Here is a 140,490-nt window from a genome sequence, read left to right as displayed (position 1 = left end):
GCGCGAGGTTTTGGTCCTGATGGACCGCAGCCTTCTGCTGGAGGGGAGTAATTGATGAAGAAAGTGTTTTGTCCGTCTCTTCATAAATGGAGTGACTAAGTTCAGTTGAGTTGTGGATTTCAATAAGTATTATCATTCTGCAGATTGGGAAAGAAAATCAGACGTCTGACAATAAATGACAACACAACATCAGGCTTAGGTCTCATTCATGTCTCTCATCTGAAGGCCGGAGGGACATCTTTTATAGGGCAAAAGAATGTAAACATACATAGTGACAGTCAGGCAGTTATGACGTTACAACAGTCTCAGGAAAAAGATTCACAGCTCCCAAACGATGACAGCTCTCAGACTATAGAGATCATAGTTGGAGCTCTCCTTGTAATAATGTAAGCACACAGGATATCCCAATTTCTTCCACAGTTGGAACAGCCAGCCAGATTATTCTAATCATGTCTGGCCTATTCCCACACCCTTTTCCTTTACCCTTTCAATTAAGGTTTAAACATGTAAATGTAAACAAAATGATAGAAAATTGCTGATCTCTGAAATTACATGAAATCCTAAATAAAAGTAAAGGGTGTGGAAGTAGGCCAGACATTATTAGAATAATCTGGTGTCAATTTGAGATTTTTTAACACACATTTGAAAAGGTTTTTAAATTTAGCGAGGATTTCAAGCTATTTCAGAGATAGCGATTTAATAAATATATTTATTTTAAACGTAATTGAAAAGGTAAAGGTTGTGGAAGCAGTTCAGACATTATTAGAATAATCTGGTGACACTTTGATGTTTTATAGCCACAGAAATATAATGAAACACGTACATTTTCTAAATTGTACGGTTAGTTTTCACCCGGACCCTAACGCGACGCTGCAAAGTAGCGTCTTCCGAATGTGAGACGAATAATATGAAACTAACTTCACCTCGGTCTAGTTTAGTATGTAATGCACCAAGATTACACTACGTAACATCATAGGCCTGCACAACGTTATGTTTGAGACGTGATAGCAGTAATCATGTCAGAAATTGCCTTTATCTATTGGACAATATAACTGATATGACAATATATATGACAACATTAACAACATTAAATAACATTAATAAAGCTAGGCTACATCAACTGTCCCGTTTTCGCATATCTTCTTGTGTGTAAGAGTAAACAGCGTTGTTTGTTGGTCACAGGCTTTTTCTTTGCAGACGTTCGCGTACGTTCCTGAACATGTCGCACTATTATTGTCTTTCCAGCATGTTCCCTCAGTTCTCCAGCATGTTCCCTCAGTTCTCCCAATGTTTACATGACGGTGGAGTCAGCTTCGAGACGCTTCCAGTTCTAGATTATTCAGTCGCTTTCGCGAAGTTTCCAGGCAGCCTCAGTTACTAAAATGAACAGTTACGTCAACAAGAGCGTGACGTAAAAGGAGCGTTCTAGAAACTAGCTTTCACTTTATAAGCACGTTCAGACGGTGGAGGCATTACTTTTTGAAAGACTCAAGGCGCCATAGGAGCGACACCTAAACACACGGGAAACTTATCAGCAAGGCTCTTTGAGCTCCCTCCGACGAGAACAAAATTGTGAGTACAAATAATCTTCATGTAACGGTTTTTAGAGAGAACGGAACTGATGAAATGTGACGTTTTTATTTAAGAATAATTCCACAATAAGCTTTTATTTGCTTAGAATTGTTTATTTTATTGCTATTCACTCATTTATTATAGCCATGTAAATATTGGTATGCTTTCTTTTCTTTTACCAATAACTCTACAGAAACAATCCAAGATGTCTTCAGCAAAAGGAGTATCTATTGGCATTGATCTCGGTACAACCTACTCCTGTGTGGGAGTGTTTCAGCATGGGAAGGTTGAGATTATTGCCAATGACCAGGGCAACAGAACCACCCCGAGCTATGTGGCTTTCACTGACAATGAAAGGCTAATTGGAGATGCCGCGAAAAACCAAGTGGCCATGAATCCCACCAACACCGTCTTCGACGCCAAACGGCTCATTGGCCGAAAGTTTGACGATCCCATTGTACAGTCTGACATGAAGCTTTGGCCCTTCAATGTCATCAGCGACGGTGGGAAGCCCAAGGTCCAGGTGGAGTACAAAGGGGAGACAAAGGCCTTCTACCCTGAGGAAATCTCATCCATGGTTCTAGTAAAGATGAAGGAGATAGCAGAGGCCTACCTTGGTCAGAAGGTGTCCAATGCAGTCATCACAGTTCCAGCTTACTTTAATGACTCGCAGAGGCAGGCCACCAAGGATGCTGGAGTCATCTCTGGCCTGAACGTCCTGAGGATTATCAATGAGCCCACAGCAGCTGCTATCGCATACGGCCTGGACAAGGTCAAAAGAGGGGAGCGCAATGTATTGATCTTTGATCTGGGTGGGGGTACCTTTGACGTGTCCATTCTGACCATTGAGGACGGCATCTTTGAGGTGAAGGCCACAGCTGGGGACACTCACCTGGGCGGGGAGGACTTTGACAACCGCATGGTCAACCACTTTATGGAGGAGTTCAAGAGGAAACACAAGAAGGACATCAGCCAGAACAAGAGGGCGGTGCGAAGGCTGCGCACGGCCTGTGAGAGGGCCAAGAGAACCCTGTCCTCCAGCACCCAGGCCAGCATCGAAATCGATTCTCTGTTTGAAGGCATCGACTTCTACACCTCCATCACCAGGGCGCGCTTTGAGGAGATGAATGCAGAGCTCTTCAGGGGAACCCTAGAACCAGTTGAGAAATCCCTGAGGGACGCCAAGATGGACAAGACTCAGATTCACGACATCGTCCTGGTCGGTGGCTCCACTCGAATCCCCAAGATCCAGAAGCTCCTGCAGGACTTCTTTAACGACAGGGAGCTCAACAAGAGCATCAACCCAGATGAGGCAGTGGCGTACGGGGCTGCCGTGCAGGCTGCCATCCTCATGGGCGACACCTCAGAGAACGTCCAGGACTTGCTTCTGCTGGACGTGGCACCTCTGTCCCTGGGGATTGAGACAGCAGGAGGAGTTATGACAGCCCTCATCAAACGTAACACCACCATCCCCACCAAGCAGACCCAGACCTTCTCCACCTACTCCGACAACCAGCCTGGAGTGCTTATTCAGGTGTATGAGGGGGAGAGGGCAATGACCAAGGATAACAACCTGCTTGGCAAGTTTGATCTCACAGGAATTCCTCCTGCCCCAAGAGGGGTACCTCAGGTGGAGGTAACCTTTGACATTGATGCCAATGGCATTCTGAATGTGTCCGCTGTTGACAAAAGCACTGGCAAAGAAAACAAGATCACCATCACCAACGACAAGGGACGTCTGAGCAAGGAGGAGATTGAGAGGATGGTGCAGGACGCTGAAAAGTACAAAGATGAGGATGATAGTCAGAGGGAGAAGATAGCTGCCAAGAACTCGTTGGAGTCCTACGCGTTCAACATGAAAAGCAGTGTGGAGGATGATAATATGAAAGGGAAGATAAGTGAAGATGATATAAAGAAGGTTGTTGAGAAGTGCAACCAGGCAATCTCCTGGTTGGAGAACAACCAGCTGGCAGAGAAAGAAGAGTATGAACACCAGCAAAAGGAGCTAGAGAAAGTGTGTAACCCAATAGTGTCCAAGCTGTACCAGGGAGGGGCCCCAATGGGAGGGGCCCCAATGGGAAGCTGTGGTAGTGAGGCACGGTCCGGTTCGTCTCAGGGTCCTACTATTGAGGAGGTGGACTAAACACTGTATGGCCTCCTTCAGAGCATGTACTTTGGCATCTTTGCTGTAACCGAACATGTTTTTACTGCAAGTGTACCTTAATGTTATTCAAAGCTTCCAAAAACAATGTGATATTTGAAACACACTCATTTTGTATAGGAAGACAGCACCTTGAGTTATATTCAGGTGGTGTTTTCTTGCTTAGCGAATAGGGATTTTTGACTTAACATTTGTAACCCTGTTTGATAATTTACAGATGTATTATTTTAGCTCGTCCATCGCTTACTGTATATACTGTACATTATTGTCTTGTTCATATCTTGATTCATCATAATAAAACTTTTCCAAGATTTCAAAATAATCTGCTTCTGGGACTGACTATCTTATACAGTAGGTTGGCTACCTCATACCAATACTTGGGTGTGCTTTGGTCAGCAAGGCACACACTATGTTATCTCACATTTATATTTATTTGTATTATTAGCTGTTTTCCCACCCCCAAAACTCCGTAAATGTTTGCACTACATAGACATCAGTGTCAAAATCTATAACAAACACCATGTTCTAACATAAAGATGCTCATAAGTGTACCTGGTAACAGAGCACTCTAGGCCGAAGGTCAATTATCGATTTTGTAATCATCAGAATCAGAAAGGGGTTTAATCGCCATGAAAGTTTGCACAGTCAAGGAATTTACTTTGGCTGGAAAGTGCATACATTCAGCAAACAGGGAACATTAATTTTGAATAGGTGTGTAAAAGTCTAACTATACTAGTGGTACAAGATCTAACTGATACTAAGGGGCTGTAAGAATTTATAATAAATAAAATACAAAAAATTAAGTAGCTATGATATACAATATAAAAATACTAAAATACAAATAGGGTAAACGAGTTCAAATATGACAAGGGTGCAAATTAGTCTATGGTGCAAATATGGCAATGGTTTACAGTCTGTGTGAGCCCTTGGCCTTGTTGAAGATACGAGTGGCAGATGGAAAGAAACTGTTCTTGTGGCGCGAGGTTTTGGTCCTGATGGACCGCAGCCTTCTGCTGGAGGGGAGTAATTGATGAAGAAAGTGTTTTGTCCGTCTCTTCATAAATGGAGTGACTAAGTTCAGTTGAGTTGTGGATTTCAATAAGTATTATCATTCTGCAGATTGGGAAAGAAAATCAGACGTCTGACAATAAATGACAACACAACATCAGGCTTAGGTCTCATTCATGTCTCTCATCTGAAGGCCGGAGGGACATCTTTTATAGGGCAAAAGAATGTAAACATACATAGTGACAGTCAGGCAGTTATGACGTTACAACAGTCTCAGGAAAAAGATTCACAGCTCCCAAACGATGACAGCTCTCAGACTATAGAGATCATAGTTGGAGCTCTCCTTGTAATAATGTAAGCACACAGGATATCCCAATTTCTTCCACAGTTGGAACAGCCAGCCAGATTATTCTAATCATGTCTGGCCTATTCCCACACCCTTTTCCTTTACCCTTTCAATTAAGGTTTAAACATGTAAATGTAAACAAAATGATAGAAAATTGCTGATCTCTGAAATTACATGAAATCCTAAATAAAAGTAAAGGGTGTGGAAGTAGGCCAGACATTATTAGAATAATCTGGTGTCAATTTGAGATTTTTTAACACACATTTGAAAAGGTTTTTAAATTTAGCGAGGATTTCAAGCTATTTCAGAGATAGCGATTTAATAAATATATTTATTTTAAACGTAATTGAAAAGGTAAAGGTTGTGGAAGCAGTTCAGACATTATTAGAATAATCTGGTGACACTTTGATGTTTTATAGCCACAGAAATATAATGAAACACGTACATTTTCTAAATTGTACGGTTAGTTTTCACCCGGACCCTAACGCGACGCTGCAAAGTAGCGTCTTCCGAATGTGAGACGAATAATATGAAACTAACTTCACCTCGGTCTAGTTTAGTATGTAATGCACCAAGATTACACTACGTAACATCATAGGCCTGCACAACGTTATGTTTGAGACGTGATAGCAGTAATCATGTCAGAAATTGCCTTTATCTATTGGACAATATAACTGATATGACAATATATATGACAACATTAACAACATTAAATAACATTAATAAAGCTAGGCTACATCAACTGTCCCGTTTTCGCATATCTTCTTGTGTGTAAGAGTAAACAGCGTTGTTTGTTGGTCACAGGCTTTTTCTTTGCAGACGTTCGCGTACGTTCCTGAACATGTCGCACTATTATTGTCTTTCCAGCATGTTCCCTCAGTTCTCCAGCATGTTCCCTCAGTTCTCCCAATGTTTACATGACGGTGGAGTCAGCTTCGAGACGCTTCCAGTTCTAGATTATTCAGTCGCTTTCGCGAAGTTTCCAGGCAGCCTCAGTTACTAAAATGAACAGTTACGTCAACAAGAGCGTGACGTAAAAGGAGCGTTCTAGAAACTAGCTTTCACTTTATAAGCACGTTCAGACGGTGGAGGCATTACTTTTTGAAAGACTCAAGGCGCCATAGGAGCGACACCTAAACACACGGGAAACTTATCAGCAAGGCTCTTTGAGCTCCCTCCGACGAGAACAAAATTGTGAGTACAAATAATCTTCATGTAACGGTTTTTAGAGAGAACGGAACTGATGAAATGTGACGTTTTTATTTAAGAATAATTCCACAATAAGCTTTTATTTGCTTAGAATTGTTTATTTTATTGCTATTCACTCATTTATTATAGCCATGTAAATATTGGTATGCTTTCTTTTCTTTTACCAATAACTCTACAGAAACAATCCAAGATGTCTTCAGCAAAAGGAGTATCTATTGGCATTGATCTCGGTACAACCTACTCCTGTGTGGGAGTGTTTCAGCATGGGAAGGTTGAGATTATTGCCAATGACCAGGGCAACAGAACCACCCCGAGCTATGTGGCTTTCACTGACAATGAAAGGCTAATTGGAGATGCCGCGAAAAACCAAGTGGCCATGAATCCCACCAACACCGTCTTCGACGCCAAACGGCTCATTGGCCGAAAGTTTGACGATCCCATTGTACAGTCTGACATGAAGCTTTGGCCCTTCAATGTCATCAGCGACGGTGGGAAGCCCAAGGTCCAGGTGGAGTACAAAGGGGAGACAAAGGCCTTCTACCCTGAGGAAATCTCATCCATGGTTCTAGTAAAGATGAAGGAGATAGCAGAGGCCTACCTTGGTCAGAAGGTGTCCAATGCAGTCATCACAGTTCCAGCTTACTTTAATGACTCGCAGAGGCAGGCCACCAAGGATGCTGGAGTCATCTCTGGCCTGAACGTCCTGAGGATTATCAATGAGCCCACAGCAGCTGCTATCGCATACGGCCTGGACAAGGTCAAAAGAGGGGAGCGCAATGTATTGATCTTTGATCTGGGTGGGGGTACCTTTGACGTGTCCATTCTGACCATTGAGGACGGCATCTTTGAGGTGAAGGCCACAGCTGGGGACACTCACCTGGGCGGGGAGGACTTTGACAACCGCATGGTCAACCACTTTATGGAGGAGTTCAAGAGGAAACACAAGAAGGACATCAGCCAGAACAAGAGGGCGGTGCGAAGGCTGCGCACGGCCTGTGAGAGGGCCAAGAGAACCCTGTCCTCCAGCACCCAGGCCAGCATCGAAATCGATTCTCTGTTTGAAGGCATCGACTTCTACACCTCCATCACCAGGGCGCGCTTTGAGGAGATGAATGCAGAGCTCTTCAGGGGAACCCTAGAACCAGTTGAGAAATCCCTGAGGGACGCCAAGATGGACAAGACTCAGATTCACGACATCGTCCTGGTCGGTGGCTCCACTCGAATCCCCAAGATCCAGAAGCTCCTGCAGGACTTCTTTAACGACAGGGAGCTCAACAAGAGCATCAACCCAGATGAGGCAGTGGCGTACGGGGCTGCCGTGCAGGCTGCCATCCTCATGGGCGACACCTCAGAGAACGTCCAGGACTTGCTTCTGCTGGACGTGGCACCTCTGTCCCTGGGGATTGAGACAGCAGGAGGAGTTATGACAGCCCTCATCAAACGTAACACCACCATCCCCACCAAGCAGACCCAGACCTTCTCCACCTACTCCGACAACCAGCCTGGAGTGCTTATTCAGGTGTATGAGGGGGAGAGGGCAATGACCAAGGATAACAACCTGCTTGGCAAGTTTGATCTCACAGGAATTCCTCCTGCCCCAAGAGGGGTACCTCAGGTGGAGGTAACCTTTGACATTGATGCCAATGGCATTCTGAATGTGTCCGCTGTTGACAAAAGCACTGGCAAAGAAAACAAGATCACCATCACCAACGACAAGGGACGTCTGAGCAAGGAGGAGATTGAGAGGATGGTGCAGGACGCTGAAAAGTACAAAGATGAGGATGATAGTCAGAGGGAGAAGATAGCTGCCAAGAACTCGTTGGAGTCCTACGCGTTCAACATGAAAAGCAGTGTGGAGGATGATAATATGAAAGGGAAGATAAGTGAAGATGATATAAAGAAGGTCGTTGAGAAGTGCAACCAGGCAATCTCCTGGTTGGAGAACAACCAGCTGGCAGAGAAAGAAGAGTATGAACACCAGCAAAAGGAGCTAGAGAAAGTGTGTAACCCAATAGTGTCCAAGCTGTACCAGGGAGGGGCCCCAATGGGAGGGGCCCCAATGGGAAGCTGTGGTAGTGAGGCACGGTCCGGTTCGTCTCAGGGTCCTACTATTGAGGAGGTGGACTAAACACTGTATGGCCTCCTTCAGAGCATGTACTTTGGCATCTTTGCTGTAACCGAACATGTTTTTACTGCAAGTGTACCTTAATGTTATTCAAAGCTTCCAAAAACAATGTGATATTTGAAACACACTCATTTTGTATAGGAAGACAGCACCTTGAGTTATATTCAGGTGGTGTTTTTTCTTGCTTAGTGAATACGGATTTTTGACCTTACATTTGAAACCCTGTTTGATAGTTTACAGATGTATTATTTTAGCTTGTCCATCTCTTACTGTACATACTGTACATTATTGTCTTGTTCATATCTTGATTCATCATAATAAAACTTTTCCAAGATTTCAAAATAATCTGCTTCTGGAACTATCTTGTACAGTAGATTGGCAACCTCATATCAAGATTTAGTATGTAATGCAGAAAAAGTACACTAGATGGCATCATACACAGCGAAATGTTTGAGGCACGATAGCGATAACCATGTCAGAAATTGACTTGAGTATCTATCGGACGATATAAACTAATATGACAACATTTAAAAAAAGCCATAGGCCTACACCAAAGCTGTGGTTTAAAATAAACGAACAATTCAGTTAGATGGGAACTGATTAAATTTGTGTCCTGTGTAATTTATGTAGCTTACTCCTGATTCACCTTGCACTAACTAATTTGAAATAGTTTTGACATCTATGCAGTATCTTCCCTTTGTTGTAACGTGATGGTCCCATAGCCTCCTAAGCTTTCATCCTACTATGAGGTTTCATGAACCACACAGAGCAACAGACGATGATCAAATGTCACCTAATGTGATGAAAACAAGCTACGTAGTTGATATCTGTCAATAATATCACAGTGGGAATGTAGCCCAAATAATACGGATAGATACGATCTGCGTCTGTTACTGATGAAAAATGTATGATTTTAGTAGACTACATACTTATATAAACAATGTAACAGTGGAAATAAACAGTGGGGCAATATGGTGCTCAGTGATCTAATTGCATCCAAATCAGTACTTGAAGAGTTAATTTGTCAAGGAGGTTGCACGCGCCATCCTACGGTGTTGTGTCGTCTAAATTGGTGAGGGAGGAAGGATCCTTACAGAGAAGCAACAGATTATCTGCTGAAAAACAACCTTTCAACCCCGCTGTTGATCAAATGTATGGAATTATTCAATGCATGCGTACGCGTATATAATTGTTTGGATCACATAACTTCTTGATCTTGAAAAAATAAGAAGAAAAAAAAGAACTTGTTTCATTTGGTTGAGCTGGATTTTTGTCAGTGTCAATTTTGGAAAACTTTGAGCTTGAAAGGGTGAGAAATATGCGATTTCCTAAAAAGTGAATCAACAATATAATGGAATTTACCCACAAGCCATCATTTTAAAAGACACATTTGTTGACTGAAGGGTGTCAGACACCCGGGAGAAAGTACAACAGGAAGAATCCAGAAGGCTTTTTTTGGGGGGGAGAAAGAAACACTTGTATTTCACACGGGTCAACTCATCGATGAAGCTTATGATCTGTGCCAATTGCCAAATGTGCACCACATCACACTGGAACTGTCATTAGAGGAGTTGTAATTTAACAGGTGGTTTTATGTAGCGTGCGCACCTTGGACTTGTTGGGCACATCTACGGACTAGTGAGTAAATGAGCGACATCCTACTTAGATCTATCATGAACTCTCCGCACATTTAATTTGTCCAGAAAAAAAATAACCACCGACTAAAATCAAAGGGCTATACTGGGCGGTCTCTCGATCTAAATCTATGATTAGCTCGGTGTGTGTTTCGTCTTATCGTGGGCGCAAGTCAGGCAACAAAGCTCCATCCAAAACATGTCTGAAAGAAGAGATGGCGAGAGGGGAAGACTCAGACAAAATAATCATCAATGTTGGTGGTATACGGCACGAAACCTACAAGAGCACCCTTAGGACCTTGCCGGGCACCCGTCTCGCATGGTTGGCCGATCCAGACCCGCAGGTCACCCCAGAAACGGACACTGAGGAGATGTTTTTTGATAGGCACCCTGGTATTTTTGCGTATGTTCTAAACTATTACAGGACTGGTAAACTTCACTGTCCTGCCGATGTATGCGGACCCCTGTTTGAGGAAGAGTTGGCCTTTTGGGGAATAGATGAGACTGATGTGGAGCCATGTTGCTGGATGACATACCGGCAGCACAGGGACGCCGAGGAAGCATTAGACATATTCGAACCCCCTGATCCAGACGATACTGACGATGACAGAGAAATACCCAGACGGTTCGGCATCGAAGACTGCCAAGACAGGTCACGAGGATGCTGTGAAGTTTGGCAACCAAAGATATGGGCCTTATTTGAGGACCCTTACTCCTCTAAGGCTGCAAGAGTAAGTTGCTTCTATAAATCAATTTGTTTTCATTGCATGTCTTTTGCATGACGTTTCATGCATTTCGACAATATCTTTTCCCTCTTAATGCAATAACTTAATCAGTTTTTCATGTTAGCCTTGACATTCGCGCCATTCCCTCTCCAACAGGTGTCTACTCGATTTATAAAGACTCCAATGTTACCATGCATTCGATGATTTCATTTGAAATCTAGATTGAGAAATCACGAACAGTATGTAATCCAAGATACACTTAAATGAAAATCTGTATTGAATAAAGTTTGCATATGACCTCAATGTCCAATATTACATCAAAATTGAAACACATGCATCCAGTAATGGAGCCAGCTGTTATATGGTTGTGTCCACATTGTTAAATCGTTTGTATAGGCTACTAAGTCTTGAAATGTACATGGAGTGTGGGTGAGATATCTGACACTCAGAACGTTGATCAACAACATGAAATACTTTATATCTAAGTGGGTTTCCATGGGAAAGGTGTAAAGACTTTATAGAAACCTCACATCTGGGCCTACCTTAGACTGTGGTTCTGGTTATTATTGTTTACAAGTGGTTATCAAACTGTCTTCAATTGGGTGGACACGTCTGCTAACAAATTATGTTAGTAAGTAATTATAAAGTGTTACCCATGGCAGATATGTCTTTTAATCTCTATTGCAGTCAGCAGGGTATAAGATCTATATAATTCCCATGTGGTTCGTGTTGTCTGGGGATACTACTGTTGACTGTCTCAGGGGGTGAGTAGACAGCCGCTTAAGACCTTTACAATCACAGCTCATCTTGGGGCAACAAATAGATCAGGTCTGAGCCGACCGAGACGAATGCTGATATAACGTTTGAGCAGCTGTCTCATCAATGTAAGGCTGGATGTAGCTTTGTGTTGATCTGCATTTACCTGTCAGACTTTAGATTAAGTCTGAATGTGAACATGATCGAGATTAAGAATATGTTTAAATTTACTGTCTTTAATTGTCTTTGAGAGCTACATCTACGTTGAAACATTGATTTTGGCATTTTAGCTCTTGTGATTCATAATGTCACAGTTGTGTGAGTGCTGTCCCTACATCACTTGTGCACACTGAACAGAAACAAACATGACAGCATTCAAAGGCATAGTTGCCATAGTTGCAATGCCACCTGAAGGTGACAAACCCAGTGCCTGTCTGTTAATCAGTTTTTTTTCCTTCACTCTGCCAGCTGATCATTTTGTCAGATTAATTTAAATGGCTGCTTTTGGAAGCAGTGTGGAGAGCGAAGTGGGCGTGAGGCCTTCCTTGACTAAGTGACAATAATTAGAGAGAGGCCTCACACTGACCTTAGTAGCTATGTAACAAATTATTCTGTATTTTTATAAAACAAACTATACTGATTTTTCCCCAAGCCGGATGTTCATTATCCTCACATCCAATCACATTCTATGTATGTATGCCCCCTGTGTTCATACTAAAATGATAAACGTAACATTTTAGAGGGATTCTAGTTTGCTTCATGGCTTTTACAATTTTCAGAGCGCTTCTCAGCCCACCCCAGGTAATACGATTCTAAAAGGCCATGGGGAAGTTTGTCCGCCATAACAGCAGCCATAAATTCCATCTCCGTCCTTAACAGCTGGGCCCGGGTGGTGTGCAAGATGCATCCATAGAATCTTTACTATCTGACTCTGACGGCCAGTTGAAAGCCTGAGAGTAGGATCTGGTTGGTGAACGGATTTATGATTAGATTAATTCAGAGACCTTTATTCTGATTTAAGCATTAGGGATCTAAACCTTATACAGTATCTGTACCCTGATTAGACTTCAGGCTCCATCGTGAAGGTTGTATAACTGTTCTAGATTTAGCATTTGCTTCGAGCAACACTAGGGACATCTGAACAAAGATTCAAAAGACTTGAGTCATGAGGTAGAAGCTGTGACATGAAGGTATCATATCATTGAACTTTAGTATGTCAGCAGGTACACAAAATAAATAGTCATTAATCAGTGAGTGATAGTGAGTGAAGCATTACATTTTAGCAGACACTTTTATCCAGAGCGACTTACAGTAAGTACAGGGACATTTGCCCGAGGCAAGTAGGGTGAAGTGCCTTGCCCAAGGACACAACGTCATTTGGCCGGGAATCGAACCAACAACTTTCTGATTAATAGCCTGACTCCCTAACCGCTCAGCCATCTGACCCCTGCATTACAACTGTGCACCTTCATAAATTACCGATACGTCATTGTTTCACAAAAAAAACTAGAAAATTGCCCCCTTAGCTGTGAATCCATTTTGTCGCTCATCAGAATGGGGATGACGGAAGTCTATACAATTAAGCCCTTGACCGACAAGGCTGAAATTACCCTATATGGAATCACCTCACAGGCATGAAAGGCTTTCAGAAAGACATGGCAGGCATGTCAATCATGTCTTTTTCTGCCTCGGATTTAAAAAGGCATTTTTTTTTTTTACTTTTTAGGACACAGAGCATACTGTGTCCAAGGCAACCAGCCAACTTCTCACAGTCACAATATAAATACATACTAAACTGACCACATGCCTCCCTATCTATCATCCATGCTGCTCTCTTCTATCCTGGACGTTATTGACCAACCATATTTTCCATGATATTTGGACCCTCTCTGGAAGACTATCTGTTCCAAAGTGTCAAACATCTATGGCTGAGTGCTGAAAGGGGGACCTCGTCCCCTGGTGAATGTATATGGAACAAAACAATGAGCCAACCCACTGACAAGGTTTTCAAAGAACAAAGTTTCCAAAGAAGCATCCTAACCCTGACAGAGACACACTCCTGTGATTTTCCCTCTGTGAATGGACTGAACGTCCCTTGAAAATGTTTCATCAGCCCTGAAATGTAGCTAATTAATCAGGGTTTATTCAGATACGACAATGCAATGTTGTTCTGTATCTGGACCTGTAATATAATCCTTGCGTTGTCTGTGTATAGGTGTTGTTTAAGGAGCTGAAATAACATGCTAACTTAGCAGTAGCAGCTGGGACCTTGGCATCTGGCTCCCCTTCAGACCTCTGACTAGGGGGCACAGTGCCACAGACTGTCCTAGGGGTAGTCCACACAGATGGATATGTAAATATTGTAACTGCTTTTTTAAATCCTAGCAATATTTGTTGACAAAATATGGTTATGAGCAGAGTGTAGAGCATACATCTGGTATACTGAACTAAAAAGCAGAAAACCAGTCCCGGTGTATGTTTGGTCAATTATTTTGGAATATATAAGTCTGACCCACAGTTTTTTTGTGGTATTACTGTTTGTAACTGTTGTGTTCGGCAGAGCAATATGGCAATCCACACTGGAATAAGACAAGCAATCGTTCAAACATTGTGACAGTGTTTGAATTGGCTGATACTAATATTAAATGTATTATCATTGTAGCCCTTGGTGTCCAGCTATAAACATACAGACACACATTCAAATGGTGTCAGGTTGGCTGGCAAACGCAAACAATCGCCCATGGGTCAAGACACGGTGTCTCTCCACCGTTTCCAATGCACAGGTGGAGTGCAGGGCTGGTCCTTTTATGAGCAGAAGGATATGTTCCTTTCTCTTCTCCAGGCCTCCACTTGCTCCCCTAACACACAGAGTCCTCTTGGAACAGATTCTATGCAGATGTCCGGATCTGTTTAGCTCTGGGATAAACCGTTGGCATTTGAATAAACCATGGGGCTCGTTGGCTTCTTGGACAGAGAAGCTGAGCTTGAGGGATCACCTTTTTATTAGGGGCCACTTGTCAGCTGTGTTATAGAGATTTATTCAGTAGTTGCTAAGCTACCGTATGTTATTACAGTGTGTAACAAGAATGAACTATATTTGGAAATAAAAGGCAATTTGTTAAATATTCAAATGAGAGCTGTTGCACAACAACAAGTTCTATCCCATTTAGAATGGATTATGATGGATGAATAATGTTTCGCATTGTCAAATGTAGTGAATCTAGATTTGATGATTTAGAAATTCTAATTCAAGTCACAGGAGTTATTGAAAGGCACTTTTGATCCGCCGAGTTATTCATCCTTACCACTGAATGTGTTCATCCATAACAGTGCCACCCAACACTTATTGAAATCAATGTGCTAGTCGTCATTACCATAACCAAATGTTAAATTCATACATTTTCAGCTCCATGCTTTTACACCATAAACAATTTCACGCAACATTGACCAGCGCAATTACGGTGATGAGATGATGATGAAACTGCACTGCAATAGTCCCTCCTCGGAGGGTGATCTCAGGGGTATACTTTAAACACAGGCCATCCCAACAAGACGCAGGCCTTCAGAAACATTGTTTGCTTCATGGCTCATTGACCTTTAGCATAGAGATTATGCCAACACCCAAAGGATACAGTTCCTGTTCCATGTTTAGGTTACAATCGACCGACTGCAAACACATACAGGGCAAGCACCATCCATGCTGAATTGCAGTGCATTGTGTGGGGAGGGTCCACAGGTCTTCGTGAGGAACATATGCAACAGGTCAACAAGCCTCGGGTGACTCTGGAGGTATCAAAGGCAATAGGAACACGGCAGGGTATTTTGACAGGGTATGCAACACATGTCAGACTGGTGTGTAACATTAGTGTGAGCTGTCTGGCAGATTGTCCTTTCCAGGCGCATGCAGCTACTCACATTCTAAAAGCCTTGGATGCTTCTTTTCTCCAGGGAAGAAGTAATGGTCCGTTTGTGTGGATTTGTTTTGTGTGGAGAGGTCTGGGAGAGTATAAATGAGTGGACATGATAGGTACAACTGCATACACAAGATGTGTGTGTGTGTGTTTGTTAGTAGACGTGAAGGTGTGTGTCTGAGAATGAAAGGTAAGGAGATAATGATAGTTGCTTTTCCAGTTTTTTTTGCTCAATTCACGATTGTATCTCTCCTCTTGCTGCAATTAATGTACAATACCTTTTACAAGGTTGTCGTCCTTCACTAAACTGATGTTGAACTAACAATATACTTGTTTCTAACGCATGGGTTCCAGTTATCCTAGAAACATCCATGATACAGTGGTTTCACATGTTATACCAAGTAACTCAAACCCCAAACTATACAGTGTACTTTAGCATACAGTACATATTTAACACATTTCTTTCTCTTTAGATAAAAAGAACATTTAACAGAAGAAATCCCTAGGACACATGGAAGCCCTACACACACACAAACATACAAATGCAATTTATTGTAGAAGCATTACTGTGTTACACCAGCAAAGTACCATGCACTTTATTAATGTGGTGTACAGTATACTAACAAACCTAACAAAAAAAGGGGATCTTGTTGGTTCCAAAATGAGAAGATGCATTACACCAGGATTTTCTACAATGTATTTGGTTGCACACTTCTGGATACTGCTGGTGCATTTGTTTAAGCGCTGAAAAGGGGCTGAACCGCTGCTAAGTGCATGCTTGGGCACATATTTAACCAGCTGGAAGATGAGCACGGGTAGATATGTAATGTAATACTCTACGTCCGGGACACAGCAAACACTAATGATAGATCATCCCCTACAATGCTAACACACACAGACATGGCTATTGCAGGGCAGGAAATCAGTCAAAGAAAGGGACAATGTTTGCAAAATGTTAAAGTTGTACACCTGCCTCAAATCAATTTATACTACTATTGTAAACATGCACATTCTTTTGACGTTAGGACTTCAGAACAACAATGAATATTAGTGTATTATCAGATGAAATATTGTGGGAGGAAGCCACATCCTTGCTAACTTCCAACAAAATGGCAGCTGAATGTAAACATGCTGTGTGTTTCCCAGATCTTTGGTAAGCCTGTGGGGCTTCTCTCCTTTTGCTTCAAGCTACATTTCCTGGTGAGCTACACGGGCATGCTGTGGTTGTCATGGCTCCTTCCTCCTTCACAGCCCCACGCTCCCCCTCCCCCACCTCCAGATTCATGCGCCTTATGGCTGGTGGCTGAAGCCTCCTAATAGCACAAGCTCATTTAGCGCAGGTTCGTTAGTTAGCCAAACACGATACCGTTCCAGAGCCAAAACAGCTTATTTGGCTTGCAAAGTGGTTGTTTATAGAGTGTGATATTCTCTTGGTGTACTGGTGAAATCCATCCTCCTACATTAACCATTGGCATTGCCTATTAGGATGAACATTTGCCACTATACAAGCGGATTGGCATGCAAGAAAAGGAATTAATTTTTCTCTTGCCTTTTTCTATGTGTATGAGCGTTGTTGGAGCTGTGATATGAACAAGTCCCTGGTGTTTCGGGATATCAGAGGCCATGATTGTGGATGCTAACAAAATAAGTGCATGCCTAGTTCTGTTTGGTTACGGGGTTTGTTGCCAGAAAGCTTTTGTCTAGACTTTTTTCAACACTAAAACTGTACTGTGAAGTAAAAGCAACAGCCACACAGTTCCTGAAAGTTCAATCAGATCAACCAGTCCTAAACATGTTTTCACTACACTTGGAGCCTCAGTGTATTGTTGACCTAAGCACGCCACAGGGTGGACAGAGGAAGTAGTTTCAGTTTTTCTGCTTTACTGGTCGTGACTGGTGTTTTTTTTGTCCTTCAGGGTGTCGCCTTTGCCTCTCTCTTCTTCATCCTGGTCTCCATTACCACCTTTTGTCTGGAGACCCACGAAGCCTTTAACGACCTGATCAACAACACAGATCTGGTGACAGTGGCCAACGTCACCACCACAGTGGTCACCTGGGAGGTTGTGACTAAGCCTGTCCTCAACCTGGTAGAGGGTGTGTGCGTGGTTTGGTTCACCTTTGAGTTCCTGGTGCGCATCATCTGTTGCCCAAACAAGGTCCTCTTTGTCAAGAACATGCTCAACGTCATCGACTTTGTGGCCATCCTGCCCTTCTACCTGGAGTTGGGCCTTAGCGGCCTGTCCTCCAAAGCCGCTTCTGATGTCCTGGGCTTCCTCCGGGTGGTGCGCTTTGTCCGGATCCTTCGGATCTTCAAGCTGACGCGTCACTTTGTGGGTCTCCGTGTGCTCGGCCACACCTTGAGAGCCAGCGTCAACGAGTTCTGCCTCCTCATCATCTTCCTGGCCCTGGGCGTGCTCATCTTCGCCACCATGATCTACTACGCCGAGCGCATCGGCGCCAAACCCGACGACCCGCGCGGTTCCAAACACACCCACTTCAAGAACATTCCCATTAGCTTCTGGTGGGCGGTAGTCACAATGACGACACTGGGCTACGGGGACATGTACCCCCAGACGTGGCTGGGCATGATGGTGGGGGCGTTATGCGCCTTGGCGGGGGTGCTGACCATCGCCATGCCTGTGCCCGTCATCGTCAACAACTTTGGGATGTACTACTCACTGGCAATGGCCAAGCAGAAGCTTCCCAAGAAGAAGAAGAAGCACAACCCGAACCCTGACGTTCCAACAGACTCAGTCTCCTTTGGGATATCCGGCACCAACTCTCCCAGGGACAGCACCCAAAGTGACACGTGTCCTCTGGCAGCTGAGGAGAGCAGTGGCAGAAACCGCTCAGGTCAGAACCATACCCATTCATTAGGGGTGGGAATCTTTTGGTATCTCACGATTCGAATCGATTCCTGGGGCCACGATTCGATTAAAAATCGATTCAAGATTTTTAATAAAATAAATAACTATATATGCTTATATTTGATTCCAGTTTGCTTTCTAGTGTTACTTAAACTTATAAAACTTATTTTTTTATTGATATGAATCGCTAGAAGACTGAATCGCAATTCAAATGTGAATCGATTTTTTCCCCCACCCCTACCAGTCATACTCCACATCAGACTGGCATGGTGTCCATTACAGCAGTTTTTCTCTGAAACTGCGTAAAGTGAAGTGAATATAGAATGGAACTCTATTTTTTTTCATGTTGTTTTTCTCTCTTCAAAATTGTAAACTCAACCTGCTGTTATTATGTGTCCCAAAGTCTTCTTAACGTTTCTTTGACAGACAAGGCCTAGTTAGGCACCATCACGTAAACACAGACTGATCCAATTATTTTCAGGGATCTTGGGGTCAATTGAATCTCAGCACAGTAAAACTGTGTTTTTGTGGGATGCAGCTATACCTTTCCCCTGAAGGGATGTTGAGTAAAAGCTTTGGCATTTACTGTCCTGGTGTCCTGCTCTCCTGTCAGACTCCCAGCAGAACGGAGACGCTAACGTGGCCCTGTCGGAGGAGGAGCGCTGCAGCCTGACCCAGCCCCTGTCTCCTAGCGACAAGTGGACCCTTCGGCATTCCCGCGTGCGTGACAACAAGGCAAAGAAAGAAGCCACCTGCTTCCTGCGTACGTCTGGTGACTTCTCCTGCCCTGGAGAGCCCAAAATCCGCACAGGTAGGTCATCCACACCTAATCCAAATTGTGGACACCATATCCTTCCATAGACCACACACACACAAACTGCTTGTCAATAGGTTAGAGAGGAACCCATCATGAACCAACATGAAACCTTTTCATCAACCCCAGTTTGATCCCCAACTTGACCGTGGAGGTGGATTATTTAGTCATGACTCGCCAGCCGCTTAAAAGGAAAATCAATTGAAGAGCTTTACAGTACTAATTGCATCATCTATCTGTCTGCTCCCTGGAATATAGCCTTGGATAAAGGTGTGAATAAGACTGTCATGGCGTGACAACAAGAATGGTGACAGGTACGCAGCAGCAACAGACAGTGTTAAAGTATTCTGTCCTAGTAGCTAGTATTTAGATCAAAGATACATACATTGGCAACTAAATTGTAACAATGCTGTCACAGGTGCCATGGGGGGGGGGGGGGGGTATTGTATTATATTGTATCATGTTTTTACTACAGGAAACGGGAGCATGTGGCCAAGGCAGAGACTCTTGTATGCACACCTCCTAATCCAGCTCATTACCAGCTGTTATCAGTCTGCTATCCCTCTCTGCTTGAATGGCCCCCGCTGAATCTCAGATCTTAGCGCCCAAATTCCCCAAGGGCCCACAGTAAGAAGAAGCTCTATATTTGGGTGTAATGGATTCATTTCTCACATCTCGAGCAAACATTCCACCCTTTGACATCCTGACTGATTCTTATCAGCAGATGGCCTGAGCCTTTTACCCATGATTTCATCTGAAGACAAGACTCCTGCCAAAACTCATTAGAACACTAATATCAAGGAAAGACAACAGATTAGTCAGTCTCTTTTCTCAACCCTAATGAGAGTAATGCTTATCAATGGTTTGTTGTATTTTTTTGTCCTTTAACACCATAAAAGGAAACTAGCTTTCATCATGTCAACTAAAACCTTTCCAGACTTTGACGGAAACAGTTTTCTTAATGGTGGAACCTATGGAACATGTCATTGTTGGAGTCAAAATCAAGTCGAGTCAAAATCCCAGTTCCTCGATCAGACTCTGTCAGAAGGTTGATATGGGAATGGGACATGTTGTGATGGGTGATAATGGCTAGAGGGGGAAGCAGTGTAATACCCCTTGCCTGCCCAAAGACAGATCCATCCTACATAGATCAATAGAAGTCTTGACAGATCTAATCGTACTAGTGACTCCAGCCCTGGGAAAATGAACTGTGATTGCACTATGGAATGTTTCTGCCACGAGAATCTATCTTGGATAACTTAATGTAAGTCGCTTTGGATAAGAGCGTCTGCTAAATGACTTAATGAATAAACAAATGGACCCCAAGCCATTCAGGGTGGCACTAACATATAGTACATTAAATCATCAACAAGCGACAGAAATGCCCTCATATGTGGCAAAAGTAATGAACTGATAGTTTGTTTTGTCTATGACACAAATGGTAGGGTGTGCTGATGGAATTGCCAGCCCTCCTCATTTAGGGTCCGTAGAAACAACAAAGGGAATCTGAGAAAAGCCAGAAGCCCACATAAACAACCGTTGCTCTACCTTCCCTTAACTCGGACATAGAAAGAGAGACAGAAATAGAGAAGGATGTAATTCGATACTGAACCCTGTGTCTGGTGAGTGTGTGGATAATGATATCCCAGCTTATTATAGAAGAATATCGCACAAACAATCACATATTAGTGCACATTAGCCTCAGGGAGGGGCTAAAGATATGCACGGCTGCATGACAATATCAAATCAATTAATTAGATCAAAATTCACTGCAACAAAAATAGTAATGTGTACAATAGGGAAGTGATAATTACAGAAATTTTTGATTGAAACCGGGAACTGGATTAAAGTCTAATGGTTGTGGCTCTGAGGTCAAACTCATAGTGGAGGTGACCCACTTTATCCCTGGATTACACAGGATGTGGTTTTGAGTAATGTATCACAAGGGCAACAGGGCAGAGAAGGGGTAGACAGATATCTGAAAGCCACTTTTGATTCATATCAGGACAGGTAGCGTGCTGCACCACACGCATGAATTGAAACACAGAAGTAAACAGTGCATCTGTCACAGCCCAGTCACCCCAAAGTTCCTCCAGCACAGATGGTCCCATATCTAACCCACAGTGGCTTCACAGTGTGACATGTTACCTGCTCACTTCTCCAAATTGGGAGCGTAACAATTTGGTAAGCCAGTCAACCGCCTCTGAGAGCCAACAGCAACTAACAGCAGCATTAGACTCAGAGGCAGAGTTTTGTGCAAAGGGGAAGCCTCTACTCCCAAATGACTCTTCAACTTGATTGCCACTAATAGGCTTCCATTAGTAGCATGGTCATAGCGCACAGCTTCCGCACAGCTTTCTAAGCTGACATGCTATGATATTCAGGGGGCGCAAGGAAGTTTTAAAATGTCTTGGCAGGATGTTTACTAAATGTACCCAGTACACTAAATGTTGTAGATCTATGTCTTCATTTATATTCTTATATTCTTGTTTGTCTAATTTCCAAATTGTCTTTTTTTTATACAGAGAGCTGCAAAGATGTCCTTGCCGCGACAGGAAACTATGCCAAACCTGAAGTGACCACACTGACCTGAAGCTGATTGGCTGTTGAAAGGTTGACCTGTGAGCACATGGGTTGAATGGGTGTGCGCGGAGGTGGGACGGAGCAATGCAGAACACGTCCTCTCTCACCAAGATGAAAATGGGATTCTTGTTCACTTCTGTTACTCACTGTTACTCATACATACCCCACACACTTATCTGATACTTTAAGAGGTGTAGTTCTATAAACTCATATGTCTATCAAAGCATTTCTGCATGTATGGCATGATCTCTCATTCTATGATGTACTCTGAACCAGAACAGACTAGATAGGGACTTATTGACCTTCAGAGTAACTAAATATCTGAAGTGACGGATATGTCATTGATATTTTGGTTACTTTATGAGTTGCAATTATGAACCAATAGATCCAAAAGCATTTTTCAAGATATTGCAATCCAAAACTTGGGATGAATGAAGTTTTACATTGTGCACAGTTTTTTGGAGTCTGCAAAACCAGATCATTGTTAATTAAGATGTCCTCTTTTCCTCCATAAATTGTGGTTAATAAGAATGAAGATACACCGGAAAAGTGTGAATATCGCGTTGTACAGTCAAAGTTACTGTAAATCTAGCTCCGAACACTTGAAATCATTGTCCCAAGTTGACTCCATGAAGTCAGGTCAAGTACAGCTTTGTTTGAACTAAAACAAGTACAAAGCATTTTGGTCTCTGGCTCATGTTGTGTCTGCACTTCCTAAGGCATCCTGGAGAGAAAGCATGCAGACAGGGGTCAAGAGAGAACATGTGACTAGCAGGGCTCCAACTTTCCCTGGTAAACAAAATGTCAACCAAGTCTTGTACAAAATAGAGGGGAAAAAAAGACCTCAGATCTTACTGTGTCATCATTACATTAGCTATAAACCATCCACTCATCATTGCTCGTTGACAAGGGACCAAAAGTAGGCTCTATGAGATTGTACAGTAGGTTTGTCATCACCATTGTTAGTTCATACGTTGTAATGCATCGTAAAGACACATTCTATAACGTGACAGCAGTTCCAGTTGTGCCTAATGTCGAGTCATAGAGCTTGTGTGCAGTAATGTAAACGTAGATTTGTGCCAGAACTCTCAGTGGCTTGAGATCTTTGTGTAACCCCGGCACAAGTTGCTCGGGGGAGAAAATACATAAAATAAAAGATTATGGTTTCTTTCACAGGTGACTTACTATATTCCTCATGGTCTACCATAGTTGCCTTATGTTTAAATAAGCAGATAGTTCCGTTTTTTTAAATTATAATTTTCAATCCCCACCGTTATGCAGACACAAATGTCTATATCTTTTATGTAAACGTAAAAGCACATTTGTATGTAGCACAGTATACTGAAGCATTCCTAAACCTGTCATTCTATACAAACTGCTCAGCTAACTAAATAAATAAAATGAATGATGAAAAATATAATGTTTAGATTCTTGTTCCATTTGTCTATATTATACAGCCTTCTTTCCTACTTTACTGTACATTTTATTTATAGTGGGGAGAAAACAATAGATGAATCCCATGTTGTCATCATAGATTGAATATGAAACAGTGGTGGTTGTGAAATCAAACTCAGTTAAAGCTGTCAGATGCCATGTGTCTACACACAGATGATATCTTGAACCATGTCGGTATGTGTTCATCTGCCAGAATACAAATAAAATCAACCTCATGTTTCAACTTGTGGAATAATTGCCAGGGTAACCTTCTACCTATTTTATCTCACTGTTGAATGTTTCATTGAAGATAGCCGTCATATAGTATTAAATGTTGTATTCATTTAGCCAACACTTTTAGTCAAATACAATACACTATAAATAGTGCATATAGCAAGTGCAGCAGAGATGGTGTAAAACTGTGTGTGGATTATTGTTTCACTCAGTGCACCACCAAACAGCATACCACATAGTAAGGGTCTCTCTAAAGCCACCATAAGAAGGTTGTTCCCATTCCTCCGGTTCCCCTAGCGCTTGGATGATGACATAGTAAAGGTGTTGATGGGGCACACCAGCATCTCCATGGAGATTTGCAAGAATCAGCTAGACTAATTACTGTTCAGCTTCTCTAATTCTCTTCTGTCAGGTGCACAAACACACAGGTCCCAGACACGCACCCACACAAAACACACACACACACACACCTTGTAGCTGAGGGTGTGAACATCATTATAGCTGATCCCTTTACAGAGCAGTGTTTGATGTGCAGAAATGGAGTGTGCAGTGCTCTGTGAGTAGTGCCTGATAGAAAGGACCAGATGACATCAGTGAGTCACAGACATCAAGCCGGCAGGAATATTAAATCAGGCTCCAGACGGCTGCAGACAGTCTGGAGCCTTTCAGTAAGTCAACGGTGGATTCAGATGTGGATGCATTCAAAGGCAGCAGTGCGACGGAAAAATCAAGACTACTTTGTGCCTTTTGTGTCACTCACAAAAATGTGCTTGCGCAAAATCTCTGCAAATATGATAGCTGAAACGGTTTAGCAATCGGTAATAACCTACTTTGGTGGCTGGCTGGATGTCAACATTTTTCATTTGGAGTAATATTGCGTGAATTCACTCCTTTAACCCTTATTGTGATGATAATTGACTCCTTGTAAGTAGCAATGACTCTGTAATGTGTGATTGCATATGAATGTCCTATTACATCACAGGGCTATTTACATTTGAATGGAGCTGGGATTTACAGCTCACAAAAGTCTCAATTGTTTGAACACTCATGTTAACCACCACCCTGAAGTTATTCAAATCTTTGTCCAAAGAGAAGTTATTTAAATTACATTTTACTGATTCCACAATTACAATCATCACACTATGTAATGAGTTGATAACTGTCTGACTTGTCTGACTGACTGACTGACCGACTGACCGAACTGTAACTTGTGAAAGTCTACTGGGCAGTTTGAGCAGACGGACATCTGTCTGACCCGGAGGTGGAAGTGACGGGAATGGCGTCTACAGATTTGGCCTGTCATACCTGAAAACTCCCCATTTCCTTGTTTATCTTAATTTGTTGTTTTATTTTTACCCTCCTACAAGTGTTGCTATGGGGATGCGGAACGCAGTTTCCATGGAGAAAGCGGCTCATCCTCCCTAGCCCCCAGCCAGGTCACGAGGGAACCAGTGAAAGGCAGCCATCTTGACTTCTTCTTGGGGGTAATATGAGACTGTTGCATGCTTGACCTCAACGCTACTATTGAGGGCATCTGAGAGGTACAACCTTTCTGTATCCTACTGTACATTCAGTCAACTAGGAAATAGTGTAAGTTTTAAATACTGGAAAATCTATTGTTCTCAATCGCTGGACATTCTCAGGATGTAGGCTCTGCGGTATAGCATCACAAGGTAACCATGCTGTGACTGTTGTTTGAAGGGTTTTTTAATGGTTTTGATGATTGTAAGAAGATAAGACTATTCACTGATGGATTATCACAACAGGTCTAAAAACACTAGAGAGGCTGGAGAGAGAGAGAGAGACAGGAAGTGGTTTTGAAACTCCAGTGGCACACATTGCTTTCTGTCCAAATAGCTCCTCAGATGCACTGTGGATGATAATTAGTTTTACTGTTGAGCTTGTCAAGCCATGTTGATTGGAATGAAGAACACCAGTGGGTATTCAAGTTCACCCATCATTTGACACGTTGTTTTAACCCCATGTGTCTCATGTACACCTGGAAAATGAGGTGAGCTGATACCACATTCCACGTCTTTACTAATCTGTGCATGGACCTTTTGGGTGTGTGAAGGTAAATGGAATACTCTACACATGTCAAACATAGGATTCTCCATCTGATGCAAACCAATGTTCAAAGCTGCCACAAAACACCCTCTTTCCTTTTAATGCAAATTCCTGCAAATTCATCATCAAAAGACTGACAATTACTCGTTTGAAATACGTGGATTTCAAAAGTAAACCCACAGCACATGAATGACTACATGAATAATCATGGCATCCTAAGCCAGTGAACAGCATGTCTTCACCACATCAGAATCGTCAGGTTCAATTGGTTCGGCCCGGCCAATCAGTATTCCGATGCTGTCCCCATCACGCCACCCCTATTCCAACCGATTCCGCGCCTCTTAAGCACAAAACGAAACAGAGCGAAGACAGAGGCGCAACATCGTTGCCATGGTGACCCGGTTCCAGGGCGTTGTTTTTTTTCCTTCCCCCTCTTCCCTTTTCTTTTCTCTCCCCATTCCGAGCATCATCCCTCCGTCAGTGGAGAGAGCCAATCCCCTGTAGTCTCCCCGAAGCTTGAGTGAAGATGTGACAACAGCCCTGCTGTCATACACAGGCACCAGTTTGTGACATACAGAGCTGTATGTCATTCTCCTGACATATCCCAGCTCACCGCTGAACCTAATGGTAGATTGTATTGTTGCAAAGACTCAAGCTACACTGGTGATAGTAGTCACTGAGAGTTAAAGACTACATTTTGCCTTTTTCAACTAGGAAATAAGTGAACATTGTATTTAATGTAATTATTTTAGGAAATATCCACACAAATCCTAGTCTGCACAGTCAGTCAAATATGTCTTTTAGACAAAAGCAGAGGAGAAAAATAAGCCAAATCCTGTCAGTCGTGTAGCAACACTGTTGTCTGTGAAGAGCAGTGAAGAAGAATGATGCCTCTATCAACACAACTAAAGGGTTCTCCTGCCATCGAAACATGATTGTATCCAACAGGAGAGCAGAGTCTCTGAGGAGTCACTAATGGACACCACTTCTTTCTTCAGCTTCACTGTATACAAGAAGAGTGAGAGCGAAGGAGAGAGAGAGAGAGAGAGAGAGAGAGAGAGAGAGAGAGAGAGAGAGAGAGAGAGAGAGAGAGAGAGAGGGGGGGGGGGAGCGAGAGGGATGATCAGAGAGTGGGAAGAGGGAAAGAAGGGTCAGGAAAAGAACACTTATTGTCTTTTGACTGCAGGTCTCCATCAGTTAGAGCCCAGGAGGTCAACAATACACCACAATCCCCTTCCCACATCTCCTCCTCACCTCATCCCCCACCTTCCTCACCACTGTCACCACCTCCTATCCCTGGTCCAGCAATCATTTCCCATCCATCACCCCCCACACACAATCTATAACACCACACACTCACAACACCAAGAGAAGGGGTGATAAAAAGCAATTCATATCAATAAAATAAAACAAAAACCATTTGTCCAGACACCTTTCAGAATGTCAACATCAATATGTTCTGTATACATGTACAAAATTGGACAATGGTACACTCATGATAATAACAAATGTGCTACCAGAGGGAGAGCCAGGTGTATGCTAATGTGACAGAACGGGCTTTGATGCCTGAGTGGCAGTGGCATCGTCTCTATGCAACACCATTAACCAAACAAGAAGCCGGGATCGCTCATTTAAATATGAGTCAGCCAAGCAGTAGGCCGGTTGTTGACGTAACCAATCATTATTCTGTCCTTTAGCCAAAAGTGGTATTGCATTTATGTTATGCCCAAAAGTGGTTCAAATGATTCCACCATCTTATATTTGCAGATGCTTTTTCTTTTTTTGCTTCCGCTTAAAATATTGTTTTATGAAGTCCAGGATCACAATACAGTGTTGTCATTCCAGCTTTTGTGCGTTCACCACACTAAAACATGATACACGTCACTCATGGTGGCTTTGTAGCTTTGTTTCCCTCCTTTGGAAGTTAGGTTGACACGGCATGTGTTGATCATTGTGGCAAAAAGTTGATTGAACCCTAGAATAGCATGAAAGGTTAACAAAGAAAGAAAGCTTAACCAATCACACTGTAGGGTGATAACTACTCATACAATGTAATATATATTTTTTTTTAAGCAAATGGCCAGATGAATAAAAGCATTATGGATCCTTGAATAAATTCCCTTTGACATTTTAATTGGAAATACATATAAAATATAAGTCAGAGATGTACCTTTTGTTTCCGACCAATCATAACCATAGTACAATAGGCCTGGCATAAACAACCACATAAACACCTCCATACAGCGAGGTGAATCCAGTCAACATAAACAGAGATATTTCACGCATACATTAAAATAAGCCTTCTGTAATACAACATTTAAATGTTTATGATATTTTACATGTTGATTTCATCCAAGTCCTGGAGCAAGCGACAACGACCCACTGCTCCCCTTCCCAGAGGAGAATTCAGTGTAGGATACAGCCTTCGTATTGAGTCCAGCGGATGCAGTGGACAAGCGGCTGACGAGCCAAGCAAACAGTGACAGCTGGAGACACAACACATGTAAACAACACACAGTCAGACCGTTTGGACAACACTTAGAAAGTGTGACAGACCAGCGAGGGAAAGTGTGGATGGGTGTGCACAGGTTTGTGTGTAGTGTGGGTTTGCGGTGTGGTGAACAATATTATAACTTTTTGAGGAGTTACAATTCAAAGGGAATGATGAGAAAGATTAAGTGAAATGTTATTAATCGTGACTTTATTGTCATGAAGTGCAGTAAAATGTGTGGGCATAGCATAAATGACTACTGACGTGGCCCCTAACCAAGTGTGAACCTATAGTGTTGTTGTTTGTGAAAGTTACAGACTGATGCCCATTATGTTGTACACTGTATACAGCCTATGGAAGACAATATCATTTAGCTTTTTAAAGCAGCATATCCAGTACCTCTTAAAAGGAATGGATTTTTTAATGCTAGGTAGCTATCCATTACTGTACATGCATGAAAAGTCAAGAAAGCCCATCTCCATTAGTATATATACGTTTGCCTTTTACTGTAACTCAAGCTATCACACACACACACACACACACACATGCATGCATGCTAGCACACACAACCATTCAGATCCATAACTTCTGAGGAACTTTTCAATAAAACAAGTAGATTCAATTGGAACTCATGAATATTAATCAACATTAAACTTTTTAATGTTGTTGTTGAAAGTTTTCCTCATACTTGTTGCTTCTTTTATTCAGATGGACCACTATTATGAAGTGCTATGCTTTTACAGTAATACTGCCTACTTAAGATAGTTTATATATAGTCTTACTGTAGCCCTTTACAAAAAAAAACCTTGCTGATCTCCAATCAATAAGTTAAAGAGCCTGTCCTGGGTTTGTGAAATGTCTAATCAGTGTCCACTTCTCCTTCCAAAAAGCTGACAATAGATCAGCCCTCGGACAACCACTTGGACAACCACTTGTAATCCTTCTGTTTGACATATTCACACACATTAAGAGGCTGATGCATTAATGATGAGACCTCCCCCTTACCGCCAGAGAAATAGGTACGAGTTTTATGTAGTTCATTAAATAATAACTGCATTTTCTTTGGCTGTTCTCTAAGGCCTATCAGTAACTCTCCTCGACCCGCCAAAGTATTCAGAAATACACAGACAGTATAGCAAAATGGCACCTTTGAACCTTTGCGGTAATTGCATCCCAGTGTCTGTTCTGAAAACACATGTTCCTGAACTTGAGGTGTTCCATCAGCCGGTCCCTCATAGAGGACACACAGCCTTTGGATGCCTTGGCCTTGTTCCCAATGACAACCGACAAAATATAACAGTATATTTCCATTAAGGCTTTTGTGGTTGCGCTTGATCAATATCTTGATATTGATCTTGAAGCGTATCCTGTGGACCGCAGTCATTCGTCCATTTGTTCATCACAAAAGGTGAGTAAAACACATAATTGTCCACTCCATTCTGATGTTTTTGTTCCTACTTCTCCTACTTCTCCTCTCATACTCATTCTTACACTTTGGACATTTCCTTCTTCTTCAAGTCTGCAACCTTCTTTCCATCACATTGATGAAACTGTTGTTTTCAGTCTCTCTGCACTGGCTTCCAGGTAACAGCATTTTTGAATTCCAAGAAGAAAATAAGGGAAGAGGGCACTGTTTGTCTTTGAGCTTGTTTGTTTATTTCAGAGCGGAAGGTATCCATCGACCTCTGCACTTTCCTCTGTCTTCCTGGTGATTTTCAAGCCCCTTCCTTGTTCCTGTGGCTCCTTCCTGTTTGGCCCTCACAGTCTGACAAATTGGCTTTTCTTCAGATGAGATGAGTGGGATTTGTGTCTGACCCTTGAGATGTGTGGGTATGTAGGTAGGTGTCTGTGTATCTGTTAGAGTGTTTGAGTATGTATGTGTGAGGATGAGTGTATCTATGACAAAGAAAAGCAATGAGTACAAAGTAATGCTCTTGTAACCTTGGAATTCTTGGAAACATCTTCCTACACTTGAAAAGTATGAATTAAAGAGACAATTCTGACCTGAAAACATGATGAAATACCTCAATCGGCAAATGTTGTTAAATAAACTGTACATTTATTTAATTATTTTAAATATTGATATTACGTGGTCCCTCTAGATACCTCTGAATATATGAGTATCCAGAAGTGTGAGCCAGCATGGTAGAGCTCCAGCTGGTCACAGGCGCTAAAGCCATGTGAGAACATGACTGATGGAATCCCACCCCCACATTCATCCCAGTCCTTCCTGCCAGGAAAGCAATGTTCACAGTGTTTGTTGCTGAGGGCTTCTTCCTAAATCAGGTAAAAGGCCAGTGGGAAAATGGGCAGTGACTTCCCTCTATTTGCCTTTACGTGTGTGTATTTGCGTGTGTTTGTATGTGTGTCTAACCTGAAAACAATTTGGTTAGGGCGTGCACATCTACACACAGTCCTCTAATGAACTGTAAAGATGTGAATCCCATTAGCGTGAGTGGTTGTGTGTTTGTACTGTGGCTGAGTGCGTGTCTGCATGTGTGACCTGAAAGTCTGTGTGTGTGCTTTTATTTGTGAATTCCCATCCATCTGTGAGTCCCAGGAAATAGGGACGGAGGTGCAGTTGTGTAGAGGAAGTCATCACTGTTTACAGGATACCAAGAGAGAGCGAGAGATGCTCTTTGCACAAAGGAAAGAGTGGTTAGGAATGGATGTATGACGCAGCTAGTCGGGGATAAGTGTCTACATTCACGTACAGAACTTGCGTGCCAAGTCCACAGTTGTAATTTCAGTTCCTGCTGTAGGGGAACACAAAAAAGGTTTCCAGTTGCTTTTTCTTGGGATTCAGTAGTTGTGCAAGGACAGTGTTGTTGAACAAATACCCCAAAATAAAAACATGCAGTGATGTTGATAATAAAAATGTGTGCCTTAAAAAAGAAAATTGACAACTCGTGGTTCGCTTAAAGGGACTAGTTTTACATTATGTATCGATTTTGGCACTTCACAATTTGTGTCATGGTATTGTTTGTTTATATCAGGACCATGTTTCAAGTCATTTCACTTTGACTCTAATGTAAACGATCCTCCACTTAAGGAACGACAGCCTGAGATGGGCCACAACAGCTTAAAAGGCTGCTGCTGACCTGTCAACAGTCCACAATATTCCTGCCTTGTGATGGATGTCTGACCATGAGCAGAACTCACCTCTAAAGGGTAATTTGTGTCAGTGGTGAGATATGGACCTGGCTAATGCTTGGTTCCATGCCACGCTCTCAAAGCTAAATTGCTCCATATAATAATAATGGCCACCAAAAACTACGTAACTAAATTGTAGCATCCATTTCCAGAGAGGTTGCCACAATGGGACATGTTTAAAGCAATTTTCATTAAATCTAGGAGTGGGGGTTTGAAAGCCTTTGAAAGCCACAGAGAAAGAGAGAGAAAGGCTAGACTGAGGACACAATTTTCACTTGCCTGGAAAAAAAACCTTTACGATTTGACACTAACATAGACATAACATAGGGCCTTGCTTTCATCAGATGCTAATCTTTAGGTAAAATCTGATCATAACCCATTAGAAACATAACACACAAAACAAACATTTTACATTTCATAGAATAATTTATTTTTCTAATTATGTCACTAACTAACTATACTTTTACTATAGCAAAACTATAGTTGTGTATGACAAAACACACAGACAAAAAGATGTTTAATTGAATTAGTGTATTTCCAATCCTGTGTCTGTGTCGAGCTAATGTATTGTGCACCCCTGCCCTTTAACATTCATACAATGAGCAGAGAGTCTAAATACTAAAAGAAAGATTAAGTTTTTTACTGAATATTCTCCCTTTCACGCATATACAGTGCAAACACACACACACCCAATCTGCTCCTCTGAGGCCAGAAAGACCATAGAGGGACCAGAATTTGAACTGGATGGATCAATGCAGTTGCTTCCAGTCTGCTGTAATGAATGGTTCTGGCCTAGTGCCAGGACAGGCTAATCTCTGCTGGCTAGTAGACTAGATGTCTCTCATAGCAGGCCAACAGTGTGCAGTCCTCTTCCTGGTTTGCTGCAGAGAGGAGGCATGCAGGCCGGCTCCAGACCAGAGGGTCTCTGCCTGAGGATGGATGAGAGAGCATCTGGGATCTGGTAAACAACCACGGCTGTGGTAGTGGAACACTGTTAGTCTTCTTTGCTTCTACAGTCCAATGTGATTTCATTGGTAGCCATTCAAAATGGAGCATGACAAGCTAATACTACAGATTTGCATTGATGTTCTGTCCATTACATGTACTCCCATCACATGATAATGCTAATTCTGTGTGGATTAAATGAGATTGCGCTACCCTCAAATATTCACATCAATAAAAGATTTCAACAAACTTCCCCAACTGAGTTTCATAAGTCTTTCATGTGTTTCATAAAAGTGGATCCTTTTATTTTATTTTTACCACATTTATTGTCTGTACTGAGACAAAAAGAGATGATTTCTGCTCAAGTATGGTTACACATTGTGTCAAGATTATGTTCAAGTTGTCATTTCTGTAAAGGAACACTGGTCCTTAGAGCAGCTAAGAATACACAGAGGAGATTGCTTACAGAAGTGGTCCCAATTCATTATTACAATAGGATATTGTCTACTTAAGATGAAGTAAGCAGCACACAAACACTAAGCGTGGAGGAGAAACACAAACACACACATTTAAACACTTTCACCTACACGTACGCACAAACACATACGTTACGCACACTCGCACAAACACACGACGTGTACAGTCACTCGTTATTTAGATTGATAACACCGACTCCACATTGATGGCTTTACATCACAGATCTACAGACACACTACGTACATTACTTACAAAAATCTGCAATATTTCAAAATATACAGTCAGTATTTACAGCTCAAGTATTCACCCGGTCACTTTTATACTATATAGATATTGTGAATTTGAAAGAATATACATCGATATGTACAGATTAAATACACAGGTTGAAGTACTATAATCATAGTTATTGATTGATCACAGAAAGCCTCTTGTCACAATAAAATAAATCTACACCACTGTCATTTGAAGTCATTTCTAAGTGTCTAAACGGGATTCATCCAATATACTCGTAACAATGTAAAGACACGATGCAAATGCAAAGGCCCTGGAGTTGCAGTTACCTCAGTAACTCCTTTATGATTTCTCGTTGTAAGACATCAGACATGGCATTTTTCAAAGTGAGAGTTTGGTCCATTGTGTGAACGCTTAGACCATAGTCCACCTGTACCTTCCCATGTGTCTCAGTCTAACATTTATGAACATAGCTCACAAAAAACAAACAGCCGTCTTCCTGGGTGCCAGGGATGGAGAGGGCAATTGGCAGTGCAGGGTAACCTTAGTGTGTGTGTGTGTGTGTGTGTGTGTGTGTGTGTGTGTGTGTTTGTGTGTGTGTGTGTGTGTGATGGTGTCCCTAAGACTGATATAGCTTGTGCTGTTTTTGTGCAGGATGTCTCTTAACAATCACACCAGGTCAAATGATGTGACCTGCTGAGTGGCGATCTATAAACTCTTTCATAGCCATTCTGCAGTGATAAGCCATAGGGCTGGCAGAAGACTGTGGTCCATCTGTTTAAGTGCATGGTAATCTATAACAATAATGTTGGTATGGTAGTGCTCAGCTTCCTGTGTGGGGGTGATTCCAACATAGATATATCTATGGTTTCCACTGTGAATTCATCCCATTGTGACCCTCACTCTCTCACCTCATGCGTTTCTGCTTCTGGTATTCAAAAGTAAACATTTTAGATGCGACCACCCTGTGTTCCACCAGCCAATGAGCATTTCAAATGTTCAAACATACAGCCATATCCATTGTGCTTCTAATGATTCAATTGTCTTTGTCAAGCACCGTGTGCTTGACTGATAAACAAGAGTTGCTTTTCTTTTTATCGCTGTTTGTGCCTTTATTAGAGTTACTTTTTTGTGCTGTGTTTGTTTTGTGTTCTCTTCCTACTTATCTCTCTGTCTTCTCTATTGCTACAAGCATCCGTATGATCCTAGTCAGTGCTGTGAATAGTGCTGTCTGCTCTGTGCTTCCCAGACAACTCCAGGGTCTTTGCTTGTCATAAAGTGCTCAAGTGAATCGGACGCGACAACATTACAAACTCTATAGAACACTACAAAACATCTCAGTAATGAAGACAAAAAACGTAAGGCTAACAGACACGGAGGTGCTGTTTAGGCACCAGCCATATGAGTGTGTTTCACACGTTGATGTGCTCCGTCTCACTGCTGACAGACTCACGGAGGGGCAGGACACAGTTTTACACTGTCAGATGCTCCACTTGTAGCCAGCAGCGACACCCTGTGGTCAAAGTCTGCTGTTGCAGTCACAAAACCAGTGTAGGTATTGTGTTTTTTTTCACCCCATTTCAAAATTCCAAAAGACAGATTAAACATTGTACAAATCCTCACCAAAAAATTAAAAGGCTTTTTTATCACCTGACAATTCACATAAATTGACATACACAAGTGCCCATGATATATGATGTTAGTATCTATTAAAATGTTAAGAGAACGTCCCATAATTTATTGTAAACTTCCTATCCATCTTAGTATTTTGGAAGTACAGTATTCACCACAATCTAAACATGCGTCTCTTGGCAGTACACCTGTTCAGAAGCCACGAGTCACCAAGTGTCGCTGTTGCGTTGCCAAAACATTGCCAGGGGCTCACAGCTGCGACTGAAGAAACTGTGAGTGTGTGTGTGTGAGTGTGTGTGCGCACGCAGGTTGTGTTGACAACAAGCGACAAAGTGCCTCCTCCCTCCTCCTCAATGGCATTAGGGAGAAAACTGGTCTCCATGGTGCGGTGCTGCAGCCAGTGACATACTGCTTCCCCTGGGTCGCACATCTCTATTTTTGCCACGTGCTCGCTCAGGAGAGGAGGAACTCGCAGCCTCCAGGAGCGGACGCCTGATCAAACGCTAACCCGTTTCCTTAGACCCTTTAGATGCACACTAGCTCCTACTCTGACCTTGATTCAAATGTGTGTGTGTATTTGGGGGGACGGGGGCGGGGGGGGGGTTGGGTATTGGTAAAGTTCCTGTGGGTCATCTCTCAGAGATGTTCTACAGACACAGGAGGGCTGTGCTTATCATGGTCAAACATCAAAACGACAACGTTGACCTTTGAACCTTAACACCTCAGTTCTAGTGCCACATGAACATGTACTATACAATATACTACACTGTCAATGCCATGGAGATAGGAGATTTATGAACGTTGATAGGCGCTACTACACTTCGACTACAGCTGAAATTTGTGATTTTAAATATTTATATATTAAACACTGCATTATTGTGTGTGTGTGTACACTGGTATTGATTCTGTAATGGTTTTATATACTGGAGGTGCTAACTTCCCTTCGATAGTTACAGTAGAAGATTCCTAGTGAGGATCAAGTCTTTCCACTCAATGGGCTAGTGAAGTAAGACTGTAGGGAAAAACTGATCCTGCAGATGGAAAAAAGAACATATTCTCTCAATCCCTTTCACCCTACAGTATGTGTTTGCCTGCTGGTCTTCACATCGTTCTAATTTACAGAATGAAGAAAAGGCCCAAGAGCTCCTTGAGGTAAGAACACTAACATTTGTCCAAATAACCAACTCTTGAAACTCCCAAGTTCAGCATAAGCTATTGCAGTGTTGGGGACATTTCAACAGAGCAAGAGATTCAACTGAAGTCAGAGTAGGCCCACAGACACTAATATAAACACACTATGAGCAAACAAGTACCTGCAGTACTGTACCCATGACAGATAACCAAATAACCTTAGTCTCAGAGCCGTCTACAGTCTGAACACCCTCAGGCTCACCTGCTTGCAGAGAGGACCTCCCCACATCCCTTTGTCTGCAGTAGATGACAAAGGAAGTCCGTATTCACAACTATAAGGACTCCATTTCCCATCATCCACTTTGTCGGCAGCCCTGGTGAGCAAGGGAAGAGTGAGGGAGTGGAGAACCAGGAAGATGGTAGAGGGACGTGGGTGTGGACGCTGCAGTGACAGTGGAACTCTCTGCCTTTTTCTCTTTAATTCTCTCTCTTTCTGCGTAGGGTTCGGGGTGGGGGGGGTGGGGGGGTGGTTTATCTGAAAGTTCGATTGGGGACAAATCATAGTTCAGACTCCGGAGAGGTGATATTCTGGTACCCGCTCTTGGGCCCGATGCCTGTGCCATAGTTGGTGTTGGTCATCTCGTGGGTGCCGCCCGGCCCCAGGTAGGCACGGTGGGCGGGCATGGGGGAGGGCGTCTCGCTGGGGTTCTTGTTGAGGATGAAGCGAGACTCATCCTGCTCCTCCAGGTTGGAGATGTCCTTCATCATGCCTTTACGGTAGGAGACGGACAGCTTGTTGGAGCCGTCCGACATGAGGTTGAAGCGTCTGGCAATGAAGACGATAGGCAGAGGCAGCATGGCTGAGATGATGAGAGCATAGGCCATGCCCAGGGCCCAGGGCGGGTAGCTCATGAAACGCTCCGCGCCCTAGGAGGAGAAGCAGACTAGTGTGAATACCGTGAAGGCTTCCAGGGAGTGACGTGAGTTGAACTCCATGAATCCTAACACACACACACAGACACTCTCACACACACTCTCACACACACACACACACACACACACACACACACACACACACACACACACACACACACACACACACACACACACACACACACACAGAGACACTCACAGACATCCCTTACTCTACAGTTAATGTATCGTGTTATGGGAGGTGGTTGCTGAGTCACTGACCAGTTCCTCCACCCAGGCGTTGTATCCCGCGGGACTGACGGCCATCTCGATGACAGTGGCAACAATGAGCACAGAGAGGCAGGCGGGGGACACATACTTCCACATGTAGAAGTAGAAACTGTAAGGCCTGAAGCCCAGCATGTCCTCCAGGTCCTGCATGAACCTGGGAGAGGACGGAGAGACAGAGAGAGAGAGAAAGAGAGAGAGAGAGAGAGAGAGAGAGAGAGAGAGAGAGAGAGAGAGAGAGAGAGAGAGAGAGAGAGAGAGAGAGAGAGAGAGAGAGAGAGAGAGAGGGAGAGAGAGAGAGAGAGGCATGGGGAGAATCATGAGCGAGAAAGACAGACAGAGACGGAGGAGTGGGGGGAAACTTTTTCTGACAAAGACTAAATCCATGACAAAGACTGAACCACAACTCTAGAGTCAAGCAAGCAAGGGTAAAGGTTTGTGTGGGCACTGACCTCTTGGTGCCGTAGATCCAGGCCACAGAGATGTTCTCTAGGATGACCACCACAGTGAGCGGGAGGCCGGCTGAGTAGTCGTCAAACATGGTGACAAAGTAGTTCCCTGAGCGCTGGACGAAGAGCAGACCCAGGAAGAAGGCCACGACACAGCAGCCCACTGAGGAGAAGAGGAGAACAGCACGGTTCTTTAACACTGCATGAGGAACCTAGCGAACCTGCGTGGGAGTCCTTGCTTAAGAGGTAGGGGTATCTTTCTCAAAACAAAAGACGTCGGAAACGAAACAAATCTGCCTGACATCCAAACCACCTTCTACGCAGTACACCTGCACTCATGGCCATACAGGCTAGCAGCTTTCCAACCCTTATCCTTTTCTCCATAAATACCCCTTAGAAATAGTTTCACATCTCCTCACCAGTGAGGATCTCCTTGCGGATCTTGAATGCGTCGAGGATGGGCGTGGTGATACCGGTCATGGTGCCTATCATGCTGCCCAGGCCCAGGTTGATGAGCATGAAGAAGAACATGACGGACCAGAAGGGAGAGCCCGGGAAGTGGGTCATAGCCTCTGTGAAGGCAATGAAGGCCAGGCCTGTACCCTGCACCGACTGCAGACACAGACAGAGCGGGAAAGATGGACAGATACCAACTGAAAGCAACTTACACTACAACTAATCACCACACTACTGATTTCCATCCTGAAAGCACAGCATAGTAAACCACAACCGTAGCATCGTCCACCGGGATCAGAAACACCTTTTAGAGACGACAGCACCAGCACGGGTCAGAAGATCAGATGGACGGTGGTTCCGCCGGCTCACCTTGTTGAGCTCGTCCTCCAGCAGACAGGGGTCCAACCCCAGCTGGCTGAAGGTATCCTCCTTCACGGTCTTGATGATGCCGTACATCTCCGTGTAGTCGGACGACGACAACTGAGAGAAGTTGACGTGGGGAGGGATGAGCTCTCGACTCAACACGCCCGTGTTCAGGTAGCCCAGAATCTTCTCTGCGTTGCTGGACACAGTCATGGAGTGAGGGGTGGGGTATAGTATTAGGGTTAGTGTTGGAGCTGTAGCCTGGAAGAAGCACTCATGTACTTACACATACTTCATCTTTCCAGAATGAATTCAGATGAACATTTGTGAATCTTTCCAGAATGAATTCAGATAAACATTTGTGAATCTTTCCAGAATGAATTCAGATGAACATTTGTGACCAAAGTCTAATGGTCAAATGTCATCTAGTGTTCCGACTATTCACACTACACAAAAAGCCCTACTGGCAACACTGGAGCAGTACAGAAGAGGTACTCACTCCACGACACACTTCTCGTTCATGATGTTGGCCTTGAAGCCCAGCACGGCAAACACCACCAGTGTGGCCAGGATGGAGGTGACGAAGTTGATGACGGAGACCAGCGCTGCGTCGAAATGGCAGTTGTTATCTCGCTTGTTGTAGCTGGAGAAGGCGATGACCCCTCCGAAGCCCAGGCCCAGAGCGAAGAACACCTGTGTGGCCGCCTCCCTCCACACCTGCGGCTCCAACATCTTCTCCAGCTGGGGACACGAGGGGGAGGTTAGGGGAGGTTAGGGGAGGTTAGGGGAGGTTAGGGGAGGTTAGGGGAGGTTAGGGGCGGTTAGGGGAGGTTAGGGGAGGTTAGGGGAGGTTAGGGGAGGTTAGGGGAGTTCGAACAGTGTTTCAGTGGTTATAGCCAAGGAACAGTCTGTATTATTCCAGGCATAGTCTAACAATAACTACATCTCTACTACAGTTCTGTATTAAATCCTTCTGAAGATATGGCGGGCAAAAGTTGTGCATACATTGTGCAAAAATAATGACAAAACCTTTTACTTATGGTATGTAGGTGGAGCATGTGCCATGTTTTTCCTTGCTATATGCTATTATTTGCTAGTATACAGTGCCATATAATAAATTAAAATGTAAAATATATTTTTTATATTAATGAATGTGTTTTGCCATGTCATTTCTGCTACATGTGAAGAGCTATCAGTACCCTCAGTCAACCATGAGATGGCGACAACAGCCAAGTTTTCAGTCTAATATGGGAGAAGCGCTAACCATTATAGAGCTGCAGAAATGTCTCAAACTCTGAATCCCCATATATGGACAAACACGGTTGTGCGTCATACAAAAGGTTCACTATGTATTAGGTATCCAAACATCCATGGATAGGGGATCAAACGACAGCAGAATTCTCAACACACTGCTCGGACTCCTTCCAATTTGAGACGCATCCCAGGGTCGCCCAGGCACACTGCCGTATGAGGACGTGTGTGTGTACAGAGACAGATACCGGGCTTCCTGCTTGGCAGGAAGTCCGAGCCCCTGTGTTTGAGATTCAGAGATAGCTGCGGTGTTCTTGGCGGCTCGCCCCCCTCACCTTGGGGGTGAACATGTGAGCGATGCCGTCCACGGCTCCTTTGAGGAGCAGGCCGCGGACCAGGAAACAGGCCAGCACCACGTACGGAAAGAGGGAACTGAAGTACATGACCTGGGAAGGGAGGGGGGAGAGAGAGAGAGAGAGAGAGAGAGAGAGAGAGAGAGAGAGAGAAAGAGAGAGAGAGAGAGAGAGAGAGAGAGAGAGAAAGAGAGAGAGAGAGAGAGATACTCGTTACACACCACCCTACCTGTAGGCTTGCGTGGTAGAGGGTCCACACCAACCCTAATCCATCACAGAGACTGAGACTGACAGGCCCGAACACAACACACACACAATGAGGCATGGGTGCGTCTAACATGCTCAACCCACACTCACACTAGAATAGAATGAATTGTAATGCATTTTTACTTCATTTCAAGCATCTGAAAATTGTTCCCAACTGAGGTTCTGAGAGTTCAGATTAAGAATTCATCCTACGGCATTTTGTGGATTTCTTTGGCATTCCTGTTGTATGTTTTAAATGTGTCTGTTCTTGGCACCCTCTTTGGTTATTCGAATTTCCTATTCAAAAATGTGGGTTGGATGTTTTGTTGTGCTACATGACTCATTCTCTGGAAGAAGATCAGAGGACACAGTTATGGACACAGCCAACGCATCTTCTCATCTTCATTGTGAGTGCGGTTAAACCATACCATATCCCTTTTTCATGCTTTTCCCCTTATAGCACAAATAATCACCAAAACTGAACAGAAAAACAGTCACAGGTTTTAGCACCACAGCTTAGACCCAGGACCCCCTGGAAAGTGGTTCCACAACAGTCAATTTAAGTCTAAATATGATTATATAAACAACACCGTATATGTTTCTCTCTGCTCTGTGTCCGATCATGATGTGCCGGCTTGCTCTGGAAGTGTCTTCAAAGTCAACTCTCAGTCCCTGCGGCTCAGCCCGGGAGACCCCTCACCTTGCCGGATGACTGGATGCCCTTGATGACGGCCAGACAGACGATAATCCAGGCGCCCAGCAGAGACAGGACCATCCTCCAGTTGAGGCCCCCGGTGTCATCGATGGAGCTGGTGATGTTGAGGGTCTGGCGGTACCAGAAGTATGTAGTGGCAGAACTCTTCTCACACTCTGGCTCCACAACTACAGAACGGTAGAAGAACAACCAGACACAGATAGGAATACATGAGTAGATTCCTAAAATCCACATTTTTATTATATTTAAAAGTCCACATACAGGGTTAATGGTTGACATTCTTGGCTGCTTGCTGTAGTGAATGTGCAAAGTAAGGGCTTGTTTTGAAATAAAACCCATTAGAGCCTGCTACGTTGGTTTCAATGTGAACCCAGCACAGGGGAAGCTAATGTCAATGTGCATTGAACCCAGCATGGAAATGTTCATGCTAACATGCAGCGACCCCAGCATAGGGAAGCTAATGTTCACATGATTTACAGTGAAACTGGCTTAGGGAAGCTACAATGCTAACTCTGCTCTGTCTAAACCTGTGTGAGCCTCTGTCAGTCTCCGGAGGCTACCAGCTGCTGGGCTTTCAGGGAACTGACTGCGTCGGCGGGATCTGGCCTCCTGACAGCCTGCTCTCTCTCATCGGGCATCACGCCATGCCAGCTCTGCAGTCAGCAGAAAGCCCAGCTGCTTGCAACAAGACCTTGAAGGACTGTTTGACTTGACTGAGAGGGCGCTGCGAAGCACGAGAAGAGACGAACTGTGCAGCCTAATGAGATGCGGCTTAGTCTTACATTCAGATGCATCTGTTTGCGTTGCATCTTGCTGTGTTGGACTGCAGGGTTTTGTATTGTGGTCTGTGCTCAACTGGCTTGAGCCGACGTGTTGTTTCTATGCTTTCCTGGACTGTAATGGAGTTTTGACTGTGCTGCACTGTAATTTACATGGGTTTGGCACTCACTGGCTTGGGTTCCATTTCTCCTGATTGGACATTCAGCCCAGGGCAGTGGGTACTGGAAAGACTGGAAGAAGTAGAAGATGCTCCAGCCGATGATGACGTTGTAGTAGAGACCCACAAAGCCACACACCTGCAGGCAAAATGAAAACCATGCCCCGTTCTCAGAAACACAACTTATTCAACGACGCACAAACATCGCTGAGCAACACAGGTAGAACGCCCCGCAGTCCTGAACGCTCCCTTCGTAATCTGGGGCTTTGCTCAGACTCACAGAGTGGGCCTGAGTCGCAGTGCGTATGAATAATTGAGGTGTGTTCTCTCGGCAGCCTGTGTTGAGGACCTATGTGGGTGTATTTATAGCTGCTAAAGCTTGCGCTTCAATGCCCCAGGCTCTGAGAACCTGCTTTTATCAGGCACTGACTGACCGGGGGGACGAACGGACAGGAGACATCCTGGTGTTGCAGCTGCTCTCTGAGCTGCCTGTGGACACCAGCCTGGAGGGTGTGTGTCTTCGACCACAGTTGGCTGGTGGGATGTGACAGACGATGAGGACAAGGAGCAAGGAGGAAGCGGTGACCGGTGCTGGCATCCGCCTACCTTCTGCTATTACCTAATCTGAACCCTTCTGCTATTAACCCAAAGCCTGACCCTCACACACTGGATACACTGATACCTATACACTGGGCATACGGATCCCTAAAACAATCGGCTTACTGGGCCTGGGGACGAGAGAGTTAGCCGGCACTGGCTTTAGAATGTTGTGTCTGGTGTCTCAGTGCGGCTGCTAAAATCAACACTGCATGGCCCCGCTAGTGGTCAGACAGGAAAAGCATTTTGCTGACTTGGAATGTTACTGCCCTTCAGGCTACCAACATCAGACGGAATGTGTGCAGTCGTCGTGGCAACGGCACAACCGAAGCCAGCCACCGAGGGCTGCTCAGGTCTGCGTGTAAAGGACTTGGCGTCTGCTCACTGGGACTTACCATGAGACTGGACACGCCGATGCCCCCTAGCTGTGGGTAGACGTAGTTCCACACCCCGATGCTTCCACGCCTGATTCTCTGGCCCACCGCCAGCTCCAGGAAGAAGAGAGGGATGCCGATGATGATGAGGAGGATGAAGTACGGTACCAGGTAGGCACCTGGAACACAGGGAGGGAGGGGGAGGAAGACAGGGAGGGAGGGGAAGACAGGGAGGGAGGGGAAGACAGGGAGGGAGGGGGAGGAAGACAGGGAGGGAGGGGAAGACAGGGAGGGAGGGGGAGGAAGACAGGGAGGGAGGGGGAGAAAGACAGGGAGGGAGGGGGAGGAAGACAGGGAGGGAGGGGGAGGGAGGGAGGGGGGGAGGAAGACAGGGAGGGAGGGGGAGGAAGACAGGGAGGGAGGGGGTGGAAGATAGGGGGAATTACATCCCAAGAGTTAGAGGGATATCCAAATCTTATAACATTTATTTGAGAGTTTTTCTATTTTATTCCTGTTCTATTCTATTTTGTTCATTTGACTAACTCAACATTTTGGGGACCATTCACATTGTCCTTTAGTGGTCTATTTTTGTAGTCTAATGCCTGCTCTCTGTGCCTCTCTCTAATCCACTTTTGTCTAAATTGCTCCCCCCAAGTCCCCCCCCCCCTTAGCACCCAGCAGAAGAGAGAGTGTCAGCCACTCTGGAATAAACCTGGGATGTGAAGACCTTGTGACGCTTCAGCCAGAAGAAGCACCATGGTGACAAAAGACTTTCTGGAAAGGGGGAACCGGATCATACTGGTTTACCTGAAAGCAGCCCTTACCTGCTTTCAGAGAGCAATTCCCCTTAATAGTACACTGGGGAGGACTGAGGGTTGGGATCAACTCTTCAAAGAAACCCTAGCAGCTCTACAGCCGTATACAAGCAATAAACTTCACACAAAATACCCCAATATTGCAGCACAAAGGAACACCATTATTTGGAGTGAGGGGTTTATAATATAGGACTGAGTGCTCTAATACTATGTAGGCTTTGTTCAATGTCAAATCTGTAGGACTTTGATTAAAAGGAAATTGCATGTCTCTTGCTGAATACACAATGGGGGGAGGGGGGGGGGGAGGGAGACAGACAGAAAGACAGTCGGCTGGCTTATCATTAGAAAAGGGATTGAAACTACTGTATGAACTGTCATGGTGTCAGGTTTCAGTGAGGAAACACACACACACACACACAAACACAGACACACACAGACACATAGACACACACACACACACACACACACACACACACACACACAGAGACTAACGTTGTATTTATATATTGGATTATACTGTATGTTATCACACATACAATTAGTATACACACAACACCCACAACAACAAACTGTCTGAAAATGATGAGCATTTAATGGATATACTCATATGTTTAAGAGTATAGTGTGGAGAGAGAGAAGAGATAAATAAAGCAAGGGAGGGAGAGAAATAAGAAAGAGAAAGGAACAGAGACAGAGAGACAGAGAGAGACACAGAGAGAGAGACACACAGAGAGAGAGAAAGAGACAGGAGGAAAGAAGCACCCAAGCCAGACAAATGAAACTAATATGGTGTTTTTCAGTCCCTGATGCATATCCGGTGGAGCCAGAACCATATCACACTACATATCCCAGTGAGGCTTTTTATGCCCGGGCAAAGCACTTATTCAGTGTGGGGCTTGTCATGGCAGAGTAATTGGATGACAGAAATATATGCAGTGAAAGAAAAACACGAGGATCACATTATTAAATGTGTTGTACTTCCAACTAAACAAGATACCTCGGGTGTGAAAGGTAGGATGATGGATAAGGTGACACGGTATATTCAGTGGCCACGAAAAGATGCACACATTTGCTCAGCAAGACAACTCCTTCTCTCACATCCAAGTAAAGTGCAGTAATCCTCCAAGAAGCTGAACTAAACAGTAATGTTCTCACCATCTCCATGAAATGAACAACAAACTGCATACAAATCAATGTGTCAGCAGCACTGTGCAGCAGGAATATACTTGGAGCATTTTCATTGTGTTGATCTTTGGATAAAGAGCGATGGTAAATGATGGGGAATAACAGGCATCTGCATGGACAGACATTGTTCTGTCAGACCAGTCAGGTGTGAAATCACAGGTAGTTATATAGCACATGTAAGAACAGCACGAGCTGTCCCGTGGTTTGACCCTAAAACTCTTTTACTGAGACAAGCAAAAACACACATTCCATTGTCTCTCCATACACACACACAACAGCACTCTGAGACGATGTCTCTATGATGTGTTTCGGCAAGGCAGCAATCAATTGCGGCACAGTAAATAGAACAGCAATCAAATCAGCTAATGTAATTACCATTCTCAACCAAGCCCAACACATTCCACGCCTGGGCCCCAGAAATACATGAGCTGTGGCCTGTTAGCTAGGTAACTGTGAAGGTATGATACTGTTCTTGTCTTTCTACACCCTTCGTTTCAGATGTGTCTGAATAAAAAAAAGACATGTGACCCACCTCCACCGTTCTTCTGACACAGGTAGGGGAACCGCCACACGTTCCCCAGGCCCACAGAGAAGCCCACCTGGGCCAGGATATACTCCAGCTTGTTGTTCCAGGCCGGCCTCCCCTCTTCGCCGTCCGGGTCTGGGGAGGGCAGCAGGCCCTTGCCGGGGGCGATGGCCCCTGGGCTCAGACCCATGCTCATCTGACTGCTCTTGTAATCCATAGGCTGCTCCAGAGCCAGCAGGTCGGCCACGGACTCGGTGACAGGCTCATTGCTGTGTTCGCGCTGGGTCACTTTGCTGTTCTTAGGCATGGTGTCGGGTCTGCTGGTGGTGGGGTCTTCTAATGTTCGGGGCCAGAGGAGGAGAAGGAGGCCCAAGGTGTTGAGGGTGACAGACACAGGAGAGACCTGGGTGGATTAGCTGTGAATAGAGAAGTTTACAGATGGTTAGCGATTTTGCCTCGCCATAACCACACTTATACGCTGTCTGAGAAGAACCAGTGCAATGGGAGGATTTAAATGAACCAGTCTAGGTTCTCAAGATGGATTTTTGAGATATTGATGTTATACTTCGAACCCACAATCCCCAGTGCAGGGATTATGCCTTATCACAGTTAACCACCCAGCAAACTAATATAGAACTGAATATGTCCCAGCCCAAAAAGGGATGCACTGCTTGAGTTCATGAGTAGAGGAGTCTAATCTTTGTGGACACTCATTTACTTACAACTCACAAGATGGGTCCTAAGAGAGGCAGAGGCAGCCAGTCAGTGACAGATAATGAGTTTCAAAGTTGCCCCATCACACCCCTCAAAAGGTCAAAACTGCCAGTCACTGGCCAGACAAAGCCTTGAGTGTGCTGACAATCTTAATCAGGCTTCTGCAACAAATGCATTTAGAGGAAATTATTCAGTAGATTATGTGTTTGATAGATGAATAACAAGGCAGACGATTTATCAGATGTTTATTTATAAACATGGGCAAACCTGAATGTATTGTGTTTTGCACAATGTAACATCAACTAAATCCAAGAATTGTGCTTATTCAGTTAACGTTCATGAGTATGAAAGACATTTGATTATTTAAGGCACAATACACACTGAAATCCATTCAAGTCAGATCACGTGACCAGCTGCTGCTAATCACAAGAATCACAAGTGCTGTTTATCTGTCTTGTGACTGTTCTTATGAGAATAATAAACAAGTTGGCTATGGAAATTCTGGATACGAAAAGTGACATTTTATACTTACAAATACTAGGTGTAAATTCAGCAGTAGAAAGAGCTCAGTTAGCCTACGTATCGGCATTAGGAATGCCTCGATGTTAATTATCTAAATTAGCCCTTGCCTCACGGTTATCAGCAGATGTGTCTGGAGAAAGTGTAAATCCCCCATATTCACATGTTGAGACTAACTTTGTGGAGGTTAGTGGTGAAATCCTGTAGTCCTCTGGGCTGGTCACTAGCCTTCTTCAGACTCTACTTGTTTTAGCTCACAGCTAAAAGAAAAACAGACTGTGCCAATCCTGCTCTAGTACCACAAGTGACTTAGTCTCTATTTTCTGAGGAAAAACTTCCTTAACACAGAACATACATTGATAGTTTTGTGAGTGAGCATTTTATGAATGTATCACAAACAAACACAGCATGAAATGTTTGGCATTTGCCCAAAAGGAGTGAGAAAGAGAAATTTGATGATACATATATGGTTGATTAAATGTCAGACAGCAACAAGAGAAAAGATAACCAGGAGTCAAGATGTTTTTTTAATGGCAGGTCATATTCAAAGTAAAAAAAAACAATCTAGGGTGCTGTTTTGGTGACTGGTGAAAGACCAGACACGTCACACGAGACAGTCAAAGCAGGCTTGTTTGAATCTAAAAAACATCACAAAGCTTTGAGGGTCAGAAGACTGAGACCACATGTGCAGTGACTTCTTAAGAAGGTGGCCAGCCAGCCAGCCAACCAGCCGGACCACCCTCAGGACTGGGCTAATAGCTGCACGCACATTGCATTCCTCAACCACAGGCATCCCTGCAGTCACGACATGCAGCAGCTCTTCTGACATACCTCCCTTCCCAGCTCCCACAGCCTCTCACAAGACAATACTAGGACTCATGGGATTTCTGCTTCCTTACAGAAGCCTACACGAAAGCTGAGAAGTGAGGTCAAGGATTGTGGTGGTGAACAGAATACTTCAGCTGTAAAAATGTGGAGAGATTACTTAAATTCTTGGCCTAGTTTTAAACTTATGCAAGTCAAGTTGATCGAGTTGGTAGGCAGCTAACTGTCCTAATTATTATTGAGCAGTGACGGTGGGGGGTATGTCTACAGAAATAGCCCGAGTGATTTCCTCCTGAGCACCAGGAAGTGTGAGTAGGAGGAACTGAGGAGAACAGCACACCACAACATCCCCGATCACCAAGACAACCTGTCACTCTGGGGAGACTTTCTTATCAACTGCTTCTAAGTGGTGAATGATGATATCTATGATCTGTTTTATTTCCCAGTAACACAGTTACTCATCACATCTTATTCTGAACAGATATACAGTGATACATAGACATGTACATTTGTCACAAGTGCGAATACTGATTTAGTGGCTCTTGGAAAAAGACACTAAACTGTCAAAGGGGTCAAATCTGATGTGGACAAATATGAATCTGTGCCAATATCTATTGTGCCAATCTCTCCACAGGGGAGTTGGTCTAGTTGAAGCAAGCGTACAGGTTACTACACATTCTGAGGAAGATATTCACTCCTGTCTAGTGAGGTTGCTAGGCAATGGCTTTCAATGCAAAATGGAAATGCCATCTCTGCAGCATCAGTAGGGCCCTCTCTCAGTCTCTTGTACTGGCTGACTGACATGATAGCCATTGAAGGACTGCTGCAACTGACAGTGACAAGACCTTAAATGAAAACAGACTGGTAGCCACATCAAAGACTAGTGTCTTTGCTTGTCTTTCTGGTCCAAGCAGAAAATGTGGTTTGCCAGTTCAAATTCACATGCAGTCTTCAGGCTGTTCAGAATGTTTACATAAGATAACGTTTACGTTAAGACAAATGGTTGAAAGAAATGACTGGAATTCATAATTTAGAGGCAGGTGTTTTAGAGGCAGCTTCTATATTTGGTTATGAATTTGCGTGGCCATCTGACATGGTAAATCCAAGGCCCGACTGACAATCTACACCAGGGCTAATGTAGTATCCAAAATGTGGAGGAGAGCAAATGGTGTACGTTTTAGGACGGTCCGAAGCCTTAATCCTTTATTGGCTACTACAACGTAACCTTCCTTAAACCTATCACAGAACGACCAAGGTCAAATAAGTGATAACAAATACGGCGCACGCGTGGATATTTATATTGAGCGGTAGCCTATTTCAACGTTCCACTTATACAATTTCACTGAGGGATGTCTACACGGGTCGGGATCAATTAATTTGAAGTCCGACGCACTGATGTTCTGATCTGTAATGAGAGTCTAACCATCTCCGAATGGTAAAGGAACGTTTTCGATATACGTATGTCTAACCGCTAGGCAGTGGAGATGAATGAAACTGTAACATTTGACATTTGACAAATGTGTCGTATCTCACTCAGTTACAAATACATCAATTATAATAATTGTCAGCCTACTGTGAATAACTGTATGCAAGGTGAATCCCCATGAATGCACGGTAAATTCACATTAACGCACGTGAAAATTGAAAATCTAACGAATGCACGTTTACATTTATTCTTACCTTATTCGAGATGCAAGATGCCGTGGAACAAATTTCTTTATAACTTGAATAATCCCGTGTGTGTAACTATAATCAGTTTTAGCTCAAGCGCAATCTTCGAATACAGCATCTCTGCGCGCACAGAGATGAAAAAATCACCGCTCCACGGAATTGACTTGCGGTGAGGCGCGTCAAGTCTGACGCAGCCAGCCACTCAAACCTGCACAAACTGCAGGCATAGGCAACATTAATAGCTAAAAACATCAACCTTAACCGATATGACAACTGAAGGTTTTATGTAGGCCTACATAAAATATGTACATATTTTTGGCATTCACTCAATTTATAGGCCAATAATTTGGGGTTCCACGTGGTCGTTGCGGGACAATTGAACTATCCATATGATGTAAAATAACTAACTATAGTAAAGTCACGAAGCCTGACGCAGGTTGAGTCACCAGCTCTTGCTTACGTCAGTAGTGGATACTTCCCCGTCTTGTACAGCATCTGCTGCAGATCCTTCGGGTAATAACAACACAGGTAGCCTACCAATCTCTACCACCGGTGTAGGCTATAGTGCAATTAATTAAGTCCACATCAAGTAGTTTTTTTACCATTGAGATTAAATGGCCTGAAGCACATTCTACACATAGCGAATTAGCTGCTGTTATCATACAGATTATGTTATTTTCTTTGTGATTTGATGCGGGTGTCTCGCAGTTAGTTTTGTACTATTTTAGAACTGTAACTGTAATCTTACAGTCTGTATTGATAACAGTGAGAAACTGCTTTCAAAATGTCACATCAATCTTTCAACCTCATATCTTTAACATGAATGTGATAATATGACACATTTTAAGGGGAACATAGCCTGTAGGATTAGTTATTTTATTACAGCTAAATCATACAAGTTATTCTGAAAATCTGTTGACCAAACACTGTACACTATCTACCCAAACAATTTCAGAGACAGATTTTAAAAGAGACAGTTTGTGTCATTTTTCTTGGTGACAGCAGAGATTTACTCTGTCCTTGGCTCTATTTAGTTCTGCTCTGTTGAGTATTTTCATGGAGTTTTGAATAATGTTGTCCTTCTCGAGGATATATTTCAGTGTGGATGACTTTTTTCTTGCATCAGCCATTAGTAGAGCCATATAGAAAATACATAACATCAACAGAAAGTATTTCAGAATCAGTATCAGAATTTGTTTTATTCGCCATGTAAGTTCACACAAACAAGGAATTTACTGTGGTAGGAAGGTGCATACAATAAACATATACAGATCTTAAATAAAAAAGTAGAATGTTTAAAAGTATTTTGGAGCCATCAATTTATATACCGTACTTAACAGTTAGAGTAAGCCATGACAATCGCACTTGAAATTACTTGACAATGGTTTTCTAGTTGCTCATGATCTCCTTGGAAGATAGTCTCTCCACGGTAGATACTCTGGAAGTAAGATAAGCCCCTTCTAGAGCTAGTGGAGACAGTCCCACTGGAACACAAGTAGACACTCCTCCTAGTATCACAAAGCTGTCCACACAACTCAGTTTGGAACCCATTCATTTAGGAGTTTATAAGGTATAGAGTGGGAAATCATGCTTCATGGAGAAACGATGTAGAGATAAACACAGGAACATGTGGACCCTGTTTACATGTCGGATCCCTCTTTTGGTTAAAAAGAGACTGTGTTGAAAGGTATGCTTGGTAACAGGGATTCATCTCATCGAGCCTCAGGACCGTTGGTCTGCCTAGCTTCCCACCCACGCAGAGCACATCCACCCGCACAGAGCACATCCACCCACACAGAGCACATCCACCAGCACAGAGCACATCCACCTGCACAGAGCACATCCACCCACGCAGAGCACATCCACCCACGCAGAGCACATCCACCCACACAGAGCACATCCACCCACACAGAGCACATCCACCCGCACGGAGCAAATCCACCCACACAGAGCACATCCACCCACACAGAGCACATCCACCCACGCAGAGCACATCCACCCACGCAGAGCACATCCACCAGCACAGAGCACATCCACCCGCACGGAGCAAATCCACCCACACAGAGCACATCCACCAGCATGGGGGAGAATCTTTGGTCTGCTTGGTGTGCATGTGCCCCTGTGCATCACAAAGCTGGGTGTGAACACACGCATGCGCACCAAAACGCACGCCTGCACACAGTTTCTCTCTCACATACACAAACCGACACACACACTATTTTGAATATCATCACAAAAGAACGGACATGTGCACACTAACGCACACACAAACACACACACACACGGTATATGAACACAATACATTAGCGTGCACAGCCACAAACACCCCACTGCCTGCTTCCATTCCCTCATGTGACTCACTTTTCCAAAGGCTGACTGCTGGGATCAGTTGCTATGGCAACCCTAGATCATATGATAGTTACTCACTGTGAGCTTTTCCTTTTTTTCCGAAATTTCTAGCACCTCCTGGCTTTCTCCTGTATCATTGCTGTGAATGGAGTAGTGAGATGTACTGTAGGCTATATCTTGCTATTTCACAGGATATGACAGAGTAAAATGCCTGTGCCGCTCTGGAGCTGTGTTGCTGTATACAGCTATGATGCATGGTTGTGTTTTGTGTGTGTTTCTGTTTGTAAATGTGTGTTCGTAAGTGAGTGTGTGTATGTGTGTGTGTGAGAGGGTGGTGACATGTTTTGTTCATCTCCAGCCGTTACATTAAGTAACGGGAGACAAACTGTCCTGTGATTCATGACAGTACAACAAATCTGCTGCAGTATTACTCATCCAGTACTGGCAGACAGAATGGTGGGTGATCTGCCTGTTTCTGAAATGACACAATGATTTATTTGCTAATGAGCTATATAAAAATATATATAGGTTAGCACCTCATTAAACCTGCCAAGAAACATCAAACCTATTTAAAAATGGACTGTACTATCACCAGATTGGATATGTTGGCAGGGATTGTCATACACTATCCCTCTGTTAAACTGGACCATTGTCTAGATATGGACAAAGGGCCAGACTGGAGAAGAATCACCAAAGGACTGCTACAGCCTGTCACCCTGATCTATCTTGACCTTGAGGAAGATGATGCAATGCCTGTTGGCCAGTTGGTCCTTTGGAGGCAGTGTTTTATATTTCATGTGCAGTTAAAAGAGGGTTGAGAGTCATAACGAGGTAATGGGGCGTTAGACTGGAGCGTACATTTTTATCACGAGACACTCATTAAGATGCCCTGATTTACAGTGAGGTTGAAGGTGTTTAGGACCCACCGGATGAGAGCAATGTGATGATTCAAACCCTAAGCAAAGTCTCATACTAGAGGCCTGACTTACTCTATCATCTGGCTTACGGGCACTGATTTGATCCTTGAAATGAATATCATATGACATGTTCATATCAGGTGAACAATGATGCATCATTACACCGTGTTAAAAGGGGTTTGATGCTGTTATTTCAAATAATTAAGTATTGTGGAGGGTGCTGATGCGTATTTGAGCTTATCTTATTACAAGAGCCAGCCAGAAGAACGCTCTGCCTTATCTCTGGCCCCAGAGGCTGTGGTTGCCAGGGTACAAATCAAAAAATGATGGTAAACACCAGGTGAGTCAAACCATGTTAATGAGAGGGGTATGTTTACACAGCTGTGGCACAAGCCCGCTGAGAATGTTCTCCCCCGTTCCCCCCTACCAGCCACCAATGGTGCGGTCTTAATTCCGTCAGTCTTGACACTCACACCCCTCGGGTGCTGACGCAGAAGCTGGGGGACGATGAGAGGGTGGAGGGACGGAGTGGAAAGGAGGGGAGCGTCTCCACCCACAGACTAGGCTACCTACTCCAGCACTTCTAAGAATAGACAGACAGAGATATGGGGTGAAACACAAACACACAGGTGCCTTGAAGACTCCCACACTCCCAGAACGGCATATATCCCTCTTCTATACTCGGACAGATGCACAAGGATGCCCGTACTCAAAACAAGTCGGATATGACATGTCAGGATTCTCATTCCATGTTCCATTCCTCTGGGTTGCCAAGCAACAGACAAAGACAGTTTCCTAGTGTTGTCCTCTGCTCTGCTTACTAGACATCTGACCCAGCTGCTTTCTTGAGAAAGGCCTGATTAGCTCGGTGATAAAGGTTCCTACCTCCAATGGAGAAACCGACACAGATAAAGAAACAGACACAGGTGGGGCAAGCACAGGCAGATAGCCGCGGGCGCTATTGACATCGGTGATGAATGTGGGTTGGTGAAATCAATAACAGCGTTTTAGTAGCTCGCCCACCGTTTCGGCATGCTGCCATGGTTATGTCTGTGTTTGTACAGGCATCAGGCTGAGACAAGAAATAAGGGGTTGGTTTTGACCCTGGATGTAGACAGGAGAGCAAGGCCAGTATGGTGAATGGATATGGTTTGACATGGATGTATTGAGGCTTTGGTAGGATTAAAGTAAGGGTCAGTTCAAAGTGCGTACAGTATTTTAGTCATGAGTGCAGTAGCCTATATCAATAGTACGAGTCCCATGGCAGGCCTGTGAAGTATGTCGATCATATATCAGAGATAACAGAGACCTCACAGAAGCTGTGTGTGTGTGAGAGAGATAGATTAAATATGCTAAGCTTCACAAGACCCTTTGAGAGGTAACTGTTCGTCCCTGACACCAGAACCAAAAATAGAACATGTATTATAGCCTCAGTAATTTCATCACTCAGGATTGTGGGATTTATCAGCCATTTTGTCTGCGGTTGTGATGCAAAAACCCTGACGTATGGATTATAGTCTCCTCCAGTACTCATTCCTCATCCTTCAGCCCTGACTTTTTACTGGCTCCCGTAAATCATTGTTACATAGCATGAGCACTTTCCCCCTGAGACAAAAACATCATGCTGATCAATGGATCAATCAAATAGATGCATGAGGCATGAAAATGTGACTCTCATTTCTTGCCTTCTTAGTCACTGATGCAAGTTTAATATTGCAAGGTGCACCCCTGAGGCCAAGTTCCTAGATGACTGACAAACCATCTGGGAACTGTGTTGCCGGCAGTGTGTGCGTGTGTGGGGGGGTAGGTGCAGGGGATCAGAACAGCCTTGCAGATCATTACAACACTTTGATCCCTCTGGTCAGCCTGGAACAAAGGGATGCAAATTACTGTCAATGCTACATTCACTTTGCAATTAGTTTAGTGGGAAGTTGTAAATTATTTTTTTACCTCCAGTGTTCTCTCATGCTGGTGTAATCGTATACTGTAATCCCAACGGAAACTAGAACAGGATTGCCTTTGTCATGCCCTTGGGGAAATGCAATGACTTGTGAAATTACACAAATATTGTGTTTTCTGGTGGCAGTCACATCACCGTCACATCACCAGCTGTTGCCTCAGAACACGTCTTCCATCGCCTTCCTCTGTGACGTTTAGAAACATTGTCTGAAGGTCACATTTTACATTTTAGACCTGAAATGCTTCTGATGTTGTTCACATAAGACATAGCAAGCAGCATTGAAATAAGCCAAATTCATATGGCCTGGTTCTCTCCAATGGACCAGAATCCCACCAGTGGACCAGATGGCTGTTGAAGGAACCTACTGTGGCTGAGGCCAATGTTCAGTGCTGTAGCTCAATGACCGCTTACATAACTCTGCGTGGGATAGTGAGCTGGCACATTCACATTGTAACAACATGACTTACAGACAAGTAACGGGCCTGGTCAAAGGAAGACAGGTTACTGACTGTATGTAGCTTCACACACATTTTATATCTTGCTATCAGAGGGTCAAGCACCTTTTGATCACTATGTCTACATTTTGTTTTGATTTCAGATTTAGTTTTTTAAGTTGAGTGCTTAGCATTTTAAACATATATATATATACACATATATACTGTATATGTATATTGTCCTGTATCAGTAAATGTGTATAATAATCATTATTTTCACTCTCAATTGCAATCGCATTAACTTGTAGTCGTTTAAATTCAAATGGGGTTGTGTCCTTGCAGAGAAAACAATTAGTAATGGGCTATTGGTTGCTTTACAAAATGAGAAGTTGACTCCAATCCTTTTGCCAACGTGGATGTTCTCTGATCCATGGAGGCTCCTGAGCACACACTGTGTGAGGAGTGCGCATGACTGAGCTCATCAGAGCTCGACTAAGAGCCCGTGGATCGATAACGTGGCTTCAATTAAATTAAAATGTTTTAGCTATGTCAATCATTTTTGAATTTTCAGATGACTGTCAGTAGCCAGGATTTTGCTAGATCAATGCCAAATGGAACACTGGCTGAATACTTTCATTGGTCAAAACTGCAATCAACTCCCATGCCCATGGTATTGTGTGTGTGTTTGTGTGTGTATGTGTGTGAGTAATGATGCTTGTGAACTCTGCCATACCTGTCTGTTATGTGTTGTTTCTGTCTCAACATCCTGGTTAACCAGCCGTGACCTGAGTAGATGTCTGTGATAAGAACTGAAGAAATAAGGGGACATCTTATGTTCATTCAGTGCCTGTTTCAACGGTACTGTCAATAACAGGGCATGCAGGTCACGTTCCTGTATTCAACTGAAGATGAATACAGTATTCACGTATCTCTCTCTGCTTTTTCAGATTCTACAACTTACAAGCAAACTATAAGCAACTAAGGCTATTTTTAAGAATGCACATGTGTACTTATAAGTGCAGACTCCAAAACTAGGGTGCAGGGCAGTGACTCATGCCCTCTTATTCCTTGTTCCTGTAGGCAAGACAGAGTTTGAGTTAAAATACAACAACTTGATTTATTAGATGATTCATAGATTCATGACTTCATTCATTTGTTTGTTTATTTAGGGAGGAGGCAATAAAAAGCATTTCAATGTTACCTCAAGCTTAAATAAATACAATGTTTTAGGTGAAGATTACTTACAGGACCGTGATATTGCAGTGCCCTCTACTGGCAAAGGACACATTTGCACAAAATTAGACGAGGTCACTGTTGCTAAATGTAATCAGTAGGAAACGAAGGAGGTTGGTGTCAAGCTTATCCCACCACAAATCTGCTTCCTAAGCCTACATTCATCAAGAGGCTTTTCAACGTTATGTTTTTCTATTTGTACGTGTGTGAATACCCATAAGCATCACATTTCTCAACTCTGTGTATCTGTTTATCAGTTTATAACTCAGGTAATCAAGCTCTGACAGCTAACTGAACCAGCTTGGTAGAGTGGTATGATAAAATATCAGGTGTGATGAGGATGATGTATGTATGTGTTTGTATTTACAGCATGTGAGAGTTAGGGGGAATAGTTTTCTACGCCGTGTTTCCAAGTCAATTTTCCCTTTAGAAACAATAAAGTTGATATCTTCTCATCTAATATGTTACAGAATACGTAAAGCAAGTTTGCTTTCACTTCACACAGAGGAGGAATAACGATGATGAATGTTAATAAGCTACACAGCCTTTACTGTCGATCCAGTCTGCCAGCCGATCGTGAGAATGATTACCATATCTCTAATCCTCCCTCCTCTCCCCGGGTCGCTCATCCTGCTGCCAGGCGGGTGTCTCGGGCAGACGTACGTGTCAGAGGCGGGACTTGATTGCCATCTGGGCTGCAGCGGGAGCTACGGTCCACATGCGGCCCGACGTGGAACAAGCACAAGCACACGAACATACACAAACATACGTACACACGAGCTGACACACACAAGCAGAGACGTAAACACGTTCAGCACTCCCGACAGACTAGGCCTATGAGCAGATGAGGCTCCCTCCAACTCCTGAAAGTCATCTGCACTGTTCTACATACCAGCGATTGGGGAAAAAGGGTGAAGTTTCCGACATTAACACTGACTTGATTGACACCTCCATCTTACATCCCCATGTCAACTCGCTGTACACTTGTTAAGAAGTGTGTATCTAAATTGTTAAGGGGTGCTACTCCCTCCCTTCCTTCCCTCCTCAAGGCCAGAAGCCATGGTGATAAATCCTAGAGAAGTTCAGACGGTTCCCAAGGCAGACCTGGCAACCAGCCAGACCCACCAGCAGACAGCTCAGTCTCCCTCCAGCCTTCTCTCTCTTCCTCTCCTCCTCTCTCTCTCTTTCTCTCTCTCTCTCTCTCTCTCTCTCTCTCTCTCTCTCTCTTCCTCTCCTCCTCTCTCTCTCTCTCTCTCTCTCTCTCTCTCTCTCTCTCTCTCTCTCTCTCTCTCTCTCTCTCTCTCTCTCTCTCTCTCTCTCTCTCTCTCTCTCTTCTCTCTGTCTCTCTCTCTCTCTCGGCTGATGAAAAATGACCCAGACGATTCCTCTGGCAAGTCATTGATTATCACGGCTCTCCCCCTCTCTCCCTGTCTTCACACCCAATTGATCAGGGTTAAGGAGTTGATAAGGGCATGATGTCTCTGTTCCAGTGATAGTATCAGCAAGATAGGAGCCTATATCGGCTGTAACAATTGTGATTTGTTACATTTTCATTCCTCACTAGCAAGGGTAGGAAATGATCACCTGACCTAAAGCTTTGCAATCATATTCTAAACTTCACTTTCGTAAAAAGTCAAGTGATAGAGTTGCAATATTTAGTAAGCCAAAAAAAAGTAACCCGTGGCAGCCTAGACATAAAAGCGCTCTTCAAGAGTTCAAGAGAAAGAAGCATCTTTTTCATGTTAAAATCTCCCGTTGCAGACATTAAAACAGGCAACGGCCTGCCACTGCAATCATAAACAACTAGAGCTCCACATTACAGAGGAAAGTGACACGGTCGTAAAGTGCCGTGGTTCCTGGGCTTTGACGTACAGTTCTGGGGTTCATAAACCCTCTGACTGGCCCTTTACTCCTAGCACCATGGCCATTAGAAGGAATGATTCCCATCGTATATTTCGGACCACTGCTCTCTTCTCAGCTATTGAAGTGGCCCCTAATAGAGAGTCCAGGGTCTCGCGCCTGACAGTGGAGAAAATAGATGATTATTATGAGAAGCTGCAGGTAATGGGCCGTATTTCACGATTGCCGTGCTGTGGCTTGGAATCAAAGCTGTTTTCTATCCAACAAGGGTTCATGTATGGGAATCATTTGACATGCCGTTCATCTAACTGTAGAGAGCTGCTACGTGCATGGTTTGCTAAGGATGTGGGATTAAACTATAGCTGACTGCACACTGACGTAAGATTTACGTAACATTTTAACTTATTTTTTAAATACAGGAAAATGAACCAGAGTTCTTAAATGACAGGGAACTTAAAATGAGATGAGATCAGTGTCATAATGTTGTGCTCATGGACCTGTCATAGTAACGAAGATGTATTTTTTTGTGCAGGTTTACTGATCACCACTAGATGGTGTCATAACTTTCTACACAAAAGACATAAATTAGTAGTTGATTTATTGACCAAGCTTTTAAAGGGGATTAGAACATAATAAAGACTTGGGGTGATTAATGCCTAGTATAAAATAATTGGATCATTGATCATCCTTGGCAAATCCATCTTGCAAATCCAGCAATCTTTTCAAAACAGAGAATCCTTAACTGAAGTGATTTCTGATTCATAAAGTTTCCTATATTTGTCATTTTCCTTGTCTTTGCAGCTTTAATGTGTGAAAGGCTCCTCTGGAAACAGGAGTGACATGCCTATAAGCAGTACAGAGATACTGGCTGATCTCTGAATTAATTCTCTCTGCATCTCCAGTTTCAGCCGGAAACTGCTGTTTGTTTTGTTGGGGGGTGCTTCAGCACTCGAAGGCCTCACTCCTAACTTAACTGTAAGCTAACTGTTACACACAAGTCTCAACTGACCATAAGTGGATCTGCAGACTTGTGGAAAGACTTTGGAAAAGTTTCAGTTAGGTAACTGGGGGTGCACAGAGGTAAAAACCTGAACACCCACAGAGAGCAGTGTCGTCGTCCAGTGTATATGAAGTACAATACGTTTACATTTAGTCATTTATTTTAGCAGACGCTTTTATCCAGAGCGATATACAGTAAGTACAGGAACATTCCCCTGAGGCAAGTAAGGTGAAGTGCCTGGCCCAAGGACACGTCATTTGGCACATCTGGAAATCAAACCGGCAACCTTCTGATTAATAGCCCGATTTCGTAACCGCTCAGCCATTTGACTCCCTAAGTAACAGAGATAAACTCTTTCCATGGGCATTGAGGACAGTCTCTTGATAACCTCTGTTGTAAAACCCATACAGCAGCACTAGCTACTATATTAACTTGGGTAGGATGCATAAGGCTGACTGCTCGCTGGGTTGTGCTGGAGGTCAAAGGGGGATGAGGCTGCCCTGGTGAGGCCTACATGCCCTTGCTAATATAACAATAAACACTTGTCTCCTCTCTGTACCCCCCCCCTCCCCCTCCCCCCCCACAGCCCTCTACAGGGGTCGCCCTCACAAACCCTCACTTTCATTCCCAAATCCTCAGAACACACCACGCAAACAGGTATCCATCCATGGCATACACACACGCATACGTGTAAACATTTGCATGCACACACCACTTTGGTATTGCCACTCCAAGTAAGGGAGAACAACCAACCAAGACGATATCCTGTTTACACATGGATGCTAAAAAGAAGTTTTAATAAGACTTTATTTACTCTTTGCCCACCATATGTGATGTCCCCGAGTGTTTGAAATATAAGATCAGTCACAAGGGGGGAGGGGGGGGGGGGGGGGCACCAGCTCCCAGGACACATAATACCCTGCATGCTCCGGGGCCAGCAAGAAGAAAAAAGAGCACAATTGGATTAGATACCAAAATAGGGTCTGTGTTTGTTTTAATCAGTCTGGTGACACAGGGAGCTTTTGAAAGCACAGGGGGAGAAGAGTCTGAAAGGGAGAGAGGGGCTGCTGGGGTGAGTGGCCCCCCAGGCCAGGCCACAGAGGCCAGGGCCAGGCTGTTGGAGACAGGGCCTGAGGGGTGGTGGTCTGGGGGGCGACTGACTGGCTGGCTGGCTGGCTGGCTGGTGGGTGGGTTGGTTGGCCGACTGGGCACCGAGAGTTCAGTGTCAGTCCTGTAAGCAGGAGTACAGTGGCTAATCATTCTCAAAGAGAGATAGAGAGAGAGAGAGAGAGAGAGAGAGAGAGAGAGAGAGAGAGAGAGAGAGAGAGAGAGACAGAGAGAGAGAGACAGAGAGAGACAGAGAGAGACAGAGAGAGACAGAGACAGAGACAGAGACAGAGACAGAGACAGAGACAGAGACAGAGACAGAGACAGAGACAGAGACAGAGACAGAGACAGAGACAGAGAGATAGTATGAGATAGTATAGGATGAGGGATCGTATGTGTAAATCCCTATATCACTTCTACTATGATGTTTTGCACACTACAAATAGTTCAATGAAAACAGTTCAAACCACAAAAACATACAGTAACCGTGACAGATCTGTGAAAGTTGAAAGTGGTCAGCAACACTGTTTGTTTTAAATAGCATTAGGTCTAATCATTTCCTTGAGAGAAGATTCTAATAAAGAAGAAAACAGATACAACACTTGAAATCCTACTCCGAGAATGTCAACTGTCTTGTCTGGGCCTGCGTATCTTCTTACCAAACGTTTATCTTGTCTGAGACTTAGACTGGATGAAAAGTGAGGACAGGCAGGAATCCTAAGCTGTTTACTGAAATGGGTTAGGTACTCTCATTCACTGCCAGAAACCATACAGATGGCTCTGACAACAAAGCATTTTCGCACAGCGCACACAACTCCAGTTTCCACGCAGTTCGATCGCTCGTTGCGCGGCAGAGCTTCTGCGCCACATCCATCCCATAATAACTCGTACTTTCCAACAGGCAGGGGAAATGTGAAAGTAGCCATCACTCTGTTTGACTGCTGAGGTTCAGAGCTCCTCCACATTAGCTGTTTGAACAAAACCAAAAAAGAGAGGCTTGCGTGGATCACTCTGGTCAGTCACGTCGGTCACAGTCGCAGTATCGCTTTCAGTTGTGTGTGTGTGTTACTGAAGTTTTACACCAGACATGCACTCCTGGATCTCCTTCAGCCCCTTGCGTTGGCTGGGCTAACTGTAACAGAATCCCACAGTCGGAAGTACAGATCCAGCTGCAGCGAAGTACTCATAAATTAGATTTTCTGGGCCCTGGCGAGTATATCGTCTCCGATGTATTGTGCTCATGGATGTGTGCAGACCCACGGAAACTCACTGCAGCTTCAAGACCTTTGTCACGTCGTTTAATTCACGCACCACATCTTGAACTGTAGGCCTACTACCGACTTCTACATGAGACTTGTCTGTATGTTTCAGTAGATCAATGGCGGGATCCTTTGTTTTACACATAAAGAAGGAATTATTCTACTGAATACTCATGTGTTTGTTGTTCAAGCTCAGAGGTCCGGATGATGAGTCTGCTGAAAGGTCTTCCAAATCGTGACAAAATCATCCAACTCGGTTTTGGAATTCACAGCTGCTTTCCATTCCTCGATGTGCAGGGTAATTCTAAACAGTTTATTTTCTGTCCAACCACTTAAAACACCCCAAGGTCCTTATGTTGCTCACAACATGTTCCTTTTTATTTATGAAGTCACTTTGTCTGATTCACTTTGCTTCCCCAGCAGATTCTAATGACAGTCCCTTTAGAACGTGCCAGAGCAGACAGTCTCGACCAAAGTCCATAGCTCAGAGTAGTGTAAAAGATGTGTGGAGGGAGAGGGGGTTACGCCTCTAACCTCTCTCTAAGATGGCTGGATAACCAAAAGATAGACCAAGCCACGTCAAGATGCTTGGTTCGGTCTATGGCCAGCGGATACATGGCAGATTGTACTGTAAGTGCAATAATCCTTTGATTGGTAGACGATATTTTAGTTTTCTAAGTTGGTGTGTTTATTCCTTTCAGCTAACGGCTAGCATAGAGAAACAACACACTGGCCTACAGTGTCTGTGTGTGTATGAAAGTGTGTCATAGAGAGAGCGAGAGAGAGAGAGACAGAGAAAACGGGGAGTCTGGTATTTAATAGAGAAAGAGTTTTGACATTAGGCTCAGACAAAACATTGGCCATAATTTGGGGGGAGCAGGAGGGATCGGAGTGAATGGGCTTCCATTATCAGGCCCGTGTCTGGGTGGGTGGCTGTTTTAGGGGTCGTGCTCTGTGCCCGGACCCTCAGGCAGGCACCAGAAGCAGGATGGACCAGAGCATCCGTGTGGGCGACCCCCACTGTCCCCGTAGCACTGGGCTTACACAGCTGCATCTGATTGGCTGAGAACAAAGGGCTGCATTGCATTGAACCCTGGGTTTGGCATGTAGAACATTCAGAACCCATACCCAGGCTAGCATACCAACGCGTACCATCCCTCTGCCCCCTTCACAATGGCTTTTGCCTCCAGCAAACAAAGCTAAGTGCTTACACCGGTCAAAAACAGTTAAGTCTTTCATCTTAAAAATTCTGAGGCCTTCTCTAAAGAGGTCAGATAAGATATAGTCACCAACCAGGCAAGGTGTTTACCAGCACCAGAAGGCCTTAAAATCTGAATGTACAGTATCTTTTATTATTAGCTAGAGCAGAGAGAAGATTAAGAAAGAATAATAAAATGATGTCCTCTGGGCCTCTCCGTTCTATTCTACCGTTTTCCAGAGCTCAGTTCCAGTTCCTCACAAATAGGAACATGAGACTCCCTCCCTCCCGACCAGCAGGAATCCCACAGGGCAACACTTTTAATAAGCCACTTACTTTTATCACATTTTCCTTTGGTAATTTTAATCGGGATGTTAGGAAAATCTCCCAAATGAAAGCAGACTGTACAGAATAGTCCACAGATATGCTCACGGTGGGTTTAATTCCCTCCATTGAATGGTAGCCTATGTAAACGATTATAGGCCTTGAGCGTCTCAGTATCTGTAGTAGGCTAATTTGGTATGCATTTAAAATATACCATAATATTGATGAAAACATGGTAATAAAGAGATGTATCTAACAATACAATTTGAAATAAGCACCATAGAGATACAGTAGGCTAGCTATAGGCGCAACAAGTGTGAGTTGGAAACTATAAAGACGCGCATATTCTCAAATCCTGTTAAAAGAAAAAGTGGCATACGGCTTTTGAAAATTACCTAGGCCATGTTTAAATCCTGTTGCCAACAGCTCCTTCCGAGGATGTAGCTCTAAGTTTGCATTATTCATAGGGTTTTTAGTGACGCGCTCGAGACTGAGGTCAGTGCCAAAAAATGCTACATTTCTGTTTGCTATTTTGTCTACGATGTTGCACTCAGCCTATTTTACTGTTGATTGCTAATTTGATATAGGCCTGCGTCGGACAAACCCGGGAAAGATCTTTCCAACACACAACGAGAAACAATAGATCTTGCCCCCAAAATGAACTAAAACCCTTGGCACATTTTATGGGTACAACATTCTCAATAGCCTTTTATTCTGACGGTGAGACATTTAGATTTTTTAGAAGGCAATGAATGAATGAGTGATTTGTCAGACAATCCACATAGAAGATAGGCTTCAATGGTAGCATTGCTTTAATTTGTTTATCATAAATAAACCTTTGATGGCTATTTTAATTCTAAATGTGGTTTTCCACTGTAGGAAAAATATCCCCCGGGATCTGGTTGGATTGATATTATCTTTTTTTATCATTCATTTTCCAATTTTAGACTACGAGTTTGATCGCAGTCTAGCCACAGAGAACTGTCATGGAGATGGATTATTATGCTGTTAATTGTTCTGATTAATCATCCGTTCTTCAGTTAGGCTACAATCTGAGTTCTTTCTAGGCTATATACAGAAATACAGTATACACTCCACATGACTCAGTGAACTTGCAGAATTAGTATTATAACAATGATGTACCACTGTTATGATTACCAACTCTAAGTGGCACTGGAACTGAAAACCGTTAAAGGCTGAATCATAATTCTTTTTTTTATGTAGCTCACAGGCTTAGGTTATGTTTTGATACAATAAAGATAATAAACATCTGCCGTGCAGTCCAAAATTCTTAGTTTCCCTATAGACTACTTAAAAAAAAGTTTTGACATGTTTTAATTGCACGATTTAAGGCTTTATATAGGCTACATTTATCAACAGATTAAGCGAATAAAACGTTGAATTTACTTGGGTTCACTCTAAAGTTCAGTTACGTCGATAGGCCTATCTCTAATTGAAAAGTGTGATATTTGCGGAATTGAAGTAGGATAAACATTTACCAATTTTATTTTTTGCAAACTATGCTAGGCCTAAATGGTTTATGCTTAATTCACACCTCTGATATGATTGATTATCCATTAAATAGGAATATTGTTGCAGGACCACTTATAGTCACAATTACGTAAAGGTCACTGTTAACAGCAATGCACTCTCCAATAATCCAATAGGTCTATATATCTTTTGATTTTCGCTAGACTGTAAAATTCTGGTTTCTATTGCCAGATGATGTCCAAATTAATATAAAATATATAAATACAAAAATTAACATTTTCAAGCAAGCCTGATCTTTGTTTTGGTAGACATGAGTTGGGAGTGTAGCCTAACTAAAGTCTGAAACACCTGATTTCCAAATGGACTACTGTTTCCCTCATGAATACCCTGTATATTTTTATGTATCCTGCCACTCATCATAATTCAAACATAACAGTCATGGATGCATATGGACACTTAAAGTCAAAGGGGCCTGATCTAGCATTACCTTGACCTGCACATGTAATGACATAGGCTCTCCTTTGTCAGGACCTTGTTTTCTAGGGGAAGAGGTTAACTGTGACACTCCATGGCTACGTGGCTGGAGGTTGAAGGACCTGAGAGGACGATCCTGTCCTCCAGCCTGGCCTAATGAAAATCCCATGGTTGTGCATCCATGCTTCATGTCCATTGTTCTTCCACCTCTAATTCAATCACAGCCCCGGGGGTCAAAGAGATGCTTTGCCAGCGGTTCCACATCCACTATAAACACATTTAGGGATTATTTATTTTTAGCACTGGCACACGTCCACTGCGTTCAGAGCCTAGCTGATATCCAGATGGTTCTGTTAAGGTGCCTGTTTCTGGATTCCTGGAGATTGGGAGTCAGTAGTACGGGTTCTCTGGCCTGTGCTTCATTAAGGGCCACAAGGACATTTATCATGATAGACGGAGCTTTCATAACCCTGTGTTCCTGTGGATGCACAGCACTCCACAAGCTCTGCTACTGTTCAATGATTTTTAAACATTAGCTTTTTTTTTTACAACTTTTTTTTCTTCCTCGCTGCCCTTGTAATCGGTGAAACTACAGATATAACACAGGACAAATGACAGTAAGCTTCACAGAGGTTTTACATTTGGCACACATCATTGGCTGTGGGCTTCAATGCGAAGTCAACCGAACTCAGTAGATAATGTGATCTACTGTTCAAGAGTATTTTGAAACACAAGCAGTGCTTTATGCAGCTCCATCACCGCCTGGGCAACAAGTGCCGTGTCACTGCAGACACTACTCCAATAGAACCAGATATGACAAATCCTCAGATGTTGCTTTTCAGTCAAATTCACGGGATGTTGATGTGGTGGCAATCAGACGCTAGCATGAGGTCGCGAAGAGGACAGTGAGTGACCCCACTTCCCCATTCCTCTCCCCTGCCCTTAGCGCCCCATTACAAGCCTGTTCTCTCCAAGACATGGCTTTCCCAGAGTGCACCACTCTCCAGTGGTTGGGGTGACCATGGGGGTCAAGGGCTGTCAGTCAGAGCCTCAGCTGGCCTGTGAGTCCGTGGATCAGGGGGTCTATGTGAGGGATCCCTCTGAAGCGGGGCCCCACAGGCCACTCATATGGGATCATCTCTGTGCATTCATGGTGTATAATTGAATTAGGCCTTTCCTCCTTCTCTAACGAAAACCTCAGGTTGAGTCACCCAGCCTAAACGTGAGAGGAAGGGCTTCAGGCACTCATACCCAGACAAAGACAGCAGACAGCATTTGTTGACAATGTGCACACTCAGTCCAAACAGAGTAGCGGCCAGCCGGTGCTGGGTGTCTGGAGCTGTGTTCATCTGACGAGTAGCACGTCAGTTTTCCATCCACAAGCTGTTGGAGGAATCAGGATCACCCAAGTCGTCCATGGAAGAGGTCAGTTTTCAATCTTTCTAACCCCCCCTCCCCCCCACCACCACCATTCATTAAACTCACTTGCCAGCCATCTTATCCGCCAAGCTGTGACTGATAACCCTGCAGGTGCGGCTTTTAAGTTCGTTAACACGCAAGGTGTATTACACTATAAGCTGCAGTGTTCAATACAATATCTACGTTGTTTACATGAGTGTGCGTGCGTTTGGTGAAGGAATGAAGGATGGTGGTGGTGGTGAGGGGGATGGGGAGGGGGGTAAGGTGTAACGGGGTGTGACGGAGTAATTCCCTGTAACCCGCAGAACCCAGGATGTAGGATGGGGTGGGGATGGGATGGTGGAGGAGGGGGTGACCTAGCCTGGGGCCACATGGATGGGAGGGTCTCAAAGGGGTCAGCCCCACCCTGATCCAGGGTTTGTCTGTGCCCTGAGCCGGGAGGAGGGGGGGAGTCCCAGCAGGCTGAAGTGATTTCCTGTGCAGGGTCATGCCAAGGACAGGTTCAGACGACCAGCGCTTAGGACCATGGGTGATCAGAGGGGGGGACAGAGACTGGAAGAGTGCTGCCATTTGGTATAAAGGAACTATGGTTCTTGTTTGCTCAAATGGTGCTTCACCACTGGGCGAAGATTCATCTGGATGTTCCTCTGGTGAGGTAGGATGCTAGCCTACTACAGTTTAGGTACAAGGATATTATCAAGGGTTTTACTGTTTTACTTGGTTTGAGGTCAAATAATCACCATTAGATAGAAATAAGGAGATGGTTTGGTAGTTCTAATATGTAAATGGAGACTTACTGTACTGTATTCCTCTGCAAATAAGAACCCACAACCCCTTTCATATCTCTCTCTCTCTCTCTTTCTCTCTCTCTCTCTCTCTCTCTCTCTCTCTCTCTCTCTCTCTCTCTCTCTCTCTCTCTCTCTCTCTCTCTCTCTCTCTCTCTCTCTCTCTTTCTCTCTCTCTCTACACAAATGTTTCATGAAACCGGCAGTACCTGGGGCGACTCAAAGATCATACACCAGACATTTCTTCCGTGCCCACATTGCTGGAATGCATTTACACAGCTGTCTGTTTTTGAGAGCTCTCTTGTCGCCCGAGGCTGCGGTGGACATGCTTGTCATGAGATTGGAGCAACACAATTCTCTCTTGAAGCTTGCTCTCATCTCCTTCAAGTTTTCCCAGTGAGGCTATTGAGCTTGAAATGGAAGCGGTCCAAAGTGTCCACTTAAACTGCAACATGGTGAATAGGGAAGATGGAAGGTGGGAGTCTGAGTAATTGGACAGCACACACTCTCTACCGCCCCTGTGTGCTCTCTTGACCCAAACTGCTAATCTAAGTCATGTTGCACATTAATTAGGTTACGTGTAAGGACACAAATCATGGAGAGCCTGAAGAAGCCAGGCTTCCGTACTTGTTAAACAATCATGTCTTTGTGATTTGGGAGCAACCTATAGGTGGTTTTCACAACCTGTATGGCTAGTAATAACTTTTATTGGATCACGATGGCAAATGCAATGATGTTTGCAATCCTTTAACGTACTGTTTGGTACAGTATATCTTGTTAAGATTAACAACTGCAATCATGTTAGAACTTAAAGCTGTTTAGTCTGTAGTTGTAGTTTTTAAGCATTAACAAATAAACTGAAGCATGGGATCATCATTAGGGTCATTTTCCTCATATGGAAATTTAAAATGCATTTCCAACGATTTCTCAACTTCCTGAGAAAACACAGCAAATTCATAATTCCAAAGTCATTGGCCATTACATTTTTTAAGGGCGTTATTTACTGTTAACTGTTTGACAGTGAGTGATTTACTAACTGCACACACAGTTCTGCTGTGGTGGACCATTTTCTGTCACTGCACAGTCAGTGTGGGTCTGGTGTAGAAGTGATATACACTTCACCCTACCGCTGACAGCTTTCTGAGCTGAAAACGAAATGTAATGGAGCTTGTGTCGGTGTTTCCCCTCCCATTGCAATCAGAGCCCATGTTTACACACTTGTCCATCAGTCGGGCTCTGCGCGGCCTTCATAGGTATCCACAGAGATTATAAAACGTCTTCAAAACCAACCTCGCCATTTATGAAGTCCATAAGTGCACCGTGTTTAGAGATGGCTTGCAAAGATTGGAGATCAATGACAATATTAACAGTCTTTGAATCGTTTATATGTGCTGTTGATATGTGTGCAATGATAATTATTGATAATAATAACTAATTAGAAAATTCCAACCATAACCAATTAACATTGATTACCAACAACTGCTAGTAGACATTTTTATTTTATTTGGGGGATTTCTTACAGTGACAGTTTTTCTTTTTTTTCTGTGAGAATAGGTACAATAGATTATCTTCAGGCTACTAATTACTGTGAAAAATACATACATAAAACGAATAAAAACGCTTTTAATGGTTAAATCTCCTTGGTGTTGTTTTGTAGTGTTCAAGTCTTACTTCAATGGATTAAGGGTACTGAAAAAAAAAATGTATTTATTGTGCTTTTATAATAATAGGCCTACATATGATTACAGTTACATGGAAAAACTTGTCTAAGCCTAGGCTCCTGTGAAAACCATTATTCAGTTTCGAATTTTCACATCCCAATTGTTGTTCTTGTAGTTATGATTTAGCTTAAGGGACTAGTACAATAATAATACATTGATCATTTTCTATCACTTAGCAAATTGATCAAAGTGAAACGATTACTGATTTCAAAAATGTCATTCTTTTTTTTTCTTTTTTTATTAGGCCTACGATTTTCGGACTTTGAATTAAGAACCTGAAATAGGTAAATAGTTGTGTCGATAACCCAGATAATGGACGATTTGATTGAATTGTGTAGGCTACACACTTTTGTGTAAATTATAATAAAAGGAAGGCCTATATAATCTGTGAAAAATAAATAAAAAAACACAAACGAAAAAAAGGAACAAAACATTTGGTATTAAATCAAATCCAGTGTAGCAAAAATAAATAACCTCCCCACGTTTTGACACGACTATTTCCAAACGAAAGCAAACAAACGAATCTAGTAAATAAACGTTTAATATGTGTAGCCTCTTATACGCGAATTGTCAGCCTACCTTTCTCCAAGCCAGGATGTATTTACAATAATTTGAACAATTACTGGAGATAGCATTACCGTACACAGCAAAACGTTATCAAAACATTAATCAAACACGGTTGCTATTGAGACCTTTTGGCCATTCGCGGATTGGTTATGGATTTAGTATTCTGCTTTACAAATTGTTTGGTGGACAGGAAAGTGAGTGTTAGACTTTTCAGGCTTGTGCTAGGCCTGTACAAGTTGTTAATGTCTAGGCCTATATCCAAGAGTGATTTCCATTTTGTGAATATTATTAAGGTTATGAAAGTCGTTGCAGTCAGAAATAAAACGACTGCAAAGATTTTATATTTTGCCTTCTGCCTTACAAATTATGTTTAGTGGACTTGAAGGTGGGTGGGTATGTTTTCAGGCTTGCGCTATAGGCCCATAAAAGTAACTATTAATGCACAGGTTAAAAAGTATTTTTCGTTTTGTGTGGGTTATTAAGGTTATATGACCGTCCTTGCATACATTAAGTAGAAAATATTACGAATATGACTATTATGAATTGTTGGTTGAGTTAGATGTTGTCAATTGGTAAATATTGTAAGCTATGGGTAAAATGTAAGCTAGTATACACTATATCAAGAAATTGCGTTTAGTGATGTCTGAGCCCACATTGGTCGGTATGGCTATTTTCTCAATCCTAATATGTAAAATGGAAGGGGACCTTCTCCCATGTAACACAATTTCTGAAAGACACCAATCCCGTTGACAGCCTATTTAGGAGAAAATGGGTCTTTGAGAGTTCAAAAGAAATAACCCCAGTTAGTTAACAGTATTGGTAAGAATCAGTGACCATAAAACTACTTCAATAGTGCATCACTCTTTAAAACTTGTGTCCAACGTTTTTGTCGCCATGCAAACGCTTGCTGTGCGTTACATATTTACAGTTTGAAAAAAATGCTCCCTCCCATTACCAAATTAATCAGTTTTAATAACTAAATGATCGGAGAATTATGGTCAATTCGAAGGACAGGAATCACACGTGATTAAATTCTTCGCAGATTATATCAGACTGCTGTCCTCGTAGCCCCCACCCAACCCCACACCCACTGTTTCACGGGTCTTTGTTTCTGATCTTCTAAATCCCACCCACTTGAAAAGAAGAGAAGAAAAAATCACTCTCTCGCGCTCACACAGGCGCTTTCACTAGGACCCAAGTCGTTAAAGTGAATGCTGGACCATAGGATGGAGACGGAAAGTTGTTTGTCTTTCTCTTCACCGGCAAACAGGACAACGCCGGCAAACTCACCGGGTATAGAGCACGCTTCGGGCTCATTTCTTCCCTGTGATGCGCTACAGAAAACATCGCAACATCTTCAGCACCGTCTCAGTCTGCGGGGTGATTTCTACAACTCCTCCATGGGAAGGTTTAATGACACTCCCGTGGACTTTACGCACGGCACAGGCTCAACGAACCCTCGCGCTTCACCCTCCAAACACACTAAGTACTTGGATGATATTAACCAGGACCAAAAAGGTTTATCGATATCCGGAAAGGGCTCGTTTTATGACAACAATTCAGAAGGTAAGTTGACATTTGATTCAATTACTTAACCCAATTGTGGCCATGCATGGCACAAACACACAGTGGCATTAAGGATAATAACACGGATGTTAAAACCGTATAGGCCTACATATTTTATCACAGTTTTAGTCAATTTTTTTAAATACATTTCTTGGGAAATAACGCGTTCAACAGTTAGGCTAAATGGTTCAATTATATTATGCTAACACAACGTGATCGTGAAGGGCTGAATAAACCATATAATTGACAAATGTCAAAGACAGTGCGTTTTTCCTGCAACCTCGAATTTTGGCACAGGCCAAGGCCGTTCACAAGACCATCTCACCAAAATGTTTGGTAACTTCTAGAAATGTATTTCTTCACCAATCAATATTCTACATTTCACAATTATTAAGTCAGATATAAGGTAACATTTACAAAAGAGAAGCATTATTACATGAAAGTCAAATTCAATTTTAAATAAGACTAACCTAACTATCTCACAGTTGGCGGCGGACACACTCCCAACATAATAAACATGTCAGCAAGTATTCTTTGCACTTGACACTCGTTTTCCCAATTAGTTCTGATGTTAAGTGAAGCGGGTTAAAGGTCAGTTTGGCAGCCGTCTGCAACCATGATTAGTGGGCTATCGGCCTTTTCGCATTCAACCCCGCCGTAGCTTATACTAGACTATATGTCTAACCAAATATGCAGTAAAGAAAAAGACAATGATATTATTTAGAATTCCGAAAATTTTGCATTGCATCTGATCGACGGCAATGATTCGAAATTGAGACCTCTGCCATCACTGGTCACGACTCACAATAATGACCTCAAAAGAGAATTTCCCCCATATGTGGATGGGCTATTAATGCATTTTCTTTCCCAACATTATCAAACCTTAAGGTTATTGAGCTGAAACTATAAAATGTGGAAACATTTTTGTTTACAGAAAAAGGAAATAGATTAACAGGACTGAAAACGAGTTGAAAAGTATTAATTGTTCAAATCAATAATGATACAGTGCACAGGATAAAGCAAATGTTGTATTTCTATATACCATCATATTAAACCAATACAGAATTAAGAAATCCATCGATGTTTGTAGGTATTAATTTCAATGTGCTAAGGAAGGGAATTGGATCTGATAATAACTTTCTGACATCTATATCCAAAATAATATAGCAGTTTAATTAATGTATTGCCAACTATAACACAATCATGCAACAGCACAGTCCTCAATTCTTTCTAGTCCACTATCTGCAATCCAGTAAATGTCATGCTCGGTTTCACAGAAGTCTTTGTCGCACATTATTAACAAAACACAATAAAGCACTTCCTGTGGCTTTGAAAAAATAATTTTACACCACTTGCACATTTCCATTTCTGTACTTTACATTAGTCTACTCTACAAATGAGCGCACACACACACATACACACACACACACACACATGCATACATTCTTAAAACTACAATTTGTCTCACGATTATACTATTTTATAACAAAATAATCCGAGCCGGTGATGTGGTTGTATGTGAATAAAAGTGTGTGGCCTCTGACTGGAGCTGTGTTCTTTTTCTGGGTCAGATTTGGGAAGAGATAAAATGTGTCCACGCATGGCACTTCATTGCTGGTGACCATTTTGGAGCACAGACCCACACACACACCTTCAAAGGCAGACATGTCTTCCTGTTTTGTCTATTGCAGAAAGGGGAGGATTAGTATGGGACTGGTTACGAGGACTGTTTCATGGCGATGCTAAAGCAATGCAAGATAGTAAAGGAATGTAATTATAATGGACAGAGGGGACACCCTGGTTCTTGTAAATTCACTGTCATGCACCCTGAGGGATGTGTGAATTGTCATTTTCATGTGTAGTTTCCATGGTAAAGAATTTAACAGTTAGGTGATTATATGTAAAACTCTGTTGATGGTTTTTATTATAATTTTGGGGGATTCTCCATATTGAAATTGTACATATTTTCTAGATGTAGTGACATGGAACCCTATAGATCCTATGGTGCAGTACGTTATGTCCAGAAGTGGAATGCCAGGGGGAAAACATCTCAAGTTTCTCCTATGATGTCACCGTATTGGAATAGCATTGTTCATCTCATACACATGAACACATGTTCATTTTGACTTTATCTTGAATGTGTATTTTAATATCTCCAATTACAGTGGGAGAAAGGATGTGGGATTTTGACAGGTTAAAAGCTACTTCTCTCTTTCTCCCTCCTGCCTGCAGAGTCTGTGGAGAATCTTAAGAGAAAAAAATATACTCTTTTCGACATGAATCTTGATGGTGTGAGCTTGGATGTAATGGACATGGAGAGGAATGTTAGGTTGTGGTGAAAAGCTTGCTTTGTTTTGTCCTAATTAAATTAAGCGAAAGCTAAAGCACTATTCTCATCAAATGTCCCCTGTGACACGAGACTGAAGACAAAGAATTCCCACCAGAGACTCATGGAGAAACAATAAATCTGAACAACATCCAACAGTTGTAGAGAACCAGGCACAGGTTTTAGAGTTAGTATACGAAAGGCTTTGAAATATGAATATATATTCTGAAGATGTGCAATATATGTTAGAATACAACCATAGCCATTTAAACTGTAAGCTTCCATACAGCTTACCAGTGCTCTTGGACCTGATGAGGGCTTCTGCCATTTTGGATATTAGAATATATTGTGATCACACAAGCAGAATTATCACAGGGCTTAACAGGTTTAGCTTATTTGTTCAGAATTTTGACTACAGCATAATATATTAAATTTCATTTCTAGTGAGAGAGATACAAAAAAAGTGGTAAACATTAAGTTAAAGAAATTAATTAGATGTCCTCATAACTACTCCAAACATGACATCTGCATGAACTCAACAAACAAAACACATGCAAGTCTGTTTTCTTTACTGAACTTGTCAAAACAGTGGGAAACAGTGTTTTCAGAGAGCAGGAATGTTGTGTCTGGTCAGATCAATAACCAAACCATAACAGGATAACAGGATAACTATATCTAAGCTAGGTTAACTGTTAAATGTCCAACTACTGATTTTTGAGCACCTCGGGTTTGGGAGTTAGGAGATCATTGAGACAACATGGGAAAAATCTTTAGTTTGTAACCCAACTTCCGCTGCCTGGTCTTAGTCATATCTCCTGAGTAAAGCTACATTCACGTAGCTGTTTCCTGTTTATCATGTAGATTTCTATGGTGTGCTGGGTTTGTATGAACAGTTCTGTTCTAAAATTACAACTGCTTACTAGATATGCTTCACGTGTGTTTATTTCCCTTAATTGCATACATTTAGAATATGCATTCATAAAATATAACTAACTGTTTTACTATGAAATGCCTTTATCTCCCCCTGATCCATATCTGTCTTTGGTTTCCCTCAGCCACAGAAAAATCAGCCTCCAAACCGATGGCCTATTCTGTGATTGGCTCCGACTGCTGCATCAAGCTGAAGGAGCAAGCCAATGGTCTACCAGGGGAGTCCATTGCTGACTCCATCGACCTATCAGGCAAGAACAAGAAGCGTCGTAATCGCACCACCTTCAGTACCTTTCAGCTGGAGGAGCTGGAGAAGGTGTTTCAGAAGACCCACTACCCTGATGTTTACGCCCGAGAGCAGCTGGCCCTTAGGACAGAGCTGACAGAGGCCAGAGTACAGGTAACACAAACCAACTACAGACTATGGATAAAACATTCAACAACTTTAAGACCAACCTAACAATAACTTACATTTAATACTAGTCTATATGCCAATTTAATACTAGTCTATATGCCAATAAATAACATGCCTTGCTGCATACCACATGTCAGTTCAATGATTCTCTCTTCAGTCAAATGCATTCATTGCTGTTCTCACTAGACTCCTTTCATAAAGAACGGTACAAAATATATAGATGATGCTGAAAAAACACGAGTAAAAGAGGGGTGCCGAAAGATGTTTAACAAAGTTAACGTGTGAAATGAACGAAGTTGAAACCCGATTACAGATGCCATGTCCTGGTTCTCCATTCCGCAGGTGTGGTTTCAGAATCGCAGAGCCAAGTGGAGGAAACGCGAGCGCTACGGCAAGATCCAGGAGGTGCGCAACCACTTTGCAGCTTCATACGATCTCTCTCTCCTCCCTCGCCATGACACATACCAGGTACACACTCACATATAGGTTGCTGATGGCAACTGTCGCAATAAATGCTGCCATAATTTGACATCATCACGATGTCTCACACAGTCTTTCATTAACCAGCTGTCTCGACCTAAATCTGTGTCTGTTTAATTTAATTAACCAATCACACAAACATTTAATTACATCAGTTGAAACCCTTTTTTGGTAGGAAATGTTTTAAGGCATGTCTGCAGAAAGGATTTGCAAGGTCCTTTCAAGGGAAACGTAACGAGCGTGACCTTTGACCCTCCCCCCAGATGCAGAGCAACTTGTGGCCGGGGGCGGGGGCAGGAAGTGGTGGAGGGGCCGGCGGGGGTTGCGTCCTGGGAGCCGCAGATGCCATGCCATCCTCCTGCATGAGCCCCTACATGAACTCCCACCCCCACAGCAACCTCCCTGGCTTCATGGGCATGCCTACGTCTCCCAGCCACCCTCACCACCATCACCACCACCCACCTCACCACCCAGGAATCAACAGCCTCTACTCCCTGCATAGCTTCCCAGGGGGCCTCGGGGCACACTCCTTTGAGCCTGGGCCAGACACAGAGTACAAGCCTTCAGGTCTGGTAGCCCTTAGAATGAAAGCCAAGGATCCCAGCAGTCTTCTCTCCTGGCCCACATGACCACCACAGTGCCAGCTTCATTACATGCACTGACTGAGCCACAAAAGCATCTTCACTTTTATAAACAACCCTAAACCATATACAGTCGTACAATCGCAGTATCCCTTCTAAGATACCGGTCCCCCTTTATGCAACACTGCAGTGTTGTCGTGACATGGCAGTTCCTACGGTAGGAAAAGGGGCTGAAGTATGATAGACTGATGTGAGGCCAGTGCAAAAGCCTCGCTAAGCGTCACCGTGAAAGCAAAGAGACCAAAGAACGACAAAATATGTTATTTAAATGTGTAAAAATGTGTAAATGTGTAATCAATATATGCATTATGTTGTACTTAAATAGTAGTTCTAGTGTGTGACCAATAATAAAGGTTTTCAACTGTCATTGACTCTGATCTTCCAATAGTAAAACTTGAATGTCTAGTGAATGTCCTCCCTCCCTGAAACTTCTAGCTTGGCTGTAGCTGTAGCTCAGTGCTACAAAAGATAGTTGAGTAAACTAATGGTCATATTTTCTCAGTATTTTGTGTCATTTTAAGGCCAAGCGATTTACAGGCGGGAGAGCGTAAGCAGGCAAACCCATCTGGTGATACCCAATGTTGCAATGTTGGGCCTTTTTGTGGAAAGACGGTGAATGGGCTGCCTCGTTTCACTTCAGAAGACCTTCAACTGACACCCAATGCATCATGGGAGAGTGGCAGCCAACGTTAATGAAAAACTAACGGGGTGACTGCAACCCTCTATTGATGATGTATGTGGGCCGCTCTTTCGACCAATTTGCGTCAAGAGAGAGGGTTCTCCCACTCACATCTGGCAAACCAAATGAATGATGATGAGCTGCAGTCCCACTGAAGTCACTAGTGATTAGTTAGGCCCAGCCCTGGTAAATTCGTTTTTATCTTTAGCCAAGACAGGCCTTGATGGGTGGTAATTAATTATCCGCTACCTGCCATTTTCCTTTTGGAATTACACACTACACTACACAATTGATTGATTGTTCTGAGTGTGCTTTGAGAATAATTTTACAAGTTTATCTCAGTTCGTCTACTGATGTGACTCTATTTTTTGTCCACTGCAAACTAGGACAAATATTACTGATCTGATGTAGAGGCCAATATTCATGTAGAATGAAGCATCACCGTGGCTTCGAAAAACACTGCATGTCTACTCCATGTCAACTGCTCTTACGTGACGCTCACAACCTGGGTTACATTCGATAAAAAGTCATCAGTGGATCAAGCATAGCGTTGACTCGTTTTAGAAGAACACAGATCTTTCAGAGATGCATTCATTCCCCCGGTGTATAGGCTGCTGTGGGAGAATACTTTGGTACTCTCTTCCCGGCAGTGAGTTCAGTGTGACAGGCATGCTGGAACAGATTAGCCGCCAGTCTCCTACTCTGTGCCGGAGCTTTTGGCAAGGCAACATGTGGTTCCAATAGAGTAGCGCGCAAAACCATCAGAAACACTTTCTACAAGCCACAGCCTCAAATTCCTGCAGGCTGCAGGGGGAGGCGGTGGCGTCTCGTTGTAGCTATACGCAGGCCCGTTGATTCAATCCCAGATTAAGTGGAGGAGATAAGAGAACCCGATGCAGGGGATAAATAACTGATGAGATGGTCATCTTGAAGAAAGCATGGGATGTAGAGTGATACTGGTGCTAAGGGGTCAAATGTAACATTTAAACAGAGGAAACAGTTTAAAATCGATTTGACTTGAAAACAGTAAAAAATATCTAAAGTTGAAGTCAAATTTACCATTGTTCTGGCAATTGCACAGTAGCTATACTTGTAATTATAAGTAGATCATTCACATTTAAAGATAAAATTGCTGAATTAAATAGCTGTGTGTTAGTGACATGGAGGATGTTGCAAAGTGCTCCTCAGTGGGCCAGGAGCTTATATCTATGGACTCTATAAATCAGTGCTTGTCGGCCTGCAATGCTGCTTGTCGTTAGGGAACGAGTCCCAGTCATCTAAATCAGGTAGAGTGGCACATAGCTAGGTGTGTAATTTCTCCTTTATCTCCATCTTCTCTCTCCCTGTCAGGGTCACTATGTGACATGTCACTGGAGCTTGTACATCAACCTCATTACAGCAACAAAAAGTATGGTGTGTCATTAAAACTGGTTAAAGCTGTCAGACAACTATAGTTTGAAATGCACTGCGCGCTTTGATCCACACTTAAGATTTACCTTTACCTTAAGCAACATATAAATTAAGGCCGCCATGTAGATATTTGTTTAAAAAAGCTTATTCATTTGGTCATCAACAGTTTTACCTCTATTAAACACATACTTTGCAACATACAGTTTATCCTCTGGTAACTCTACACAGTTATCAAGGAAAGTAATGGATTTAAGAGTTGGGTGACTGTCTAGTTTATGGTAAATCGCGCATTGAAGGAGAACAAACACTTGGTCAATAGGTTGGGATGAATCAGTTTGAGGATTAGAATGATAGCCTTGCAGCCTACAACCTATAAATTGTCAAGTAGTCAACTAATATTCATATGCAACAGTCATGTAATACAAATCTTTTTTACAGTCTGCATTAGCTACATTTTGAAATAAAACAGTTGCCTGAACCTCACGGTGTTTAAATGTCGCCATCGTGTGGAGACAGACCCAAATTGCAAGTAAGAACCAAGTAAGTTTCTGGGTTCTGGGTTCTTTGTTTCGTACGTAGGATGCACTGCAGACATAACTAGGTGGGGCCGTTAAGGAAATATTTCAGACTGTCCTTACACATTCACATATGAAATGTTCACGCACGAATTCATATAGAATCAATATAATTCATCATCAGCTTACCGTATGTGTAAGTTTTCAGTAGTAATGCGGGTGTAAACATTTCACGTGAATGTGCTTCTTATCTGTCGATGCAAGCATTTCACATATGTGGATGTAAGTTTTCAGTATTATGGATGTGTGTGAACGTTTCATATGTGAATGTGTTTCATATGTGCTTGTGTAAGGACAGTCTGAATAATGTTCTTAACTGCCCCTAATACATCTCAGAGCAACATGCGGCCTGTTGTTAACACTCACAATCTCACACTCAAAAATGCCAGCGCAAATCTTTTTGGGCCGTCTGTCTACCTGGTGCGAAGAGAGAAGAAAGCGAGGACAGAGAATGTTTCAGAAGGAAACCTATGACATACTCATCTCAATAGGCCCTGACAGGTGAGACGGGTGTTTAGGGCGGACTGCTACTGGCTGACTGGTAATTGGGTTAAGAGATTAACTGTGTTGTATTAGACGGGATTGGATTAGATTGGTGAGGCGTGCTCAGGTCATGTTTACGAAACCGTTTTGAGATCAGTATATTTTTTTGTACATTGAGCACTAGCAGTAATATTTAGAAAACACCATTGACAAAAAATCACTTTATCCGGGCATTTGGAGAAACAGAAGAAAGGGCGGGACTTTGGTACTCTATTCTTCCAATGAGACACAGGAGGCGGATCATAGTCGTAGTACTGTCAAAATGGCGCATGTTGTTGTTTTGCCGCAGGGTCAGTGAATTTTCTAAATCGCCATTTCAGTAATTTGTTGCAAGCCATTACAAAAACAACATCGTAAAACTTTAGGCGTTCTAAGTTCTCTGCAAGGTGGACTGAAATGAAAGGAAAAGAAAGGTCGCCGATAAAAAAGCGCTCACGGGCCCTGGATGATATCCGAGACAGGGGAGGAGGCCATCCAACCAGCAAGAAAATGGGGGCTATCTCAGTTTCCAGTGGGAGTAATAATGGGAATAGCGCTACGAAAAGTGACGGAGGATCCACGAGAAGGAGCTTAATCGGAGAAAAGAGAGACAGGGATTTTGACGGACATGTATCTACTCGAACTGGAAATAATCATAGTTATCCAAATGCTGCTGTTAGCTCTCTAGGTAAGAATCACAATCTAAACCTGACGCTCGATTTAGCAACGCCAAGGACCAATTCACGCGGAGAGCAAAGAGCTCAACCTCCCATAAACGAAAGTGAGTACAAAACTCTAAAAATCAGCGAACTTGGCACCCAATTGAGCGATGAAGACATAGAAGATGGCCTTTTTCACGAATTCAAAAAATTTGGGGACGTGAGTGTCAAAATAAGCCGAAGTAACGACGAAAGAATAGCATTTGTTAACTTTAGAAAGCCAGAGGATGCCAGAGCTGCGAAACACGCGCGGGGGAGGTTAGTCCTCTATGACCGTCCTTTAAAAATTGAAGCGGTGTACATTAACAGGCGGAGAAGCCGTTCTCCAGTTGAAAGAGACCCATATGTTACACCTCCAGGCCACAGGCATTTGCACACACAGAGACCGCTTTCTCCAACTGGACTTGGATATAGAGACTACCGGCTCCAGCAGCTGGCTCTCGGGCGCCTACCTCCTCCCCCGCCTCCCCCTTTACCAAGAGACTTGGAACGGGAGAGGGAGTTTGCTCTTTTTGAAGCAAGGGCACGCCCAGCGTTCATAGCAGAGCGAGCAGCTTTTCGTGAAGAGGATTTTATATCTCCTGAGGATGACCAAAGAGCCAATAGAACATTGTTTTTGGGCAACTTGGACATAACAGTTACAGAGGCCGACTTGAGGAGAGCATTTGACAGGTTTGGGGTCATAACCGAGGTGGATATAAAGAGACCTACCCGTGGGCAAACCAGCACATATGGGTTTCTGAAATTTGAAAACCTCGATATGGCCCACCATGCCAAGCTTACCATGTCTGGCAAAATAGTGGGCCGCAACCCCATCAAGATTGGATATGGTAAAGCTACCCCCACTACACGGTTGTGGGTTGGGGGACTTGGCCCTTGGGTCCCCCTTGCAGCTTTGGCAAGAGAGTTTGACCGCTTCGGTACCATAAGGACCATTGATTACCGAAAGGGGGATTCCTGGGCCTACATCCAGTATGAGAGCCTGGATGCTGCTCAAGCAGCGTGTACACACATGCGTGGCTTTCCACTGGGGGGCCCAGAGAGAAGACTAAGGGTAGACTTTGCGGACACCGAACACCGCTACCAGCAGCAGTTCCTGCAGCCTTTACCCCTTCCACCGTTTGACATGGTGGCCGAATCGTTCGTTCACCGCGCCGCCCCTGAGCCCCTGAGGGTCAGGGAGAGGACTCCACCGCCTCTGCACTTCCGAGAGAGGGAGCTGTTCCCCGGAGCGGAGTGGCCCAATCCCGCCCTCCGCGAGCGGGTGCGAGCCACCGCCTTCGAGCCTCTGGAGCACTTTGAGCGCGAGCGGCGTCCTCGGGAGCCGTGGTCGCTGGAACGGGAGCTGCAGGGCCGAGACCCTGCGCGGAAACGCCACATTATGGACGACGGACGCCACCTGGAGTGTTCTCCCGACAGCACGGAGCGGACCGTTCGACGGCGACGGCCCTCCCCTGAGGGCAGCCCCGGGGGCAGCAGCAGGGAGGGGGGCCGCTTCAGTGACTCAGACGCCCCCCGCGGATCGACCGAGCATCACCGGCGCGCGAGCGTCACGACAGCCTGGAGCGAGGGGTGGAGAGGAGAACCAAGGGTCAGGGTCTCTCTGACAGGGGACCCCCCAGCAGCGGCTTCTTGGCCGGAGAACGCAAGCGAAAAGCGGGCGACGGCAGCAAAGGACTGGCCAAGAGAGAGCGTTCGGAGCAAGGCTGCTCTAAGGGAGGCCTGTCATCCAAGCAGGAGAGCAGCAAGCTGAGCTTAGCCTGGCAGGGCATGCTGCTCCTAAAGAACAGCAACTTCCCCGCCAACATGCACCTTCTGGAGGGCGATCAGGGCGTGGCCGGCGACCTCCTTGTCGACGGCATGACGGGGAGGCAGGTGAGCGAGCTGAAGATCACCCAGCGCCTGCGTCTGGACCAGCCCAAACTGGACGAGGTGTCTCGGCGCATCAAAGTGGCGGGCCCCGGCGGCTACGCCGTCCTCCTGGCGGTCCCCGGGAGCACGGAGGAGGTGTCGTCTTCGGACCCCGCGGCGTCCACCCAGCGCCCGCTTCGCAACCTGGTCTCCTACCTAAAGCAAAAGCAGGCGGCCGGTGTCATCAGCCTGCCTGTTGGGGGCAGCAGAGATAAAGACCACGCGGGGGTTCTCCACGCTTTCCCTCCCTGTGATTTCTCCCAGCAGTTCTTAGATTCCCCGGCCAAAGCTCTGGCTAAAACTGAGGAGGACTACCTCGTGATGATTGTAGTCCGTGGGGCATCTTAACAATCAAAAACAAAAGCAAACAACTAATGTTGGAAAGTTGGAAAAGGCTCTTTGTCTGTAACTATTGCATGCTGTGTGTGATCTGCATCGGGATAGTATAGTCTGGGGCTGGTATGGGAGTGTTTGTGTTCCTATCATTTTCACCAAAACCACGTTTTTAAGAATGTGTCATTGGGGTACCCTGTTTTATAAAGGGTATGCTAATTTCAAGCTAATGTAGCAGGTAGCATTAGGCCCATTCATCAGGAGCATTCAGATATGTAAATCCGTTGGAGAATGAGGAAGAATAGGAATAAAATAAAAGTTTAAATTATGTACAAATGAATCTTTTGGTTTTCAAAAATGAAAACAAACCACTGTGAGTAGTCCCATTGCAAAATATTCACCGTATTGGCTATCTTTAGTGGTAGTGTACAGCCTACAGACATGGTTTATGCTTAATACAATCATTTGAGAAAATATTTGCCACTAGACTACAAGTCCTAAACTATCAGTCTTGTCTATTGAAATAGGTAAATATTAGTAGCCTTTGAACCCTGTCATTGTACGGGCTTAAAGAGTGTTCAACATTAATCTGTATCTCTTATAAAGTGTTTTGTGCAGGTAACATGCACTTAGCCTAATATTGTTGGGTAAAAATACAACAGTCTATTGATAAACCGTACTTCCGAAATATTTCCTCTTTTTCTGTACAACTAGGCCTACATGGAAATGATCTCATATTGGTAACACAGTCCAAACACAGATGCAGCCCTTTCATGTGTTGGTAGAGCCTAGTTCGGCCTATGTGTGTAATTATTAAGAACTACTGCAATGTCTTGAGACTATACAAGACAGGATTGTCTGAACAACACTACAGAATGGGTTGATTCAAAATTATGTTATTAACACGTTTTGCTTGCTACAATTTGGCAGCAAAAATTGATGAGGTTACACGATCTGCTGAAGTTTTTCTAAAAATTCATAGGACTTCTTTGCTAGTTAAGGCCCTAGATGCCACAGAAAGGCAAGAGAAAGAAAAGCCAGACATTGTTTCATTAGAGTTGGAATTCATAACTTGATTATAATGTTATTGTCATACATACTATCTTACCCCCTAAAAATGGTAGTTTAATGTGACCAATTCTGTTTGTGATAAAATGACTGTAAAGCAGTGTACTGATATTTCTCCTATTAATGTTATTAGGTTAATGATGCATCGTAAATGTCAGAATATTAGAATTTTAAAGCTAATTCAGATGTAGAGAATATATCTACTGTATGCACTAACCGTAAATATAATGATTTCTTTTTGCCATCCATATATACATTGAGGGCAACTAAATTTGTATTTGTTACACTTGGTAGTGTTGTATGTGCAATTTTAGTACAGAACTACATCTCGGTTTTAAACGGGAGTCTTTCAGCTTTAGCTGTCACCATATTTTCAGTGGTTTACTTTACAATGTTTTTTTTGTGTGCCATTTTTAGATTTATTTTAAATTTATAGCCTATTCCGATGTATTTTAGAAATAGGGATCATTTTAAATTTGTAAAAAAAATACAAAAAAAACATGTCTGGTAAAAAACAAACAAAAACCACAACATTGTAAGTGTGCCTGTCACACCCATCTCGACCTGTGGACTCGAAACAACTGTCGGGCCTGAACCCTCCCAGGAACTTCTGAGGAAGAGGAAAACATAGTGTTTGTGCATTTTCGCTAATAAGGCAGCTTTTGAGTTGTGTGTCTGCGTTTGTGATGACTGTTCAATTTTAAGTGGAAAAATATCTCTTGCCTTGTGCAATGTACACCTAATTTCATGGGAAAGAAAAAAGGACTACCCACATGTGGCTTATTCCAAGCTGCACGCATACATTCAAGTGCATTCGTTCACTCGTGACCGAATATCAATAAATTGCTTCATTTGAGGGAAACTTGTATTTGCCATGGAAGTAAATTGAAGAAAACTGCTCTCCCTGCTTTGTTGTGTTTCCAAGGAGTTGTTGTCACTTGAATTGTTGTCGCCGCACAATCGCCACGGAGACAATGTTAGAACCCGTGAAGAGACCTCTGCTTTCTGCGAGGATTGACCATGTTTCCCGGCAGGGCTTTCAGGAGCTCCTGCCTGTCGGTGATAGGGTACCCACCCCATTTCCCCCAGTGCCCGCCTCCCTCAGGTGGTCCTGCTGTGTGCCTGTGGTGAAGGTGGGGCAGGATCCAGGAACCTCCACCCTCCCGTAGGCTGACAGCCGGTGACCTGCCTTGCTGTGGGAGCACAGTTGCAGGGCACACACTGGTGCAGCCTGGGAGCACATGCACAGGGCTGGAGTAAGCAGCAGACCCATGCCCGGTTGTTGCCAGCGACAAGGCTTGCCTCTTGTTGAGTTGTCACAGACCCCACCTGTCTGGGGGTCACCTGTGCTCATCCCGTCATCGGCTCTCACACCTGCTCCTCTTTCGGGGGCTCGTGTGACGTCAATCTTGCTGCACTGCCGGAGCAGATTGAAAACCGTTTGGCCGAATACAACGCGCCAGTTCAGAGGAAGTTCACGTTTTGTTGGTAGTTTGGTTTCTCCAGTTAGGATTTGATTTGACTTTTGGTCCACCGTTTAAACCTTGAAGAGGATCACAGAGTAAACAACTGCTAGGATCTAATGCTTGCGTAAGCGTTGCAGTGTTGCTTCGGTGAGTTGGTCCGTGTTTGTGCTTTATCCTCAGAGTGGAATAGGAAAAGCAGTGAGTTTTGTGCAGCTGAGATTTCCTTGATGTTCCAGCTGTTGCAGAAATTCACTCAAGCAAGGGAACGGCAGCTGAAAAGACGGCGAGAATTTGAAACGCTCCCTCCATTTGAAGGAATCCATGTTGTTGACGTCTTCGTTTTGTGACCGTCCAGTGAAGAACGTTAGAAAGTGTCATGAAGAAAAAAAAACATCTTTCTGTCAGTCGACCACCACTAGTCTAGCTTGCTGTCAAGTAATATTGCAGTGCAAAACAATTCCAGCTCTGCTGGTCACAGGAACAACATCGCCCTCTGGAGGACTAGGGAAGCTGCTCACCAACGACAAAGTCAGCCCCCTGACATCCCCAACTTACAGGGAGGTGGCAGTTGATATCACGGTGCTACAAGAACAGAAGGGTGGTGAGTAAGGAGCCTGGATGCTGCCTTGCAGGCCTGTATCATAAGCTTGTCTGAAGCAGAGGTAAGTATATGTCACCAATACATATGACAATAAGTTCACACCACAAGACCTCCTCTCCTACATATCTCAAATGCAGTCTGGCATTTTGAATATGTGAATGAAATGGACATGTATCAACTGATTCCCAAATGTCTAAATTCAATATAAACTTAACATGACATACTGACTGGATAACAAACATCTCCGTTGGTGTTAGTCTCCCAGCGCTAATTAACAGTCAGCAGCACAAGCTCTTGGCTACCTTTCTACCAAAGAAATGTGCTGCCAATTTACTTAATCTTTAGCGACGATCGTGTTCACAGTCTGAGTAGCTGGTTGCTATGGTTAGTCCAAAGCACTAGGACTAAATGACGTTCCTTTATGAACAGTGTCAACACACTGTTCAAAAGCAACACAAAACACATTCAATTGAAACCCCCTGGCCAGAGTACCAGCGCTGTGTCTAATGGCTGTCTCTGGTTTGGGTCTGCGTTGAGACCTCCATGGCACTGCCACACAGACCACAGGCCCCACATGTGCTGCCATTGCCACCGCAGAGGCTGTCGATGCTAACGATTCCTTAAGAACATGAGCCGATCATTTTCACGGCAAGGCTCTAAGTCCTGCCCGGGACCCTGTAAGCCCACCACATGACAGCAGTAAGCTGAGCTGCTACATTTACTGCTGCAGGTCCCCCCCCCCTCCTCCTAAGGTCAAGCCAGTCTACCGTCAGGTCACCACGGTCAACAAGAGAGGGATAGACTACTTCCCTTCCTGAGTGTCTCACTTTCCCTCATGCCATTCTGAATCTGAGAGCCCCCATGTCTTAAAAGTCACCAGAGAAGAAAAGACTGCATGTTTGGCCTTGATGCTGAGGTTCAAAGTGCTATCAGCTACTTCTGTGCAACTTCTGCAGACCTATTAAGTGAGAAAGCATACATTTAGCCAAATTGAAGTATGCTGGAGCGCAGCTTCTGTTTGTGGTTGTTTAAACCCTCTTTGTGTGTTTTCTAGGCTCATTTCTAAGCTGTCTCCCCCCAGGCAACCCAGTCATCACCTTCATCATATACTGTAAGTACTTTCTTCTATATACATTGGCATCATAAAATAAGTTATACATTCTAACATGATTTGTATGTTTGATCGGCTCAATTGTATGTAATGTGTGCATTCTGTATTGCATTAAAATTTTATATAAATCTGTATTATTGGTGCTTTCTTATCTTGGTGCTTTTTATGGCAACTTACACAGGTGTGTGTGTGTGTGTGTGTCACCTAGAGTGGCATCATCACAAGACAGGATGAGTACATTGAGCTTTAATCAGGAAAGGTCTCATGTCACTTTATTGCAGCTGCTTGTGCAGTCTGTGAAAAGGCATACAAAAAGAACTACAAGTTTAATTGACAGGAACTGTGACTATTATGAATATGATTGGTTAAGCATGTCTCCTTTTTTTTTTTCTTAATCAAAAACAGAATATTTAGAAAAGTAGCGGTTCCTAACGATGAATGCAGTCACTGCCAGCTCAGTATATCATCAAATACCTAAATGATTCCAGTTGTTACCAATGTATCTTTTGGCACATTGTAGAATACACCCATCTTCAAAATGATAGGACGATTATTCAGAATATTGCTTTAATAGGAAATTGCTTACAGTCAACCCCACTAATGTTCAAATAAAACAATGAAGAATACAATAACAAAATACATATAATCTGCCTTTCTATCTTTAAAGCATCCAAGTATATATTTTTTTTTTACAGATTTATGTAACAGAACATTAAGCAGCCCCCAATCCTAGTGTACTAAAAGTGAATAGAACTGCTAAGCCATGGGATGAGAGTAACAATACAAAAAGCTATACTGAGCATTGTGAAAGTGTGTTGAGGGGGAATAATTTGGTACTAATTGAGACAGCATACTTGGAGTTGAAGCTTTTCAGTGCCACTAGAGGGCAGAGTAAAACAAAACAAATATTCATCACTTGATTTTGGATGAAAACTCAAGTGAAAACTCACTGGTTAAGATGGTTAAGAATGGATCGTCAAGCGGTGGTACATAGTATATTACCCAGTTGGGAGTGATCAAGTTCAAGGTAAGAATGAGTAATGTGTCTTTGGTTCACATTATAGGAAAGTTAGTACAGTACATTATTTAAGGCAAACTGGTGATAAACAAAGAAACTATAGCACAATAAACATTGGACAACATAAACATGAAAATTAAAACTTTTGAATCCCACACATACAATATCAAAACTCATTGCATTGCCCATGTGACTGCATTGAGGCACACAACCTTTTAATCCTCATGCCACATTAATGCAGCTCATTCTATGGGAAGTAACATTCTAATGGAATAGATTAGCCAGCATGGGTAATAACCAAATGCACTTGGTCCAGTTGTTTACACAGTAAAACAAAACCCATCGACTCAATGTTCTCTGCTTATAAACTATAAACAGATCACATCTTGGTATTTAACATATAACAGTTGTTTCATTGCTTTGAGGGCTTTTAAACAACTGTGTACAAGTAAGTCCACTCTCCTTTGTTTTACACTAAAAACATAGTTTTTGTTGCTTGTCAAACAAACCCCCAAACCTTGGCATCTTTTGATGTGAGTCAGGACTACTTACTACCAATTACATGAGTATCAATAATGGCACCAAAACAAAAAAAAACGTCCATTGCAAAAACTTAACTAGATAGTTAATGCAAACCTTCTGGGTGCATCTTAATAGCCATATTACTCCTATGCAGCAGGTTCCAAGCTATAAAGCCTGGATATTAATAGGAATATTCTTTTAAAGAACTGGAGCTGTGTGAGCATGAATCATTTAAAACATTACAGCATATAGTGCTGTGTTCGAAATTTTACTTGGCCCAGCAGTTTGGGATGGTGACTGGGAGATATAAGCTGATTTTAAACTGCACAAAGTGCATGAGAATACAGGTATAAATACATTATTGTACACAAAGACACTGTGGACCTAGATGATACCTGGAGGCAGTTGAAGCCTTCCTCATTGCTGTGAAAACAACATTCTCCATCCAGACAAGCGACGTCAGAGTACTCAACGATCAAATATATGGCGTAGCACGAAGTGTGAGTTTGGGTTATGATCAAAAGTTACCAAGCAGGATTCATCCATTTGCCTTTTGGTGAAATGAAAGTCTCTGTTACATCCATGACCAGGCATTGTCCTATGGTGGTCATACTCATTTCCCCCCTCTATCCATCTGATGCTCCTTCTCTAACCGTTGATAGGACATCAAGGTCCACACGTTGGCGTAGCATTTGTTTAAGACTGCATTGGGACTGTTAGGGAGACGAGGTGACACCATTGTGAGGAGGTTCTGGACAGAAGCATCCGTTGGTCTTCCAGCCCGTGTCGGCGCGGCGGGCCAACGCTCGTTTCTGGCGGGCCTCCCAGCGCCTCGCCAAGGGCTCCAGGAACAGAGAGACGGAGGACAGGAGATAGCAGACGCCCGCCAGGTAGAAGGAGCAGTCGTACGTCTGGGTGTAGTCATACAGGAAGCCTGCAACACACCTCACAGTCAGGGTCTCTGGGTCTAAGTAGACGCCAGGAATAACATGAACTAGCAATGAGGTGAGATGGGACAGTGTTAACCCTTGAGCTGCTTTCGGGTCATTGTGACCCACCGTCGCTGTGCAAAAGTTGGGTCACAATGACCCAAAGGCAGCACAAGGGAGAGGACGTTAACAATCGTTTCATCCTTAAGCATAAGCATCCTTGATGTGTCTCACAGTTACAGTGTCCTGCTTAGGACAACTCACAAGCCAACCGGAAAGCTAAAATAGCCTGTTGCTGGTTCTGAGGAGTAAGGTTCGAGTGGCCTGGGGTGAGTTCACCCTGCATGTCCAGCAGGAATGGTAAACACAGCAGCATGCTATATCCGGATAAACCCTGAGGGGGACATTGATCGCATTTCAGGCCAGAAATACCTGGGCCCCTCTCAGGATCTTCAACAGAGTGGACGAGACCATGTCAAAGAGTTCAAGGGAACACCATGCCACCCCTAAAATGGGGCCAAGTGTTAGCTTTCCTGGAAACACCTCCATGTGGCTGGTGAATGTGCCTGAGCGTTTATCATGTCTTTCACCAATATCTACAAGGGGGAGGTTTTTTTTCATACCTTTAGAGGTAAAGGTAGAGTACAGATGTGATGACTAGTCACCCATTTGTAAAATCCCCAAAAAATAGCTTGAGACAAACCAAGACCTGGAGAATGTTCATGGCACAAACTTGATCCCTGGTTTGAAAATGAATTCTACAGCCAAACAAACTAATCTGTTGACAGTTAAACCGTGTGATGTCAATCCAGCCTGGAATATAACCTTGTTATTCAAAGACGTACCTTGACTTAAGGTGGGGTGAAATTTGACCCGGTCAGTCCAAAAGACAACAACTATGCTTAGGACAGGACTAACTTTAGCTTGGGTCTTTTATCCGTCACAGTATTAATGCCAAGTGCTCCTTTGCAATAGGTTGTGGAACTCAAAACCCTAACAGCCCCTGACAGCAGAGATAGGTCAAGAAAGGCAAAGAAAGGTCCAAACCGACTTGAACAGTAATTAGGGAGACTAACCCTATACTGTGTGTGAGCCTATTACAACAGCTGTTATTGCCCTTCAAAACATATATTTATTAATGATATATTTGAACAAAATAATTAATCAGGATTCTCAACAACAACAATAAAAAGAGACTGCAGCAGTTAGGCTTACCGTCTAGTATAGAGTGAGACGGTTGGGAATTGCTTAGTGAAACACCTTATCCTGTTATCCTGTCCCTCCCAACCTGTCCCTAACCCCTCCCAGACTAGGTGTCATTGCTGGAGGTGTTCCCTTGCGTGTGTGGGAGTGAGCTCACCTGCGAGGGGGGGGCCTGTGAGGCAGCCCAGACCCACAAAGAACATGGAGAAGCCCATGGAGTTGTTGAGCTTCTCTTGGCCCACCAGGTCCACCTGAACATGAAGAAGTTGGTAAGATCATCATCAATGCTTCAGGCTTCAAGTTTTCAGATTACAATATAGTACCTATCTATAATAGTATTTGACTGATTTACAGTAAGTTTAGTGCCAACGAGAGCTTGGCCCACAGTGCAGGTTCAGTGGGTTGAATCCTGAATAGAGAGTGGTTGACTGGGTCAACTGACAGTCCTGAGCCTCTCCTTATTTACACAATACAAGGGAAATGGCCAAACAATGCACAGGTGGTTTTAGGCTACATATCGTCTTGTCGGATTTTTGTCAGTTATTCATTCACACGCGTCCACATGCGTATTGGCTTCCCCCTGCCTGTGCGTAAGACCCTCAGGTGAAGGGTGGAGGGCCTGCGTCAACATAGAGAATCCAATACATTTACAGCATCTTTCATCTGCTGTCACGCACACACATGAATACACACACAGTCATCCGTCCCCTCCAACCATATCACGGATACAAGGTCACTCCTGAACAATGCTGAAGAGTAGGACTGTTTGAAAAAGCAAAGGGTTAGGGTTGTTAGAGCCGTTTCAACTGTTGTGGCATATGACCATGTGCAATGGTTGCCCGAGGCCATTTCCTGGGCTTTGTATCGGTCCTCCCACAGATAATAGGTGTGTAAGTACAACTATTATCACCAACTAACAGTAGGACACACACACACACATACGGGCAGGGTGCCCTACCAGGACGGGCAGCAGCAGTGCCATGTAGCCTCCGCAGAAGATGGCGAAGAAGACGGCGTAAACCATGAGCAGGATGAAGGAGTCGGCCAGGGGCGAGAACAGGTTCACCACCCCACAGAGGATAAGGTAGGCCTTGTGGTAGTGGTACTTGTGGAACAGGTTCCTGTCCGCCAGCCAGCCAGACCCCAGCTGGGCTATGGTCTCTGTGATACCTGGGAGGGGAAGACAGGAAGTTGACGAGTGAGAAAAGAAAGGTGTGGGAGTGAGAGAAGGAGGTAGAGGTAGAGGTAAAGGTAAAGGTAGAGGTAGAGGTAAAGGTAAAGGTAAAGGTAAAGGTAAAGGTAAAGGTAAAGGTAAAGGTAAAGGTAGAGGTAAAGGTAAAGGTAGAGGTAAAGGTAAAGGTAGAGGTGTAACAGAGGAGGGAAGAGGAGTATGAGAAGGGTTAGGAGTGTAAGAGAAAGGGGTGACAGAAGGGGGGGAGAGAGAGAGAGAGAGAGAGAGAGAGAGAGAGAGAGAGAGAGGGGAGGAAGGGAGCCAGAAGAAGGGAAACACAGAGGAGGAGAAGGTAAAGAGAAAAGGGGGTGAGGTCCCAAGCCGTATGTGCTTCATGTTTTCCTGAGCACCTCGTGTGTTTTTGGACACCTCCGTCAGACTTTATACTGTACATCTGTGAGCCTGAGATCCCCCCCGCAGTGAACTAGACATTCCGTCTTATCAACATGACTGAAATCCTTCAGGTGGAAAACAGACAGGAACTTTCAACAGTGGAGATTTAGACTACGACATCCTTAAAAAGCCATTCCAGAATGCAGCGGGACAGGTCGCTGTGTGCATAAGGAGGTCCTGTGAGTCTGAAGTAACCATGTCTTTACACGAAACAGCTTTGTGTCGGTCTGTTTCATATTGTGTCCAATGTGCCACTGTTGCAAGTGTTGGGACAGCGGAGGGGCCGTTTTGGCATCAGGCCAGGTTTAACAAACAACCTGCCAATCTGTGACCTGCACTTTCAGAGAACGCCTATTAATCAATCACTGTGCTGAAGCGTGCTACAAAACAACCAACGTGCATGCGGGCAAGAAAGAGAGACATTGTAAGTTAATGACAAATGGTGTAACATAGAGAGAGAGAGAGATGGAGTGGGAGGGGAGAGTGAGCCAGAGAGGTTGAGTTAGAGGGGGGGACAGCTACAGTGTTTGTGCGTGAGGGAGAGGAGGAAGGGAGAAAGGGGGGGTGAGGGGGGGGGACGGAGACTGAAGCACTGCAGCACACGTTCCTGCGCCACCGTCAAACAACAGCTCTGGTACCAGAGAACCTGCAGTCCCACTGGACTCACAGGATAGACTGTATCCACATAGACTGTATCCACATAGACTGTCTCCACATAGACTGTATCCACATAGACTGTATCCACATAGACTGTATCCACACAGACTGTATCCACACGTCCCCAACCCTGACAGCTCATTTACATGTCGGACATATAGATAACGACTCAGTCAGTCAAATCAACCCGTATCGATTTGGTTTTGTGTGTTTATCAGCCTCTAGCGTAGAGCTATGATGACGGAGCAGATATCCTGAGCTTGGATGCCGAGGTCAACTGGAATGTGATAGGCTTTCTGCAGCTTTATTGACCGGTTCAGGAATAGCTTGCGGATGGCTGCACTGACCCATAGATCAATGAAACAAACAGGTCCCATGCAGATATCAGTGGTGGTGGGTCATTGCAGTGATACCGGCTACAGCCAATGACATTCTCCCCTCGAAATAAAGGGATTTTAGATGTTACTCTACACCTAAAGATGGTTGAGTAGTAAGAGCGTTTTTTTGCCAGGTTATGATTGCCCACATAAAAGGCTGGGGATATGAAAATGCCTAGTCACCAATTTTCGCACCCACTGTTCTTGTGATGTAATGAAACCTCATGCATCTCTTCCCAAAGGTTACCCAGATGACACGGCAGCTGTATGGTGTTTACATGTCCTCTGCCGGCCTCCTCGGAGCTCCGCCCCCCTGGGGCGTCTGTCCCCTCCAGCTCCAATGAGTCGCCAGCTTGTTTGTGTGTTTTAATCCGAGCAGGTCTGGCGAGGTCCGCAGCTGTTCCCGTTGAACCACTTCTCAATGCTGCCTAAGTAGAGCCCACTTAAAACTCACGCAACCCCCAGGCAAGTGACCAGGACCCTTGCAAAGACTCTTTCTCTCTTGATGCGTATTAACCTCATACGCATATAGGCATATATGCAGGTGCTACCTTTGAAACAGCTTTAGGCTACTCATTTTTAGGAATGCCATTAGCCCTAACTTCAAAGAAGGACAATAAGTCAGTATGTCAAACAGGCTTGAAAACAAACTCATGTCAGTTCTTCATAGCTACTATTCTCATTACTAAGCAAGCTTTGCTGGCATGCCTCGCCTCTCTTTTGTACACACTACAGCCCCAGCGCTCCCCCGCACAATGTCAGCCTCTCCAAAATTGGACCCGAAAAATCGGGAGCCCCTCTGGTCGCCACGGCAGCCACTTTACTCAGTAAGCCGTTGCCTAGCGACTACCCCCAGGCACAGATTTGGGCGGCGGTAGGCCTAGTCGGGTCTATAGTAGCCAATACTCCCTGCCAGACCCGAATGGGCCTCTTTGATTGGCAGCGAGGTGGGAGGGGAGGCTGGCTGGACCCTGACTGGGATAGGGTGGCTTTGGGGCGTGGGTGGCTTTCTCAGAACGCCACATGTGACCAGAGAATGTGACAGTCGGCATGAACCAGCGCATCGCGTTCTGCTCTCGCCATGGTTCACTGGCTCCTTCTAATTGCTGGCACGGCCCATTATTGGAGAGCCCCGGATCGCAATGGAAATTGAGATAACGTTTATGGGCTGTAGATCTGCAGCCGGGATCTGCACCTTTGCCCATTTGATCCTATTAACCTCTAGCAGAATCATTTACCCTAAACATCCTACACAACTTAGACCAATAAACCTCCTACTGCTAGAACCCAGAGACAGAAAACATGAATCGGACTACCCTTTCTGATACAGGTAGGGTGTTCTGGAACTGCGTGGGTCCTTTTTGAGCTTGAATTCTATTGTAATTGTATTCTATTCAATTCTATTCAATCAAATATTCAGGCACAATTAAATATTCATGCTCTTTGTTGTTGCATCACAGAGCTCCACCCATAACATTATTCATACAAGACCTCCTACTCTGAAGCATCAGCAACCCATGCAGCCATATCTATGAGTGGTTCTACCCATTTCCATAAAGACTACACCATTCAGACAAGGGGAGAATGAGATGGTATCACTGGAAAGTACAGTAGAGGTTGATGTCTTTTTGCAGTACAATACAGTGTTGGTACAGTGACGGCTCGAATGATTTACCAAGCACGTGTGCAGGCGGTGGTCAAGAAAACGTTAATACAGCCCCTCATTTGAAGTGGCCTCATCAATAGAAATACTGCTGAACCCAACGACTTTAGTCAGTGGGCCAGAGTTCAGCTTTTATGTAAGCACATTCATTACATAAGACTGCAGAGTCTGAGCTGCTCACAAATAATTAATGCTTAGAAGTTGACAGAGTACCTTTTTTTTTTTTTTCTTTGCATCATATCTGCATCACACGGGAGTCAGATGGCTGAGCGGTGAGGGAGTCGGGCTAGTAATCAGAAGGTTGCCGGATCGATTCCCCGCCATGCCAAATGACGTTGTGTCCTTGGGCAAGGCACTTCACCCTACTTGCCTCGGGGGGAATGTCCCTGTACTTACTGTAAGTCGCTCTGGATAAGAGCGTCTGCTAAATGACTAAATGTAAATTTACAAAATCTAAAAGTCCCCTCTGTAGAGACATAGCTGGTGCTCCTCCCATCTAGGTGAAACGCTCTGCATCTCGGACATCTGAAGCTCCACTCAAAAACTGTGGGCAGAATGATCTGTATATCCAATGCCAGGCTCACTGGCTCAATGTCTTGAGGGCCTTCTTTAGAACTTGATCGCTTGTTCCACACGCGGACAGTCAGTTATCGTGACCCGGTCAAACAAATCTACCCACTGATGCAAGTTGTTACTCAACCCACACTGAACAAGGCTGGATGCCATTAACGCAGGCTGCAACACACCCTTACTCATTTAGATCATGTTCTTCAAGCAGTATCTTTTTTTACAGCGTTGTCTTATTCAACACTGCCCGGTGCTCACACTGAGGCTTACCTGCTACTGAGATGATGAAGGACGCATCCATGGCATCGATGCCCAGGTTCCTGGCTCGCGCCGACAGGTGGAAGTAAGGGATGAAATAGGCCAGCTGGCTGAAGACCAGAGACCAGGTGTAGATGCAGAAGAAAGGGTCCTTCAAGAGCGAGAAGTCCAAAACTTTGGCCTCTGCGACGGGAAGTTCGCAGGGAGCGCTGGCATGCGGCGAGAACCCAATGGCCACCGAGCCGTTCAGGCTTCCGTTGGTCTCCGCCAAGTCGTCGAGGCTCCGCCCCTTCCCCCCCACGCCAGAGTCGTGCCCGTTCAAGCCGTTCACAACCAGCCGGGTCAGTTCAGGATTTTGTGGGGGGCCCTGGGTTCCAGGGCCGAGGGGGGATTTCTCCGAGATCTCCTTCTCCCAGTGATGGGATGGCAGGGGAGGGGAGGGAGAGGAGGGGTCCGCTTTGGCAAAGCCGTTGGTTAAGGGTGTGGAGGCGCCGTTGGCGTGTCCGTTCTTGGTGTGGTCCTTCTCCGGGCTCCTGGGGGAGACGGAGGGGCTTTTCTTGGCGGAGGAGGAGGAGGAGGGCGAGATGGTGGAAGGCCGGATGTGGATGGGTCGGAGCAGCATCCCGGTGGCTACCAGGTTCAGCATGAGGCCCCCTAAGATGAGCAGAGTTCCTGGGGAAGGAGGAAGCAGAGAAGCACAGTCATCACACCGAGGGACCATCCGTCCACCCCCACGTGGGGAGGGCAATCCACCTGCAGCTGAAACTCTGACTGCTGTACGGAGAACAAATATTTAAAAAGCAGCTTTTTTTTTGCATAGCCCCCCTCGGCAAAACATGTCTACTGATAAATTAATATCTGTTCATTGCCTTTTGAACATCAAACTCTGACTCCTGCTACATGCTACAGTTTCAACAAAGGATTAAAGCTTGAACAGATTGATATTTCAAATCCTGACAAATTTCTTCCGAGTCCCCTCTCTTACATTTACATTTAGTCATTTAGTAGACGCTTTTATCCAGAGCAACTTACAGTAAGTACAGGGACATTCCCCCCAGGCAGGTAGGGTGAAGTGCCTTGCCCGAGGACACAACATCAATTGGTACGGCCAGGAATCAAACTGGCAACCTTCTGATTACTAGCCCGATTCCCTAACCACTCAGCAATGTGACTCCTCTTCTGGAGATACATACCTTGCCATGCATACTGCTCCAGGAGCAGCTGAGTGAAGGGTGCCAGGGCAAAGGTCAAACCCATCCCAGAGCGTCCAATGGCATATGCCGTCGCCAGTCGTTTTCGGAAGTACATTGCAATGATGACAGAGGTAGCTTGGTACAGCAGGGCAAAACCAAGACCTGTGAAGGGTAGCGATAGTAATACAGTAAGACATTCGGTTGTCACATATATGCCGTCAACATGGAAGGTATCATTTCACTTAAGAGTACAACAGCAACACAGGTACTGCGAGTTTGCGGTCTGAATACAGAGAATACAAACCAACAAGCAAATGTCATAACAATAAGAAAAGCGGATCTAAGACCGTGTTCATTGTGAGCTAACAGATGCGCACTGGCCCATGAGTAGCCAATGGAAAGCAAATGCAGTTTTCACAAGGATGAAAAGCGACCGTTTTCACTCACCCACAATCAGTCCCATGCTGATGTAGAGAAAGGTCACACTGGAGGCAAAGATGCTGGTGAGAAACCCTCCACTGACCAGCACTGCCCCAGCTATGGAGGTGGCTCTAGTCCCCAGCTTGGCACAGGAAACAGACGCCAGGGGAGCTACACACGAAGACCACAGTAATGTTTGTGTGTGTGTGTGTGAGGGCGTAATATGTCATTCGTATGTGTTTAGTAATAATAATGCAATCATCACACACAGAACTGAATGCAATAGAAATAAGATGATAGGTACAGTAGCAGTGTATGATATGTTTAGTGAGTTCATATCAGTAAGTATCGCTTTGACCCCTGACCTGCGGAGAGCCGTAGACTGGACGTGATTGAGCCAATCCAGCTGATGCTCTCTGCCGAACCTCCAAACTCATCCTGGAATGCCACAAAGAAGAGGCCGAAGGTCTTCAAGGTCCCCATCACCAGCACGTTGACCTTGGGACCACAAGCACACACACCATCCACATGTTTACAGACTGTACACACACACGTACAGTTTATATGTGCCATGTTTAGGATTAGATGAGGTCATTTGTGTATGTGAAAACTGGACGAATGCTGTAATAAGGGGGCCGTACCAGGAAGCAGTGCAGCACCACCATCCAGCCCCAGCCTCCATCTGGAGGGTCCACGTACTGGGTCTTCTTCTCCTTCTCCTTGACAGCACCCCCTTGGAACAGGCTGATCTTGGCTGCCTTGGCTTCACTGTAAAAGAAACCATAAATTCAAGCACATCATGTGAGAACCACACACATGCAGCCAAGCCTCAAGAATGCTTGTGATCATCATAAGCCATACATGATTCCCCCCAAAAACCTGGAGTTCGGAGTTAGAGGGAGAAGTTAATTGAATTTTTCGTAGATTGACTTGTTGAATTAATTTTGTTGAATGCCTTTAAGTCGAAAATGAAGGAAATTGAGCTGGACTCTCAAAGATGTCAGTGTTTTTAATAGTTTTTTTTCCTGGTTACAGAAATGGGTTTATTTAGGATTGTTGCAGTGTGAATTGATTTGCTTTCTTTTTTAGTGCTATTTTAATTGTGTCCCTGTGTGTTTGTCTATAACTGTTTGTCTGTAACTGTGGTTCATTGTGCTGCTGCCTGTCTTGGCCAGGTCACCTTTGAAAAAGAGATTTTTAATCTCAATAGGTTTTTTCCTGGTTAAATAAAGGTTAAATAAAATAAAAAAAATTGATTCATTTATACGTATTTTAATGTGAGACTTCTGGTTGATTGGTTTAAAGTTGAAACACAAGGCTCAGTTGGGAGATCAGGGGAGGTCCAAGTGTACAGAGAGCTAGACGTGACCCTATAGCCCCGTATAGGTGCTGTTTTGACCTACGACAGGGCAGGAAGAGAGGTTGACTTCACTGCTCCAACAAGCTGACCTTTCTCACACTCTGATTCTGTACCTCCATGAACAAGCTCCCTTACTCACTCAGAAATGACAGCCAAAATGTCCCTAGGGAAGATGCCAGTTCCCTAATGCAACAAGACAGGCCTCTGCGTATCGGCAGTACTGAACAGTGCTGGAAGAAAGAAATACAACTCGAGGATGCTGTAGACATTCAGCCCAGGTCATGAAAAACACCCCCCCAAAAAAGGGAAATGATCCACTTTGTTTTCACAGTGAAAGCTGCTTTAGTACACTGTGTCTTCATGAGAGACCTGTCTGCCTTCTGCATCGGTAATTAAACCCCACCCCACCCCTTACCATAATAACCTTTCCTCTACAAGCTAGCTGGTAGCAATGCAATGTCTTGGTGACCACTGGGGCGTGAAATAGATCAGTTAAATTGTGGTCAGCTCTGGCTACCTATTAATCTCTTTCTTCTTAGAAGACTTGCTTTAGACCCAGTGTGTCCTCTGTGTTTACAGCAAGTGTTGGTCACAGCCCGTGTCAATATTTAATTCCACTCCATCTCTTGAGTCTCTCAACTACCGATGTCAGCAAATCACGTTCCCTGCAACAACAAAACATAGCCGCCCACCCTCCCATGTGGTAAGGCCAGAGTTGGATGCTACTGAATACCATACCTGACTCAAAAATACTTTTTTAGGCCACCGTCAACCTCTACAGTGCAGTACCTAAAGGCTATGTGTGCTACCATGTGTAGATGTATCACTAAGGTCATTAGACCCCAACTTTCCTGATCTGCCGTCTGCAGCAGTTGGTTGCGATGAGAATGAGAACATTCACAGAGCACTTCTGCAGAACACCTCTGTATTTCTTTGGGAAATAAAAACAAGAACTTTCTGTCCTTGATTTAGTTCTTTCCAGTATACACCCACATCTGTCTGCAGCATTTCAGCAGCAAAACTCACAAAGAGTTTCTTTTTTTTTTTTTTTATGTGCCTCTGTAGCCGGTGTGTGGTGAAACTCACTCCTCAAGTATGTAAAAGGCCACCCAGGTCAATGAATCGCTAGCTTTTCGTTGGCGTAGATGGTAGTAGTGGCGCTTGGGAAGTCAGAGGTGGTAGGTTCAACTCCTTGTCAGAGCGAACAGTTGCCCGGATGCGTCTGATGGAGCTTGCAAGACCCCGCTGTTACAAGACCACCTTGAACTGAATTTGTCAAAGACAAATATGATTATTGACTTCAGGAGGTCGGTGCCCATTCCCAATTTCACAATTATTGAGGGGATTGAGATTGATTTGGTGGAGGATTATCAATATCTGGGTATTGTGTTTGATAACAAGCTGTGCTTTCAGACCAACACACCATTTCTAAAAAGGTACAACAACATCTCTATTTCCTGAGAAAAAAACTATTTTAAGGTGTGCACCAAAATGATGACGCTGTTTTATAGAACTTTTATTGAGTCAGTGCTGACATTTTGTGTGGTGGTGTGGTTTGGGAATCTGAATCTGGCTAATAAGAACAGGCTTGATCGGCTTGTCAGAGTGGCCAGTAAAGTCATTGGGGTAAACCAAGTCCAACTCTCTGAGCTTTATGTTCGGCAGGTTGCAAGGAAGACCCAGGCCATATTGGCTTGTACTGACCTTCCCCTGAAAGGAGACTTTGAGCTCTTGCCTTCAGGAAGAAGGTATAGAGCTCCCACCCACAGAACAGTTTTTGCTATTCGGAGGCTAAATAGGCATAAATGAATGGCATGGGTTTTCAACATTAAGTGATCCTTGTACTGTATTGTACTCTATTGTGTGTTGTCTCTGTGTGGTGTCAGGTATGCTGTTTATGTAGTATTTTATGATGGATTGAATGTGTTTTAATACCTGTCTACAAACAAATTTCCCCTAGTGGGATCAATAAAATTGACTTGACTTGTTACACCTGTCTCACGCAACAGGTTAAGAAAAGCTACTCATCATTTCACTACACCAGCCAGTTTAGTCAGTCAGTAAAATCATCAGTTTCTGCCTCAACCCAGTTTCAATTTGTAAGAAGGGGTGTAGTCGCAGGCTTCCTTTTCAAGAGCTCTTTACTGGTTATGACCCCCCCCCCCCCCCCCCTTCCCCATGTCAATGAATTCTAATGAATGTGGTGTTCATGGAAAGGGTGGATGGGTTTCTGGGAAAGAGAGGTGGCTGGGTGATGGTCAAGAAGAGGCAACAAACAAACTTTGCCACCTACACACATACACCTATACATACAGTATATACTTTTTCTAATACTTTCTAATAAGCCGTCTTATGAATGGCACTGAATGGCACGGCCTGGGATAGAATGACAGTCATGTTTAAAATAATACCTCTGGAGAGTCATTTCTACGCAGAGAGAAAAACATCCCTAATGTTAGTTCCTCTGTCCCTATAGGGTTTATGAGGTCATGTTTCTGGAGGTGGAAGGGAAGGGCATAATTGAAAACAGAGGTGGTCCCAATCCTTTCAAAAAGCCACGGTTCAGCTTACTGGGACTTGAAAAACAAGTGCAGGTCATAAAAACCCCAACAACATCCCACCTATGTAGCTGTGATAACCCTCCGTCCGTTCAAACACATGAGCCATTAGGAGGTGACATGAGAAAATGACAGGTAAGAAGCTAAGGACCATAATAAGCCCAGCAGGCAGATGGAGTAACAACCCTGGTAGAAAAAATCCAAAGGATGTGTATACTATGTCAACCCACCATTTAGGACTGTCTATGGGCACACTCCATAATAGGTTTGGGTTCTATATGATACAAATATTACCCTCATTTGCCTACAACCTTTTTGGGTGAACCTTCTTCTCCCACTCAGGGGAGGGAGTTATTTCCTCTGGGGACAGTATGTCATCAGTGAGGAAATAACACCAGACAAGGCATTTAACAGGGTCAAAACTGGGCAAGAGAGAGCCCTCTCACTCAAGCAACAATAGAATCATAGACCTGTGCTGGGTTGGATCCATGTCAGATGGCTGAGCACTTAGGGATTCGGGCTATTAATCAGAAGGTTGTTGGTTTGATTCCCGTCCGTGCCAAGTGACGTTGAGTCCTTGGGCAAGGCACTTCACCCTACTTGCCTCGGGAAGAATGTCCCTGTACTTACTGTAAGTCGCTCTGGATAAGAGCGTCTGCTAAATGACTAAATGTAAATGTAATGTCACAGTGTATTTGTGAATGACTTGATTTATCGTAGGTTGCAATTTGAACAATTGGGTTTGTGACATTGGCATTATTGTGCCTAGTATCAATTTCAAATCAAACATTCTCAAAGTAGTAGATGGTGATAAGCAACATTTGTATTTCCCCCAGCTATGGAGGCAGGCAGTGGCAAGCAACACCAGGCAAGTTGCATGTTGACATACAATCCAGGGTTTTAATCAAGATCAAAGGGGCCTTCTCTCTTTCTGGAGTACTGAGAAAAAAGGAACGTAGTAAAGGTTTATGACGTCTGCTATACTCTTTACAGATCTTCAGATCTAGCCAAAGAACCATTCAAACAACAAGTGAATGCCCTGATCTTCAGTTAACCAACTGAAAGTGTAAATACATAAGCATAATATGTATTTAGAGTATTATATCCTTTTGTCTTTTTTATTATGTAAAGGTGGATAAATAAACACTGCAATGTCTATTTAAACTGCACTGCTCTATTGATCTAGGCCTTGGTGCATGCAAATGAACTTGACTAATAAAGGTGACCTGTAAACACAATATACAGAGAAAGTGAATACTTTGAATGGTAGTTCATACCTGTTGTGGTCTTTAGGTAGCATGATTGGATTGAGAAGTTGATACAGCAGGGAGATGCCAAAGGTCCTATATAGACGTCATCCTCAGGTTGTGTCAAAGGAGTTAAAATCTATAGCTGCTTCCAGATGAGCCTCATACCTGAAACATACATGAGAAGTTAAACTTAATTTAACCCTCGGGCAGTACCATACGCTGCAAGTTTACCAATTGTATTCTAAGAATTTGAAACATGAAAGATAGCAACATCTTTCATACAGCACAACTACAGAGTGTGGTTGTGCGGTATTTGTGAGTGTTTGTGTGGAGTGTGTGTTGAGTGTGTGTGAAAGAGAGATAACGAGTGACAGAGGGTGAAGGGGATGCTTAAAATGTGATCTTGTATGTGCAGATGTTCTGTCTGTGTGTGTTTGTGTGTGTGTGTGTGTGTATGCACGTGGGTCAGGGTTGGATACTGTCTTTAGCGGTTATCTCAAGAGCTTTGTGGGGCCCACGAGGGTTGCGAAGCATCATCTGGGGTCAGCTCTGGGATCTACTATTTCACACTGCCACTCAAATATTGAAGCTGACCAGACATGTCCACAAACAAGATACCATAAACAATAATGATAAACATGATGATATAATTAATAATCTCAGAAAATGTTTCGCAAACTAGATTACTTACAGGTAATTAGACATGCAAATCTGCTTTGACAAGGAGAAACATGAATAAAGTTGAGATGACAAAATCAAGATTTCTTCACCCCAACAGTCTCCTATGAGTTGGCTGTAGAGAGGTGTGATGAGCTACAGAGCTACAGTGTTTTATACAGTTAAAGTGGGAAGGACTGGCCTATGTGGTCACAAATAAACAAGACTGTGTCTGGAGCACCAAACCCTTTACGGTGTCACAGCCCCTCCGGATCTAACTACTCACATTCTTGAATCAGCTTAGTTGCTTACTGAGAAAAGCAAAAAAAAATCTATTGCAAGGAGGAAAAGTGAGATTATGTTATATTAGTCATGAGGAATTGTGAGATTATGCTGAAAAATGCTTTGTGGTTATCTGAAAGCTTGGCTTAGTTTATTATCCCTGACAAGAGAGTGAGACAACTGTGCACTGTGTTGCAAACTCACAGGGAGATATTTGGGGGGTTTCAGAACTCTAGGCCTTTGGTTGTCTTCAATTCAGAAGAATATGTGTTAAATTGTCTCCTTCATTTGGCATCTATGTATGGTGAAATGGGTATGATTTTATGGGGAAAAACATTCACAGGTATACTAAGAATGAGTGTGTTTACCTTCATTCGGATTATATTATACATGAAGTCCATAATGAAAGCAACAATAGTTTAAACATAGTTTGAAACTTGTTTGTGCAAATTATGAAAGCAAAAAGTCCTTATATTCCCTTATAACTACTACAAATGTCATAACCAAAATCATTAACATTTTGGGAAATGAATTTTGAAGCTAAATCCAATTTGAAACAAGTTATTTATAGCAAAAGACGTGATGCATTTTGTTTTCCAACATTGCATTTCCAGTAAACAGCTAATTTGCATAAATCAGAGCAGGTGAATCTGGTGATATGTTTTTTTTCCACTCAAAATAAAAGTATTTCTCTTTCTATTTAAATCCATCCGACGGAAAAGGGAAAATGCAAACATAAAAGTGAATAAATGGAACAATTATAAACTATAGTAGGCTAGCCTACGTTCTTGGGATACTCTTGCCCCAATGAATGAAATGTAATTATCAAACCATAATTTAGAATTTGAGAATACATTGACTGTTAAGTTGCATAATGCAATATCTTCACGTACCTTAATTCTCCAGCACCTGGACAGTCTTTAATGGTCAATAAAAAAAAAAACTTATCTGCGACCGACCTAGTTCGTACAGGGGTGCGCGTGCCATCCAGTTCCGTTCAGAAAAATATGTTGCTGTGGGACGTCGTGCTTTCTCAAAAGTCGACGCAGAAGGACCTTTACCTTCGAAGAGGACCGTGCCATAACTTTTGCACTGTCTGTCAGCTATATAGTTCAGGGTTACGCCTCTCATCATCCCTGCCACGCCATTCTGCTAATGGTGGGTTGGGTTGCATGAACCAAAGCCTTCACAGGGACAGCCACGTGATTGAAACCTTATTGTAAACCTTCAATCAACGAAAACATCTGCTGTCAAACCTAAACTTAACTCGCAAGACCGGCTGAATTAGTGGACAAAACAGCAGTTTTCAGATAGTTGTCAGGCTGGTTCCAGGTTGATAAGTCGTGAGATCTCCCCTCACTTAAGGTTACAGGATACCACTGCAGACGAGCGTTATTTTTCCTTAGCCACATTGTGTCGTGCATGGCCGTTCTATAGCCTATAAGACCGAGTTTTATGTTTAATATTTGCACATTACCAAACGTGTTATTTGAAAACTGTGTATAAAGCTTTAAAAAACAAACATACAATGCATTGATTAATGTAATGTTTAATGTCTACTGATTTCTTGAATTCTTATGAACAATTATAGGCTACCCCATGGAAAATATACAAATAAAATAATTTAAGCCACCTGTTATTCATAATTGCAACAAAACGCAAATAATAATACAAAATAATACGTAGTTGGTTAGAAATCACTCCACCACGTGACTGTCGGAAGAAACGCTGTGAGGAAAACCAATAAGGTGTAGAAAAGGAGAAAATAATGAACAGTCAGTCAATAAATCAACTCTAAAGTTAAAGTTTATCCAGACGTTCTTCCTAGAAATCACTTTTCATTGAGTAGATGCTCCTTGAGTTACAGTACATGCAACATGAACATGCAGGAGAAAAAAGGCTTGAGTTTCGGTAAATATGGCTGTTTATTGACGAAATATATTACTCATGTTTTAATATGCACATGCTTTCCACTCCTCCAAGTTCACAAGAAGCTCTGATTCAGTAAATCATTAGAAAGAATCCACACAAAGTGACTGAGGCTACATTTGCACACACATTTATAGTTTTTTACGATTGCTGCTTACGCACTATTTTGAAAACAGGACTCATTTGTCAAAACACAACACACGATTCACACAACTCAAGTATCAGAAAACCTCCAATCTTTTGCAAAACGAAACACTTCGTTCAAAACTATACAATCATGTATAGAAACCCAATTCTGTCACCGTATTCCACCACACACATGGTTCATAAAATTGGACTCTGTTTGAACCTTGGGCGTATCTAGCCCTATTTTGGGTGGTCAACCAATGTTGTTTGAAATTCTTTAGATACTGTAAATTTGGCCCTATTCTTCCAGGCCTCCAGGTCTCTACCACTCTTCCTCCACGGACTCCCCCTCTCCTCCTCACTCTCCCTCTCCATACCACTCTTCCTCCACGGGCTCCCCCTCTCCTCCTCACTTTCCCTCTTCCTGCAACATTGCCTTCCATTTTTGATGAGGACAGGTACACTGACCAGGGGGGTATTCCAGAAAGCAGGTTATGCAACATAGGCGGGTAAGTTAACCCACCAGCTGATTCACAATGTTGTAGCAACCTTCTGGAAATGTTGCTACAAAACTGGGTGTCAGCTGGGGAGTTAACATACCCGGGTATGTCACATAACCTGCTTTCTGGAATGCCCCCTGTTGCCTTTTTATAGTGCTTACACCTGATTGGTATGTTCACATTTCAGCACTTTAGTGCTTGTACACCTGACGCCCGTGTTTGATCCATTCGTCCACGTGTGTGGCATTTTACAAGGCAGTGTCTTGAAAAGGCAATTAAGTGACAATCTTATATTTCTGTGTCTAATGTAGAAAAGTTTGTTAAATGTTTCAAAACACTGTGTGTAGTATTTTGCTAATAGTGTGAGGCTGAGAATGTGCTTATAGTTGTGCAGATCTGGGCTGCTGTTTTGCTCCTTGAGTGTCAAGTTTTACTGACTGTTATTTGACATTTCTGTCTAAGCAATCGGAAAAAACTGTAAAGCCCACTAAGGTCTCACATTAACATAAGCCTAGTGTTGCTCATCTATGCACAGTGGAATTTATTTAAAATAGACATTCGAATAATTCATTATTCACATCTTTTCTACATTAAATACCTTTTTTAAGCCAAGACGGGAATACATTTTTGACTGCACCTTCTGTTTTACATGGATTCAGAATGTGTGAACACATGATGGTCACTAGCATTCACTGTACAAATTATTATAGACCGACTTCTCCATTGGCGTATGTTAAATTATTGTGGTCCCCTGCAAGAACAGAGCGTCAGCCCTCCCCCACCCCTAAACACCCCCCGAAAGAAAAATTGTTACACTTATGTCTACATAGTGCAAAAACTGTGGGATGAGTTGCTGTGGCAACAGATAAACAATAAATGTCTGAAATAACAGTGGGTGTTATTGCTGGTTTCAAGCACACCTGCCAGCCTGGCTAGTCTTTGAGCTCTTTAGCCAAAATTTGTTTTAATTCTTTGTTTTCGCTTTTTCATTTCATTTTGTTGGCTAGAACAAAGTTTCTAGCTTTAAATTTGAGCTGTAAAATCAACCAATCAGCATGTAGCCGGTCTCTGTAGAAATGTGAAAGGCTCAACTGGGGTGTGCCAGTGGAAGTGCCGAAGAAACCTCTTGCAAATTAGCTAACGGGAAAATACCACCAATGGATCGGTAAACCTTTTAAATATTTTTTTTATTTGTATTTATTTTACTCTTTTTTTTCTCTTTTTTTTTTACTAAACGCTAGGTGAGGCTCTTATATCTCTGTGGGGCCCCGCACTAGAAAGATGTGTCAGGCCTCACGTTTTTGTTTTCATGATGCGATTTTGTGGACAGCAACTGTGATTGTGCCATGCCTCCTCACTAGGATATTCCTGTGGGAGAAACATTATGGTTAAGGAAACAAGTCCATAACAACGTAGATTCAAATGACAGTAGGCTACGTAGATTCAAATGACAGTAGGCTACATATTTAAAATAAGATGAATGCGTTCGAGTGCTTATTGGTTTCAGGTGATGAATGGCAATAATACAAAGCAGCCACAAGGGGACAGCCTACACACATTTACAGAGGCTGTGTCCGCGTCCCAAGTGAACACTAGTTACCTTACCTACACTGTAATACACACTTACTACACACACATGTAATACTTATAGGCGGCATGAATAATCCATTCCGACCTTCATCGGTTATTTCCATAAAAAATCTGAGAATTGAAGTGCCGCGCGCTTTAAACAGTAGGAGTTTGCCAAAGCCTATCACATCATATTCCATTACCTCCTTGGAGCAGGCTGGTAGACTTACCCCGAGTCAGACTCCAGGACCACAGTAGGAGTGTCTGTCGGATCTTTGCAAAGGGCTGCTGCTTGTTGGGCCAACACAGACACAACTCCACCCTGGTCATCAGTTAAAGAGCCTCGACCTGTGTGTGTGAGAAAAACTAACTTGAAACGAAGATATGAAGCAACGATTGGCCTATGAGCTACTTACATAGCTACTGTTGCTAGATAACGGTAATAAAAGTTAATGTGCTGTAGCCTATTACAAAATATATAACGTTAAACATCACACTGAGCTTACAGCCTAGCGTATGCCCCTGTTGGTCTGTGCAGAGAACACCGACCACCGCTGGATTCTTCATGCTGTAAAAATTAATGGAGGATGTTATAAAAAAAATGTTTAATTACTATAAAAGAAACAGATGTTAAGACTTACGTTTCGTCAAGATGCTCTTCAAGTGCAGACTCCATAACTGAGGCTATCAAAATAAGCCTAGCAATACTTAATTTGTGATAGCCTGCTTCCTCGACTTGTTGTTGGGTCAGCTGATAATCACGTGAACGGTGAATTATAAGGGGCATGTTAAAGGCCAAAAAGAACGAAACGCGTTACAGAAGTCAAAACATTGTTTTCTCGAAGTCGCCTGAGTGTAAACCAAATGATTACATTAAACATGGATTAAATAACGAAAAATTATTTTTTATTTATTTTTTATTCTATAAAAAGTAAGTGGAAACTCAAGGGCCACTACAAACTGAGTTATTGAGTCTTTTGACTATCACATTTTGGTACTTGAAAATTATGCTTTTTTGTGATCCCTTCTATAATATATTTGTTACTGATTATTATATGAATGTATCAGTCAATCTGACATTGATTTCCCCACTAAGCTAGGGCTGTGTGTGTGAAGACATATCAGTTCCACAATCTCTGTTAAGATAACAGCTCCATGGATCAACTCCTCTATTCTGTGCTGCCTGCGTAGGTGTCTGGCCAAGGTTTGAAAAGGATGCTGATCGTATCTAGAGGTTGTCCACAGCCAGCTTAGCCTCAGCTTTGACAGACAGGCCTATTGTCACAAGCTGGCTGTGCTGTTAGTGTGCAGGTTCACATCCTGATGTTTACATGAAAGTTCCCTTTAAAGCATAGCCAAAAACAATATTTTACAGTGGACGAGATCCATCCCCAGTTTGTGAAAAGAGCAATACATTGTCATTTATGATTGTAATATGGTTCCATCAGAATTTGATGTATACCTTTAATAAGCAAAGGTGGGGTCTCCCCCTTTTATATCAAACGAGGTTGTCTTCAACCTTAACATCTCAGTGTATTTTGACCCCAAACAAAATCACTCACAAAATGAAGTACAGTTCTGCCTCTTACTAGACAAATCGTCCCTCTGGTATTGTGTACCCATTGTAGTTATAGTGACAGTAATATTCTTGATAAAAAACAAAATAATGGGTGAAATTTGGCGTTACTTTATAATATATTTGTTAGTTAACAGACATTCCACTAGATGTGTTGGCCATGTCTTCCTTTTCCCATGTTACAGAGGTTGAAGGGCAGTGACCCATAATTCAAGCTGAACCAGTTGCTTCTAGGCGGTAGTCATCTGGCAGGGGAATGAATTAATGTTGGACGACAGAAGTGAATGGTGAATGGACAAGATTGAAAAAAAAAACGACAAAGTGATGGAACTTGAGCCTCCAGCATACGTCACCCACTCACTCGTCAGATGACAGTTATTTTGGATGATCAGAGGTAAACACAAACACACACTTTCATTGTCTGAAATTCAAACCAACACTAACATCAAAATGTACTTTAACATGTACATAATCTACATTATTATTATCACTGTTTTCACAACTTTTAAGCACTGGTACAGATAAAAATAGTTTACAAATGATTGTTTTATCATTTTAAACCTGACTCAGTGGTTTGGGTGATAAACTTCCTCCAAAGTCTCATGTGTTCTGTGGTCTTCCTCAGGGCAGCCATTTTGTAAGGCTTTCCTCCTTGGATGATTTCTGCTCTGTCTTGAGGAGGGTGAGGCCCTGTGTTTCTGCTGACGCAGCAGAGGTAGGCGCAATGTAATTATGTGGCCAGGGTGTCAGAGGAATCTATCACCTGCAGAGTGTAATGTCCTGCTGACTAACCCAAGGGGTGCGCTCCCGATCCTTCTCCGCACCCTTCCTTTCCATCTGAGCCCCTTAAATCAGAACCATTGACACCTCTTGGCCATCAACACACAAGAGCGGGAGGACCGGGGAGGAGGAGAAGCGAGACGATCCTCTACCAAATTAGAGCTGGAAGGAAATGCATAAATAGGTGTCACAAGGAGCTACTTTTAGCCTCTTCATATTGATCAGCAAAGTCTACAAAGGAATTTAGCCTACGACTGAGATTCAGTTCCAAGTGCGTCATCAAGCACGTACCATGAAAAGGTTACATTCATTTCACGAAAATTATCTTATACATTTTTTACATTTATCTTAAAAAGGGTCCGTATTGTGTTTTGCGTATGCAAAGAATCTGAATACTGTAGACACTGAAGTCAAAGGAGCTGATCAAAAAGCAAAATACCATATATAAACCCATATTGTGGATATCATCTTATTCTTAACCTACTCTTGAAATAATCTTTACCTAAATTCCCTGAAAACTATTTTCGGTTATATGTTGATCCGCCTCACTAAGATTCTGGACAGTGAGAGTACACGACAGATCCAATCAAATCACTTTATAACCTCAGGACCAATTATCCTGAGTAAATACATTAAGTGATTGATCTGTAGTGATCTACCTACAAGCTTCATTTTTAAGCAGAATGTTCAAACAGACACGTACACAACAACTTTTTCAAAGTTTATATGATTGTCGATGACTCACCATGCTTTGAGAAGAGATGTTATTGCCACACATAATTCAGGTTTGCCTGTGACTGTCAAGTACGGTAGCACACAAGCAGGCCTGTGACAGGTGATCTTGTCTACGTCCAGAAGTGTGTTCACTCAGGTTTCAGTGCAAACTGAGTTTACACCCCCCCTGTGCACCTGAGACCCTCATCGCCTCTCCCTCACCCCAGTTCAGAGTATCAGACTTCATCATTGTATAACAGTGTGGACGGAAGAGGAAAACAATTATTGATTATACTTTACAACAAATGATATGGACAGACTGAATGATAAAAGTAGCATTTGAAGTCAATCTTGAAACAGTTCTAACGGACACTTTGAACCTTTACCACCTGTACTAATATGGCTAACCATCCTGTTTTACACTGTGCTTACATGCACTGGGCAGATCCAGGGTGACTGGGTCTCACGCTACGTAACAGAAACCATTGATAAGACCGTCTCCATCAGCCCTCCGGTCAGATGAATGAGATGACAGACCTCCTGAGGAGACAGGGGAGGGGAGGGGGCGTGGGTAGCGTTGGGAAGGAGGGAGGGAGACAAGAGGAAAGTAGGGAAGAGGGCGGGGGGGTCTGCTTCAGAGAGGATAAAGAGAGAGAAAGCCTGTCACCCAAACCTCTTTGAGTCGTCCTGGAGCCTGTATCTGACGGAAGGGAGCGGTAGACAGAGTTTAACCAAGCTCCGGTGGACTGTGCAGAGGTTAACTGCTTCTACGCCTCTCTCCTGTCCTGCTCTCCTCCTATTGCTGCCATGAGGACCAGGCTGGTCTTACTCTTCCTCCTGCTGCTATCCCTGAGCGCAACCAGGGGTGCTGTCATCACTGGGGTGAGTAGCCCAAGCACAGCACCTCCACACCCTCACATGGGTAGGTACTGTAGAAAACAGGTACAGCAGGTGCCATCTCATCACCAAGGTGTTTTTGTTTCATGTAAACATAGAAAACGATTTGAATGTGATTTTGTACCATTAGGGAATTGAGTCTCATTGATGTTGATGATGGTGGATCTACGAATGAATAGTTTAAAATACAATGAAGAAAATACATCTAATATGGGAGGATCTCTCTCACTCTCTCTCTTTCCATCTCTCCTAGGCCTGTGACAGAGACGTGCAGTGTGGCTTCGGGCTGTGCTGTGCAGTCAGTTTATGGTTGCGAGGTCTGCGTATCTGTATACCAAGGGGAGTAGAGGGCGATGAGTGCCACCCGTTTAGCCACAAGGTACCGTGAGCGGACACACACATGCACATTTATAAACACACATGTAAGCTGCCCTCAGTATTAGCTGAAATTTCTATTCAAGCACTTGGCAGCTGCTTTGGAAAAACTGCTGATACCGACAGTGGCTATTGATTTGCCTTCTTGAGAATCAACTAAATCACAGTAATCCATCACTTTAGGTTGTCTGGAGAGGCAGCGGTAAGTTCTGCCAGCAATGTTGATCTCCTCCAAGCGATCATTGCTGATCCTGGGAGAGATCCGTCAGTGGTATGTAGGTCCATGTATGACCATCTGTTCTCTGGCACCGTCTTTCTCAGGTGCCTTATCAGGGAAAGAGGCAGCATCACACTTGTCCCTGTCTTCCCCACCTTGTGTGCACGAGTTACACCGAAGGGAAATACAGGTGTACCAGCGACTTCAAAAACATTGACTTTTGATGGCTACCTTCAATCCTGGCAGAGAGGCAGATGGCGATGATGACATCTCAGAGGAAAGACTTAAATGACGAGGGACAGGGGAGGGCACCATCTTAACTTCACTATTAACCTGTCTGTGCTCTGTCTGGATACCACTGTATGCACTATATGCACTGTCATTCTTTTCCGCGTGTTTTCAAGATTACGTTGCAATTGTAAATGCACTTCACAGTCCAAGACAATGAAGGAACAATGTAACCAACATGCTGAAGTACAGTAATTTTATGTTGTAGTAAGTTGATTTAATTTTATGTGAAGCCCTGACCAAACAATTGTGGATGACTGCGATAATTACCTTTTTCGTTGATTAATGTGACAATTATATTTTCAAAAAAGTAATATTTGTGAATAAAACTCACTCTAATTTATGTTCCTTGACCTTGTGCTTTCTTTGCTTCAACGTTTGCTGTTCTTATAGTCGAAAGTCAAGTGTTTATTATCAGCCTCTTCAACATACTCTTAGCACCTATGACCTCATCCGGAAAAACCTGACCTTGCATTGCCATTCCATACAAACTAAAAGCGTCATGTGAAACCACACAATGTACACATGCTTCTGTGGTTAAAATGAACATTATGGAACACCTTCACAATTACTCACATCTGATCCCATGTAATCTTAGCATTAAGATGACGTTTGTTAAACTTATTTACATCTTACAAATAAATAATGAATATTTGACAATGGTTCAATTGAGAAGAAATGCGATTTTTTTCATGGGAATCAAATGTCTGATGGCTTTTTGATCAACAAAATATTACTGCACTGTATTTTCATCTCCAAAACAATGAATTTCTCCACAGAGCTTAGTGCCAGTGGCGTATCTAAGGGGTGGCAAGGGGTGGCAGCTGCCACCCCAATATAAAATACTGCCACCCCAATTTTATATATATTTTTTAATGCATTTAGCAGACACTTTTATCCAAAGTGACTTCCAAGAGAGAGCTTTACAAAAGTGCATAGGTCTCTGATCATAACAAAAGAGAACATTGCGAGTAGCCAAAACATGAAGCATACATTGTGAAAAAACTGTCCCAAAGGGAAGGACCATAAGAACATGTAGTGAAACAAGCAACAATTAAACAACATGAACCTCAATCTTCCCATATATTTTTTTTATTTGTACATTACAGAACATTTCAATAAATAATTTTAATGTTACCGTTTAATTTAAACTACAATGTTCTAGCCTAATCATTTACCATAGGGGGTACTGTACCCCCCTCCTTTGGGTTTGATTCGCCTCCAGGAGGCTACCCAACAACTTCCTTCTGCCACCCCATTGCCACCCCGAATGACAATCTTTAGTGCCGCCCCTGCTTAGTGCATCAACTATATCTAAATACATTTTAAACATGCTTATGTGAGGACTCAAAGATAACCTTGAGGAATAAATGGAATGTCAACAATTTATATCTTGTTATCAACAGAGATTAACAAGGTTAATTAGGTTTATTTGAAGCCAATTGTTATCAATATCAACAATCCTGAAAATTCTAGGTATTTCTAAATGTTTCCATGTCCAAAACATTTATCATTTCAGATAAAAAATAAGCACTATAAGACCTTTCATTACATAGCTTTGCAAAAATATGATAAGATTAAAAAGCAGCTGGCTACAGGGCTGTGAAAGAAGTAAAGTTAAAGATATCGCAATGTAAATAAATTGAAAGCTTTTTAATAACCTTATGCAAAGAAAAAGTTGATATCACGTGATGTTACACGGTAGGACATTTTATATATAAGGCCTGAATTCTCCTGTTTGAACTTTACTCCCCGGGTCTAAAACCAGAAGCAAACCAACCAAACATAATGAAGTGGGCTATCGTCCTGTGTGCCCTAGTGGCCTTGGCTGAATGTCTTCACAAGTAAGTCCTTGTCTTTTTACGTTTATTTTTCTATGTTCTGTTTTTTCTACTTTAAAAAACCTCAGGAAACCAAATTTTCGTTTTATGCTTGTCTCTGTTTGTGTGTGAGCCAGGGTCCCTTTGATCAAGGGGAAGACCGTCAGGGAGAAGCTGATGGAGAAGGGACTATGGAACGAGTACCGAAAGCAATACCCTTACAATCCCATGTCTAAGTTCATCCAGGGAGGCAATGAGGCCATGACCAACGATGCTGATGTAAGTCCACTATACACAGTGACAGGCTCCACTCCAAGATCACCTGGTCCTTTCAAAACAAATAATTTTTTAGACCAGATTTACAGAAATGAATACGGCCAATTAGCTATACATAACCAAGCTGGGCAGTATTGTTTTGTTTAAAGCGGAAAATACCTATACAAAGAGTGACCATGCAGCATATTGAATTGTAGGGACCTTTTCTGTTGGTTCCTAACCTGACGTTCCTGTGTTTATTCCAGCTGTCGTACTATGGTGTGATCTCCATCGGAACCCCCCCACAGTCCTTCAGTGTGATCTTTGACACCGGTTCCTCCAACCTGTGGGTGCCCTCTGTGTACTGTAGCAGCCAGGCTTGCCGTGAGTAGACCTCGAGATTCCTTGGGTGTTTTAAATGATACCAACTTCAAGTTGACAGCTTGTTGGAGAAATTGAAGATGTAACACATTTATCCTGTATAAGAATGATTCTGTGTTCAGCATTCCTTGTGTGTAGAGAGAAGCCTACCCCCAAATCTGGACTTTGGGTAACATGAGGCATATGTAAACAAGGTGACCTGGGCTGACCACTCTCTCTTCCTGGAAAGGCTATAAAAGATGTCTGGCCTTATCTGTGTTGGTTGAATCATGTGTTCAAGCTTACAGGGGTCAAAAGGCACACACACGCACACACTCAAACACGCACGCACACACGCGCACCAGGTCTAGGCAAGGAGCCAATGAAGAAGAGCCATGAAACATTTGCATGCCTTTGTCTTAACCAATGACTGTAAAGAGTGGGGCTCCTTAAATAGCTAGCTAGCACAACATGCTAGCAGACAAACTTGTAGCACAATGGCGTGTGATGTTTTGTCTCCTTGTGGGCTGGCCGCAAGCAATAAACTTTCTTAAACTTGTTCACCGACTGACTGTGCAATGCTTGATAGATTAATATTTCTGACACAGCTGCAGCATAGGTGAAAGCCCAAGACATATTTTGCACTTTGTGGGACAGTGTAGTTTATCTTAATCTTGATGTGGTAAAACGTGGAATAAAAGAATGGAAAAAGAATGAATTCTCTTTTTTTCAAACCCCCTGTACAGAGATTTTGGTCGGGCAAAAAGCAAAGATATGAATCGAAATCTCACCGAACAAATCTCATGTAAATTCTAAGGTGCTATTCTTAAAGGAACACTTCAAAAAGGTTCTGCATAATACTTTTCCCCATAAAGGTCACTAGAAAGGCATGTTACTGTTCTATTTGACATGTAACAACATTTTCATGTTTCACAGAGAACCACAAAAAGTTCAACCCACAGCAGTCCTCCACCTACCAGTCTACCGGTCAGACTCTGTCTATCCAGTATGGAACTGGTAGTATGACTGGCATGCTTGCCTATGACACCGTCCAGGTGAGTCAAACACTCAGCCCAGCTCTGGATGCATTAGAACACCTAAGCATATGAAGGGTACGCTTGACTGAAAACTCGACAGGAAACCACCACCATCAGGCGCTGAGAGACAGCCTCGGTCTCATTGTGTTCCCAGGTTGGAGGCATCACCGTGAATCAGCAGATCTTGGGGCTGAGCGAGACAGAGGCACCCTTCATGGCCAACATGGTGGCTGATGGGATCCTGGGCTTGGCTTTTCCATCTATTGCCTCTTCTGGAGCCACCCCTGTCTTTGACAACATGATGAGCCAGAACCTGGTGTCCGAAGACGTCTTCTCTGTCTACCTGAGCGGAGGGTAGGTCGACTTTTGTTGGAGGGTTCCATGGGGGACTTGGTGGGTTTGCAGCCTTGGGAGGGTGTGGAGTCTTGGACAGCTACAGGGCATTGGGAGGGCACAAAGCCTTGGGAGTGTCCATAGGGAACATGGGAGGTTGTGAGGGGCAATGGAAGGACGAAGGTGACCACAAACACTACTTCTGTAAACCTGATGTGTATCAACTCTTGACCTTTGTCCTCCCCTAGTGGCCAGTCAGGAAGTGTGGTGGTCTTTGGTGGCATTGACTCTAATTACTACTCTGGACAACTCACCTATATTCCCCTGACTTCTGAGACCTACTGGCAGATCAGCATGGACAGGTATGATAGTATAGGTTCCACACACATTCGAATGCTGCCTTGCACACAAATGACACTCAGTCCTCCAAAAGCTGCGGTTTCCTTATCATCTGCTGTTTTGTTTTTTCTTCTCATTTAAAGTGTCATTATCAACGGGAATGTTGTGGCTTGCTCTGGTGGCTGCCAGGCCATCGTTGATACTGGGACGTCCCTAATCGTTGGGCCAACCAGCGACATTTCCAACATGAACGCCTGGGTGGGAGCCAGCACCGACCAATATGGAGATGTGAGTGTTTTTTTTCTTCTTAATTTGTTCTCCCGATGTCAACGCAGCAGTGCTTGTCTATCAACAGTTAACGTCTTGAAAGTTCACTTTCAGAAAGGTATTGTAACGTGGCTTGTTTCTCACCCAGGCCGTCGTCAACTGCCAGAACATTAGCCAAATGCCTGAGGTGACCTTCACTCTGAATGGAAACCATTTCACCATCCCTGCCTCTGCCTATGTGTCCCAGGTCAGCGCACTACCCGTTTGTTGTTCTGCACACACACTCAAACAGCGGGGCTCAGTTCCGCAAAAGTATTTTAACACATGGAAGAAAAAGAGGAATTACTTCACAGACTTTATTTGAACTCTCTCTCTCTCTCTCTCTCTCTCTCTCTCTCTCTCTCTCTCTCTCTCTCTCTCTCTCTCTCTCTCTCTCCTCTCTCTCTCTCTCTCTGATCTCTCTCTGATCTCTCTCTCTCTTTCTCTCTCTCTCTCTCTCTTTCTCTCTCTCTCTCTCTCTTTCTCTCTCTCTCTCTCTCTCTCTCTGATCTCTCTCTGATCTCTCTCTCTCTCTCTCTCTCTCTCTCTCTCTCTCTCTCCTCTCTCTCTCTCTCTCTCTCTCTCTCTCTCTCTCTCTCTCTCTCTCTCTCTCTCTCTCTCTCTCTCTCTCTGTCTCCAGTCCTCCTATGGCTGCAACACCGGCTTCGGTAGCGATGGCAACAGCCAGTTGTGGATCCTGGGGGATGTCTTCATCAGGCAGTTCTATGCCGTTTTTGACCGACAGAACCAGCAGGTGGGACTGGCCCCAGTCGCCTGATCAAACCCTAGAGTCTCCAGGTCTCCATCACCAGCTCTAGGACTAGAGAATGTCTCATTTGTAGGGTTACAAACTATCATCAGGAAACTCATGAATAAAATGTAATGTTGCATTCCAACATTTGTTCATCTTCATGTGTTTGTTTGCCTTTGTGATCTGATCCTGGTCTTTGTGATTCAAATTTAAGGTTTGATCGCAATACAAATCTTTCAAAGGAAGAGAGTGATAGAACTATTGAGTTTCTGTACTGACTCTGGGGAAAGGCCAATGTCTTGGGAACGCTTCTTGAGTAACAGAAAACCAGACTGAGAACAGGGTTATCTAATGTTACCTAAGGTAAAGGACCTCAGGAGAGGTTTTGATCCACTAGCAGCTGATAAGAAGATGTGTGTAGGTGACCTGACAGAAAGATACCTGAACTTCTGCTTCTATCTTTGCGAATGGAGAAATTGTGTCGAGTGACAGACAGAAATCATAATGCGACATGCAGTGGCATTCAACAGATCAAAAAAGACTGAGAAAAATACCACCTCAAATAATTTCACACAAAATGTGTGTGCTGAATCAAAACAAACACCTATATTGTTGGCACATAGAGTTCACAGACAATACTTCAGGAATGATCATCAGGGAAATATACAGTAGGTCCACAAACAGATAAGGAATCCTTTCCTACATGAGTGCTAGGTAGAGTGGCCCATAGCCAGCATGGAGTACTCCACAGAGCCTGGGTGCTGTGTGGGAAAGGCTGGGTCTGGGTCCTGGGCTCTGGGTCTATGAGTACGCAGGTTAGCATATAGCACTTCCTCCTTATGAGGTTTGAAGTCCACCATGGTGTAAATTACACTGTTCAGCTCCTGGGGGGGGGACAATGAAGATGACAACAAATTATCAATATTGTTTACAACACAACGTAAATTCATTCAATATAGTTTTTACTGACTGAAATACAGATACAGTAGGCTTTTGTTTAGGCAACCTCTTCCACCCCAGTTGACAGTGAGTCACAGAAGGGTTGTCCAGATTTAGAACTTGCATCAACCTTGTGGTGGGGTGAGTCACATGTAGCTGCTCCAGTATTGTCTGCTAGTGGAAAAATACAATCAAACTTGATACTTAGTTACAGATAGTTAACAAATAGTCTTTCAATAAAAATATCCAAAAGCATTGTGCCGCATACTTGTTGCCTTTACTCTGCGACGGATCAAAACAATGGCTGCTGTGCTGACGGTGAGCAGGATGATGAGCAGGATAGTGCCCAGAGCTGCAGCCATGGGAACAGACAGACCTACAGAAACACTGACACAACACAACAAAGCTACAATGGTCTTTCCTACAGAGCTAAATTATTTACTCCTTGGTTCATTGCCAGTGTGTGTGTGTTTGTGTGTGTGTGTGTACCTGGAACGGTTGTTCAGATTTTTAAACAAGACATGCTTGGAGGTGCCAGTGGAGGGTGTGAGGGTGGACTTGATTGGAGGTGGAGGTACAACACGGTTCACCTCTGCTTGGGGATTGGGTTGAAATCACTCTTACTTTTTATGATTTAAGTTTCCAATCCCTATGTTCTAGCCTGCAGGTTTGCCTATAGGTTTGATACTGTAACTTGACCTTATAAACATTCAAAACAGAATATTAGAACCAGACCACTGACCTTGAATTTCCACTTTAAAATCAACAAAGTGTTGGGGGTAATCTAGAATACTGCATCTGTATACTCCAGCATCCTCCAGCTTTGCGTTCGATATCGTAAATACGAAGCCACCATTGTACTTGTAGAAGTTTGTTCTGGACCTGAGACGATCAAGAACAGCTCCGGTACTATCCATCAGTTCAGAACAACCATATGTAGAGAATTTACAGCAGGTCTTTACATGGTTGTTGTAGGCAACATGGTACTGCAGCGTCAACCTAAACAGTCCATGCATCTCAGTCCTCACACTCACCAGACTCTCCGATAGAGAAACATCTAGAAAATACAAACAGCAACATTACCATTTCTTACCCTGCCTACTTAAAAAAGATGAACAAATCATTGAAAAGTTTGTAGTTCAAGTTCCAAATGTAATGTCACCCTAAAAGTGACTTTCTGATCTGTTGAAAAAATGTCCACCATACCTAACATGAACACCAAGAAGACAACGATCTTCATCTTTGATGGAATATAGCAACTGTTGAGGGCAGCTGTCTCTGACAGTGAGATCAGTCTTGTGACTGTGGTTATGATCCCTCTTACTCCCCAAAGAAACAGGAAAGCCTTGCACAAATGGAACATTTTAAACTGGCTGATGAATCATTTACTTTCACCAATGTTTACTGATGACCCTGAAAATTGTTTCAGAATAACTAAATAGGTTAGTATGTTTTGAAGTTCATGTTTAGAATTCAAATGATGGATTGAGTGAGGAAATGTCTTTCTTAGAAAATGCTCTGATTTCCCTCAATGTGTAAAGTTACCAGAATGACCAGGTTACAAAGTGTCTCTAGCACCATCGTGTGGCTTTTCTAAGTACTGGATGATTCCAGTACTTCAAAGCTTCAAATCTTTTAAAGATGCTGTCGAGCAAATTCCATGATTTGCTTCTCAGTACATTATATACGTGTGAAATGAGTTGCTGAAAGCATGTGCAAAGCTCTAAAACTTTGTCGCATTCAAATGTGGAGTTAGACCGATGAACAGTTTCTCACAGGTTTTCAGCTCAGGTTTTGTTGTTACTCAGCTGGTACAATGCAAAGACAAAGTAATTAACACATAAAACACTCAGAGACTGCATGTAGGTCTGTTCTGATATCTGCAATTGATTGAGCTAGTGTTGCTGTTGTTGCTAAATTCACTCAATTCGAGGGGGCAGAGCTTCAGCTCGTTCAGACGACACGTCCCCCCAGTATCAAGCAGAGAAGACTGCAGATTTTCTCGCGATTTCAAAGCCTAATTGAACATACTTGTCGGTGTTTTCATTCGAATTTGGATGAGTAGTTAACAAATCATTCTTCTGTGGTGTGATGAACTTAAAAACGAATTTTCAGTTCTGCTTTACAGCATCATTAAGTGACTATGATGACTTCCATCATTATCATCTAGCGTAAAAGTAACCAGCCTTTGGATCGGGCACACAATGAGCCAATCAGCTGATCCTTGTGTTTAACTTGTAGCTGCCCTCCCCCCCTTCCCACCCTAACTATCATCTCTCTTATTCTCTGTGTGTCCCGTTAGTACAGGACTGAAGCTGAGGCAGTGCCCCCATGTTCACAGACAACATCTGAAGGACCCCCAGCCCCACCACCCCCCTTGATGCCCCAGGATTGACTGTCGCACAAGTGGCCTATTGTGACAGCGTCTGTTAGGGTATTATTCACAGGGGGGGGGGCGGGGTTAGCAAGTCTAGGGAGCATCGGAAGACTGTGACTTAACCCCCCCCAATCCACCACTTACGCACACACACATGCACACACACACACACACATGCACACACACACACACACATGCACACACACACACACACTTCTACCCATAATCCCTCTGTTGAGAGTCACTTCCCGTTTCTGAAAGCATGATTGCTTTGACAAAGCAACAGATCGCGTGTGTGTACGTGTGTAGAGGAGTTGGTGTGTGTGCCACGTCTAGAGAGAGTTGACGCGTGGTCTTTCAGCAACAGGGGACAAAGCACTTCAATGTGAGTATTACGAAGCAGAGCATATAATACTGTTAACTTGCTTTGTGCGTGACTACTGGAGTGTGTGTGTGTGTGTGTGTGCAAGCTTGCATGACTACTTGTGTGTGTTGCGGGGTCTGCGTGCGTCTGGAGGGGAGCAGAGCAGGGGTAACGCCATTCTGGCTTCATAAACATTGAGCATATGGCATGGGGAACGCAGCAGTGTGTTGCTGCATTCAACTGATACGTTTTTGAATCAGACTGCAGTCACAATAATTCCCATCATTTAATTGTTTAGCTTTACAGTGTTTATGTACAGTTAAAGTAACACATTTTGCATGGCCTTCGGTTACTGTGCTGTGGATAACACAAAGAGAAATATGATCTCTCTCTCTATCTCACTCTCTCTCTGTCTATCTCTCACTACTTTCTGTCTATGCTTCTCCATAACTCTGTCTCTCACAGTCTCTTCTACCCTTCCTCTCCTGTCTGTACTCTCCATCTCTCTCCAATTCTCTCTGAGGGATTAGTTAGGTCTGAAGTGAGGCAGATTCTCTCTGTGAGGGATTAGGTAGGTCTGAAGTGAGGCAGATTGATGATTGATCAATGCGTGATCAGCGAGAGCGCTCCCTGGCTGTAAGAGACCTCAGTAAGGTGGAAACATCCAGACTCCATCATTCCAGTCTGCCCTCTGAGTGTTGGAAACGGGATACGAAGAAGGAATTGAGGTTCCATGCAGAAAACCAGTTTATAACAATAGTGCGTCGTGACGCAGAAATGTTTCTGTCTTTAAATATCATCATGCGTGACGGTGTGTGTTAGAGAAAGAGATGAGGGGAAGTGACATTGACACTTAAGGCAGATAGAGGAAGAACAAGAGAGTACAACAAGTAAAGACCGAGAAAGAGCCAATTGATATGGGACACTGATATCACTGCACTGTGAGGCTGCAGCAGGAGGATGCATGAGAGGCATGGGACTCCTGAGAAGAAGAACTGTGCGACCTCAGTACCGTGTCTTCCAAACACCCCCCCTCCCCCATCCTCCCTCCCTTCCTCCAAGCAGATGGAGAGGTTCTGTAAAAGTCCCATCTGTTCGATTCCTCCTCCATGAGATGATCCGTCCCTCGGTCTGAGACTCAAGCTGCCTCTGTGACTGCGAAGTAAACAGGCTATATTAAGAGAAGTGAGAAGCAGCGGCCATGTGACATGTTGCTGTGTGGCTTTCTGTACGAGGACAGGAGAATCGAGAAGTTCTATTCGAGGCCATGTCCGTTTTTGGATGTGTTTGTGTCTCTGTTTTATTTCTCTCTCTGGAGATGGGAAGCGGGGGGGGGGGGGTGACTGGAGGTGACAGTGTGACAGGGAGCAGCGAGGGATGGTTGGGTCTGTCCCCCAGGTTGCTTGTTTATCCGGGCACGTATCTGACAGACAGAATGGAGACGTGCTGGGGGCGCGTGGCACTGCATGCGCGTGGGTCCCCGTCACACTTGTCCCTGCCCTTCTCTGTCCCCTTGTCATTGACACGCCCTCTCTTCGTCTCCCTCTGCCTTCCCCATCCTTCCATTTCTGTCCTCCGCAGAGTGTGAGAGAGAAATGAGGGGTCTGAGAACATTACACGTGCAGATGGACTCTTTAATTACCACACACACGCCCACACTAATTGATGGTTGTATCAGCTTCGTTTTTTTTATTGTACTTAATGGAAGCATGCTCTCTTTCACGCACACACACACACACACACACACACTGTGTCAGCATTCTGTTTCATCCTGCTAATGGCCCAGCTCGCTTTAACGGAGCTCATATTTCACCCCCTAGTGAGAGCGAGAGAGCCCAGCCAACAGGTCCATTACTGAGAGCGAGAGAGAAAGAGAGAGAGAGAGCGAGAGAGAGAGAGAGAGAGAGAGAGAGAGAGAGAGAGAGAGAGAGAGAGAGAGCAAAGAAAGGAGGGAAGGTGACAGAGAGATACAAAGCAGTAGAAGGAGAGATAGAAGGTGAAACAGATAGAAAAGGAGGGGATGGAGAAGATGGAGGTGGCCAAGCAAAGGGAGAAACTGCATAAACAGAGAGTTGGAGAGAGGAAGGGAGAGGGAGGAGAGGGGGAAAAGTAGAGGGAGGAGAGAGAGGAAGGGAGAGGGAGGAGGGAGGGGAAGGGAGAGGGAGGAGAGAGAGGAAGGTAGAGGGAGAGGGAGGAGGGAGGGGAAGGGAGAGGGAGGAGAGAGAGGAAGGTAGAGGGAGAGGGAGGAGAGAGGGGAAGGTAGAGGGAGGAGAAGGTAGAGGGAGGAGAGAGGGGAAGGGAGAGGGAGGAAAGAGAGGAAGGTAGAGGGAGAGGGAGGAGAGAGGGGAAGGTAGAGGGAGGAGAGAGGGGAAGGTAGAGGAAGGAGAGAGGGGAAGGTAGAGGGAGGAGAAGGTAGAGGGAGGAGAGAGGGGAAGGTAGAGGGAGGAGAGAGGAGAGAGGGGAAGGTAGAGGGAGGAGAGAGGGGAAGGGAGAGGGAGAGGGAGGAGAGAGGGGAAAGTAGAGGGAGGAGAGAGGGGAAGGGAGAGGCGGGGATGAGGCTGCAGGCGTACTGCGGCAGCGGAGTGACGTTACAGACGAGAGGAGTGACACACACACACACACACCGTCTCCCAGGCCTGCCAGCCTGCCTGGGTAGAGTAGTGAGAATCACCGTCTGGCACTGACACGCACACACTCCCTCACACCAGGATGGACAGGATCCACACATACACCGTGCGCATGGAAAACGTGAGTGTTCTTGTGCGTGTCAATCCTTAACAGTAATGCTGATTTAAACAGGTGTCATTCTGTGTGTGTGTGACATTTGAGTGGTGTCCATGTGTATGTTAGAGTGCCTGTGATCTGTTTGGTTAGCTTCTGTGCATGTTTGTGCCATCTGAGTGCTGTGTTTGGTGTTAGTGTTTTTGGAGTGAGTCCATGTGTCAGTGTGTAAGTGAGTCATCTGTTAGGAGTTACTGGTACTTTGTACAGTACATAGAGCTTGAGAGATGAGGCTGGGGCGAGTCTCAGGGCTGTCCTGTAACCAGGGGTGATGCATGTCTGACTCAGCATTTTGAAGGGACGAGATGACTCAGTGCAGCATGCGTAGCGGACACAGAGTGTGTGTGATCTCAGCACCAGGTCACCCACATGGCAAAGGTGTGAGTTCCCTGTGAGTCATCTGTGTGTGTCTGCCCAGGCTGCGTCGCTATTTGGGTTGTGCGCTTGTCCCATACCATTCAGAACGAACTGTAAATGAAAAAGCGTAGCGAGTGTTTTACACTGCGTGTGTTCGTGTGTGTGAGACAGTCTGTGACAGTTTCATTCATTATGTTCTTCTGCGTGGCAATGTTAGGAATCCTATAATGCATTGTTAGAAAAAACATTGATTGACGTGTTTTCCTGTCAAAGATGCAAGCACTGATATCACTGAACAATGTCACTTCGAAAGTGAGTCACCAGAAGATCTGCTCCTCCAATTGGCTCAAAACCTTCACCCCTGTTTGTCACAGCTTCCTGTCTCTGGGAAAACCGCCGAGCCCTCGGCCAATCGGGGGGCAGCGGTGAGGATGCAACAGTGATCCAGGAAAAAACACAGCATTGTTCCTCGGACACCGGCGGACTAGGACCTGGCTCTCACACGCTAATCACGGCTCGGCCCGCTTAACAGAACCCTCAGAGGACACACACACACAGGTAGGTTGCTCCTACGGGACTGGGCTACCTAGGGCTTGTTTCTAGATTTTCAGGACTTATTACCAGTATGTCATCAAGTTTTGAAGTAGCATTTTCAAAAGAGTAAGATGTGGTGTGGGCTGTCAGTGTCTTGCGACCTAGCGTCTGTTACCATGACGTTACCATGAGGATCAGCTGCTTTCTGTCGTTAGTGTGTCTGCTGTTTGTTTACTTGTACAGCCTTTAGGCTGAGGCGGCTCTTGGCTCCGGAACATTGATCTGGGGGATCAATGTGAGGACAGAGAGAGCGCTGGGAGAACACACACACTGACACACACAAACATAGCACACACACACAACCAACACACACACATAGCCCACACACACACACACACATAGCACACACACACGATTCAGACACACACAGTCACACGAGTCTCTTTGAGCAGCAGTAACAGCCTTCATGTAAAATAGGCTCACCTCCAGTGGGCATTGATTGATTTTGTTCTGAATCACCGGGCTTCTCTCTCTCTCTGTGTGTGTGTGGGTGTGTGTGTGTGTGTGTGTGTGTATGTGATTAGACTAAATCCGGTTAGACTGGGTGGGTCACGGGACCGTCAAGGAAAGGGGGATGACTACTAAAGTAGCGTAATATGATTAAAAGGTGACAGATTTAACTCTCCTCGTCTCTGCCCTGCAGTCTCTCTTACCTAAACACTGTTTACACTTGACCTTGTCTGTATTCCAAACCCCAGACAAAGACACCGTGGTCAAATCTAACTTTAGGCCTGATGTGTACTAAAAAGAATTGTAATTTTTTGGCACGTTCAAACGGTTACAGTGTATACTCCACCACATGACTAACACTATCACTGTGAGCAGGGATTTACACGTGATGAGAGGGAGCAGTAAAGATGAGGTTTGCTGGTGGTGCTGTGTAACAATTTGGCCACTAGATGGCAGAACATAACAGACCAAAAAAGTGACATTGATACAAGATGATAATATGGTTAGTTCATGTAAAACAGACTGAGCTTACAAATGTAATGCATGTCAACGCTAGACTGGCTTTGAAGATGAATAGAGGTCACAAGCTTGATTTGACAATACTTAGAGCTAATACACGAACACAGTACTTCCATTGAATTAGCCTACTGCTGGTCTTTAGAAGTGAGCTAGCATGCATAACACATAACAGCCTCAACTAGAATTTTGAAAGATGCAGAGAAAAAAAAGCACGCACACACACACACACACAAACACACACACAAACCCACCATCTGAGCCTCCATGTGTTTGTGTCTATGTGCCTGGGGTTGAATGAGGACTCTGGCATTCCCACTGGGAATCGAGCATTTCCATACAGACAGACTGCGGCACCACACCACACCTGTGTTCCTGGGAACTCGAGCAGGAATTCTAGCAGACAGACTGGAATTCTGATGCTTATTAGTGGCGTCTGCACAGAGGTCTTCCCTAGGGACGAGAAGAGAGAGAGGAGGATGGAGGAGGGGAATGGGAGGGGAGGGAGAGGGTCAGGGAGGCTAGGGGAGAGAGATGGAGGACAGGAGGATAGATAATGATGAATGTCCACGTCCTTCTGATTGTAGTAGTGTTGTAACTGATGTCTCTGTCCTCTCTGGTGTGTGTGATATTGCATCTCCTCCTCTAAGCATGACGAAGCACAAGGACCTACAGTAGAGACCTCCTCGGCAGCATTAAAGACAAGTGTGAATCTGTGTGTGTCTCTGTGTGTGTCTCTGTGTGTGTCTCTGTGTGTGTCTCTGTGTGTGTCTCTGTGTGTGTCTCTGTGTGTGTGGGTCTGTCACCTTGCTCTCTACTCAACCATCACGGCCACTGAGAGAATCCGACATACAGTTTATACTAAGATAAAGCCATGCTTTACTGAAGACAGCTTTTCAAGAAGGCTCCTTTCACAAAAGTACACTTTCGGAGAGAGGATGGTGGGTTAAAGCCATGACTTGGTTGACAGCTGCAACAGCTGTTCACCAGCTCTGGTTGATCAGCCCATGGTCAACAACACACACAACAACATGTTTATGGCCTTCAAATACTTGTGGGTGAAAATATACTTGCGGTTACGATTATTTTAAACAGCCTGGGGTTTTACAACCGTGAAATCTGAATGGATACAGTACAACAGATGTTGCAATTAGGGCCTGCGTATAGAAGCGTGTTTATCCTAAGTGTTGGATACAATGTAGACTATATGCATCTGCCGTTTTGGCTATAGCCTACTGAATATGGTTTACAAAAGACAACTTGGTTCAGTGCGTGTTTAGGCTACATATACACGAGTGTGTCCTTATACAATTCGGATGTAACCAACGTCTCAAGTTGCCGCTAATGCTGCAGCTGTGTGTAGAGAAACGGTTTAAACGGCATTTGTGAGGTGGACTAGAGGTCAGTAGTGAATGTAGGCCTACGTCTTCAGTTATCACAGTCATCCCTCTCTCAAACGAATCTTTCCTCTCTTCTGTCGTTCATCTCTCGCTCAGCTGCAGAGAACCACGAGGCAGTCCCAAATTACACGATATTACATTAAAATGGAATCTCGCAGGCCTAGATAACGGCTGGCGGGGACAGTCTCACACTGTAAGACTACTGAAGGTACAGAAGGCGAATTTCTGTTGTCTGTAAACCATCGTATGGGGAACGAAACCTAGAACAGGTAAAGTAGAAAAACGCTGCGACGCCTCTCTACGTCACATTTAACTAGCCTACTTATTTGTTCTTCTGCCGTGGTTGGGGGAAGAAAAAAATTAACAACGCCGTGGTTGGATGGTTAGCAAGAAGGCGGCTATGGATGATGCACAGCAGTTGCAGTCAAACAGGCCATTGACAAGAGCGTAGAAAAAGTGTAAATTTGTGGAAAGTTAAGTTTATTTACCACAACCTGGCCTGCGATTTCAACAAGGTCTTTGAATATGTGATAATTATCGGAATCTATGAAAGCTATCGCTACACTGTAGCCACCGTAGGAAACGGTCACGCTATTGGTTGACAGTCTGGGTCAAGGGTTTGTGGGGCTGTTAATGTTGTTAAGTCTTTTAATTGTGTTTTCGTAATTTGTTAACGTCTTAATCATTGTTGTATTTTATGCTTAGGGTAAGAAGTCACTGTTTGCCTAGGAGGGCAGTGTTTGGGATTTTTTGGGCGACGTCACCATGACCTATAGTTTGGGATGGGATTTTATAAAGACTTGTCTGTGTACATTTAGAGATATCTTAATTTAAATGTTCATGTTCATTGAATGATTTTTTGATGAGTTTATCATGATTAGAGTTTATCATGATTATGATCATAATCAAACGCTGGACAGAGAATGTTGTCAAAAGTATGGTTGGTATAGTGTGCTGCTGGGTTACTCCACGTGCACGCCGGTGTTGCGTCTATTAAAGCACTCATCCCCGCCAGGATTTGCATCCCCTTGCCGCGGGAGCGCGCATGAACTCAGAGAAGCGGTGTGTAACTGCTGCACTTCGATTTCACATTTAAAATGGAACAAATAGCGACGTGGAAGACTCAACAGTGTTTTCCATAGTAACAAGAGACTCCTTTGTCTACATAAATACGATCTGTGGAGATGTCTGGTCTTTTCTAGCAAAAGTTATCAGAATCAGAATGGGTTTTATTTGCCATGAAAGTTTGCACAGACGAGGAATTTGCTTTGGTAGGAAGGTGCATACAATAAACATATAGAAATCTTACATTTAAATATGAGGACTAACTATTTCCAAGGGTACATAACTAGCAATAACTAAGTGGAATTAAAATTAAGGTAAAATGTACAATAAAATACAAAATAAAATATAAGTTTGTTACAATATAAAAATACAACAACAAATATGACAAAAAACACAAATGGTACAGGGGATATACATTGTATCAGGCCGTTTGTTCAGCTGATATAATGTGTATAATGTAAAAACTTATGTTTTATTTTATATTTTATTGTATATTTTACCCTAATTCTAATTCCCTCTAAAACTTTTGCTAGAAAAGACCAGACATGACCAAAAGAACACAGTAAAGAACACACATGATGGCAGGACAGACCCTTTGCATGTTAGGGGAGGGGGTACACATTATATCAGGTGAAAAAACGGCCTGATATAATGTGTATCCCCTCTGTAACTTCTGTGTTCATTGACAGACCAATACTGAACATTCAATACTGAACACCAAGATCAATACTGATACCAACGTTCGTATCGATACTATCAATACTTTAGATCGTTCCGCCCATCCCTTGTACCATTTCTAGCTTTTGCATTGTCAAATTGATAATTAGCACTTCTGAGGTAGAGTGGTATATGGGACACATGTTTGCCATGAAAAGGGCATTGCTGACTCTTTAGAAAGGCAGCGTCGATAAAGACGAGAGTCGTTTGATGCTGGCTCTAACAGTAGTGGGTGGGATACTTTGGTGTGAATCCTTTTGAACTCGAGTAAATGTTCCTAGGTTCGCAAAGTTTAAACCTTTAATTGCTTCACGCCAGTTTATCACAACTTGACATTGTTTTGTGGTCCTTCTGTACGTGACAGTGAGAAAAGGTAAATGCAGAACATCGAAATATATTGATAACAGGCAGTGCACTGTAGACGTTGCGTTGATTGTCCCAGAGGGGTGTGTGGAGCGCAAGTTTCCAACTCCTAACTGGCAAATCACATTACACGGAAATCCCACGGCTTTCTGAAAATAAGACGATCTCGTGCTGTACCATGACTCAATTCACTGCATGTCCTAGACCACGGTCCTCACATGCCGTTTCTTATCCACCCCAATACCATGAGCAAGTCCCATGCCATGCTTTTAAAAACGGTCCATCATCCTTAGTCATTATCTTATGCACATGTTGCAATGTCAGCAACGTCTTAATAACTTGCTCCAACCTCTCTTTCTGTGTCCCCCTCCTACCCCCCCCCCCCCCCCCCCCCCCTCCTACCCCCCCCCCCCCCTCCTACCCCCGCCCCTTCTCTCTTTTAGAGCCAGTGGTAGTTACCCAGACCAGTGATGAGTGTAAATGTGAAGTCCCCCCCTCCGGCAGCTCCCTCTTCAGGGATCCCCCTCCCCCGGAGCCTGCTCCCTTCCTCTCCCAAAGGAGACTCTCGCCTTCAGACCAGCAGCCTCCCTCGACCCACCGCACACAAATCGAAACAACTCACACCCTCACAGACACCCACGCACTCTCCCAAACTGTCCGCGAGGAACACCGGCATCCCAGGGCCCTCCTCCAAGGATCTTCTCAGGGATGCCACCCTGAGGAACAAGCTCCTACAGCGGGCAGCTCTACCCGTTCCCCAGGCCTCACGCTCGGCCTACAGTAGTCCCCTGACTCAGCGCAGGGAGCCTCCGCGCTCCAGAGACACCCTGGACTTGGGGAAAGTCACACACACGTCAGCACACGTAGCCACATTCCTCCCATCATACACACCCCCACACACGAGCGCACACACTCCCCAGAACAGCAACCAGAACAGATATGCCTGTGCTAACAGGAACCAGCAATGGGGAGACAGCAACCTCAGTCCCCAGTTCCTGCCAAGGAGAAGGGACAATTATAACACCCACACCCAGGAGGGAGGAGGGAGCCCAGGGGAGAGAGGGGGTGATGAGGACTCTCCTGATCCAGGCCTTGTGGAAGACCAGTCATCTAGATTCAGCAATGACAACCTGCGGCCTCCTCTTCCTCTTACCTTGACCCCCGACCCGTCCTTCAGGGGTCGAAGTGGCTCCAGTAGCCAATCGGATGAGGAGATGGGAACCCCAGAGGACCTGAGTCCTGCTGTGTCTCCGACCCAGATCCCTCCTCAACCTATCACCTTGGCCCAAGCTCCCTGCCAGCAGAGAGAGGCCCCGCCCACAGACACACAGACACCCAGAGTCAACATGGCCACAGTGGCTCCCTTCAGATACAGGTGAGCTTTAACCACTGTCTCTCTGCTGCTATCCCCTCTCTCTCTCTCTCTCTCTCTCTCTCTCTCTCTCTCTCTCTCTCATCTCTCTCATCTCTCTCTCTCTCTCTCTCTATCTCTCTCTCTCTCTCTCTCTCTCTCTCTCTCTCTCTCTCTCTCTCTCTCTCTCTCTCTCTCTCTCTCTCTCTCTCGCTCCTCATACACACACATAGTCACTATCCTTTCTGCTCTTTCATTCCCCCTATCCCTACATTTCTCCCCGTCTCCCCGGGTTGCAGACATGAGACCAGTCACACAGATCCTTTAGGACATCTAAGTATCTCTATACTTCAGAATTGTATACACACACATGCGAGCACTTTCTCACACACACACACACACACACACACACACACACACACACACACACACACACACACATATACTTGTGCTTTTTGGAGCAGAGCTGATTGTTATGAGTGTTCGCTGGTCAGCCTTCAGGCCCTCCTCAGAAAGGACTGTTACTTCCACCCCCCTCTTTACAATTTTCTCTGGTTTTCTTCAAACGATAGTCAAGTAATGCTAGTGTAATAGTAACAAACCATAATATCAAGTAACAAACCCAATTTCATGGCACATTGCGAATTTGCAATGGAGTGTTTCAGATCAACAATGGAATCATTGACTTCAAAGCACTATTGTGCAGCATATCTAAATCGAGGATCAAATCCATTTTTACCGAGTCACAGAGAAACCTCTGTCATGATCTGCCGAGTCTGATTTGCAAATGAAACGAAATTGGAAACTGTTCAGTCACTGAGTGTGTTGAGGAGGGTGAGTGGTCCTGGTTCCATGATGGTGGTCCCTGTTCTCCCAGGCTGCAGGTCCAAGACAGAGATGTCTCTGTGGAAGAGCTGAGTGACTGTTCCTCTGGATCCATCGAAGTCTGCTGTGAAGACTTAACGCTCGGTGAGTACAAACACACACACACGCACACACGCATGCACTCATAAACTCACACGGGCGCACACTGATAGGATATGCCTCAGGTTTCAGAAGTAAGATGAATAGACTGGGAATTGGCAATAAGGACATGCTTCACACACTAACCCTCCAAGCTAAGAGTCAGCCCCACCATGTGAATGGAGCTAGCATTCAGTGTCGGTCACGTTTGGAGTGTGCTGGCCTAATTCCCTGTGTGTGTATATGTCTGCCTGCGGCTCTGCTGACGATACAAGTCTTTGGATGGAGTAGTGGAGGAGGAGGAGAGGTGAATACATAGATGGATGGAGAAAGAGAGGGCTTTGGGTGTTGAGATGGAAGGACATAAAGGAGGATATGGGTCAGAGCAAGAGTATATTTTCCCCTGCAAGGCTATCAGGCACATGCTCACTCATGGAAATGTTTGAACTGAAACAGGAGCTGTCAGATTCTCTCTCTCTTTATCTTTCTCTCTTTTCTCCCTCCTTCCTTCTCTCCTCGTCCTCATTAACCTGAAACACATGATACTGCCATCCTTCCAGAATTAGGGTTCCATCCAGACCCCCAGCTTTGAACTTTGATGTGGATTATATTATGGGGCAGTGAGGGTATAGAAAACTATGACTTTATTATCAAATAAATCAGTCTGTTTGATGTGGACTTAATGAGGGGACATCAATATGTATGACAATTATACTTTTGATTTCAGCTCTGTTCTAGGACACTTAAGAGACCTTTAACTCCCCCGTACATACCTCTTGTGGACCCATGTGACCTCTGTTACCCCCCCCCCATCCTTTTCTGTAGCCTTGACAGGCTATGAACTAGAAGGACATTTTACTAACTGATTAGTCAGACCTGACTTACAGTAGCAGTAGTTTCCATTTTGACATGTTTAATAGTTTCACATCTGGGAGAACCAAACGTTTCCTCCCCTGTCAAACCATTTCCTCAGAGTCGTCTGTTCAGCGTCCTGAGATGAATCTGTTTCATATTACGGAGGAGGGGGGTGATTGATGACAGCTTGTACTGTATTTTGAGAGATCAGGATACAGGTCATTAATACAGTTTTACTCATCTTTGGGTTTATGAGACTCATCCCCTGCTATTTTCCGTGGACAAACCTGGCAACCCGGTTGATTTGTACGTTCTTCATATCCTGAGTTGGTGGGGTCCCAATGCAGTATACCACTGCTGACAAACCACTAGGAAATACATGTGTATATCCAGTGTTTGCTGCAGGTATGGCTATCATTTTGGGGTCGGTGAAGGGGAGGGAGAGGAGCGGAGTGTTTTAGGTACAGACGGAACCTGTAAGCCTCGGGGTTGGAGTTTGGACTTGCGAGTTTTTTGGGCCTGGAAGAGAAGGTCCTTGACGAGTGTTGGAGAGCAGAAATAAACTCCCAGCAGGATCCCATGATGCTGCCTGGACAGGCAGGGGAGGCTGAAGCTGTAATAACTATCATTTACACATGAGAGGAAGAGAGGGAGGAAAGAGAGTGGGAGAGAGGAAAGAATGAACAAGGGTTTGTCCGTGGGGTGAGGGTTCGAGTTGAGCTGAGACAGGCAGACAGACAGGCAGGCAGACAGACGGGCAGACAGGCAGACAGGCTATCAGACAGGCAGACAGACAGACAGACAGACAGACAGACAGACAGACAGACAGACAGACAGACAGACAGACAGACAGACAGGCAGACAGACAGGCAGGCAGACAGGCAGACAGACAGGCTATCAGACAGACAAAGGCACAAGATTACAAACCCAGTTTGTCATGGTCAGACTGGCAGTGGTAGGTGTATTGGCGGTTAAACCCATAGATTTTCCAGGACATTTAATATTGAGCGTTTCTGGCGGCATCAGACAATTAGTGAACTCCTCAGAGACCAGCTCCCCCTCTCCACCAGCAATCTGTCACCCCACCCTGAACCAACTGCCTCAACCTCTTTACAACCTAAACCCTCTTCCACCCTCCACCACTTAACCCTGGCAATGCTTTACAATATCAGTTAGGACCTCTTATAGGATATATATTTGATAGTGATGACTAGAGCTGCTATTTAAAATGCTGGTAGAACTTCAATAAGAATCTCAGTAGTGTCTGTCAAGAGGTTACTAATTCATGATCACGACAGTAATAGAGAGAAGTACCCAGCGGCTGAAGCACAACAGCTTGATTTTAAACATATGTTGAGAGATGATGAATAGAAGATATCTATCTTTATCGAGGTTCAGTTTATATCTGACCATCTTTCCGTCGGATTGATTTCATTTTACCGTCAAACCTTTAGATGTATTGGTTGCTATCAAGATGTGAAGTTTATTTTGGCAAATATGACAAAGTGCCTCTCAACAACGTTGCCTACACCATCTTTAATATAATTCCACCATATGTTCTTTCAATTACCCCAATGCCCCCCTGACCTTGAGATTTCCGAGATGTTTTTCTTGTCTGTGTGTGTGCCCGTGTGTGCGTGTGTGTGTGTGTGTGTGTGTGTGTGTGTGACAGTAGACAGATGTGGCTTTGAGAGTTAGTTGTGTGATTCGATCTCTGGATCATTTTTCTTTTGCTGTCTGAGGAGTGTCTAAGTGTCCCTGCGGAGCTCTCACACAGTCTGTCAGCTGTCCACACACACACACACACCTACACACACACACACACACACACACATGCGCACACACACACCCGCACACACACCACCCGCACACACATGCTCACACACGCACGCACACACACACACACGCATGCACACACATGCGCACGCACGCACACACGCACGCACACACAAACACACGTATGCACGCTGGCACACACGGTCACACACAAGTTGCATGATATAAATGTTTCCATTCCAACACACAAATAAATACACACAAATGCGCACACAAACTGAGCGTCTGGGATTTGTAGCTCATGGTCTGAGAACTGTATTTTCAGCGATATGAGGTAAAAAAAAACTCTCCTTCCTGTATTGTTCCTTAGCCAACAGAGCACCTCCCCCTCTCCCTCTCTCTCTCTCTCTCTCTCTCTCTCTCTCTCTCTCCTCTCTCTCTCTCTTCTCTCTCCTCTCTCTCTCTCTCTCTCTCGTCTCTCTCTCTCTATCTCTCTCTCTCTCACACACACACACACACACACACACTATATCTTCTTCCTCTATAACTAATCGACAACCCATACTACAGCTGGTTTAGACAGACTAATTCAATCAGGACACTGTCAAGACCATACAAATGAAAAGCACATTTCTCAAAGAATACAGAACTGACTTCAGCTGAATGAATGTGTGTGTGTGTGTGGTTGGGTGTTGGCCTTGTTTGAGTTTTAGTAATAGAGTTACTGGCCCAGTAGAAAGCTCCAGATTCTTAGTGGTCAGATAATGGCCAAAATGCAGGTGGAGAACTTCAGGCAGCAGAACTCAGGAGAGAGCACTCTGTCTTTATTGCCTTGTTTACTGGTTTCCATTCTATTGTCTGGATGTCTATTGATTTGTCCAGTCCACCTAAATGCACTACAAGTAATACACGGTGAAGATTAGATGCAATATGAATTAAATGCAATGAGTTAATGTCTGTGTATGGTTAAATAAGCGAATGAAATTGCATGTACTGTATCCAAGGCCAATTGAATTGACGGTATTGTTGTTCCACTGATGGTTTTATCTATTCATGTCTAGTCCTACAGGAGGGACATTATCCAGTTTATTGAATATTTCCATCAGTTTATTTATGTGGTCCGTACAGTTGAGTTCCGCCCCCCCCCCCCCCCCCCACACCTCACACACCTCACACACACACATAAACATACACAAACACACACACCCCTACCCGCTCCATATCGATCACAGCCCATCATAATCCTCTCGCTCCAATCTCACGAGGGGGGGGGGGGGGGGGGTTATATGCTGAGTGGGCAGAGCTGACTGGTGTATGGACAGCAGTGCGGTTCGGTGATCAGAGCAGGTGAGCGTGCAGCTCCTGAGCGTGTGGGTGGAAGTCATAGGGAAGTCGTCACAGTTCAGCTCGGAGCCAGACCTCTCAACCAACCTGAACCTGTGCTGTCAGGGTGCTGTCAGGTGCTGTCAGGTGCTGTCAGGTGCTGTCAGGTGCTGTCAGGTCCTGTCAGGCTAGGTTGACTGTGGGCCGGTGAGGTGACCCAGTCCAGTGTCTGTCAGGAGGTCTCGCTGGGCCCGTTGTGGAGGCACCCTGCCAGAACATCACACTGACCCCACGTCATTGTCCCTCTATCCCCCGTCCCCGTCTCTCTGTCTTACTCTCTCACTCACATAGACACACACACACGTGCAGACACCACTTGCACGCCAGCACGTACACACACACACCACACACACACCGGACATCTAGCCTAGATACTGCAAGACATGGCTTGGTCGCCCACTCCTCCCCCCATATCTCTCTCTCTCTCTCGCTCCTGAGGGCTCTATGCTGCAGGGCCACTATGGAATGGCTGCACATATTAGCTGGTGAGAGAATGGATGGAGGGAGGGAGGGAGGGAGGGAGGGAGGGAGGGAGGGAGGGAGGGAGGGAGGGAGGGGGGGAGGGAGGGAGGGAGGGAGGGAGAGAGGGAGGGAGGGAGGGAGGAAGAGTGGGGAGGATAGGGGGAGCGGGTGTACGTAAGAACTGGGCCTGACCTCTATGACCAAACCCAGGAAACTGAACGACGGGCCCAGTCATGTGTGCACCGCCTCTGTGTCAGGGCACACACACACACACGCAAACAATCTAGCGCCCGGTAATCAACCTGTCAGTTAAATGACCCATGCCGTGCCTTACCCCACATACACACAACATAAACAAACACTCAGGACACCAACACACACTCAGGACACAACACACACTCAGGAAACAACACACACTCAGGACACAAACACACACTCAGGACACAACACACACTCAGGAAACAACACACACTCAGGACACAACACACACTCAGGACACAACACACACTCAGGGACACAACACACACTCAGGACACAACCCACTAAGGACAGAAGTGGCCGTGATCAGTACTTGCTTTGACACAATGCTGAACGGACTAACAAGAAATTGTTCCTTTCTAACACACACCTTTACATGCGCGCGCACACACACACACGCAGAGAGAGCGTCCATATGACTAACATCACTTGCTGAGACACACACGGACATGCTGTAACCAGGCAACCAGGCTCTGCAGCACAGCATTGTGGGATACCCCTGGGAGGTGGTGCTGAGAATGTCAACACTGAGGCGGGTAGGGAGTGTCTACAAAGACCAGGACAGGGCGAATGTGCACACACACACACACACGCACACACTTCTAAAACAGGATATCCTCAACTAAACTCAAAGTGTTGTTTTTGGCTAGCAGATCTGTGTGTCATAGCCTATACTGGGATGTCATACATTGGATATCATTATTCCACGTCCACACACACACACACACACGCACAGACACACACACACACACACACACAGACAGAATCCCCAAACAGATACCATAAAGTGCAAGGTTGTGATTCTTATTTTAATGAGCTTTGAGGGGCATCCGGATGTGTGACTCATGAGTGTCTGAGAGCAGAGTCATGCTCTGACAGAATGGGGTTTTGTTGGCTAAAAGATTTGTCACTTCAGAGTCAGGCGCTTGTTTGGCTGATGCATTGTTCTCACTGGGATGCTCTCAGTCAGCATGGCATATATGTAGGGGGACTGTTCAATAGACCCATATGACCTCACACTGTGCATCCGCACAAGCTAGAACACATGCACCCGTGACACACAAACACACACTTCAACATGATATATATATATATTAACAGGATATATCCAACTAAACTCATATTATTGTTTTTGTCTGGTGGTTATGTGTCATAGGCATAGCCTACAGCTAGCGTTAGCCTTGGTGTGTCACAGTCTAGGGATATTGTCCCCTGGGTGTCCGGTGAGTTTGTGAGTGAGCCTAGCGCGCTAGCGGATGTAGGCTAACAACACTAACACACAACGCCAGAGCTGGGACAGGATATCCTCTCTCTGTTTGACCGGCTTCCTGTCTTTCCTCAGGTCACGTCTAGAGATCCTCCCCCCTCACCCCTCTCTTCCTCACCCCTCTCTTCCTCATCCCTCTTCCCAGTCCTTCCTCACCCTTCCAGACCCCCCTTCTGCCCCCCTTATTCCCAATTCTTCCACTCTCCCTCAATCGGCCACTGTCCTTCACCCCCACCCTCCACCCCCCTACACACACGCACACGACAGTAAAGAGGGCAGGGGAGAGAAATAATAACCTGATAGAGAAATATGCACCAACTGAGAAATGAAAAGTGAGAGAAAGAGGGAGTAGGAGAGTGGGAGAGAGAGAGATAGAGTGAGGAGAACAGCCCATCTGTGTTAAAGAACTGGAAGTTTTCCTCATGTGATGAGTTATGATCGGAATTAGTCACATTCACAGCTCCATAACTTCTCTCTCCCCCTCTCCTTTTGCCTCCTCCTCTCTCTCCCTCTTTCCCATATCCTTTCCTCTCCTCCTTTTTTCATTTCTCCCCATTCCTCTATCCTCCTTTGACCTCTTCCTGTTTCACATTTTCTCGCTCTCTCGTGTTGTACTTCTCTCATCCTTCACTGTCCATTCCCTCTAACTGTCTGACCCCTCCCCCCCCCCCCCCCCCCCCCCCGCTGATGTCCTTCAATGTGTCTCAGCCTCTGTCTGCCCCATTCAGCTGACTCATGACGTCTGTGACAGCAGGAGCTGTTTGGAACACACACAAACACCCTCCTCCATGGCTCAAGCTTTCATGCAAGTTATTTGTGAGGCTGGAGGGTGAATCTTTACCAAAGATGGCAGGTTGTTGAAGGTTGTAACCGAAGTTGTTGAAGGTTGTAACTTGTAACCCAGGTTGTGAAGGTTGTAACCAAGGTTGTTAAAGGTTGTAACCCAGGCTGTTGAAGGTTGTTACCCAGGTTGTGTCTAGGTTGTAACCCAGGTTGTTGAAGGTTGTTACCCAGGTTGTTGTCTAGGTTGGTAGTCCAGGTTGTAGAGGGTCGTAGCTCAGGGCTGTAGTCCTGGTCGTAGCTCAGGCTGTAGTCCTGGTCGTAGCTCAGGCTGTAGCCTGGCCTGCAGGGTGAGTGGGTCACTCTTTAGCAGGGTGATGAATGAGGAGTGTAATGCTGCATGTGCTGCTGCCTCTCTTCACACTCCAGCCTGTGTACCTGCTGGAGCTCCCTCATCATGGCTGCTCTGATCTCAGTCCAGACCTGCGGCCCACCACCACTGACTGACGCACTCCTGGATGTGTGTGTCTGGTGTGCGCGGTTGTGTGTGTGTGTGTGTGGTGTGTATTTGGGTTGACCTGTGATTATCTCTGTCACTCTGTGTGTGTGTGTGTGTGTAAAGGTGCCTGTGTGTGTGTGAATGTGTTTCCGTCTGACATAGATTTAAGTCTGACTGTGGAGCCACAGTGACGAGTGCTCGGACAACAAGCAGCTGTTACTGCTGACAGTCCTGGGACAGGCCTCCCCACCTGAGGGGGGGGGTGTCTGAGTACGCATGCTTTTAATGCCTGCATGTTTGTGTGTAGGTATACGTGTGTGTGTGTGTGCACTGTATGTATATGTGTGTGTGTGTAGATGTTTGCGTGCTTCTGTGCCTACACACAGGCCAGGCCTTGTAACGGTCCCTCCTCACTAGTGAATGATCTTAAAGCCTCATCAGGGAGGAATAGAGACTGAAGCAGTGGCTCCTACTGCCTGTACAGCCCCCCTGCTGCCCTTCTCCTGCCCCTCTACTGCCCCAGAGAGCCCCTACAACTGTCACCAGAGCCCTGTGTGTGTGGTGTGTGTGTGTGTGTGTGTGAATGCGAGGGACCTGAACATTGGGCCATTATTAAAGCAACTTCAACTAATAAATAGTTTAGCTTGGAAACATTAACCAAGCACAGCGTAAGTTACACCCGGAGCTCCTGTGTTACCTTACTGTGCCACACACACACACACACACACACACACACACACTGCCGCTGAGCGTTTTAGAGGGAAGACGGCGCCAGTTTGGTGGACTGGTTAAAGACACGCCTTATTTTTTCCTTTTTCTAAAGTATGGCTTTAATATTTGCTGAGGAATGCAAGCGAACAGGGCATCGTTTGTTTAATCTGGAACCTTCTTAACTGATTTATGCAAATATAACAGCAACTGGATGGCGAGTGCCAAATGGAGCGGTTGTGTTTTGAATACTGGTTTTAACAGTCGCAGACTTGGAGAGCGGCTGAACACGGCAGGGAGGCTGTGTCCTGTGTGGAGGACAGGGCAGGTGTAAGTGCTGTGTCTGTGTGGAGGACAGGGCCGGTGTAAGTGCTGTGTCTATGTGGAGGACAGGGCCCGTTGTTATTGCTGTGTCTATGTGGAGGACAGGGCCGGTGTTAGTGCTGTGTCTGTGGAGGACAGGGCCGGTGTAAGTGCTGTGTCTGTGTTGGGAGGACAGGCTGGTGTAAGTGCTGTTGTCTGTGTGTAGGATAGGGCCGGTGTAAGTGCTGTGTCTGTGTTGGGAAGACAGGGCCGGTGTAAGTGCTGTGTCTGTGTGGAGGACAGGGCTGGTGTAAGTGCTGTGTTCTGTGTTGGGAAGACAGGGCCGGTGTAAGTGCTGTGTCTGTGTGGAGGACAGGTTGGTGTAAGTGCTGTGTCTGTGTGGAGGACAGGGCCGGTGTAAGTGCTGTGTCTGTGTGGAGGACAGGGCTGTGTAAGTGCTGTGTCTGTGTGGAGGACAGGGCCGGTGTAAGTGCTGTGTCTGTGTGGAGGACAGGGCCGGTGTAAGTGCTGTGTCTGTGTGGAGGACAGGGCTGGTGTAAGTGCTGTGTCTGGTGTTGGAGGACAGGGCCCGGTGTAAGTGCTGTGTCTGTGTGGAGGACAGGGCTGGTGTAAGTGCTGTGTCTGTGTGGAGGACAGGGCTGGTGTAAGTGCTGTGTCTGTGTTGAGGACAGGGCCGGTGTAAGTGCTGTGTCTGTGTGGAGGACAGGGCTGGTGTAAGTGCTGTGTCTGTGTGGAGGACAGGGCCGGTGTAAGTGCTGTGTCTGTGTGGAGGACAGGGCCGGTGTTAGTGCTGTGTCTGTGTTGGGAGGACAGGGCTGGTGTAAGTGCTGTGTCTGTGTGGAGGACAGGGCTGGTGTAAGTGCTGTGTCTGTGTGGAGGACAGGGCAGGTGTAAGTGCTGTGTCCTGTGTGGAGGACAGGGCTGGTGTAAGTGCTGTGTCTGTGTGGAGGACAGGGCTGGTGTAAATGCTGTGTCTGTGTGGAGGACAGGGCTGGTGTAAGTGCTGTGTCTGTGTGGAGGACAGGGCCGGTGTAAGTGCTGTGTCTGTGTGGAGGACAGGGCCCCGGTGTTAGTGCTGTGTCTGTGTTGGGAGGACAGGCTGGTGTAAGTGCTGTGTCTGTGTGGAGGACAGGGCAGGTGTAAGTGCTGTGTCTGTGTGGAGGAACAGGGCTGGTGTAAGTGCTGTGTCTGTGTGGAGGACAGGGCTGGTGTAAATGCTGTGTCTCTAATGTCAGAGCCCTGAGCGTATAGATAAAACACACTGGAAAGCGCAGAGAGACACATGTATGCGCGCTGACGTTAAAATGCTTATTGATTAGACTAGAGTAAACAGAGGACGGTCTCTGACTGTGAAAGTTTGTTTTCTGCCGTGTCATCGTGTTGTGTTCTAATGGAGATAAGTATAATGAGTCCTAATGTGTCTTTCTGACTCTTATGCACACGCGCACTCCACGCACACACTAACAGGCTTTCTAGTGATGTTATCACTTCACTGCCTTTCCCTAATGCATCCACTCTTTCTCTCTCTCTTCCTTTCTCTCCTCCTTCTCTTTTCTCTCTCTTCCTTTCTCTCTATCTCTGTCTCTCTCTCTTTCTCTTTCTCTTTCTCTTTCTCTTTCTCTTTCTCTTCTCTTTCTCTTTCTCTCTCTCTCTCTCTCTCTCTCTCTGTCCCTCCCCT

The 140,490-nt window shown here is 44.3% G+C and overlaps 12 protein-coding genes across 17 annotated transcripts; 8 read left to right on the top strand and 4 right to left on the bottom strand.

Annotated features, from left to right (window-relative positions):
• The first annotated feature begins 1,450 nt into the window (after positions 1-1,450).
• Positions 1,451-4,055, top strand: LOC124481087 (heat shock 70 kDa protein). The gene is made up of 2 exons (XM_047040857.1): positions 1,451-1,572; positions 1,766-4,055. Exon 2 carries the CDS (start codon positions 1,778-1,780, stop codon positions 3,713-3,715), a length of 1,938 nt encoding a protein of 645 aa, XP_046896813.1. The 5' UTR covers positions 1,451-1,572; positions 1,766-1,777; the 3' UTR covers positions 3,716-4,055.
• A 2,104-nt stretch (positions 4,056-6,159) lies between these two features.
• LOC124480470 (heat shock 70 kDa protein) lies at positions 6,160-8,763 on the top strand. The gene is made up of 2 exons (XM_047039816.1): positions 6,160-6,281; positions 6,475-8,763. The coding sequence occupies exon 2, from the start codon at positions 6,487-6,489 to the stop codon at positions 8,422-8,424; it is 1,938 nt and encodes a 645-aa protein (XP_046895772.1). The 5' UTR covers positions 6,160-6,281; positions 6,475-6,486; the 3' UTR covers positions 8,425-8,763.
• A 740-nt stretch (positions 8,764-9,503) lies between these two features.
• On the top strand, positions 9,504-23,331 carry kcnc4 (potassium voltage-gated channel, Shaw-related subfamily, member 4). 2 transcript variants are annotated; one of them, XM_047040913.1, is made up of 4 exons: positions 9,504-10,786; positions 17,364-18,300; positions 18,928-19,125; positions 21,654-23,331. In XM_047040913.1, the coding sequence occupies exons 1-4, from the start codon at positions 10,187-10,189 to the stop codon at positions 21,719-21,721; spliced, it is 1,803 nt and encodes a 600-aa protein (XP_046896869.1). In that variant the 5' UTR covers positions 9,504-10,186; the 3' UTR covers positions 21,722-23,331. The 2 variants fall into 2 exon arrangements, with proteins under 2 accessions (XP_046896869.1, XP_046896870.1); XM_047040914.1 differs by lacking the exon at positions 21,654-23,331 and adding an exon at positions 19,387-19,534.
• Positions 23,332-35,949: 12,618 nt separating this feature from the next.
• slc6a17 (solute carrier family 6 member 17) lies at positions 35,950-45,334 on the bottom strand. Its single transcript, XM_047040294.1, has 11 exons — positions 44,980-45,334; positions 42,469-42,626; positions 41,489-41,615; positions 40,525-40,706; positions 39,561-39,671; positions 38,474-38,715; positions 37,981-38,173; positions 37,575-37,767; positions 37,159-37,318; positions 36,701-36,863; positions 35,950-36,433 (listed from the first exon to the last, which is right to left on the bottom strand). The coding sequence occupies exons 1-11, from the start codon at positions 45,278-45,280 to the stop codon at positions 36,065-36,067; spliced, it is 2,199 nt and encodes a 732-aa protein (XP_046896250.1). The 5' UTR covers positions 45,281-45,334; the 3' UTR covers positions 35,950-36,064.
• Positions 45,335-70,026: 24,692 nt separating this feature from the next.
• Positions 70,027-75,146, top strand: alx3 (ALX homeobox 3). Its single transcript, XM_047040340.1, has 4 exons — positions 70,027-70,366; positions 73,748-74,022; positions 74,380-74,505; positions 74,781-75,146. Exons 1-4 carry the CDS (start codon positions 70,027-70,029, stop codon positions 75,144-75,146), a joined length of 1,107 nt encoding a protein of 368 aa, XP_046896296.1.
• Positions 75,147-78,607: 3,461 nt separating this feature from the next.
• rbm15 (RNA binding motif protein 15) lies at positions 78,608-82,876 on the top strand. Its single transcript, XM_047040338.1, is given in 2 exon segments — positions 78,608-80,580; positions 80,583-82,876. Coding segments are annotated over 2 exon segments (2,559 nt in total). The 5' UTR covers positions 78,608-78,761; the 3' UTR covers positions 81,323-82,876.
• Positions 82,877-85,812: 2,936 nt separating this feature from the next.
• slc16a4 (solute carrier family 16 member 4) lies at positions 85,813-103,354 on the bottom strand. Its single transcript, XM_047040860.1, has 10 exons — positions 102,985-103,354; positions 101,180-101,317; positions 96,626-96,752; positions 96,350-96,482; positions 96,012-96,155; positions 95,565-95,726; positions 94,384-95,043; positions 90,184-90,395; positions 89,383-89,476; positions 85,813-88,027 (listed from the first exon to the last, which is right to left on the bottom strand). The coding sequence occupies exons 2-10, from the start codon at positions 101,200-101,202 to the stop codon at positions 87,810-87,812; spliced, it is 1,773 nt and encodes a 590-aa protein (XP_046896816.1). The 5' UTR covers positions 101,203-101,317; positions 102,985-103,354; the 3' UTR covers positions 85,813-87,809.
• Positions 103,355-104,702: 1,348 nt separating this feature from the next.
• On the bottom strand, positions 104,703-106,980 carry lamtor5 (late endosomal/lysosomal adaptor, MAPK and MTOR activator 5). Its single transcript, XM_047039950.1, has 4 exons — positions 106,857-106,980; positions 106,722-106,783; positions 106,446-106,563; positions 104,703-106,014 (listed from the first exon to the last, which is right to left on the bottom strand). The coding sequence occupies exons 1-4, from the start codon at positions 106,889-106,891 to the stop codon at positions 105,954-105,956; spliced, it is 276 nt and encodes a 91-aa protein (XP_046895906.1). The 5' UTR covers positions 106,892-106,980; the 3' UTR covers positions 104,703-105,953.
• A 3,106-nt stretch (positions 106,981-110,086) lies between these two features.
• prok1 (prokineticin 1) lies at positions 110,087-110,998 on the top strand. Its single transcript, XM_047040636.1, has 3 exons — positions 110,087-110,167; positions 110,436-110,561; positions 110,879-110,998. Exons 1-3 carry the CDS (start codon positions 110,093-110,095, stop codon positions 110,996-110,998), a joined length of 321 nt encoding a protein of 106 aa, XP_046896592.1. The 5' UTR covers positions 110,087-110,092.
• A 1,796-nt stretch (positions 110,999-112,794) lies between these two features.
• On the top strand, positions 112,795-116,408 carry LOC124480584 (pepsin A-like). Its single transcript, XM_047040063.1, has 9 exons — positions 112,795-112,906; positions 113,020-113,161; positions 113,404-113,521; positions 114,434-114,552; positions 114,689-114,888; positions 115,116-115,229; positions 115,350-115,494; positions 115,622-115,720; positions 116,153-116,408. The coding sequence occupies exons 1-9, from the start codon at positions 112,851-112,853 to the stop codon at positions 116,288-116,290; spliced, it is 1,131 nt and encodes a 376-aa protein (XP_046896019.1). The 5' UTR covers positions 112,795-112,850; the 3' UTR covers positions 116,291-116,408.
• A 396-nt stretch (positions 116,409-116,804) lies between these two features.
• LOC124480880 lies at positions 116,805-118,631 on the bottom strand. 5 transcript variants are annotated; one of them, XM_047040524.1, is made up of 6 exons: positions 118,409-118,631; positions 117,945-118,259; positions 117,692-117,794; positions 117,471-117,589; positions 117,270-117,376; positions 116,805-117,147 (listed from the first exon to the last, which is right to left on the bottom strand). In XM_047040524.1, the coding sequence occupies exons 1-6, from the start codon at positions 118,563-118,565 to the stop codon at positions 116,974-116,976; spliced, it is 975 nt and encodes a 324-aa protein (XP_046896480.1). In that variant the 5' UTR covers positions 118,566-118,631; the 3' UTR covers positions 116,805-116,973. The 5 variants fall into 5 exon arrangements, with proteins under 5 accessions (XP_046896480.1, XP_046896484.1, XP_046896482.1 ...); XM_047040528.1 differs by having other exon boundaries at positions 117,234-117,376; positions 118,409-118,602; XM_047040526.1 differs by having other exon boundaries at positions 117,333-117,376; positions 118,409-118,602.
• Positions 118,632-119,880: 1,249 nt separating this feature from the next.
• On the top strand, positions 119,881-134,646 carry LOC124480200. Its single transcript, XM_047039305.1, has 5 exons — positions 119,881-119,964; positions 123,456-123,639; positions 128,630-129,561; positions 130,415-130,506; positions 134,474-134,646. Exons 3-5 carry the CDS (start codon positions 128,657-128,659, stop codon positions 134,644-134,646), a joined length of 1,170 nt encoding a protein of 389 aa, XP_046895261.1. The 5' UTR covers positions 119,881-119,964; positions 123,456-123,639; positions 128,630-128,656.
• Positions 134,647-140,490: the final 5,844 nt, after the last annotated feature.

Source organism: Hypomesus transpacificus, chromosome 18 (genome assembly GCF_021917145.1).
Source record: "Hypomesus transpacificus isolate Combined female chromosome 18, fHypTra1, whole genome shotgun sequence".
Taxonomy (NCBI): Eukaryota; Metazoa; Chordata; class Actinopteri; order Osmeriformes; family Osmeridae; genus Hypomesus; species Hypomesus transpacificus.
The sequence above is the reverse complement of the archived record's forward strand: the minus strand, read 5'-3'. Positions and strand labels throughout refer to the sequence as shown.

Excerpts from the sequence above, each read along its gene's own strand:
- LOC124481087 (XM_047040857.1), top strand. The coding sequence starts at position 1,778 with ATGTCTTCAGCAAAAGGAGTATCTATTGGCATTGATCTCGGTACAACC.
- LOC124480470 (XM_047039816.1), top strand. The coding sequence starts at position 6,487 with ATGTCTTCAGCAAAAGGAGTATCTATTGGCATTGATCTCGGTACAACC.
- kcnc4 (XM_047040913.1), top strand. The coding sequence starts at position 10,187 with ATGATTAGCTCGGTGTGTGTTTCGTCTTATCGTGGGCGCAAGTCAGGC. Across the intron at positions 10,787-17,363 it reads ACTCCTCTAAGGCTGCAAGA|GGTGTCGCCTTTGCCTCTCT; the intron begins GTAAGTTGCTTC and ends TTTGTCCTTCAG. Across the intron at positions 18,301-18,927 it reads CAGTGGCAGAAACCGCTCAG|ACTCCCAGCAGAACGGAGAC; the intron begins GTCAGAACCATA and ends CTCTCCTGTCAG.
- slc6a17 (XM_047040294.1), bottom strand. The coding sequence starts at position 45,280 with ATGCCTAAGAACAGCAAAGTGACCCAGCGCGAACACAGCAATGAGCCT. Across the intron at positions 40,707-41,488 it reads GAGAAATGGAACCCAAGCCA|TTGTGGAGCCAGAGTGTGAG; the intron begins GTGAGTGCCAAA and ends ACCGTTCTGTAG. Across the intron at positions 36,864-37,158 it reads TGGATCTACGGCACCAAGAG|GTTCATGCAGGACCTGGAGG; the intron begins GTCAGTGCCCAC and ends GTCCTCTCCCAG.
- alx3 (XM_047040340.1), top strand. The coding sequence starts at position 70,027 with ATGGAGACGGAAAGTTGTTTGTCTTTCTCTTCACCGGCAAACAGGACA. Across the intron at positions 70,367-73,747 it reads TTATGACAACAATTCAGAAG|CCACAGAAAAATCAGCCTCC; the intron begins GTAAGTTGACAT and ends GGTTTCCCTCAG. Across the intron at positions 74,023-74,379 it reads TGACAGAGGCCAGAGTACAG|GTGTGGTTTCAGAATCGCAG; the intron begins GTAACACAAACC and ends TCCATTCCGCAG.
- slc16a4 (XM_047040860.1), bottom strand. The coding sequence starts at position 101,202 with ATGCTACCTAAAGACCACAACAG. Across the intron at positions 90,396-94,383 it reads CTTCATCATCTCAGTAGCAG|GTATCACAGAGACCATAGCC; the intron begins GTAAGCCTCAGT and ends TTCCCCTCCCAG. Across the intron at positions 88,028-89,382 it reads CACAGGCCCCCCCCTCGCAG|GCTTCCTGTATGACTACACC; the intron begins GTGAGCTCACTC and ends GGTGTGTTGCAG.
- lamtor5 (XM_047039950.1), bottom strand. The coding sequence starts at position 106,891 with ATGGAGTCTGCACTTGAAGAGCATCTTGACGAAAC. Across the intron at positions 106,784-106,856 it reads GAAGAGCATCTTGACGAAAC|CATGAAGAATCCAGCGGTGG; the intron begins GTAAGTCTTAAC and ends TAATTTTTACAG. Across the intron at positions 106,564-106,721 it reads ACAGGGGCATACGCTAGGCT|GTCGAGGCTCTTTAACTGAT; the intron begins GTAAGCTCAGTG and ends TCACACACACAG.
- prok1 (XM_047040636.1), top strand. The coding sequence starts at position 110,093 with ATGAGGACCAGGCTGGTCTTACTCTTCCTCCTGCTGCTATCCCTGAGC. Across the intron at positions 110,168-110,435 it reads GGGGTGCTGTCATCACTGGG|GCCTGTGACAGAGACGTGCA; the intron begins GTGAGTAGCCCA and ends CATCTCTCCTAG. Across the intron at positions 110,562-110,878 it reads GCCACCCGTTTAGCCACAAG|GTGCCTTATCAGGGAAAGAG; the intron begins GTACCGTGAGCG and ends CGTCTTTCTCAG.
- LOC124480584 (XM_047040063.1), top strand. The coding sequence starts at position 112,851 with ATGAAGTGGGCTATCGTCCTGTGTGCCCTAGTGGCCTTGGCTGAATGT. Across the intron at positions 113,162-113,403 it reads CCATGACCAACGATGCTGAT|CTGTCGTACTATGGTGTGAT; the intron begins GTAAGTCCACTA and ends TGTTTATTCCAG. Across the intron at positions 114,553-114,688 it reads TTGCCTATGACACCGTCCAG|GTTGGAGGCATCACCGTGAA; the intron begins GTGAGTCAAACA and ends TTGTGTTCCCAG.
- LOC124480880 (XM_047040524.1), bottom strand. The coding sequence starts at position 118,565 with ATGTTCCATTTGTGCAAGGCTTTCCTGTTTCTTTGGGGAGTAAGAGGG. Across the intron at positions 118,260-118,408 it reads CTTCTTGGTGTTCATGTTAG|ATGTTTCTCTATCGGAGAGT; the intron begins GTATGGTGGACA and ends TGTATTTTCTAG. Across the intron at positions 117,795-117,944 it reads TTTTAAAGTGGAAATTCAAG|AGGTGAACCGTGTTGTACCT; the intron begins GTCAGTGGTCTG and ends ATCCCCAAGCAG.
- LOC124480200 (XM_047039305.1), top strand. The coding sequence starts at position 128,657 with ATGAGTGTAAATGTGAAGTCCCCCCCTCCGGCAGCTCCCTCTTCAGGG. Across the intron at positions 129,562-130,414 it reads GTGGCTCCCTTCAGATACAG|GCTGCAGGTCCAAGACAGAG; the intron begins GTGAGCTTTAAC and ends CTGTTCTCCCAG. Across the intron at positions 130,507-134,473 it reads CTGTGAAGACTTAACGCTCG|AGCAGGTGAGCGTGCAGCTC; the intron begins GTGAGTACAAAC and ends TTCGGTGATCAG.